This window comes from Ictidomys tridecemlineatus, chromosome 4 (genome assembly GCF_052094955.1).
Source record: "Ictidomys tridecemlineatus isolate mIctTri1 chromosome 4, mIctTri1.hap1, whole genome shotgun sequence".
Taxonomy (NCBI): domain Eukaryota; kingdom Metazoa; phylum Chordata; class Mammalia; order Rodentia; family Sciuridae; genus Ictidomys; species Ictidomys tridecemlineatus.
The window spans coordinates 108,125,182-108,227,838 of NC_135480.1; the positions used below are offsets into that span (position 1 = coordinate 108,125,182).

Consider the following 102,657-nt stretch of genomic DNA (forward strand, 5'->3'; position numbering starts at 1 on the left):
TCCATCCTGAGTGGACACTCATTTCCCCTCCCACTCATTTTCCCTTTGGTAAAGAAAACATCCAGCCCAAACATTTGGGTGGGAAGGAAGCATGTAACAGCCATGCTGTGAGTGGCCAATGACTGTAGATTTATTAGAACACTGTTCCAGGGTCTCCTGTCCCAACAGAGCCACAGTGCATTTCCCCCTCCTCTACTCTGAGCAGTAGTTCATCATTTTCTCCTTCCTCCCTTTGGGATCTTAGCTGAGAAAGACTTTCTAGTTTTCTCAGAGATGGTCCATCCTACCCACACAACATGTCACAATGGCAGCTCTGGTACCCTGACAAGCTGGGAAAGGTGGGTTACCACATAAGTAGCAAACTGTCCCTGGAGATGTGCTTCCACATCTCCCCTTCCCAGCCTTGTTGAACACCATAGCCTTTCTCATCATGGACCAAAAGGGCCAATAATTTTTGACAATTCTGTATACTACTGGGTTTGCGGTATTTTTCTTCTTTCTAGGACCAAGGATGAGGGTAGTTAAATTTTGTCTTCTTTTGACGCTATGGATTAAAAGGGAGAGTCTGGTATGAGGAGTGGAAAGGGGGTAAAAGGTGTTTCTTCAAAGTTTGTACCAATATACAAATACATACAAAACAGGTGTTGTATGTAGATGATTTTGTTTGATGCACAGTTGATAGATAACAGATGGTGAATGGATATACAGATAATACATACTGTAATCTAGACATCTTGAGTAGGGTGATTGTTATGTGTGTTTATACACAGTGCCCTCACCCAAAACATAGGATGTCTGTGTATACTTTACATCTGCATAGCTGTGTGTACAAGGCTTGTGTCGTTGTTTTTGCAGGTTGTTTTGTAGTGTCTGTCTGTTGGAAGAAAAGCATATCTTAGTGAGCCTGGGGGAGTATCATATTTGTACCGGTGGGGCTTGTAAACTTTTGTGTTGATCTGTGTTCATCACCAGGTTGCGCACCAACAACTCTTCACTGCATAGCAGGCTAGCAGGCGTGATGATAGGACTTTTTTTTTTCCCACACGTCTCTGGAGCTTTTCTTTGCGGACTGAGGGGGAGGGCAGTTAGAAGAGCCATATTTGGGGCTCTAGCTAAGTTGTGGAAGTGGAGGGTGGTGGGTAGGGGGTTTGTGGTTTTCTATCTATGGCCAGGAAGGCGTGATGTGCCCAGATGTGGGTCTGTGCTAGGAATGTCGGAGGCCTCCTTCTGCCTACTCCGGCAAACATCTGCCTGGCAGTCCAAGGTTTAGCAAGCAAGGGGATTGAATTTGGGAGGGTGGGGTGTGTAGGTGGAATGGATGGAAGTGAGTAGGCGGAGGGGTAAGGGAAGGAGCCGGAGCAAGGCGGAGAGAACCGAGAGAGCGGAGAGAGGGAGTGGTCCTCCTTCCAGTTCTCCCCGCCCACTCTGCTGAAGGCGTCTCCTGATTGGCTTCACGACAGCAGGGCTCAGGTTACATTCGCGAGCGGAGCTGAGCGCGGGAGACCGGACCTGAGAGGAGAGCTGCTGGTTCTGCGCCGGTCCGCCGGCCTCGGACAGCCCAAGAGCTGCCACCCAACATCACACAGACCCCCCCACCCCCGCCCTGCGCCAGGCTCCACCCCAGCCAAGGACCCCCAACACTAGCATGGACTGCTGCACGGTAAGTCAGAGGGCCTGGGGAACTGGCACTCAGCTTGGTCTGGGGCAAGGAGAGCTCGAGAACCACCTGCAGGGTGAGTGAAGGATGGAAGTGGGTGCGGAAGACCTAGGAGGACGCCTGCTGAGACGTGGGTGATGGGTGATGGAAGGCGCTCGCCTCACTCGAAAGCCCTAGGAAAAAATGCTCCCCAACTAGCGGGGGCGTCTGAGCGCCCATCCGCCAAGCAGTCTAGGTTGGACTTCCAGCTGGGCAGGGCTTTGCAGCAGAGAAACTGCAGGTTAGACGACAGGAGGAACTTCCTCCTGTGAGACGCTGAAAATCGTCGCCTAGCGAAGCTGCGGCGAATTCTCTCCTCTGGCATTTGTTCCCTATACCATATAATAGCCCACTGGCACCGTTGTCGGTGGGTGGACATACTGATCTTTCCGATCCTCGGAAGATCGCCTAAGTCCCTGCACAATGTAGATGGAGGTAATCGGTCCATACTGGTCTTAGTAGTGAGGATGGGCAGCAAAAAGCCTAGTCAGTGTGGTTCTGGAGAGGAGTTGGCCCGGCCCCCAAAGCCTTCTCACTCTGAGGGGGCTGGGTGAAGTGACCGCGAGAGAGCCCTGCTGGCTAGGAAAGGAAGCGTCTGCAATTTGTCAGCGCCCACACGGAGACCAGGATGCAGCAAGTGCCTAATGCAAAAGTAGATTACTGTTAAGGTGACCCTGTATGCAAGCACCCGGCACAGGACCTGACTCCTGGTCACTAGAGGAGTACAGTGATCATGCGCATAGAAATTTATTTTATCCCCTACATACAGAGAAATACTTCTCCTTGTATTCTATTAATTGATTTGTCCTCTCCCTACCCCATAGTGTACAAAAAGGTGAGGGGAATGAGCTTGGGAATTAAAGAATACCCCAGTTCCGTAAGAGGTGAGACTTTGAGATGTCTGGATATCAAGAGGCTGAAAAAACTTAGAAGCAAGTCATAGTTGTGATTTTAACTCTTATTAGTATCCATAATAACTGCTAGTTTGTGATTGCTCACCGTAACCTTACATTTTATATTTAATCATCACAACTCTGTGAGGTAGGTGTTATTTCACAGATGTGCATATTGAGGCTTCAAGAAATTATTTTCCCAAGGAGGCAGCGCTCCTGGATATGGAGACGGGATTCAAGCAGAGCCTTTTTTCATTCAAATAGCTATATGTTGACCTCTCCTCCAACTATATTGTCTTTTCCTCATTATAAAAGCAACATGCATATAATAGTAAATATAAAGAACAGAGAAAGTATAAAAAGAAACATGTCAATCACATACAGTCCTGCCCCCTGGAGAACACTGATAACATCGTTTTCCCTTTGCTTGTTATTCTTCAGAGACTTATTTATTTTTGTATTTACTGTGCTGGGGTTTGAACCTAGGGCCTCCTTCATGCTAAGTATGGCTTTCCCACTGAACTCCATCCCCAGATCAAGAAACAATGTTTTCGGTTGCGAAAGGAGAAATGGAGGTTTCTGGGATCCACTGAGGAAGAACCTCTCAACCCGCAATGTTTTATAAAGTAAAGTAAATAAATGAATCATGGATTCAGAGATCTGAGTGAGTGGGGGAAGGGTATTGCTGAGGACGAAGGAATAAGATGAGAAGATCCAAATGATAGGGAAAGGAAAGCAGGAGGCATGGTCAGTGGAAAGAACAAAGAATCCAAGAAGGCAGGGAAGGAATGTAGCCTGTCACCTCCTGTGTCTGCAGGAGTAATAAGGGAGGGGTGTGGAGTCCACCTGAAGGCCCTGGTCAGCCCTGGGTGGTGCTTGTGAGTGCCCAGGAAGCCATTTGTGCAGGGCAAATAGCTAGCTAGGTAACAGATGACAGGTGTTGATAGATAACATCTAAGGACCTAGTAGACAGGGTTGCATTCAGTGTCTCCTAAAAAAAGGAAAGGACACCCACCCAAAAAATATGAAGGTGGCAGATACACTGATCCCAGTGACCTAGGCTCTGGGGCACCTCTTCCAGTGCACCGTATACACAGGAACTTTCCTTTTTCATGTTTTAGGTTTTCAGGGCCAAAGGAACGAGCAAGAGCAGGCACCATACTTGGACTGTGCAGGACAACAGGAAGAGGGAAAAGGGACGGACGCGGAGGTGAAGGGTTAGAGAAGGATGGGGCTGGGGCCAGACATTTTCCTACCCAATTCTTTGGAGGTCTGGGTTCAATGCTAGGAGGAAGCTGTGATATGTACAGAAAGCAGTCAGTGTGCCTCTTCATTTTTCATTCTGGAACTCCTCCATGACCACTTCACCTGGTCACCTGGTCTTTAGGAAGACCACTAGCCTTCCTCCTTCTTTCTTCTTGGTCACGAGGCTGATACACAAATGGCAGGGGGCAGGGGGACAGGACAGATCTCCTTATTTTTTTAAATCATTCATATATATATATATATATATATGAGATTTTCCTGCATTCATTTACTATGAAAAAGCAGAGGAACATATTTTGGATCCTACTCCTTTCTTTTGCTTGGTCTAGTCAACCTGGTCCAGCTGAATTCATAAAATGATTGCCTGCCTTGAATCAGATCATTACATTGTTTATCAACTGTGCAACCTCAGGGAAGTTACAAAATATCTCTGAGACTCTTCCCAGACTTCCAAAATTGGGATTGAATAGGTAAAATGTGCAGTGTTGAGCACAGGGCCTGACACATAATAAGCACCCAGCAGGAATAATTCTTATAGTTATTAGGATTTGGGAGCTCAAGGAGACTTTATTAATCTCAACCAAGTTTTAGTTGTGGCTGAAAATAAAATAAGGTTCCTAGAGGGAAAATGATGTGCCCAGTGGGACTAGAAACCATGGCTCCACCTTCACATCTCCTGCTAAATGTCACCCAGTTCATACAGAGTTCTCCGGGATACACCATCAGTCTTGACTTTGGAAGGCACCCGCTTACTGTGACCAATGAGCCTTTTTCCCTATTCCTACTACTCTCCCTGCAGATCTGTGAACAGATCTGGAACAGGCCACCTCAAAGCTAGCTCTATCCTGAGAACTCAGCTTGAGGGAGAGGGAGCTGATTCTGGGGGTAGGTTTCCATTTTGGATCCAGCTGGGGTGGGTGGTGACAGCAGGTGGGGTCTTGGGAGACTGGAGAAAGATACCCTTGCTCCACTCAACTTCCTCACACCTCCATGACTGCCAAGGCCCAAGAGCCTAGTGGACTGGAATTTTTTTATTAATAGTTGTTGCCCCCTTTTGAAAAGAAGTCTCACTGTTCCCAGAGAATATTCCAAGAAAGACTTGAACTCTGAGAATCAAAGAACCCAAAGGAGTTGTTTTAGATTTTATGTGAATAAAAAATAAAAGGTCAGGGAGAGATTGAGACTTAGGAAAGACAAAAAGAGGGCCCCTCTACACAATACCAGCTGCCTGGAAACTCCTTGAAATTGTATTTATATCCATGGATTGTGAACATCTCAGCACAAATTGAAGAACCATGAAAGCCCACAAAATGAGGACAGCCTGGGAAATCCTGGCAAGGTCATCCAGAATTTAAACATGTACTCCTGGGTCAACCTGTCTGGGACAGTGATCATTGAAGCCTCACTTCTAAGACTAGATAACTGACCAGAAGGGGGCAGGAGTAGAACTGAGTTACCATTTTTATGTGAGACCTTGATCAGCTACTGTCTGAGCAATGCATGTCCTCGGACACATTCCTAGAAGCCATGGGGCCAAAACAAAGGAGAAATGGTCTTCTAACTTGCCAGTAATCATCATCATCCCAGTCCACACTGATGCCATAAGTCATGTTAAGCCACAAAGGAGCTAAATACTGAGACTTTCTCTATTCCAGCCTAACCACTGAAATTCATTATATCAATTCCTTAATTCTTTCTTCTGTCAGCTAGGGCAGGCCATGAGAGAGACAGAAACCTACTTTGGGTATGGGATGGTCAGATTACAGTTACACATTCCCTAATGATGGTAACAGGTTCTGAAAAATGTGTCATTGGAATTGTGCAAACAATATATAGTATAATTACCCCAATGAAGATAATTATGACAACATTAAATGATATAATCTTATAGTATCATCATTATATGAGATCTGTCATTGACCAAAACATTATGTGGCTTGTATTTGTATATTAGAGTGAACTTTGTAAAATTGTTATTATATGACCACTTTTGGCATACAGAAGCAATGATTTTGCATCAATATATTATATAAAACAATCATAATATATAGCTACCATTTATTGAGCAACTAGTCTGTGCCAGAAACTTTATGCATATCATGCTATTTATTCTTCCCCACAACCCATAGAGGTGGATATTATTATCCTGGTTTTTCAGATGAAGGAACTAAGAAAAGATTAGATAACTTGCCCAAGACAACACAGTTACAGCATGTGGTAGAGCCCTGGTTTGCTTTCTGGGTTGCATCTGCTTATCCTAAGTGGGGGTTAAAAATGCACTCTAGACCCTGATATACAAAGGTTCGAATTTTTGGTCCATTAATAACTTTCTATATGACACCAGATAGGTTTTTTTCTTTGTTTGTTGCTTTTTTGTTTCACCAGATAGGTTTTTTAACCAATCGCCAGTTTTATCATAATAAACTGGGGTAATAATAAAAAGATATGTCATTGCTTTATTTTTGAAAGCTAAATAAAATAATGCTTGTAAAACACTGTATTATTCCACCTGGAACAACATACATGCATAAATGGTAGCTATTGTCCTAATTACTTTCTTCCAATGAGCACACCAAGGAAAGGGCTTCTTGCTCCTGCTGATCTTTTCCTTGTTTGTTTGTTTGTTTGTTTGTTTAAGTGATAGATTTTGTCTGTCACTTATTCTGAGACTCCAGGTTGTGAGGTCAACCTGGGGAACAGTGGGAAAGTGAATAGTCCATGGGAAAACAGTCTCTTGGCCTCTAACCCATATGGGGGGGGGGGTAGAGGGGAGGCAGATTCACTGAGCTTTGGCCCCATCCTCTCCCTAATTCCAGTTGAGCTCTGGTACCAGTCTACTCAGGAAAAGGCTGTCCTGGTGAATCTTTTGTACCCAATCCCCAGAAAATGCTAGGCTGGGAAGGGCCCCTTCTGAACTGGAGGCAGCCGTTAAAAGCAGGGGGATGGGTGGCCACATCCGGGAATGCCTGTTTACTTTGCTCCTCCAAACCCGCAGTCCACTCAATTCTGCAGCGCCCCTAAATTGGCCACAGGTAATGGGCCCTTGGCTCACTCCGGCTGTCTGGATTTCTTGTACCCCTTCCCACCATGTATTTCTTTCCTGAGGTGAGTGCACAACTGTGTCCACATCATAGCCCTGAACCTTCCTCTTTTCGTTGCCCAGGGAGAAACACACCAGTGTGGCTTTCCTCTCTTCCACATCTGCTACCCCAGTAGTCCTGCTCTCAATCTCCCGAGACTCTGGTCCTAACCTACCCTCTCTGGGTCTCCGACCCGACCCGCCAATAAAAACCCCTTCCCCTTCCCTCCCCAGGAGAGCGCCTGCTCCAAGCCGGACGACGACATTCTAGACATCCCACTGGACGATCCTGGTGCCAATGCAGCCGCTGCCAAAATCCAGGCGAGTTTCCGGGGCCATATGGCGCGGAAGAAGATAAAGAGTGGAGAGCACGGCCGGAAGGGCCCGGGTCCTGGGGGACCCGGCGGAGCTGGGGGCGCCCGGGGAGGCGCGGGCGGCGGCCCCAGCGGAGACTAAGCCAGGTGAGGCTGGCTGGAGGGACGCTGCGAGCTGGAGGCCCCTCTTTCCCAATGCTCCTAGGAAGGAGCAAGGGAAGACTAAGGGCGTGCTGAAGGTAGAGAAAGGTGTGGAAGGAGCTGGGGGTGGGAAGTAGAAATCCGCCAGGTGAGGTGGGTTGGAAGAGGCTAAAGGTGCTGAGATTTCCGAGAACTCACCTGTTTCTCCCTCTCCACCCTGCCTTCTGCCACGCCCTGGACTGAAGAAGAAATGAACATTTTAGAAGGTAATGAATACGACCCAAAGCGGAGAGGTTTTGGGGAATGCTAAGTGGGAGGAAAGGACCAATTTCCCAACCCTTCCCCTGTCCGCCTTCACTCACTCTCAACCGGGGAACGTGCACCCTGCACCCGCAGGTTTTCCGACACATTGACAAGCCTGAGGCTGCGACAGGGTCACACCTGGATTAACGCAAACACGCAGTCACCCTCATTTGGCCGCACAAGCCCGGCCGAGGGCTATAAACACACCTGGTCTCACTCACGTATCTTTCTCGGGGCTCATTTCAGCTCATTGACTCGGGGGTGGGGGGGGTCTGAGTGACTAGGGACCCCTGGCACTCCAGGCCCTGGTATCCTAGTTCAGAAAGGTAGAAGGGACGGGGAGAGTAAATTCCAGGAGAGGGCAGGTTCTCAGACCTTCTCTTTCCTCAGTTCCCAAGGAGAGATGGATGCCGTGTCCCCTTCGCAGTGACAAGACTTCCCTACCGTGTTTGTGATCCCCTCCTCCCCACCAGCCTGCCAGCTTCTGGAGCCCCCCTGCGTCCCAGAGACTCTTTCTTCCAGGCAGGCTTCCTCGCGGAGTCGCCAAGTCCGTGCCCTTTTAGTTAGCCCTCCAGTCTAGCGTGGTCCCTGTTCGCCCTTCCTCCCCCTCCGATCCCCAAACCCCGCACTCCCAAATTCTCCTCCTTTTGCTTCTCGCCCACCTCTCCCCGCACCCAGCATGCAGCTCTGCCTCCGCAGCCTCTGTGCGCTTCCCTGCGCGCACTGCGGAGGGCGCCCTAAGCGTCGCCCAAGTACACTCAATTTAAAAAAATAATAACAGTCCTTTGGTTCTGTGCGCAGCGATAGGGGGCGCCCTGCGTCTCTGTGCGATTCCCGCCCCAGCCTAGCCTCAGAACTTTAAATCTGGGACATGAGGAAGGGAGAAAAGTGTTTACATGGTTTCGGATGCCCCTTCCTCTGATCGGAAGGGAAGTCCCTATCCCGCACCTGCCTGTCATGTTCCCTTCCTTTTCCCCAGCGCACCCTGAGAGCCGCCTCTCCAGCTCTCCTGTTTACGCAAACGCCGAGCGCCTGGAGGCTCGGTAGGAGGAGTCTTCCGCGGCCCCGCCCCTGCCCCTTCCGGCTTCGGCCCCGCCGGGCTCCTGGGGTTGTGGCCGGAAGGTTTTTAATCTCGGTGTGTGCATGTGACCGTTCTGGGTTGGAATGTGAACAATAAAGAGGAATGTCCAAGTGTTCAGAGGGTGCCGGGAGGGGAGGGAGTTTGGGTGCACAAGGCCACCGGTTGGAGCCTGAACAAATCTCTTTTGATCAAGCCAAAAAGCAGAGAGGAAGTGAGATGGAGAAACCCTTAGATTGAAATCTGCCCTTTGACGCAACCAAACTTCCTGCTTATAGCATCATCTCTGGGATTTAAAGCCCAATCCTTCCCTTACTAGTAATACTCTTTGGGCCGCCTAGAGAAATTCGCCAGAAAGAGACAATATGGTACCCAAAGGTTTTAATTATTGATCTTCCCCCTCACTGCCCTCAGGGATCAGAAGTCAGACAACCATAGGGAGCTTGGACTTCGTGGTCGTCACAGTACTGGTAGATGGGGACCTTTCAAGGAGCCCTTTGCTAGAATCCACCTTCATAGAAGATTGCTCAAAAATCCCAGGAGCCGTGGCATCCTCCCTGATGGATATAAGCAAATTTTTACTGAAGCTAGAAGCAACCTCCAGACAAATGCTGTCTTGTAACCCAGGAACTTTTACATTTTACTATGCCTGAGAATTGTTTGTGGAACTTTTGGTTAAAATGAAAATTCCAGGGCCTGTCTCCACCAACACACACACACACACACTCACCCAGAAATTTTACTGTAAGAGGGATAGAAAGTGACCTGAAACTGAATGTTTAATAAGTTCCTGGTGATACCTTTTTAGGTAACCTGAGGACCACATTTGAAGAAATTTTGCTCTGATAAGTGGAGGACAGAGGAAGCTTTGGGCTCTTTTCCTGATTGCCCCACACAGAACTAAACTCAGCTAAGTGATCAGGATAAATCCAATACATTTAAAATACACACACACATACACACAAACACACACGCCTTAAAAACAGAAGAGTAAACATTTTTAAATTTGAGAAGGGTTCAGGCTGTCCTGTAAACTGAGTCATCCATGTCCCAACTTGTAAACTAACTCCTTCACCCTGTACACATTGTTCACACACACACACACTCATGCATAGGTTATATTGCATCTGCCACCACTAAATACCAGGAACGAGCAGTAATCCCTACCCCCTAACACTTCTAACAGTGTCAGAGTTTGAGGGCTAAAGGTTCCACCTTCAACCCAAACCCTTTTCTCCCTCTCTGCACCACCCTCTAGCCCTCCTGCTCACCGAAGTTCACTACCCCCATATGTCTCCTTGGGCTTCTTCTTCCTCTCTTTCTGGAATCTGATTAAACAGAATGCAGCAACTGACAGGAGCAACACACCCAGGAGCACCCCAATCAGAGTTCCAGCCACTCGACCTTTGGAGGAATCTAAGAAGACATAAGGCCCTCAGAGCTTCAGAACTTCTTGACTCATCCTCAGACCACTTCATGCAGCCTCCCCAACCCAAGCCTTTCAGTCTGGCCTTTGCTGAGCATTCCCTACCGGTCACAGAGAGGGTCAGCTCACAGGATGAACTGCCCATCTGGTTGGTGGCCACACAGCGGTAGGTGCCCGAGGAGGTCAGGGAGAGATTGGTGAGAATGAGCTGGCCAGATACCTCATCTAGAGGGAAAAAAGGAAGTGTGTCACCTCAGTCAACTGGATGAGCACCTACTATGAAGAAAGCTCATTCATTTTATCCTTACAGCAGTCCTGCTAAAGAGGAACAACCTGATACCATTTGTGAGAAATCAGACTCAGAAAGTAAATAATTTCTAGAGAGTAATTCCAAAGCCACTTCAACTTATGGGCTCTTTCCACCTCACATAATACCTTTTTAGGCTTAGGAAGTTTGGAAGTGATTCATGACCCTTTAGAAAATCTCCCAAAAGTAGACAAGTAGGAATCATAAGAATGCCCCTTGCTCTCTACTCTCTTTCAGGATATCAGGAAAATATTTAATTTGAGAAATAACTCCCAGGAATGCAGCCACAGGCTGCAGTAAACAGACGGAAAGGGAATAATATAGGAAAGAGACAGGGAAAAGGTAGAGTGGTTTGTCTCATCCTCAGTAGTCATAGAACTGATAATGTGGGTATATGGGATTTAGAGACCACATTTGTACAGGTGTGCAGTTCCCTCTTTGAGTCCCTGGGCCCTTACCTTGAACCATGCTACCAGGAGAAGGTGTAGGAGAAGATCCAAGGCGTACCCAGTTGTACACTGGCTTCGGAGCTCCCTCAGAAGAGTAGCATCTCAGTTCAGTAGAGCCCCCCACAAAGGTTGGCCCATTCTGAGTGCATAAGGGGTTACTGGGGGGTACTGCAAAAATCACAGAAGTACTTCAGCAATCTTCTAATCTCACACCAACTAAGTGCTACATATCCTGATTTAATACCCCTGCCAAATAATGGTCCATTTCTCTCCACACACCACTGCATCCCCAGGAAGTGATTTCTACTATTGGAAATTTTGAGTATTTTAAAGGTCTTCCTCATGTTGAGCCAAAGTCCATGTTAATAATATCTACCCTTTGATTCCAGTTCCTTTGGGCCCACAGTGAGAAATTAAAATCTCTCCTCCACATGACAGTCCTTCAGATATTTGAATATAGCAGTCACACAACATCTCCTTGGTCTTATCTTTTCCATCTAAACATCTCTTGCCTCTAATAGTTTCTTTGATTGCTCATCTCTGACCAGGCTGTGATTTGGGGTGAGATGGAATTTCTGAACAAAGTGGTGCACAGTGATAGGGGACTTCTTCCTTTCGTGGCTACCCTCCTTCTCTGCCACTGACTATTGGGAGGGACAGAATTCAAATCTAAACTATCAGTGGGAGGTTCCTGGCTAATGGAGCTGGTAGGGGTATGACTCAGACCCCATATAAGGGAAGGGCTTTTTCTCTCAGACCCTTTGTTACTAGGGCCCTAAGGGAGGAGACATTGTGGAGGGCAGAATAGAGTATGACTGACTATACAGATTAGAAGTCCTCAGAAGGGGGATTTTTTTTTTTTAAGGTCCCCAATGCAGTTGTGTCCTTCAGCTGGAAATCAGGATATGGAGAGAGTTAACAGGGACTGTACACACTTTCAGAGTACACGGTTAACTGGTGGGTCCCCAGTTGGCCTTACCCAGCACAGTAAGGTTGATTAACCCCAACCCATTGGTGTAGAAATCTGGTGGATTGTTAACATGACAGAGATAGGTTCCAGTATCTGAGGGGCGGACATCAGTCAATCTCAGGGTGGCCACCCCTCTTGTGGGGGGGTTCTGAAGTAGACTGGCCCGTTCAGCCTTAGAACCAGTGGGATACAGATGGCCATTGGTGAAGTACAGGATCTGAGAAGAGGCAGAAGACATGCATATGTTCCCCTTTCTCTCTGGCACCCATTCCACAGTGCTTCCACATGGAAGTGGGAATAAGTCCACTCACTTGCACTAGTGGAGGAGGTTGATACTCTGTAGCCTGAACTATTAAGGGGCAACATCAATGTATCGTATCAACCAGCAACACTTCAGCCTCAATGGGTTCAGTAATTCCAACTGGGACTTCACTAACAAGGGGTTTTAATATAGCCATGGGAGAGGTAAGGATAATATAGGGTCACACAGACTGAGAAGATTTAGCAAGAGCCCACTTACCTTTTCATCCAAGCAATACTGATCCCCAAATGTACCCCCACCCCAAGCCCTCATTCTTCCTGGCCAACCCCACTGGGGTCACAGTGGCTCTCAGCTCACGGGATGGGAGGCAGAGATGGGTTTTCCAGGCTGCACAAAGCTCCACTCCAGGGCGAAGTTGTCTCCCACTGATGTGCTGTAACTGCAGCTCAACTCAGCAGTCTTGCCCACGGGCACGCTCAGGGGCTCAGTGGGTACCTTCACCTCCACAGCTATCCCTGGGGCTGAGGATGGAGAGGGAGGCAGAACCACAATCCTGGTGATCTGGAAGGACTGGCCTATATTTCAGCGTCTACATCAAGAGCTGGGGGCTCTCTCCCCACAGTGCACTCTTCTCAAGCCAGTCCCTCCTTCCTTCTTGAAACCTGATGTTTCCGGGAGGGAGGTGCCCACAGCCCAGCCGGATTTTTGTAGGTAAAAGGGCCAAGACTGGGCCAGGTATGAGGATGTATTGGCGGAGAAAAGAAGACAATAGCCCTGCCGTGGTTAAGGAATGCCAGCCGGTGTGCCCCTCTCCTCTGCCCTGGTGGCCCTCAACCCCTGCCTGGACCAGCAGGCTCCGCCTTAGCCCCAGAAGCAGCCCTAGCCCACACCGCAGGGACTGGGCAGTCCTTAAAGAGCCCAGGAAGTCAGGACCCCACCCCCATCTCTCTCACCACTCAGGCACACAAAGCCCAGCAGAGCCCAGCAGAGGAAAGGCCCCGCAGGGAGCCCAGTCACGGCCACCTCCAGCTGTCCTGCCATGCGTTGGTCTGTCTCAGTGTCGGGGTCTGGGGAAGGGAAGGTAGTACCCAGCGGGTAGCCTTGTCGTGCCTGGCAGGAGCGAAACTGACTATCTCAGAGCAAACAAGGGGAGAGGCTGGCACCTTCAGGTAAAGAAATGCTCCTCCCTCCTCCAGGCCAACTCTGAAATCACTGTAGCCCTCCTTCCTTTTCCTTCCTCTTCCCTCAGTTTCTGAAGCTGTCAGGCCCTGGTAAAAGAACCGGCCTTTGGGTGGGTACCCTGAGGGCCAGGGCTCAGAACTGGAGCTCTGCAGGAGGAAGAGAAGGCAATCTAACACTGGGACTTGGCAAATACTTCACCAACATGGGCTCTTGAAGTGAGCATGTAATTCTGGGCTCAGACCCTTTCTGACCCCTTCAGAGATTCTTGTTCCTCCAAAAATTCTTCTGTTCACCACATACTGGAGTAAGAGTCTCCATAAGTCACACCCACCTCCCCATTCCCAGAGCCCCTCCATTGTACAGAGAAACTGAGACCTAGAGGCTCTCACCATTGTTAGGAAAGAACATGGCAGAATTTTGACATGTATCTGCACCACATTCTACACTCAGCTCTCTCTCAGTAACAAGAGGGACTGCTACACCATAGGCAAGAGATGTGTTTGTTAAGGATCCCATTGTGTGAGAGAAGGAAGCACAAAGGAGGTTCCCCTCCCCAGCCCCATTGAGGAAGAAGAGAGGACCCTCAGAACTCCAGCAGAAAGTGTACCCTTCCTTTTCATTCCCTTACTGCTCAGATTGGATTAAGGAATTGGGTGCTTTCTCTTTACATATGACAGCAAATGACCTTTCTAAACACTCTAGAACTAGAGATATCCCAAGCCAGTAAATTCAGGCTGTATAGAGAAGCTTCCTGCTTCCACAGCCTGGTTAGGTTCCACTTTGCATCCTCCTGAAGCTCAACTTCTGAGAATTCCCAATTGGAAAGGATATGTGATTCTTATTTCATATAAACACAGTGTATATTTATTGAAATTTGCAAAATAAAAACAAAAACACACATTTCAAGTTAGTTTTTAAAATGTCTTTCATATTCCCTGCCCCAACAAATCCAACCAAGACAGCACAACAGTTTGTATTAATGCAGGGAGCTGGATGGAGTGGCAGCAAGGGATGTCAGTTAGATAGGGGTGGGTTACAAATCATCAGGCTGCGGCCTCTTTGACTGGCAGTCTCCTCCTCCAGGGCCCTTGGAGGGTAGCCAATCTCAGCAGCATTCAGCTTGCTTCATAGGAAGAAATGGGGGAGGGGTGAAGTTTCCCCTCAATCCCATCCTAGGTTCACTTCCTCTTTTTTTTTTTTTTTCCCTTTGATCTTCTGAACATTTGGGTCTTCCTGAGACCCAGTTTTGCTATAGTAAAGAGGTAGGAGCAGAGGACTGGAGGTCTGGAGTGTGGCTACCTTCCCAAGACTCAGGCCTCTGTCAGTGCTAAGGGTAACCCTTATAGGAAATAGAGACACCAGATTGTTTACCCTTGAGTGCCGTCACACCAGAGACCCAGCCTGATTCTGCATAGGCACTACTATGGGCACAGCACCCATGTGATTCATGGTAGAGGAAGAAACCCCACCAGGGATAATGGATACTGGCTGAGAGTGAGCCCCATTTGTTCTGGGAAGTCTTGGTGAAGATAGGGCCTGGCTGGAGAGACTAGGTGTAGGGGTCATTGCACCAGGCCTGGGAGAGGCATGGGATGATCGGAGGGCTCGTGCTGAGGTAACGGACGAAAGAGTCCCATTCTTAGAGATTGTGTCTGAGCTCTTGGGCCAGGGCAGAGTCCGGGGAGCAGTGGCATCCTCCCTAGTCATCAAAGAAGTAAAAATACATCAGAAGCAGAAAGGAAAAGAAAAGAAAATTTCTATATGTTTTGTTTTTTATCTCCACAAATGCAGACTTCAACTCTTTTCCTTCTCCCATAAAATCTGCCCCTAGGAAAGATGATCTGCCCACTCTTCTATACTATGAGACTCAAACTCTGTGAGGGAAGTTAGAAAAGCCTCCATCCCTGCGAAGATCAGGAACACTTACTTGATATCATTGGCCAGCTCCTCTGGGGCCTTGCCTCTGCGTTGGTACAAGAGGACCAGCCCAGCAAGCAGCATCAGTCCAACCAGGCTGCCCACAACTGCTCCAGCAACCACAGCAGCCCTGGGTCCTGGAAAAGCCTTGGTGTCAGAAAGGAACACTCATCTGTCCCCTACCCTTCAATTCTACTACCCCACTGCCACCAGATACATTCTTTTTTCCTGTTAAGAAGAGAAGGCACTGTCAAGCAGAAAATGGCCTGTCACTACACAAACATTTGTAGGAAACTTTGACCAGGGCAAGCTCCCTGTCCTGCTACAATGAAAGGCCTCAGCTAACAGGCTTTCTTCCACTTGCAAACCCACCCCCACGACTGACCACTCTTCTTAACCACACTTACCCCTCACTGACCTGTGCTCACTTCCAGAGTAACATTGCACGTGGCACTGCCCAAAATATTGTGAGCTTTGCAGACATAGACTCCAGACATGGAAGTGGAAAGGTTGGTGAGGCTTAAAGACCCACGGATGTCATCTGTAGATACAATTTTGCCATCAGTTCAGTGACTTTTTTTTTCCCCCATGTGAAAAAGAAACAAAAAGTCCTGCCCTTTCTCTAGTATGTCCTCTTTGACTCTCTGGGACTCTTATCTGTTCCCTGATGGAAGGGAAAAGTGTGACAGCTCCCAGTTACAGACCAGCTAGTTCAATATCCCTCTCCATTTCTGCTCCCCAGTACCCCCAACTGTTATCCGAAAGGAAGTGATATATAGAAAAACCCCAAACACCATCTTTACTCTTATTTCTGAAAAGCAATGTGATGACAGAAAAAGAAGGCTAGGAACTAGAATACCTAAGATCCAGAATAGGCTATGTGACCTTAAGCAAGTTACTTTAAATCCCCATGTCCCCATTTCTTCATCTGTAAAACTGGGGTAATTGATCTAGCTGGTGATGTTGAAAGGATTACATGGACTAATTATTTGAATAACTAATATTTATTGACTATTTATTCTATAAAAAAAAAACACTCTTAAGTTTTTTACAGGTACTAACTTACCAAAATTTCACAACAAATTTGTGAGGTAAGCACTATTTTTAAAAAAAAAAATTTTTTTTTTGGTTGTAGTTAGACACAATACCTTTGTTATAATTATTTATTTTTATGCGGTGCTGAGGATTGAACCCAGTGCCTCACACTCTACAGTGGTAGAGCTAGGCAAGTGCTCTACCACTGAGCCACAACCATAGGTCCAAGGTAAGTATTACTTTAAAAAAGAAAAGGACCAAGTGCAGTGGCAAATGCCTGTAATCCTAGTGGCTCCAGGGGCTGAGGCAGGAGGATTGCAAGTTCAAAGCCAGCCTCAATAATTTAGTGAGGCCCTCAGCAATTTAGAAAGACCCTGTCTCTAAATAAAATATTGAAAAAGGGGCTGGGGAGGGCTAGGGATGTGCCTTAGTGGTAGGGCACTGGCCTTGCAGGTGTGTTTGATCCTCAGCACTACATAAAAATAAATAAATAAATGTGTCCATCTACAACTTAAAAAATATTTTTTAAAAATGGGGTGGTAGGCTGGGGATGTGGCTCTGGGTTCAATCTCTGGTACAAAAAAAAAGTTTTTTACATGAAAATAGTCAAGTGAGACTGGAGTATAGCTCTGTGATACAGTAAATAAATTGTGTCCATCTATATCTAAAATAATAATAATAATAATAATAAGAGCTGAGGACATCACTTAGTGGTAGAATGATCCTGGGTTTGATCCCTAGTCCAAAAAGAAAAGTGTGTGGGGGGGGAAGGGTATGAAAATCTATATATCTGCCACCCAGATTTAACAGTTGCTAATATTTTACCATACTTATTTCATTTCTCTTTCTCTAAGAAATTTTAAATACTTAAGTATGCACCTTCAAAAAAATAAGAACACCGTCCCACATAATCACAATACTATTGCAATTAATAATAATTTAAGCAATTAATAATAATTCTCTAAAACCATCTAATACTTCATATAAAAAATGTTGCAATTGTCGGTAAAAGATTTTTTTACAGGGCTTGGGTTGTGGCTCAGTGGTAGAGTGCTCGCCTAGCATGTGCGAGGCCCTGGGTTCGATCCTCAGCATCACATAAAAATAAACAAATAAAAGCCTAATGTTAAAAAAAAAAAAAAAGTTTTTTTTTATAGTTGATGTGTTCAAATCAGGGCTACTAATATCCAGTTTTACAAGTGAAGGAATAGAGGCACAGAGTCATAAAGTTAGAAATCAGAGCTAGAACTTGAAGGCAGATAATTTACCTCCAGAGCTTCCTTAGTAACAGTACACAGCACATGAAAGCACTGGCATCTGGTAGAGTTTTTTTTTTTTTTTTTTTGTACTGGGAATTGAAACCAGGGGCACTTAACCACTGACCCTTTTTGGTATTTTATTTAGAGTCAAGGTCTCCTGACTTGTTTAGGGTTTTGCTAAATTGCTGAGGCTGCCTTTGAAATTTTGATCTTCCTGCTGGGATTATGGTGCACTACCTAGCCACTCCCCACCATCTGCAGCTGTCTTTCTCACTTCCTCTTCTCTTCTTCTCCCTCTCCTCTTCCCTCTGCCCAGTCCTTTGCAGTATTGCCTCTCCTTTTCGCCCCAGTCCCCAGGGCACCTCTCATCTTTTCCCTTCCTCAGTCACAGTCTCAGTTGTTAAGAAATTCCCTCACCTAAAGCTGGTGCAAAGAAAATCTGGGGGGATGGGGGCAGCCGCTCCCACTGATATTCAGCTGCAGGCTTACTCCTTGGGGACTGGCAGCTCAGGGTCACGTTGTTCCCCACATGGGGCACACCCAGGAGGCGGCAGGATGGAGGAGCTGGAGGAACTGGGGAAGGAGACACAGGTTAAAGCCCACACCCAAGGGAGCCATGGATCCTCCCCACCCCCATACCCTTTTGTCACTCCATTGGCCCCACCCCCAAACCTTATACTCAGCCACTTGGGAGAAAGACCTCCTCACCTCCCTGTGGTTGGGGAGGGATCTGGAAGTGTGTGCTTCTCACTCACCTAGCACTTTGAGCTCTAAGGTTTTGCTGCTGTGGCCCCTGCTTTTGCCTTGGCTGTCTTGCACATTCACATAACAGCGGTAGGAGCCAGAGTCTTTCTCCTGGAGGCCCTCCAGCCGCAGGGACACATTCCGGGAGGGCATGGAGTAGACCAGGGATGCTCTAGGTTTGCTTGACAAGACCCCATTGATGTAGGCCAATACCTAGGGGCAGTTCACTTCCGGTTATGATTCCATGATGCATGTGCCCATGGGTCATCCAGTCCCCCTCCCTGAAACTGGCCTTCTTCACATGCTGCTCCCCCACACTCATCCTTCTTACCTGTACCAGCCCCTATCCACCATCTCCCCAGCCACCCTCTCACTGCACCAGGTTCCTTCACCAAAACAGACCTTATTCCCCCTTGCATTGTGTCTTTATCTCCCATTTGGAGTGCTTTAGAAAAGTGGCTGAATGAGAGAAGGGAGTGGATAATGTAATAGGGAATTTGCAGAGTAGATTCAGGTTTTGTAGGGCCTGAAACTTACACAGTTGGAGGAAGGCATCTTTAAGAAAAAGATTTTGTTTGTTTGTTTTTTAGTGCCAAGGACTGAACTCAGAGGGGCTTAACTACTGAGCCACATCTCCAGCCATTTTAATTTTTTAATTTGAGACAGGATCTCACTAAGTTAATGAAGGCCTCAATAAATTGCTGAAGCTGATTTGGAACTTGCAATCCTACTGCCTCATCCTCCAGAGCTGCTGGGATTACAAGCATGTGCCACAAACCCCAGGCTAAAATTATCTTTAACAAAACAAAACAAAACAAGATCAAATGATTTCTTTAAACATATTTTTTCCAGGACTTTGAAAGCTCTCCCTGTAAGTAGGGGCCTTGAAAACTGTTTCATTAGCTTTTGGGTAAACCTGCCTCTGAGTGGAAGTCTTGCATTAAGAAGGAGGAAAAAAGGGAGAATGTGGGAGGAGACTGCCTTTTGCCTCTCCAGGTATAAAGGAGAGTGGGATAGATGGTAATTATTGGGGAAAAGAAGTGGCCTGTATTTCCGAAATATACAGAATGGGAACACAGTTTCCGAAATATACAGAATGGGAACACAGAAACATGGCCAACTTTTAAATGTTTGCTACTTCCCATAAGCTTTCCCCTTTTCTCAATCTCCACTCCCCTGCTCCACCACTACCATAACAAAGTAAAATGTCTCTGCTATTACAGTGTTCGGGTACCAGATTTCTAGGGGAAATTGAGGGAAATGGAAGTCTTTGGGGACATCTTTAAGATGGGGGAAAAAACACTGAAACTAAGGACACATGCTTTTCCCTAAAACTCTTTCCTCAGCTTTCATTCCCCTGCCACTTCTCCATCTCCCCAGATCTTCCCTACATCCACAGTTGGGTACAGCTTGCTACTAGCTGGGATGCCCTCCCCCTCACCTGTTTTAAATCCTTCCCGTCTTGTTCCAAGAACCACATCACAACTGGCACTTCCCATGGTTGGACGGCAAACGCCTCGCCTTGTATAGTGTACCAAGCTGGGAGCACCACTTCCGTTCCCTCTGCCACCTGCAACTTGGTGAGGCCGGTGGGCACGTGTAGCTCCAGCTGGGCTCTGGAGAGGGACACTGGAGACAGAATGAGGAGGAGTGAGCGCTCTGGATTAGCTCCCTGCTCAGACCTTGGACTCCCGACCCGCACTGGCACTGCGGGTAGGGAGGCTATACGAATCTGAACAGACTTCACCATGACTCAAGGGGAAGCCTTGAAGAGTACTCAGGGACCTGTAACCCAGTGTCTTGCGTCTCCTCAAAGTCCATGGGTTTGTTGTAGGGATGAGAACATATTCCTATGTATTTATTAGTACCCAGAGGCACAGATTCTGAGCACCAAGAAGAAGGATCAAGAATGTAGCAGGATTGGGGCAGGTCTATTTTTCATTTACACCCCACGTTGAACAGCTGCTCTCTAAATTTCCTTGGGGGAGAGATAGGGAAAGTGACGACGCTAGTCTGGAACACCAGGTCTCCTCACTCTTCAACCCGATGGGCAGAGGGATTTGGGAGGCCACCGGGTTACCATTCCTTCTGAACCTCAGGTGGCCTGAGAGGAGTTCAGCACCCACGCCTGACCCAGTGACTACCCTGCTCCCGGGCCTCCAGCTCAATCCCAAGGAATCCTCCCTAAGAAAATAAGAGAACTGGGTCTTAGAAACCTGTCAAGTTCCTTTTGGGGATCCGGGTGCTCTGGGCAGGTTCTATTAGGTCTCTAGTAATTACAGGTAGGGGAAAGGACAGTATTCTGACAAGCACGGAGATTCCCCCACAGGTGCACAGCGTTCAGGGGGTGGACTGGGTGTCTGTTTCACTTAGAGGGATGTGGCTTGCACCATGGCGCATAGGGACACTTGTTCTTTTGTCCTTCAGAGAGGCAATGAAATAGCCTAATGCTGAGTCCTTTCTGGGGTAAATAATTTTGGACTAATACCTGGCTAAACCTGAGGACGCGGTGGTTCCTGGTCCTGGGCTCTGCTCTTTCCCAGCCACAGCACTTTGCACCGGAGTAGGAGACGCCACCTCCGCGAGGTGAGCTGGCGGCCAATCCGCAGGCAGAGGCGGCAGACAGGCCTAGTTCTGCGCCCTTGTAGTGCTGGTCTGAAAGCCTCCAACCGCCCGAGAGCGGATCCCGGCAGGATGCGCGCCACCCCCACAGCTTCCCTGCTGCACGTCTTTACAGAACCCCCTCTCAATTCCTTGTCCTTCCTAGCACCCCCCTTCCCATTTCCTGGCGGGTCCCTGAAGGCTGGGCAGGAAACTTGTGCCCGGAGATAAGGCAGAAGACAATGAAGGGGGGCGGGTTGGACCGGAGGCTTTGCAGGAGAAAACAACCCCAGCCTCAAGGAGCTCGACGCCCCATGGGGACCTGGCCTGTAGGTGCCCACTCCTCCCGGGCCTTTCTGCAGCACACGCCGAGTGGCCAGAAATGGTTCCTGCCCAGAGACTTGTCTGGGTCCAAGAGGGGTGCAAAGTTCCTTCACCCCAGGCGCTCCAGAGACCTACTCCCTGTCCGCATTTATAAGTGCATTTTGCAAAAGGTAGAGCGGTGGTTAAAATACACAATGGACACAGAAGGATCAAGACAAATGCTTCCTGTCCTACACCCTCGGTCAGAAACCAGGAGCAGGAGAGTGCCACTGGCTTTTCCTCCGTCCTCTGTCCTGCGTGTCTGCTGCCCTTTTGGTCCTGAGTACCTCTGAGGGGGAAGTGGGGAGTGATTGGGTCCGAGTGAAAGGCGTTGGAACAGCCCAAGAAAGGGACCTCTCTGGCCCACTGTGAGACCAGAGTGAGAAAGCAGGCAAACGCCTGTAGAGAGTGAAATGGGCCGGCTCCCCAGGGCTACTATTTTTAGTCTCCTTCATTCTCTGAGAAATTCCCCCCATGGGCTTCTCACGCCCCAAGGGCAGCAACGCTGAGCCGAGGAGCCTGTGGAGCCAGAGGACCATGTTGAGTGGGGGCGAGGAGCAGAGTAGCGCCTGCCTCATGCCCCATGGTTCAGAGCCCATTTAACCCTCAAGAGGACAGCAAGAGCTGGGCAACCCGCAGGGCAAAGGGTAGGAGTGTCAAAGCCTTCAGTATTACAAACTGAAGATCAAAACTAGGATAGATGAGCTGCAGGTGGTCGCTCAGCCAGTAAATATGAATTTTCCTCTCATGCTTGGAGACCTCCTTCCCAGTAGGAATGGGGTTAGGGAAATTGACAGAATGCAGAAAGGAAAGAGGAACTCAAGTTCAAGTTGGGAGGGCAGAGCTGAGAAGCTGTGTCCATTGAGTATTTTAACCCCGGCTCTACCTTTTGCAAAATGCAAGTATAAATGCAGGACCGGGAGTAGGTCTCTGGGGCACCAGGGGTGAAGGAAACTAGCACCTCTCCTGGACCCAGACAAGTTTCAGGGCAGGAACTGTTTTCTGGCCACTCTATATCAAGAGGGCAGAAAGCTTACCAGGCTTTACGGCTAGGGTGCTACTCTTAAGACCCATCTGTCTAGGGATCCTGATACTTTATGCCTCAATACCACTGGCTCACACAGCAGGCTAAAAGGGAAGCAGAGACAGAAAGGAGCTAAGAGGTCCCCATCATTGGGGTGCACTTTCACTCTACATCCTTTTAGGCCTTACTTGCCCTGGCATCCTCCTAAAATTAATTAAAGCTGATGTTAACATCCTTGTGATTCTTGGAGGGGGACAGCAAAAAATTCTGAGAAGCAGTAAAGTGAAACAACTTATGATGAGCTCAGTTCCTCCTGGGTCCTTTTCTCCAGGTGTAGCACTGAGCCACTTAGCTCTTGAAGCTATTGCTGCTGGAAGCTTTTAAATCTCAGCACTTTCTAAGAGGTTACCTTCCTCTCTGGGAAAACATAAGGGTGGTAGACCTGGAGGAGAGTCACAATTCTCCCAGCATTTGAACCCTTCCCCATTTCCTGTGTCCAAATGACCTCATGGACATGCCTTTGGGGCACCTCCCTTGATTTCCAGGGCAGGAAGCCAGAGGGGACAAGAGGGAGGAACTGGGCTGGAGAATTGATGTTAAGTACGTGTGTCAAGCCTGGGGGCCAGGGCATTCCCCTATCGATCTTTCCAGTCAGCTGGGTGTACATGGAGGGTGGGGATCAGAGGGGGGACGGGAGTTAAGTCCTTAAGCTCTTTAGTCAGTGTCTCATCTAGCGCCTCAGCTCATCCAGCTCTGCTGGAGTTAGAGAGGAAAGTGGAAGGGGGAATGGTTCCAATAACTCATCCCAGAGATATCCTGGTCTTGTCTGGAGATGCCCTTATCTGGAGATGCCCTTATCATGCCTGGAGATGCTGCCTCCACCCCCAACACATACACCACACCCCAAACTGGGAGTTGTCCCTGCCTTATGGGGAGAAATCAGCACAAGCCAGTGATGCTCTAGCATGGGGGTGGGGGACAATGGAAGAAGGGCAAGAGTCTGAAGTTGGGAGTCCTGTCAAATCCAGTTCCTCCTCAGTGCCCAAAGTCCTCCCATGGGTCGGATTCATCCTATATGACATCCCAACTCCCCTCTTGGTCCCGAGTTTAACTCACCGAGAGTACTTAGCCCTAGGAACAAAAATCGCAGCAAGGGCGTCGCAGGAGGGCCAGGTAGAAAAACCATGGCCCTCCCTGGCCTGGACCAAGTCAGGGGCGCCAGTTCCAGGATACACCGTCGGACAGGTGCCGAGCTGTGCGACAAGCCGACAAGCCGGAGCGTGCGCAGGAGATAGGCCACTGACACCAAAGGCAGTCAGCCCAAGTCTGCTAGTGAGCCGGTGGTGGGGTGGGGACCAACTGCGACAGGGGGCGGGGCATTTAAGAGGGCGGAGAGGTCCCGGGCGGGGCCCAATAGTAACCCACCGCAGGGGGGCGCTTCTAGTACTCAAGCCGCGGGATCACGGGCTCTACCCAGTCAAGCTTCAGGTTGGAATAGGGTTAAGCCATGGTACCCCGCCAGCCAGTCCTGGGAAGCAAGAAGGAAAGAGGAGAGTCCTGAACTATTATTTTGGGTCAAACTCATCTCCTTTGCCATTGCAGGGTTGGAAGGGTGACTCTAAAGGGAGTTTGGGGGGACTCTCCGAAGTCCAGATGCCACCCACGCCCTGACAATGTAAAAGCCCTGGGGCTCCAGGTCGAATAACCCGTTTTGAGCTTGGGGGTATCTAATAAAGGACGGGCTTTCTGGAGGAGGAAGGGGGAAGCGCGTTTCCCCGCAAAGCTCTGGGACTTAGTGTTTTAAGAGGCAGAAAGGTGTTAGCGCTCCGAACCCATACTGCGGCCGGATTCAAACGCTTTCCCAGAGTCAGGGGCAGGCACAGCCATCCCAGCAGGCAGGAAGGGTCAGTGTCACACCCACTTGGCACACTCCCAGTAGCCTGGGTCTGTCGGGGTGGAGGTCCTGGACCGCATGGCAACAAGCCAGCACCTGCGGCTCTACCAGGCAGGACGGTCTTTGTGTGGGCAGGGAGAGCGGCTTTGAGTTCTCATAGACCCCCTAAAACCCTCCAGCCTTGTGCCTCACACCCCGAGCAGAGAAGACTGGTGCAAGATATCACCAGGAGATGGGCAGGAAACTGAGGCAGCTATGAGTGTTATTCCCAGCTCTTCACTCCTAGAATAAACTGCTTATAGGTCTTAGGCTGACTGGGGGGGAGCAGAGGGCGGCTGAAGGTAGGACAAAATTCTCCGTTTCTTTATCCCCCCTTGTCTCAGCTGCCTCCCACCCCTGCAATGAACGGCTCAGGCCTGCTTTGATCCTTTAATTCCCAGGACTAGATCTTGTTCGTTGTGAATTTAATTTAACCGCCCCCACCCTACCCCCCACCATTCAGCCAAAAGGCATCCCTGCGCCCTCTGCTGGCCGCTTCTTCACGTAAGCGTATGCACCTGTTTTTGTTTCTCTGCCCAACCGCCAAAAAAAAAAAAAAGAGCTCAGTCATTGAGCAAAAGGGGTCACAGAGGACAGAAAGTAACCACGAATTCCAGGCACTGCCCCCTTTTATTTTTTATTCCCAGACAACTCTGGGACTAAAAGGCCTACTGAATTCTCTACTCCACACATTGAGTATAGTCTTGGTGCCCACACCGTGCAAGGTGTTTTTCTACACAATGCCCTATAGACCCTCTGGGGCTTCTTCCTTGTGTAACCTGCCTGGCTCCTCTTCAAATACCTGCTGTGCGGTGGCTTTGAGAAACGCCTATGCAAACCCTAAACCACTCATGCCATCTCTGGAATCTAACAGTTGGCAGCTCAATGGCTGCAAAGGCAACAGAAATAGCTGAGAGCTTCACAGGGATCTACAAACCGCAGGAACGAAAAAAGATGGGGGAGGGGCCCTTGGTTTGGTTTTCTTATCCTATCACACTTGAGATTTTTTCAGCTTTAATATACACTGCAAAGCACCTTTTAATTTTTATTTATTTATTTATTTTTAGTTGTTGATGGACACAACACCTTTACTTTTATTTTTATGTGGTGCTGAGGATTGAACCCAGTGCCTCACATGTGTGAGGTAAGCACTCTACCACTGAGCCACAACTCCAGCCCACAAAGCACCTCCTGTAAACTCTCCTTTGTTTCCAGACCAGGATTACACCACTCCAAATAAGTAACTCCTTCCAAGAAAGACGATACAAAGTCTTAGTTGTAACCCTGAAATGACAAAGCATACGATCACACAGGTGTCCTATCAAGTGCTACTTAAGGTATGGATGGCCTCAATATTCACTCCTTAGCTATTCCTTCAAAATTCAGATTTCAAATAACTTGCTATGTGGGAAGCAAAGCAGGAACCAAGGATTAGTGAATGTATCCTTGTGACACAGGAGCAGTCTCTTCAGGACTTTTACCCCAAAGAATTTTCCTGTTTCAACCACTTCTTTCTTCTGACCCTGAGGGAATCAAGTAGTAGAAGGTAGCAGAGCAATTCTATTACTTACTTCAAGTTTTTGCCAAGATGTACTTCAGGGTGGACATTGCATTCTAACCTGGTGTAAGATGAGAATGTTGGCACACATCTGAGCATGATCAGAGAGCTGCTTGCATACACATATGCAAAAGCTAAATCTAGCTTTATATGTTCCTTCCAAACACACTTTATTTCAGATCGCCAAAGAATTCTAGTCTTCTATTTGAATATAGTGTCTCCACCCTCCTTGAATCTGTTAATATGGCTTAGCTACCTCCACAGCTTATTTTTTTGAGACAGGGTCTTGCTAAATTGTCCAGGACGGCCTTGAAGTTGTGGTCCTCTTGCCTCAGTCTCCTGAATTGCTGGGATTATACAGCCATGTACCATCACTGCCTGCTTTTTTTTTTTTTTTTGCAATGCTCAGTTATCTGACAACCTGCTTTCTTCTATTATAGGCTGTTCTGGCCAAAGACACTGGATACTCAGTATCGGCAAGCTATTTTCTTGGCAAGCCTCCATTTCCCAAAGTTTAGCTTTGTCCTCTTCTCCCTACCTCCACCCTAACCCATCTCAAGCCAACTGGTAATAACTCATACTGGATCTGATCTTTGCCATCTTCTCCATGTTGGACAGTGGTCTAGCAATGCTCTGTTCTCAGTAACGTTAAGTAGGTCTAAAACATCTTCACTATATGTCCCTAAAATACTCTGCCCGGCTGAGTACCTCAGAGCAGTGGCAAGTAGGATGCAGGAAAAAAAAAATGCATGAAGTATTAATGTTAGTTTTGGGTTTGGTCAGGGGCAAAGTTTTGGGGATGCCATGTGGTGGTTCTGATACTAATGCTTTTTTCTACAGAGTTTAACAATGAATATTTGAGATTATTGCTATAAGATGGACTATAAATCCAAGTCCCAAAGAGTAAACTCATGAGAATTTCCTAAGGCTCCTGCCTACACACTCTGCCCAGAGAGAACAGGTGCTACACTCACACATTCTCAGGATATTTATACTCTCCCTGAATTTACACCTATTTTTAGCAGCTTGCATCAGAAAATAGCCAACTCAATAAGCCCAGATGCAAATAACATAAAGCAAAGCCATCCCATTGATTATAAGGCTCACTAGTCATTAGAAAAATAAATAAGCACAAAGAAATCAGAATCACAATGAGAAATTCACTATTCAGATTATGGGAAAAGAACATTTTTAACAAAATGCAATTTTATCTTCACTGGTATAGAAAAACACGAAGAATTACATTTCTTACCTGGAGCTGCAGCCCATTAAAGCAAAGCATCTGAGAGATGTTGAGGAATCAAAAATAAATAACCAATCCAATGAGTTCCTATCATGACACCAAAGTGATCCTTGACTATTCTACTAGTAAACTCCTCTTAGCTAAGAGTACTAACCTCTAAGTGGAGTGGTGACTAACCCACTGGAACTCTTGAAAAAATGGCAGTCACCTTCATAATAGACTGATACCTTACAATTTCTTCTCCTATGGATCACTTTTTAAGGTTTTTGGGGTTTTGTTTTCAATATTTCTACTGGGCCCTCAATTCCCCCTCTTGTAGACCCAGCAAGAGACATCAATTTATTATTTGCACCCCTTGGGAAGCTTTCTCCTGATTACAAATTTATGTTCCTCAGGTCAGATAGAATATCCTAGTCATTTTTTTTTTAAAGAAATATAAAATGCGATGTCCAATGACCTTTGATACTGACAAGAAATAATGACAGTTGGTCAATGGGTGGGCACTGAATGAACACTGCCAGTGGATCCTGCTCTGTTTGTTCTGTTCATTATTAGCAGTTAAGCCAGAGCATAGTCCCCACCGCCAGTTTGGCCACAATCTGCTACAAAAAGCGCAACTAGCACGCCAAGAGGCCAGGTATTACTTTAATTTTTTTTTTTTTATAAAAAAAGTTTAAATGGCAACACAACCATAAAGTTGGTACATCACAGAAACAAAGATCTTTGCAGGCAACACTGATTGGAAATAGCAAAACACTTGGCTGGTGAAAAAAATGAAATTCTAAATTATATACAATAGTAGCTAAAGGTGATATTGCAAAACAGTCTTATTTACTGTGACTCAAGATTTAACTTGCCATTATCTATTGCTTATTTATTCAGGGTTGTAAATAATACTTATATAGAGACATAGAGATGTGTAAAAATGAAACATTGTGAAAAAAATACAATTTTTCAATTTCATATGAAACTCAAAGTATAAGTTTTGTCCAATATGGAATGTACCTACATTTATTTACATTAGGGCTCTAAAATCCATTTAAAAATTTTTTGTTTTAAAAAAAGAAACAACTGACCCACCATGCAAGTTCACTATATATCTTGCTTGCTCAAAATGAGCATTTTTGGTGGGGTCTGTTTTTATCTGCCCAATGTCTACTGTTTCCTCAGAAGTTGTACTGGCCCAATCGTGGAAAGAGTTCTCATGAAGAGTCTGATGGCAGCATCTGGATGAGGGCAGTCTAGATAACATGGAGTGAGTAGAGAAGAGGGAGGTAAGAGCCCAAATCCTTATGAAGGATGACATTCAGTTGTTAAATTTTAAGGGATATCCAATGGCTTTTTCCAGGCACTCTACTAAAGAGCCAGCGGAAAGAAAATCCCTCTCTACTTCTACAAATTTGATATAGATGGATTTGGGGGAAACTCCAGGATCCACAATACAGTTCTGAGACAAAAACCCATTAATACCAACCCAATCTTTGCTGAAGGTTTTGGTATTTGCTTGGAAATGTAAAAATAAGCATTGCTGTAGAGTCCTGACCTCAGCAATTCCGAGGTAGCAATAGGTAATTCGAGTGGGTTCTATTTCCACCTGTAACGAGGCTTGAGCTGAAAGAGTTTCCAGGTCAACCCGGCCCTCTTTTCCTGGGTCCAGGGAGCGACGTTCCATGTGGGGTGAGAGGGGCCTCTCAATACATTCTTCATAGCCAATGGCATAAAGGCCTGGGCTTTTAGGAATGCCTCCTGGCAATAAATATTGAACAACATTCCCACCAGTTGGTTTGGAGTGGGCAATGGGTATCCAGTCAATTTCCATGTGCAGCTCTAGGCACCTAGCTTCACTAATAGTAATCTCTAAAAATTTGTAGTAAACATTTTTCCAGTTCATTTTTTGTACTCGGGTCATAATGATTCGTCCCTCAGGCTTCTCAGAGTTGAAATATTCCCGAAGTCGCTTGCCAAGGGGCACCTGGGAGCTGATCTCAGCATAATGGTAACGGATATCCTCTTTCCAACGGGTATTATAACCAATTCCAAAAATGGCCAGTTTATTAGAAAGATGGAGCCTTGAAAAGTCTGTCCAGCTCTGAAATAGTTCCCATTTCAACTGTACTGATTCCAAAATCTGTACAATATTCTGCATGATGTCTCGCTTCCTAGAAAGAGAAATAAAAGTCAAATTCCTCAAGTGTCCAGAACATCACTACCTAATAAAACTTTCTGTGATGACAGAAGTGTTCTATATCTGTGCTGTCCAATATGGTAGCTGCTAGAACTTTAAGATGTGGCTAATGCAAATTTAATTAAAATCATATTTAAATTAAAATCGCATTTGTATAGACACATGTGATTAGTGACTATGACATTGGATAACTACAGTATTGAAATGTAAGAAAGACTTACCCATCAGAAGTTTCTAGAAATTATGGTAAAATCTTTCCATTTACTTTCTAAAGTCTTGTTGTAGCAAAAATTAAATATTAATAAAGATCCTGGGATTTCATAAATCCAAGGATGTTTTTTTTTTTTTTAAGTGACTGTTATAATGCCTATGATGGCCTTCAGATCTAAGTGCCAAAAGAAGGTGAAAGATGCTTTATCCAGAAAAGCATCCAGTGTCCCTCAAAATATTTAACAATTTAATTTCTAACTTAGAAATTCTCCAAATTCAATAATTTTGGCCCATGTATGTGAACTGTAGGAAAACATACAATTGATTATGACTAATCTGATATAAAAACAAAACATTTTCGTAATAATTAAAAGAACTGCCTAGTTAACACATTAAAATCTGAGAATTCAGATGAAAAAGGTTCACACTAGGCTTATGTTTTAAAAGAAAAAGGTTTAAGATGAACTGATACTATTCTAGAAAACCCTTTATAAAGGGAGGCAAAAATATAGAAAGTATTTCAGTTTTGACATGTATAGTTAACAGAGTAGGATAGAAAATGCCAGTAAATTTTTGTTTCACAGACCACTTAATCATGTAATTTGTTTTTTTTTTTTAAAGAGAGAGTGAGAGAGGGAGAGGGAGAGAGAGGGAGAGAGGGAGAGAGGGAGAGAGGGAGAGAGAGAGAGAGAGAGAGAGAGAGAGAATTTTAATATTTATTTTTCAGTTCTCAGCGGACACAACATCTTTGTTTTGTATGTGGTGCTGAGGATCAAACCCAGGCAGCACGCATGCCAGGCGAGCGCGCTACCACTTGAGCCACATCCCCAGCCCCTTAATCTTGTAATTTGTTAACTGATACTTCTTGTAGTTACACACGTGCACACACATACTCATAAATAAAGTTATGAGTTTGTTTCTAATAACTTTGATATTGGAAGACTGGTCTGTTAAATATAACTTGGCATCAAACTATTATACTCTACATCACTGACAGATTTAACGTACAAAAACATTGAACTGCCACATTCACAATTAAACAAAGGCATGAAAAGTGGATTTGCTATCAACTTCTGGGAAGGAGATCATGAAAGAAGACAAAGCCTTGAGACTTTCCTATTAAATTCTCATGCCTTCTAGGGGAAGAGCTTCAAGAACATTCTCGGGAAGGTTCAGATAGCCATTGCCTGTCTCCTCGCTCCCCTGGACTTTCTTCACAAGATGACAAGAACTAATATTCTGTTATCAGCTGCTTCTTGGGCCTAGGACTGTCCTGAACTTACTCTCCACCCTTTTGTTTGTCTTGAAAGCTTCTCAAGCATCAGGATGGCCATCTAGATGAAATCACTGAATTCCTGGGACATCTATCTCTTCTCAGGGGACACGAAGGCACTTGACCACTTTTTTAATATTTTCGACTGTGGTGCTTGTGAGGCTAAGATACAGGACTATATTTCTGCATGGGTCAACACTTTAAAGGAAAACTTTCTTTCATAGCTACCACATTTCCTTGTCCTCTTGAAATGATTTATTGATCAAGGCAGACTCCATGAAGGAGTTGGGATGGGGTGCCAAGATTTTTTTGTACATTTTGCTCACAGATGTACTTCAGTGCCTAACATTCAGTAGGCAAGATATGTGTTGAACAAATGACATTAGGAGATGTTTCATGGATGAAGGATGATGTATTTTACTATAGGTATTATCAGTTAGTTCAGCTATACCACATATACCTACAGAGAACAAAACTCCACTGCCTAAGTATAGTTATTTTATTCAGCACTCTCTTAGCCCTACATTATTAATGGTACAGTCAGACACTGCAAAGAACAGTTCTGAAGAAACTATTGTACTGGGAAATAATGGCCCACTAGGAAGCTCTTCAGAACCCCCCAAACACACATTAAGCTGAACCCGGAGAAAGAGTAGCACAGGCTAGAGACAGCCACAGCCTGTCAGTTTCTAGTCCTGCTAACCTGAGCCCAAAGCTGATCTGAGTTCAAGGCTCATAGCAGTCTCAAAGTGAGAGAACACCATGAAAATCAGACCCTGTAATTTAAATAGTTCCTGGAAAATATGTTACATTTCCTGCTTTCTGAAGTTACAAGCACCAGAAAAGTTCAAGTGGTTTGAGGTTGGTAACACCAATTCTGTGAAGTTTTGAGTTCACAGACAGTTACATCAACTTCTTTTGGAGAAGACAGGTTTAAAGGAATGAACTCCCAACAGGAGAAGTCTTTAAACTTACTTTTTGCATTATATACTACTTCTTCTTCTTCTTCTTTTGCCTCACATGTGCTAGGCAAGTGCTCTATCACTGAGCTATCCAACCCAAGCCTCATATATTCTTCTTTTTTGAGGACCAGAATAATGGTTACAATTTTGGGAAACACCTCTGATCCCTGCTTAACCTCTTCCCAGACATAAAATCAGATGACACTGGGAATTCTTTTATTTCAAAGACATACTCTGACAAAGAAATGAGTGTCTGCAAAAGGGTGATGGGGGTGATGATGGTGATGGTGGTGATGATGGTTTGTTAAATGCTTGTTATCTAGCAATCCTTTTATCTTGCCTCTTTGTCCTTTTCTCCACTATTCTTAAACATGAAGACCATAATGTGTGAAATCAAACATAGAAGAACAAGTGGGTTCTATAAATGCTTCAATGTTACCGGTGGAAAAATGAATGATGTTTTTTACTTGCTCCCTAAATTTTAACTTTTAACCTATACTCTTCAATAGATTTAATCAGAAACCTATTCAAAGATATTAAGAAAGAACTGTGAGCCAGGTGTGGTGGCATATGCTTCTAATACCAACAGCTCAGGAGGCTGAGGCAGGAGGATCACAAGTTCAAAGCCAGTGTCAGCAACTTTGCAAGGCTCTAAACAACTCAGTGAGACCCTGTATCAAAATAAAATATATAAAGGGCTAAGGATGTGACTCACAGGTTAAGAGCCCCTGGATTCAATCCCCAGTAAAAAGAAAGAAAGAAGGAAAGGAAAGAAGGACAAAGCAAGAAAACAAGCAAAAAAGAAAGATCAAACTGTGAACATAAGAGATGAGGAGCTCAGGACATAGCTCAGTGGTACAGTGCTTGCCTAGCATGTGTGAAGCCCTGTGTTTGATACCCAGATGGAGAAGGAGGAGAAGAAGAACAACCACCACCACCACCCCAACAACATAACAGATGATGCTAAACTCTCAGGAGAAAGAATAATAATTAGAACCAGTGGTGGACATTGTCCTCAGACTTTTTCAGTTCTTCCTCCAATAGCTACTTCTTTTCCAAATGTACAGTAATCTAAGAATTTGCTTTTTTTTTTTAAGAATTTTTTTAATATTTATTTTTTAGTTTTCAGCGGACACAACATCTTTGTTTGTATGTGGTGCTGAGGATCGAACCCAGGCCGCACGCATGCCAGGCGAGTGCGCTACCGCTTGAGCCACATCCCCAGCCCCAAGAGTTTGCTTTTTGATCCCCAAACTGTAATACTATAAGGAAGTTAAGTGTAACTTTGGCCTCCTGTCATTTTACCTAAACCCAAATAAACTCCAGTCCTTGAATATCTAGATATCCACATATAGGCAACTACCATCAACCTATTTATTTTCAAGTAACACATTTATTCCTTCTTGTGGTATATGAAATTCTCAACATTTCAGTTCACCACTGGAAAACTGAAGCTAAGCTGAGAGAGGATGGGACAAACATAGTGTGGTGTAGCTGTACTTCCAGAGCATGTCTAGTTTCTTACTGACCCTCCCTCGCCAAGGTCATTAACCTTAGGCAGACACACTATGAGGAAAGCAGCTACTTACTGTGCTTCTTCAGAAGACTCTTGTTTTATTTTTAATGTTCTCTTTGTGACAGGTATTTCATCTGAAAAGTAAAGATTTAAAACAAATTATAGTTTCCAGTTTTATCTACATACATTTATATAGTTAAGTATTTCCTATTATTTCCATACTTTATAGTACCAGGCCTTAATACTAGTATCCAACACTGTCCAAAGCCAGCTTTATAAATATATCTGTTATATAATGAGATGCATACATTTATATGCAAGATCAGAAACCAGCTCTACAAGTATAAAATTCTTCAAGGTCACCAGTGGATTTCTAGCTAGGAGCTTAAAGCTTAATTTCACTGCAAACATGATTTTAAAAGAACAAGAATGAAAATAATTCTGTTCTATTTAGATTTTCTATGTGGGTTTTACAGAGCAATTATTACCCCAACATCAGGATCAGTGTATTTTGCATGATCCTCCCTGCCACTAAAGGTTTTGGTGACTTCAACTCTGTGGCACAACCAGTATTATGAAATGCTAAAGTAATTTAGACCTTATAATTTTTTTTTTTAAAGAGAGAGGGAGAGAGAGAGAGAATTTTTTTTAATATTTATTTATTTTTTCTTAGTTCTCGGCAGACACAACATCTTTGTTTGTATGTGGTGCTGAGGATCGAACCCGGGCCGCACGCACGCCAGGTGAGCGCGCTACCGCTTGAGCCACATCCCCAGCCCAGACCTTATAATTTTTGTAAAATTAAGAGGCAGTGATCACTTAGCATCTGTCCTTCTTATCTTTAAGTCCCTTATACGCTGTTAGTCTGACAGTTTCATAGTTTCTTTCTTCTTTCTTCCAATATCTGAGATTGTTTAAAAACAGCACTTGTAAGAAATATATTAATGGGGCTAGGGTTATAGCTCAGTAATAGAGCACTTGCCTAGCATGTGTGAGGCACTGGGTTTGATCCTCAGTACCACATAAAAATAAATAAATAAAATAAAGGCATTGTGTTCACCTTAAAAAAAAAAAAGAAAGAAATATATTAAGTTAAGCCTTTTTCTTTTGAATTAGCATTTCTCTATCATCAGGTATTCTGTAAAAAACAAACAAACCAGGGCCTACAGACTTTTACCTTAAGCTAGAAAAACACATTTTTACTGCCAATCCTACATATACTTCCTTGGGATTGCCTTAGTATCTCACTGCAGAAGATTTGCTTAAAAGTGAAAGTCCATTATACAATCTGTTCTTTAATGTGCAATGGCTATAGCAAAAAAACTGATCAGTACTTCCAAATTATGAAAATAAAAATTGGAGCACTGAATGCAAAAAAAAAAAAAAAGACATATGTATGTGTGTGTGTGTGTGGATTTTTTTGGTACTGGGGATTAAACTCAGGGCCACTCAATGACTGAGCCACATCCCTAGGCCCTTTTCTGTATTTCATTTAGAGACAGGGTCTCACTGTGTTGCTTAGAGCCTTGCTATTGCTGAGGCTGGCTTTGAACTCGGGATCCTCCTGCCTTAGCCTCCAGAGCCACTGGGATTACAGGCGCGTACACCATCACACCTGGCTGACACATATACTCTTAATTAGGTCACACAAATTTAGATTTGATGGCCAGGAACTGCATCTTCCATTTTGAATGCTTTCACTGTATATAAAACATTTCAGCTATTGTTGGAACAGGATATCTCAGGAGGTTTGAAGGAGAATGATCACTGACATGGCTCAGATATCAATCTTTTTAGTAAAAGTCAAGGCTTTCACTCATTTTTTGTTCAGTCTATAAAGTCTGGGAAGAGTCTTTCCCATATCAGAGATAGAAAAGAAAAAGTATTTGGAATGAAGGAAGGAAAAGATAGATTTGCTTAAAGCACTTAGGACAAGAGCCAATACTCTTAGCATCTTAGAACTAGAATCTTAGAATTAGAAGGTTCAGAGTATTAAATTTCATAGGATTCTGTCACTGAGCCTCCTTGTGTGGCTCAGAATTAGGAATTCTTCTATCTTTAGGAATCAGGGTGGTACTCAAATAATGAAAGCACTTGTTGGCAGTTGAAACCTACACCAAAGATGCCCACATTGACCCAAATAAACTGGTGACATGTGCTTTGTGCTGACCCTAGAAACAGCAGAAGACATCACAGATGACAATAAGTACCAGTACACATAGCAAGTAGATAAATATACATAAGGATATCATATATTTTAGCTTTCTTACCCAATTCCTGATCTGTTGGATAGCCATGGAGATCCTGACTGTGATTTCCCCAGTCCTCCTGTGAATAGTCCTCCATTGTGCTGCCATCTGACTCCAGCTCCTGGTACAAGCCACTACTGTTAATAAGTACAGGCTGGCAGGGCTGAGCATCCCATCCTCCCTGACCAAACACCTGTTCCAACTGTTCAAATGTGTAACTGCTCTTTCTTTTCCCAACACCATGTTCTTTCACCCGACTGTAACACCTGCGAAGGGTCTAAGACACAAAGTCTTTTGTTATTCCTTTAAAGCTGTACTTCCTCTTCCAGGTACGGACCACAGATATTAATTACTATTAGACAGACACAGACAGACAAACAGAGACACATTGTTACAGGAATGCTAGATTTCAAATTCATTATTATATTAGAAAAAATACTAATTTAGCATTTACTCAAACACGTTATAATTCAAACAAATTATTTTGCAATTAATTATCCATTAACAACAAGAAACATTACAACATTATTGCATGTACCCCATACACATATTTTTATACCCCCTCCCCCGTTTAAAAAGAATAAGGGGGGAAAAAACAAGAAATACCAGCCAGCCAATAGGATGCACACCTGCCACAGAAGAGAGAGAGAGCTGCTATGGTGCCCAGAATTTGGAAAGTGTGAGGAAAGGAGGACAGAAAGAAGAATTTCCCAAAGCAAAGAATACCTTCCTTACTCTTAAGAAGGAAGACAGGGTAAAAACAATTGCCTAAATAAATTAACTAATAAAACATATTATTTACATAATCTATATTCCTTACTAACTCACTGTGTCTTTGTGGTAGCTGCTAAAAGTTCAAACAGAAGTCAAATCAACTGCCACAAGTTTGCAGTCTCAGACATCAATGATCAAGAACACTAATACCTGTAGCTAAAACTAGACAATTTACTAATCTACCAACTCAAACTGCTAGCTAAACAAACCAACAAACAAAACCAATAGTTTTTTTTTTTTTTTCCTTCTGGGTGGAGGGCAAAGTAGGAGGTTTACTTCATTTCTTTTTCTGCTACATGCCACAGAGCAAATAAATATCATTATGCAAGTCCACAGATAAAACCTGGATAACTTCATTATCTTGTACAATCCTTCAATTTTTTTCATGGTCTTTATTATTAATGTATATTTCTGATGATTAGCCCAGTTTCCTGAGTTTAATGGTTCATCTTATGCTATCTTATATGATATTTCAAAGGATAAATCATGGACTTAGTCCCATCTTCCAAATTTACTCACATTCAGGCTCTATTCCATCTTTGCTTTCTTTTGTTCCTTCTAATCTCCCTTATACTATACTGGGTTTCAATCAACTGAACAGAACCAGTTCACCTCTGACTTAATTTATATGCATTAGCAAGATTATAAATTTATTCCAAAGGGTGAGATTACTTTCCACACGCCAATGTGTATCACCTATCCTCACCAAACTAAAACAACTCCTGATAATCTTTATAGAGCCGCCGTGAAAGTTTATTATCTTTAAATCACAGTTGACAATCTACAAATACTCTGTCACTTGGAGCCAGAAATCCAGATAGGCAAAAGGTATAATGAAAACATAACACATATGATGGTCTTCCCAGACATTAACAGAACAATAATTAGTCACCCATATTAAAGCCAGCCAGTCTACCCCCTACACAAACGCCTGTCCCATTCTCTCTTTCTTCAGCTCTCTTCTGTTGTCTCATATGATGCCTTAGAGAAGTGAGGTTTCCAATAATATACTCTTTTTAAAAGCATTTCTTCTTTCTTTTCATAAAGGATAGTCACAACCACATAAGACAAAACTTAGAGAAACATATCAGAAACATGAGTTTGGGAAATGTATGTCACGGGCAAACCTTACAATACAAAAGCTGCAGCAAATTTCTTTTGACTTTCTACATGCTCCCCTTTCCCAGCACTCTCTGCCCTCCTTGCAGGGATTGGAATTTGAATTGCAAACATCCCCTGCCAAATTATTTTTATCTCACAATGTCTAGTTTCTGCCTCCAAGAACACCCCAACCACTCTTTTCAACTCTTCCAAGGACCGTAAATGGAGAGTCCCAACACTGTCCCTTCACCCTTTCAAGGCCATAAATGGAGATGGAAACCATGCCACTGCTCACTACTTATTGGCTGCCTGGAAAAAGCATTAAGGACACAAAAAAGCCCAGTTAGCTCTGACAGTAAGGGCTGGTCTAGAAGTAAAGAAGTAAAACTAAGGTTCTTTTGAAGAAAGGTCCCACACTTAATAGGAAGTGACACAGGCATAAACAAAGCCACCAATGTTTGATAATATACATGGTGGGAAACCACAGAAGACTCTTAATCTTTGAAACCACCAAGTTTAGCTTAAAATTTTGCCTAGTTTCATATGTAACTATGAATAATGAAACCAACAATATCTAATCATCATAGATATGGAAGAAGAGTCAGGGGATATATTTTATAGTTCACCAAAAAAGGCTAACAGATCTTGCCATCTCTTACTTGTAGTGTACATTTGGAATACACTTTTATAATAAGGCAATATGCTGATATGTAAAATATCTATCAGGTGCCTGCAGGTAAGATGTTTGGTAACTTCTAAATCCATGTGATAGTATATTCAAAAGATTTCCAAATTGATTTTAACTCTCTCAAGATACAAATAAACATAAGCAATAACTTCTGAGTTCAAAAAAGACCACAAATCCAAGAGAGGCTGTTTAAACAGGACACATTGACTAAAGTAAGGTTTAAAAAAAAAAAAAAAAAAAAAGGAAAAACTCAAATATAGGCTTGCTGCTACCAGAAACAAACATTGGAATTTAGCTAAACTTGAAAGAGCTTAGAATCAATAAAAAGGACATATAGAGAGACCTTCCAATTCTTATTACCCATAGTAAATCAGAAAAGGTTACATATTCTACACTCTAAATCATTAACCAAAGCACATTATTAAAAGATTGGGTGCCTGTAACAATATTCCTAAATAAACTAACTTCAAAACCTACTCTAAACCTGAGATTAAAATAATACTTCAGAATCTAGAAAAAAGTGAAGTTTCATACCTCCCATTCCAGACAGCTACCAAATTCAACAAAAACCTCAATTTGGCTTTCTTGGAAAATCACAATCTATTCAACACAAAAAACCTGCTTCCCTTTCTTCTTCCTTTACCTTACCCATCTTAGACATTTACAGTAACTAAAGCTCTAATTGCTGTTTCAAAATTAAAATCTTGGGGCAAAGAATTTGCTTAGACATATTTAAGACTATACTATCCTCAAACCAAAATAATAACTTTTCTTAATGTCAGAATCTCCCCAGTATATTGATATTATGTTTTATTTCTTTCCTGGAGGAAGAACTATAAGATAATACTATCCATCTTGAATGAAATCATAGGGATAGAGGTCAAGAGGAGTCAAGAAAGTCTGAATAGAAGAACTCATTAAGGGGTCAAACCAAAGGAGTTCATGGGTATTGGCTTGGGAAGAAACACCAGGTGGATGTTTACTAAGTCCACTACCAAGTGCCAAGTCCTTAGCACTACAAAAGGAAAAGAACCACAGAAAGACTTGGAAGATGTCCCATTACCAAAGCAGGGAGAAATATAAGATGGCTGACAACTGACCATTTAAAGGATAGAGTGAAAGTTTGCCAAAGTTTAAGATTAGAGTCAAAGGAAAAGAGAGAATAAAAAAGATAACATTCATTGTAGATGAATGTATGAGGAGTCTATGGGGGAGGGGTAGGTAAACAAAGGCAGGAGTTTTAGATTGGCAGGATTCGGGGTTTAACGGCAGCAATGCAGAGAAAGACCCAGGGTTACAGTACACGTAACATTAAATACAGTGCACAATGCAGCTATCTTGCCAAAGTAAGTAAATCCAGTATTGGGTTGTATAAGCAGAGGAATCACATGTAAGCTATGAAGGTGGCTCTTCCTCTCTATTCAGCACCGGTGAGGCCACAGCTGGAGCACAGCATTCAGTTCTGGGCATCGAACCAGCTACAAGAGAGGGAAATTGTAGAGTTCAGAAAAGGGCAAATAAAATAATGAAAGGCTTGGAAAATAAGATCTATATATGGGCCAGTGGTTTCATCAAAGCCCGTCATTATTAAGCTACTTTGGGAATGGGATTAAAGTTTCTTTTGCTTCAATGTCCTCCAGTTCCTCCTCCAACTTTCAGAAAATGGGAAGAAGTAAGTTCTTCCCTGGTATGGCAAAGTAGGAAGCAAACAAAATAAATCATGAAGGCATAGGCCAAGCAATTCCACCACAGGCTCAATTATTTTCTCAAAATTTGCCCCCACAAAATCACTGTTCAAACTGAACTGACTGTAAGTGAAACAGAGCATATAATGAGGAGGAATAGAAATAAGGCATAAAAACTACACATATAAACATATTGTATGTTGTTTAGAAAACATTGGCTTGATCAGTCTAAGATTTCAGATGAAAAATAAAGTCAATATGAAGGGAGGACAGCTCAGTTATAACAGCAGGAAACCATGGTATAAGAAAAAAATAAGCAGTGAAACAGATTTTCAAATGTAGTTGTCAAACTGGCCATACTAGAAATGCATGTATTGTCATTTTAACCCTCTGCCACCTAAACATGATAAATTTGTAATTGTGTCATCCACATGATTAAATAAAGACTATACTTATTCACAAGCAAAGACTTTTTTAAAAAATCACACATTATTCTCCACAAGAGATGGTGAAATTACACTGGGGTGGGTAAAGCTTCAGTGATTGGTTTTCTAATAAAAGTGTCAATAACAATAGTTCAAACTAAAGCAAATGGGTATTTTGAAGCAACAAAAGTGTTCATGAAACATCTTTTTACTTCCTTTAAATTGAGATTATTGTTATAGCAAAGATTATGAATTGCTCTTATGAAGCAACAAAACAACACTTTAATATTTTAAAGACTAAAATTTCTTTAACTATATACTTTGTTACTGTGAGCATAAAAGTAGGCAAGAAAAAAAACTTAAATAGCAGACATAAGTCAGTAAACATGTTCCTGCACACAGTAAGAAGGATGTTAAGGATATAGTATAAATTCCTACACATATCTTTTGACAGTGAGTTGTAACTAATGATTATAAAGTTACCTAAGGCAAAACCTGTGAGGCCTACAGAACTTTTTACTACCTATTTTACTACATTTTCTGTACATTAATATGTAACTGACTTGCCAATTATCTAAATCTTTTAAAACCAACCAAAAGAAAAAAAAACTCAACAAAACCAAGAAGAAAAATAACAGCATACCTGTTTTACATTCCCCAGGTCTTAGTACTACAGAGCAAGTTTTGGCAAGTAAAAAATCCTTTTCATTCTTCGATCGTTTGCTTTTCCTCTCCAGTATGGAGGTACTTAACTTTTTCAGGTCATGGATTGCCTTCCCAGAAAAATGCATATACACACAAACCATTCCATACAATTTCAAAGGGAACATGGGCTCAGTGAAGAGCCCAGACAAGAACCTCAGCTTAAAAAAATCTCTGTTCTACACTATGTTGGTTTTGCTTCCAAAGAAGAATATAGCATATATTAGTCAGAAATCCTAAAATAAGGTAGACTTAATTTGTATCAGAGGCATTACAAAGATTCTAAAGATCAGCACAACTAGTTTAAGTCAATCAACCAGTTTGCTCAATTTCCTACTCATTTAGATAAAATACATTGATATTTATTTCCCTTAAGAGGTAAATTAGCCAAATTGCCATTTCTCTGTCTCTATTTTTTTCATTTTCTTTTGTGGTGCTGGAGATCAAACCCATGGCTTTAAACAAATTAGGCAAGTACTCTACCACTGAGATACATCCCCAGCCTCTCATTCTTTTTTAAAACAACAAGATCTTGCTTCATTGGCCAACCTGGCCCAACCTCCAAGGCTCAAGAGATCTTCCTGCCTCAAACTCGAAAGTAAACTAGAGGTATAGGTATAAATCAGCACAACCCCCACCCACCCCTCTCTTCTGGGGATTGAACCCAGGAGCACTTTTCCACTGAGCTACATCCCCAACGCTTTTTATTTATTCATTCTTATTCTGAGATAGCATCTTGTTAAATTGCTTAGGGTCTCAATAATTTGCAGAAGCTGGCCTCAAGCTTGAGTTTCTCCTGCCTTATTATAGGGTTGCTGGGATTACAAGTATGTATACCATACTGACCTCCCGTTTCTTGAAGGAAATAATTTCTACCAGTAAAAAGCATACAGAAATTTCTTTACCCTTCACAAAATATACCACTTTTCCTCTACCTACTGGGCAAAAAACTTTTTTCTGAAGTGGTCCTTAAACAATATTTGAAAATCCATTCATTATGCTGATTATCTGTTCCAATTATATTAACACAGTACTTGATCATTCATTATCTGACTTTTCAATATAGATGCTAGATAAACTAGTTAAGGGAACAACTTAAAACAGGGAAATTCATCCATCCAGAAACAAGCATAGGAAAGTCTTAACTACCTTCCTTAGCAGTCACTGCACTAAGCTCTGACATATTCCAATTTCAACACCACCTGAAGACTGAAGAGTCTCTCAGGAATAGGCAATGTCTACACTAATCCTTCTGTCCTATGGGATCACAGTTTCATCTATTACTCCACTAAAATTGTTCCTATCATGATCATCAATGTCTTCTTAATTACTAAGAAGAATGGGTTTCATATTTTGTCTTTAACTCATTTGCTCTCTCTGTAGCTCCTGACATCCTTTATCCCCCTATCCCTACCTCTTCCCCTACAATTTACTTTTATTTTATAAAACTTCCTGTATTACTTACATTCATCTACAGAGGATGAGTGGAGCTTCAAAAGGCTTAATTACAAACCAGGCTCCAATGAAGTTTTTTTTTCTTCCTCTGGTACTGGGGAGTGAATCCAGGGGTGCTTCACCACTGAGCCATACTGGGCCATATCCCCAGCCCTTTTCTGTATTTCATTTAGAGACAATGTCTCACTGAGTTTCTTAGGCCTCACTAAGTTGCTGAGGCTGGCTTTGAACTCGAGATCCTTCTGCCTCATCTTTCCCAGTCAACTGGGATTACAGGCATGTGCCACCACGCCCAGACCAATGAAGTTTTGAACAGAAAAGAACCTTAAAAATAAACCTAGTCCAAATTCCTCCTCATTCAGCAAATGAGGAACCAAGGCAAGTATTCCTTCAAAGAGGATTTAGCATACGAAAATTAACAAATGCCACTCACAAAATTTTGATGTTGCTAAAGAAAGAAAGCTATAGAATTGTAAACTGCATGAGAATAGGAATTTTGTCCACCTTGCTTGTCTCTATTTTCCTTGGGCCTAGAAAATGCCTATCATGTAAGATTAATATATTTATTAAATAAATTAATTTTTAAAGTAAATCACTAGTAAGATCAAATTTTCTTAGCAAAGAATATCAGGAAATTCATTGTTTAACCACAATAGATTATAAAATCAATAAATCCAAAGTTAGACAGGGCTCCTGAAACCTTTTCAAAAAAGCAAAAGCAAAACAAGGTATAAACATAAACACAATTATAATTAGCAAATCAATTTTTGTAACAATGAAGGACTAACTGCAATGGGCTATTTTTAAAGTATCCCTTCTTCTTGTTAAAGTTTTCTTTGGGGAGAGAGGCCAGTTACCTGCCAAAGGAAGCTCTGCAGTCCAGTCCAAATTTTGTTACTTCTTACACCTTACAAATATTTAAGACTATAAAGTGGTTCTATCAAAGATAGAAAAAAAAAGACTCAGTTGTTTCATGGCTATTAATAGGGTCAAACAGAAGAATGACCACCACAAACAAAGAGATCTTACCTCTCTGGAGCCTCAATCTTTGTAGGTTAGGAACTGTCCAGGATTGAATCCTATCAGCTTGTACTTCATTCTGAATCTGGCTATGAAAGACTCACTCACTCTGTGTTTATAATTGGCCAGGGCTGTCTTCATAAGAAGAGATTCTTGCAGAGAATGCATAATTCAGGAAATTTTTATTTTCAGTGAATATCAAGTCCTAAATTCTCTATGTTTCTTCATGCTAGCAGCTGAGAGTCTCTTGCCCACTCAGATTATTAAGAGAAAAAACCTTGGAGGAGGACAATACTAATTGTCAAAAACAAACATCCAGTGTTCATGGAACTAAATTCATGTGGTTATAAAGCTTTTAACTTACACTTGACATAATTTACAAGTATCTCAGATTAATGGCAACACTATAAAATCCACACCTCTAGTACACATGCTTATATGCACAGAATTCTCTGGAATACAAGAATCCTTCTAGACATAGAATCCCATGTGTTTCTCCATTTAGAATAAAACAGGTCAAAAAATTAAGGTAAAAACACTTATTCTACATATAAGCAGCAATAGAATCACCAAGGGTGGGAAAATAACACTATTTGTCTAGAATTTCCTCCTCATCTGAAAGGGGAAAAAAGGTCAGTTTGGTAAAGAACTGACTTGGATTAAAGATTATTTTTATTATATCACCTATAAAAGTTACTGTCTCCACATCTTTTTTCAATCTTTCTCCTTGCTTCAGATCTTGGGCACCAACTCCACATGTTATTCAGACAATATTAAAACAATATTATCCTATTAAGAATGTGATAGCTAAAAAACACATTCAAGAGAATTCACTCAACTATTTATGGCAGAACAGGGGCAAACTATTTCTCTTTAAAGGTCTCCCACATAATCCCTTTAAATAATTGTTCCACAATCATGTCTAAAATTAAGATCTACCCACAACACAAATAAGACAAAAATAAAACAGAAATCCCAGTTTTATTTTTACCATTTGAATATTGTATTTCTTCCTAATTACAAAATTGGCCTTCTAATCATTAGACCAGTGTTTAGAAGGTAAAAGCGGTTTTTCCCCCTGTAATTATAGGCTACTTTGTTTCATCTGTTGACCCTGTGATCTCTGTGATCTCAATTTGTAGTTGTTTTCTTACTAAAAACTGCCACATTTAAGGCAAAGATAATCTATAACATAAAACTTTCCATTAGGAAATTTTATACATTTATGAAAAAAGAATCCAGATAAACTCATGTAAAAACTAATGTTATTAGAATTCCTCCATCAGACATTAAATCAAGATTCAGTCAATTGGTTAAAGATGTAAAAACAATCTTTTTTTCATTTTCTCAGTATTAACTACATCCCATGGATGCCTGAAAAGAACATATCCTCTTTAATGAAAATTTTGGAAGTAAGCAAGTTTTTTTAAGTTTACTGTAAACATCTATCCTTGAGCAACCTGAACTTTTTTAGGAAATTGGTTGAAAGAAATTTAGGCAATCATAACACTTTTTATAGCACATTTGGTAAAATTTTTATATTTTATTCTTGGCTTCATGAGGACTGGTAAGAGAAATGGCCATTGGGGGGGAAAAACAACTCTATGTTTTCTGCAAAATCAAACATTTTCCTAATTAGAATAAATAAAATTTAATTTAAAAAATAATCAAACTTTTTCCTTATGTGGCTCAATGTGCCACGTAACAAATGTAAACCATTACTACCATTTCCTGAGTGCCTACTGTGTGCAGAGATTTAAGCTAAACACTTTACACTTATCATTCCTCCTTAAAATAATGTAAAAATATCCCAGGAAACAGACTCAAGAGACAGTGCACAGGAGGTTTACTGGGTGATGCTCTAGGAAACCACACTTGATAGAGAAGCAGAGCTGAGCAGAAAAAGAAACTGAAGTATGACACAGATGCAACAGAGGCCTAACCTCAAATTTAGGCATGGAACTCAGGTGCCCCTTCAGAGGGGTCCTAAATTGAGCCAAGAAGCCTGGACCTTTGAATTTCAGTGCTGACCAGTAACTGGATCTTGGCTGCCACCAGAGAGGGGGCCTCACCTTGAACCAGACAGCTCCCTGGGCAAAGGGAAATTCCTTGGAGAAATTCAACCAGAAGCTACCAGCCATTAGGGACCCAAACAGCTGCAGGGGACTAGTATTTCATCCCTGGAGGAAGGATCTGGGCAGCACATCATATATATATGGAGAGACATATGGTGCATCCCTGTTTTAAAATCTAGAAATCTAAGACAGAGAAAGGTAAGAGCTTACCCAAGGTCACTTTTTTTTGGTACTAGGGATTGAACCCAGGGACACTCAACCACTGAGCCACATCCCCAGCCCTATTTTGCATTTTATTTAGAGACATGTTCTTACTGAATTGCTTAGTGCCTGGCCATTGCTGAGGCTGGCTTTGATCCTGGGACTACAGGCATGCATCACCACGCCCAGAGAATTTATTAATATTTATTTTTACACTTAGTACATTATTTCTATTTTTAAAAACCTCCTCTACATGAAAGTAAAAATTAGCTGCCCAGCTATAGTTAACTTTTTTAAATTTTTAATTATTTATACATGATAGTAGAATGCACTTCATTATACATAATGAAGTATAATTTCTCATTCTTCTGGTTGTATATGATACAGAATCACTCCGGTCATATAGTTATATATGTATATAGGGTAATAATGTCTAATTCATTCTACTATCTTTCCTACCCCCATATCCCTTCCCCTCCTTCTACCTAAAGTAACTCTATTTTTCCCTAGTCCCTCCCCCCATATTGTGAATTAGCTTCCCCATATCAGGGAAGAAAACATTCGGCTTTTGATTTTTGGGGATTGGCTTATTTCACTTAGCATGGTATTTTTCCAACTCCACCTATTCACCAGCAAACCATAATTTCATTCTTCTTTAAGGCTGAGTAATATTCTCTCTCTCTCTCTCTCTCTCTCTCTCTCTCTCTCACACACACACACACACACACACACACACACCATATTTTTTAAAAAATTCATTCATATGTTAAGGGCACCTAGGTTGGTTCCATAGTTTAGCTATTGTGAAGTGAGCTGCTATAAACTTTGATGTGGCTACACCACTGTAATATGCTGATAACTTTTAAAGTATTAGGAATATAGTCTAAAATGATAAATAGTATAGTAAATACACAAATCAGTAACATAGTTGTTTATTACCAAGTATCACATATTGTCATGATAGTATGTGTTATATTTTATACAATTAGCCACACAGTGGGTGTGTTTACACCAGCACTGCCATAAACATTGAGTAAGGCTTTGTCCTAGGATAGATAACAGAACATCTACAATGCTATGACTAAGAGACAGAAAATTTTCAGCTTCATTATACTCTTTTGGGACTACCTTGTATTTACCAGTCTTTTGACCAACATGTCCTTATGCAGAGCATGACTTGTATACATAACAAAACAACCTATCTCATCTCCATCATCTATCTCTAAGAAGATAAGTTACCACACCATTTAAACATTGGGCAAACAACAATACATCGCAAGGTAATGGACAAATTCCATAGCCTCCTTTGGCAATAAGCCTCATATCTACCTGCTTTTACAGTCAAAAATGTAAGTCTAGGGCTGAGGTTGTGGCTCAGGGTAGAGCACTCGCCTAGCATATGCAAGGCCCTGGGTTCGATCCTTAGCACCACATAAAAATAAATAAAATAAAGATATTGTGTCTAACTACAACTAAAAAATAAATATCTTTTAAAAATGGAAGTTTACTTTGTGAATAGTTTCTCCTGTTCTAATTCAGATTTGTTCCCGTTAAGGGGAGTTGGTAGCCCAATGGATAATATAATTTATGTACTCTGAGTAATGACTGAATGAATTGCCTTCAATAATGGCTTTACTTATATTTCCACACATTTTAGGTTCTTTTTTTTTTTTTTTTTTTTTTTTGGTACTGGGGATTAAACTCAGGGGCACTTGACCACTGAGCCACATCCCCAGCCTGATTTTTGTATTTTATTTAGAGACAGGGTCTCCTGAGTTCCTTAGTTCCTCACTTTTACTGAGGCTGGTTTTGAACTCGAGATGCTCCTGTCTCAGCCTCCTGAGCCACTGGGATTACAGGTGTGTGCCACAATGCCTGGCTATGTTTTAAGTTCTTAAAAGACTTCCAAATCAATGTTTCTTCTATAGTCTTAGGAAACCATGAATTCTATACAATTATTTTAATTTGCATTTTCATTTCTTATCATTTCAATGATGAGAAATATATTATAAGCATGATGGTGTCCATTTAGGTCAATATTTGGTATTACATTTATGATAACACAGTTGGCAAAAACATTACTTCGATTGTCAACATTTAATAAATGTAGGCTAATGGCTTACAAGGAGGCAATAATACCAACTGGTTACAAGTATGGGTTCTGGAGTAAAATTGCTTAGTCTAGTGTAACCACCTGCTAGCTTTGTGACATCAGACAAATTACTATCTCTAAGCCTTAATTTCTCTACCCACAAGATGGTACGTATATGTCAATACTTCATCATAGATTTGTTGTGAGTATTAAATGATAAAATAGAGTATTTAAAATGAAGTTTGCAAATATATGAAAAAAATTCAACATCTTTAGTAATTAGAGAAATGCAAATCAAAACTACTCTAAGATTTCACCTCACCCTAGTCAGAATGGCAGTTATCAAAAATACAAGCAATAAGTGTTGACAAGGATGTGGGGAAAAAAGGAACAATCATATATTGCTGGTGGGATTGCAAATTGTTTGTTATATGCAACCACTTTAGAAAGCAGTGTGGAGATTCCTCAGAAAACTTGAAGAGGAACCACCATTTGACCCAGATATCCCATTCCTTTGTCTATACCCAAATGACTCAAAATCAGCATACTATAGTAACACAGCCACATCAATGTTTATAGCAGCTGAATTCACAATAGCTAAACTGTGGAACCAACCTAGATGCCCATGAGTAAATGAATGGATAAAGACACTGTGGTATATATACACAATTAAATACTATTTGCATTAAAAGAGAATACAATTATGGCATTTGCAAGTGAATGGATGGAGTTGGAAAATATCATGCTAAGCAAAGTAAACCAATCCCAAAAAACTAAAGGCTGAATGTTTTCTCTGATTAGTGGATGCTGACCCATGATGGGGGCAGGAGGGACATGGGAAGGAACTTTGGATTGGACAAAGGGGAGGGAGGGGAGGGATCATGGGAGTAGGAAAGATGATGAAATGCAAGGGACATCATTACCCTAGGTACACATTTAATTGCAAGAAAGGTCCATCTCTACATCATGTACAACCAGAGAATTGAAATGTTGTGCTCCATTTGTGTACAATGAATTGAAATGCATTCTGCTGTCATATACAACTAAGTAGAACAAATAAAAAAATCTTTAAAAAAATTCTTAAGAAAGAATGGTTATTCTAATTCCAAGGGGACTGCTCTAAACCATTGAAATGGAGGCCAGCTGGGTGGATTGTGCTATTTGAGAGGCCCATTTGCTCAACTGGTTTGATGATTCTAGTTTTCTGTGTCAACCCCCATTTTCCACATTGACTTGGATAACTCTCCAATGCTAGGACAGACCTCTCTAGAGTGGATATGGAGATTATAGATCCTGTTCCAGATCTTGTCACAATGGGTTAGAGCAAATGGCTGTCATCTTTAGGCCCTCAAATGGGGAAATTTGATGCTTACATCAGTGGATTAGACAAAAGGAAATGAAGGGAAGGGAGAATAGGAATATTTACATACATAAGTATACCACAATGAATCTCCACATCATGTATATCCACAAAACTGGGATCCTAATTAGAATAAAATATACGCCATATTTGTACAAATGTCAACATATACTCAACAGTCACATATACCTAAAATGAACAAATAAAAAAGACTATAAATGAAATAAATAAAATAAAATGAAATTTGCTAAATGCTTGTACTCACTGAATGTTAGCAATCATCAGAAGTATTATAAAAATGATAGTCACATTGTATGGAGACCAAGGAAGCCTTATGAATAATGTTAGTTCAAGTATGGAAAAGTAGTAGCACCAAAGTGTTATACCACAAGGCACATGGGGGGAATAGCATGGAGAAATCACACACTCTAAAGAACTTTATGTAGCAATCAGTATCAGAGTCTTGTGAGGAAAAAGAAGGTAAATTTCAGCTAACCCACAACCTCAGGAATGCTAAGTTAATTTTTTCATTTGTCCTTTGATTAATGCTTAAGTTTTAAAAAATTGTTTTTGATAACATTTGAGTTCTGTAGTTAAAGGATTTTATACCTAGGTGTAGGTTTGTAACATGGTTATATAAACATGTTATTGCCCACACTTTATTCAAGTTTCAGAAACATCTAGCTATATGATCACTTCTCTTACTTTTTGCTTTTTTATGGAGTAAAGCCAATCAACTAATCATTTTCAACAGTTATTAGTCTTGGCATGAATGAGGCAACTAATACACTGACATATAAATCAAGGGAAGAAAAAAACCTTAACTACCCATCCAGGGAATGAAGGACTCACTTACTGACCAACTAGTCCACAAGTAGTAGGAGGAAGAGGTGGGGTTGTAGCTCAGTGGTAGAGTGCTTGCCTAGTAAGGATGAGGCACTAGGTTTGGTCCCCAGCATCACGTTAAAAAAAAAAATATATATATATGTATGTATGTATGTATGTATGTATGTTAAATTCGTTATAATAATATTTATTTATTTTAAAATTTAGGGACAGGGTCTTCCTAAGTTGCCCAAGCTAGCCTGGAACTTGTCCTCCTGCCTCAGCATTCCCAGTAACTGGGATTAAATACATGCATTACCACACCTGGTACTACTACCACTTCTTCAAAAATAACAAAATATTTATGAACATGATTATGCTATAGTGAAGAAATTAAAAAAAAAATTCCCTTGATTTTTTTCCTCTTAATTTAGTAGTATGGCTACATTAGTTATATAAAAACATAATCATTGGGGCTAGAAATATAGCTCAGTTGATAAGAGTGCTTGCCTCACATGCATAAGGCCCTAAGTTCAATCCCTCAGCATCACACACACATACACAAAAAAAAAAAAAAAAGAAAGAAAGAAAGAAAGAAATAATTAATATATATTGTTCTAAAATTGCCATAACCTGGGCTGGGATTGTGGCTCAGCAGTAGAGCACTCACCTAGCACATGCAAGGCCCTGGGTTCAATCCTCAGCACCACATAAAAATAAATTTAAAAAATAAAGATATTGTGTCCAACTGCAAATAAAAAATATTTTTTTAAAAATTGGCATAACCTTGATCTCTTAACTCCCAACTATTTACCATGTTTCTTAATTTGTATAAGAGAAGGGGTTATCTGGTTTGGCACAAGACTATACCTTCTGGACCCTTCACAATAATGCCTGGTTCAAGAGGAGATGCTTGGGGCTGGGGATGTGGCTCAAGTGGTAGCGCGCTCGCCTGGCATGCGTGCGGCCTGGGTTCAATTCTCAGCACCACATACAAACAAAAATGTTGTGTCCGCCGAAAAATAAAAAATAAATATTAAAAAAATTCTCTATCTATCCCTCTAAAAAAAAAAAGAGATGCTTGGGTAGTTAATCCTTGAATGAATAATAACCCAGCCCTCTGCTTTTACTGGTTCAAACCTCAATGACAGGCATATAGAGACAATGAAAAAAATAAATAAAGTTAGGTAAATCTTTCTTAAAGCAAAAAAAAGAGTGAATTTCTATTTCTTATACATAATGAAAGGTAGGCAGCTCAAACTTTCTAAGGCCATTAAGGCTTATCAAAGAATATCTTATCTGATTAGTTTTTGTTTTGATTGAGTTAACAGCTCTGAATTACATTGTAAATGTTGGTATTTTTTTTAATCTGAATATAAGTTCTTTGAAGGCAGAAGATTGTCAGTCTTGTTCACTGATGTATTTCCCAGCACCTACATCAATACCTGGCATATGGAAGGAAGGGATTCAATAAATTCTGAGGACTGAATAAATGAATAAATAAAAATTCCATTAAGACTGCATCTAGGCAACTGAGATACCAAATATAAAGTTCTTTTTGACCTATCACATGTTTCTTTCTAAATCATAAGCCAGATGATTCCATTTGAAGTGTTTACAAATTAAAAATTAATAAAAGCAGTTTTTGGTAGATATGAGCCTTTATTCTGGTTTCATTAAAATCCATTACAAAGATAATTGGTTTATTTGGATAAATGAAGTTATCAATAGAAAGTAGAGAAACAGAACTTTGTTTCAAAATCCAATCTGTTATAAACAATCTAAATAAACAACTTCCATACTATTCTATAATTTATATTGAATGATATAATATTTGGTAGCTCAAAATATATAATTAATGAGTGCAACCAAGAACATGCATATAAAAATAAAATGATGGCTGCTATTCCTAAAGTGCCTGAGAGTAAACACAGGTTTGTATTTAACTAAGGAGTAACAATATATCTTACTAAATGAAAAGATAACACTCACTTGATCAGTGCCATGAATAAAAGTATTTCCACTGGTTTTCAAGGATTTGAGTACAAATAGGTGAGATTTAACAGATTCAAATATTAAATATATGCCTTTTCCCAAATACAGACTTTCTTGAATTATTTATTTAGAGGAATAGGGGGAAAGACTTGGTTGGCATAGATTATGAACTACAGAAAATTTGTGACACATGATATAAGGCACAGCATCCTTAGGCATTCATTATTTTAAACACTGAAGTTTCTACAACAGTAAATAACAAGCAGAACAGAACATAGAGCAACAGAAACAAAATCAAACTATCTAATTACCACTGCAATCCTTACAATTGTTTATAATAATCTAAAGCACTTTACAGTACTAGTCTGATATTTCTGGAACTCAGAAGTTTTTCACCCATTTTCTTTCTTTTTTAAACAGTACACACATATAACTTTCCAATAAGAAAAAACTGCTATTCAATCTTAACCTAGTAATAGAAGCGTACTTCAGGGTGCTTGTTTGATTATTAACACTTGAAATCCTAGATGTGAATTTCAGTTCTGACACCTAGCGATGTTAAGGGGGTCGGGGAGAAGTCAGGATAATCAGAAGACTGGAGAACTGACCAGAATCCATGAGACTATGGAAAGCACATCCTAGAAGCAACACAGACAGGACTGTCTAAATATGGTGTTCTAGATGTATCTCTCTGGGTTGAGAAGTAAAGCCAAAAACTTGAGCTAAGAAGAACCATATAGATCTTTGGTAACTATAACAAGGAGTCCTGAATAAGCCAGTAGAGAAATAGACAGCTTACTGCACAGAGGTCAAGATACAGCAAACATTATCAATTAAAATTTCCTCATTCTCCAAATAGGCCCCTGAGTTTGACATGCATGAAATCTGTCCTCTCTAGCTTCATTGCCATTGCTTTCACCTCTCTTCTAGCTCACTGTGAGGTACCTCTTTGTGTCTTGTGCTTCCATTTTCAACATTATAGCCAGGGACTGCTATAAAATTTAAGTCTAACCATGTCACACTACCTGGCTAAAAATCCTTTGATAATTAGGATAAAGTCCAGACTCCTTAACACATAAACTGACCTCTTGCTTCTCTATAGTGTTATTTTCATTACTGCCCAATTACTTCCCTTCAACATTTACCCACAAACCCCAGGCTCCAGCTATCTAGAATCACACAGTATAAAGAATACCACAGGTATATCTGGGGCACCAGCTGCCATATCACTGTGTTTCTAATGAGAACTGTAAACCTAGAATGAAAAAAATGTTGATATCACCTTAGTATCTTCTAGTCTTATTTAATCTAATTATAGGTTACAGTCCATCGGTAGGCTGAGAAATCAATTTTAGTGAATTATAACCATCTTTCTAAAGCCCTCCAAATGAGAGATAAACACACAATGCAAGGGGGAATAAGGTCTGTTCTGGCGAAGGAACCTGGTACAGTGAGAGGGTGGCTGAGGAGATGGTGGATAGGAGCTGGTACAGGTAAGAAGGATGAGTGTGGGAGAGCAGCATGTGAAGAAGGCCAGTTTCAGGGAGGGGGACTGGATGACCCATGGGCACATGCATCATGGAATCATAACCGGAAGTGAACTGCCCCTAGGTATTGGCCTACATCAATGGGGTCTTGTCAAGCAAACCTAGAGCATCCCTGGTCTACTCCATGCCCTCCCGGAATGTGTCCCTGCGGCTGGAGGGCCTCCAGGAGAAAGACTCTGGCTCCTACCGCTGTTATGTGAATGTGCAAGACAGCCAAGGCAAAAGCAGGGGCCACAGCAGCAAAATCTTAGAGCTCAAAGTGCTAGGTGAGTGAGAAGCACACACTTCCAGATCCCTCCCCAACCACAGGGAGGTGAGGAGGTCTTTCTCCCAAGTGACTGAGTATAAGGTTTGGGGGTGGGGCCAATGGAGTGACAGAAGGGTATGGGGGTGGGGAGGATCCATGGCTCCCTTTAACCTGTGTCTCCTTCCCCAGTTCCTCCAGCTCCTCCATCCTGCCGCCTCCTGGGTGTGACCCTGAGCTGCCAGTCCCCATGGAGTAAGCCTGCAGCTGAATATCAGTGAGAGCGGCTGCCCCCATCCCCCCAGATTTACTTTGCACCAGCTTTAGGTGAGAAAATTTCTCAAAAATTTATACTATGACTGGGAAAAGGGAAAAGATGAGAGGTGCCCTGGGGGCTGGGGCGAAAAGGGAAGGCAATGCTGCAAAGGACTGGGCAAAGGGAAGAGGAGGAGGGGAAAGAAGAGGAGGTGAGAAAGATGGCCTACCAGGTGCAGATGCTTTCATGTAGGTGCAGATGCTTTCATGTGCTGTGTACTGTTACTAAAGAAGTTCTGGAAGTAGACTGCTTGCTTTCACACAGAATAGAACCTACCAGAGTGTACTGCAAGTAGGTTAAGTATAGTATCATTATGTGGATAAAATAAATTAATAGTTGTAAAACACTTAGAACAGCACATGGCCCATAGTGAATGCTACACTGGTGTCATCTATAATCATTATTTTATGAAATAAATAAATATATATGTAATAAATATAAATATAAATAAAATAAATATAAGTAAATAAATATATATATATGTAATCAATATAATTATATAATTCAGTTATATACACGTTATATTATGTGAGTATAGGCCCCAGGACAAAAAAAGAAACTGGGCCGAGTGCAGTGCACATCTGTAATCCCAGCGGCTTGGGAGACTGAGGCAGGAGGATCACAAGTTCAAAGCCAGCCTCAACAATTTAGTGAGACCATAAGCAACTCAGCAAGACACTGTCTCTAACTCCCCCCAAAAAAAGGAGAAAAAAAGAGGGAGGGGACTGGAAATGTGGCTTGGTATTTAAATGCCCTGGAGTTCAACCCCTGGTACCAAAAAAAACAAACAAACAAACAAACAAAAACAAAACATATGGGTTGTGGTTTAAAAAAAAAATGCACCACTTTGGTTTTTCTTTGCAGTACATAAATTAAGGAATGAGATATATAATGAATATTTACACAACTGCAGTTCAACATTATAAAAAATGTGTTACTCATCTAAACATTACCAAGAATAGGTATGACCACTGTGTCACTCCAGAACTATCAGCTTCCCCCTTCTACATGGTTCTTTTTTTTTTTTTTAATTTATGTTTTCAGTTTTCAGCAGACCCAACATCTTTGTTTGTGTGTGGTGCTGAGGATGGAACCCGGGCCGCACGCATGCCAGGCCAGCGTGCTACCGCTAGAGCCACATCCCCAGCCCTCTACAAGGTTCTTTATGAACCCATCATTCATCACTTACTAAACCACACCTTCACCATAAGCTATGAGCTATAGCAATTTGTTCTTCAGTTAAAAGGCGTGGTTTTTAAACAGCTGATCGCTTAAAATTTTTTGGAACACTTTCATGATTTGCTCTGTTCTAGATTATGTTGACTCTAAACTCTACACCAGCTCTACTAATCTACTGTACTGCCTTCTGCCCAGCCTTAAGCACCACCAGCTTAACACCAACACCAACAAAATACAAGATCTTGTTCAAAATAAGGCAAATGGTTCTTTAATAAGGTAGATAACTTAAAGGTAAATAGTTCACTGCTGTATTTCTAAAATCCCATAAGAGGCACTGAGATATTTGTAGGTGCACAATGAAAAAGTCAAGCTGTTACTTCAGACATGATTTTTTAAAACCCTGGGATGAATCTATCAGTTGAGTCTGATCAAAGGGAATGGGCAAGATATCGCAATTCACTTCCAAAAGACACACTGACTAATCATTAGGCAAGAGTTATATGCTACACTTTTCCCTTTTACTTTCCTATTTCACTCTGGGCTTTCTAAGGACAGAGGAATTCAAGGGCCTAGTCCAATTGTATCAGCCAAGAAAGATATCAAAAAGATGTTCTGAAGCAGTCATCTTCAACTGGGGTAGCCATCCTCCTCCTCTACTGACTGATCAAGGTACCATAAAATGTATCATACGTGCATATATACTGTAGGTACAAAGCTTGGCCCCTGAATTTAGAATGAACAAAGTAATATAGGCTATTGACATTGTTTCTCATTTAAAATGTTAACTAGAATATTTCCAAATCACCAATGTTTTCAATATACATTTGATAAAACCTACCAATAAGAATTTATGTGAATTTTTCAGAATCAGAATTCATTATGCTACATTTTACAGTCATCTTCATCTCATTTGTCTCAAACTAGGTTTAATATTTTCTATATCCTATTAACTTCTTATAAACTTGAAACACATGATAAAAAGTTTGAATGTCAGCCTGAAAATGTTGGAGAGGGTACATGGATTTCACACTTTTAGGAGATGTATAAACACCATTATTTATTGCTCTGGCCAACATAATAGCCACATTTGGCTATTTAATTTAAAATTAATTACAATTAGATAAAAATTAAAAATTCAATTTCACAGTTACACTGGCCACATTTCAAGTACTCAATTGTTACCTGTGATAATAAACAATGCAGATATAGAACACTTCCGTTTACCATTCCAAGTTCTACTGGATAGCAGTGCCCTAGGGAACTAGGAACATGTACTGCTTGCCTCAGCCAACTGAGGTTATAATACTTATATTCCTTGAATTAAAAGCTCCACCTCCTATAATAGTGGGCCATTTTTTTTAACATCCATCAAGGTTCCTCCTACATAGAGGTAAAGTAACTGGAAGGGCAAGAAGGAAATGTGAGCTTCCCCTATTGATCTAAGTATGTGTTGACAGGCATCCTTTCACAAAATAAAGACTACTTTAATACTTAAGTAATGACTTTTTACTATGCACAATTCAATATGGTGACCACTAGCTATAGGTGGCTATTTAAAATTTTAAATCAAATTGAAATAAAAATTCAGTTCATCAGGCATACTAACCATACATCTCAAGGCCCCCAATAGACACATGTGACTGGTGGCTAACACACTAAACTGAGATAAACAATAAAAAACATTCCATCATCACAAAAAGTTTTACTAAACAGTACTGTCTATACTATATACTTTCTAAATTCTTTTTTTCCTTTCAACTTCTATTTTAATGAAGTATTTAGAATATCTAACTCTATTTTTCACTAGATTTCAAAAAATACCAGGAAATAGAATCCTATTCATTCAGTTTTATTGTGTGCTTTGTTATCTCTTCCAAAATTGGACGCCGTTAAATAGAAGTGTATGGACGGCAGTCAAAGATGGTCTTTTCTTTTAAAATACATATCAAGCCTCAGATTCAGAAGCAGAGAAGCAAACTGAATGCAGAAGCTTTCAAGTGGCTGGCTGAACATGTAAAAAATGACAAGAAAAAAAATCTCAGTCTTTCTTACAAAGGATGTGAGTGGCTTACCACAAGTCTTGTTGGAAACACCAAAGGAGAGACTTCAGAGATAGGCAATCTATTAATATACAGGTATCTTTTGGCTCCAGTGTACTTCGCTCTATTGGTTCTCTCAAACAAAAGCAAGGCCTGATAGCCAAAATGAAAGACCAAATACACTATTCTGTGATTTATGTGCTCAAGTGCAAAATTAGTTCCAATGGTAATGACAATTACTGATGAAAAAAATCTAGGCAATGCCTCTAGAAAATTAATCATTTTGTTTGTTAGAAAACTCCTTACCACTTCTAAGTTTAAAGAGGGATCAGTGGTAGAACACTTACCTAGCAAGCATGAAGCCCTGGGTTCCATCTCAGCAAAAAAAAACACACACACACATACAAAGACACACACACACATATGCAACTAGTACTGATCCAGCAGGCACGTTTTTTAGGTTGCATACAATCACTTTATGTTTAATCTTGAGGTTACAAGTACATATCTATTTCATAAACATAAAGCCAACTCTCAAGAGACAATTTTTTGGAGAACACCCAAAAATATAGGACTTGAGAATGAGTTTTGCAGAGCATCAGATTAACTGACTAAAGTGTGGATATGGTATCTGGCTCAGAAGTGAATGCTTTCATGATTCCAAGTCCAGAAAGAACTTACAACTATTAGAGTATGTATGGATGGAGATGAGATCATTGTCCCCTTTGAAGTCATTACACTTATAGTTGGCTTTAGTCATATGACAATTAATCAAGTATTGCCCTGCACAATTGTTTTATTTAGCTTTTTAACTCTTTGATGTGTGTACACAAGCTTCAGCTAGACTACAGCTCTTTGGCTATAGGAACTATATGTTCTTTTATTCACCTAGTAGACAGTCTTACACATAGTAAGCACTCAAGTATTTGGTGAATGGACATATGAAGAAAAGGTCTACAGAAAAGGGAAAAAATATGCAAGAAATAGACCAAAAAAAAAAAAAAAACTTCTGGATTTATTTATCTGACTCAAATTGTTAGCAAATTTCTTCTGGCAAATAAAAAAAGGAACAAAACTTCATAATAAATAACAATCTGTGTAGCAAGGCAGTTTTAAACATATCATTTTATCCAAAAAAGAACAAATACCAACAAACATAAAAGACATCAAAATGAAACTGTTTACAGCACTAAACATATGTTTACATCTGACTTTTTTTTCTTTTTTGGTACTAGGGATTGAGCCCAGTATGCTTTACCAGTCCTTTTTATTTTTTATTTTGAGACAGGGTCTTGCTAAATTGCTAAGGCTGGCCTCAAACTTGGGATCCTCCTTGCCTCAGTCTCACTATATCTGACTTTCAATAAAAAATGTGTATGCTTAGAAATAATCCCTTGAATAGTATTAAAAAGTAGAACATTAGTTTCAAAATCCAAGTAATTAATTCAATTTTGACATTTATAATTTTAATACTTTCATTGTTTAGATAAGACATTTAGATCAGAGAAATAAGTGATATGCCTTAATATTATTCAGGAAGGTAGTCAGGGCAGGGGTTGGCATAGGACTCAAAGCTTTCTGATGCCTTCATAGGGGGATGAAGACTGCTATTTCAACATGTTCAAACTATTCCAATGGAAAAACTGGTTACTAGTCATTGCTTTCTTTCAAACTTGGAAAAAATTATTTACTGACTTTTCATAATGGAATTTTTTAGTAAGAATCTCAAATATATTATACCAGAAATTTAAATGACACATGGTACTCCTCCTCCCTGTGAACCTCTGATGTTGAGGGGTTGTTTTGTTTTGCAGAGCTAAAGACTGAACCCAGAGCCTTGTGCATGCAAAGTACATTTTCTTCCAACTCCTAGATACATCCCTAGCCCTGAATTCATTCTTAAATGAGCTACATGAGTCTGTACATGAAGTTCCTAATTTTCTTAACTACTTTGATTCTATTTTGTAAAACCAAACCAAAAAGTATTACTGGTTTTCTTTTGCAGTTATCATCAAAATAATAGAGTAAAAAAGACTTCTTTATTACTTGTTCCAAATTGGCATTTCTGAAACAGGGATCTAAGGATTTGTTTTCTCTCTTACAATATAAGGTTTTATTTTTATCTTCATAAGCAAAATCTGTGTTATTTGGACATCTACTTCATAACTGTGAAGGGCTGATTTCAAGTGACTAGATTTGCTTCTAGGCTGACTCCTAAAGAGAAAGAGTTCAGTTTTTTTGTTTTAATTTTTTTCACAGTACCTTTATTCTATTTATTCATTTGTATGTGGTGCTGAGGATAGAAACCAGGGCCTCACACGTCCTAGGCAAGCACTCTACCACTGAGCTATAAGCCCAAGAGCTCAGTTTTTAATGAGTATTTTTCAAACTTTGTTCCAAAGTCTGTTTTTGAGTTAAAGTTTCAGTAACACTGCTGTAGACTTTTTAAGCTATCCAAAATTCACTCTCTAGATTTCATTTCACGAATTTAATGAGCATTCAATGCCTACTATATGCTTGCACAGCAAAAGAGCTTATAAATTATAATTTTTACTTTTATTAACAAAGAAGTCTGGGTTCCTTGATTGAAATCATTTAAAGAGTAAAGCATTTCAAAAAACAAAAGTCATCTGCTTTCCTTGTTAACGGCTACTGTGGATCAGAGAACTCATCATCATCTGCATAGTCTCAAAATATTCTAAGAGTTTGAAGTCAACTTGGTCTTACCTGTCTGGAGACAGGTAAACTGATCCTCTTAAAAATTCTTCAGAGGCTCAATCTCCTTTCTTTGCTTTAGGTTTCCTTCTCATAACTGGACAATGAAGCAATCCAACTAGATATTCCCTGGTTGTTTGAGAAACAATTTTATGGAGAGATTTATATTCAGTGAGGTTTTGATAGAGCACAATTTTCCTCTTTCACTGGGAAATTTCTAGGGACAAAAATCAATCAAACTAACATAGTTACAAATACCCAAAGGTACATTTCTAAACTAAAGAAAATTTCATGGATAGATGCTCTCCAGGGCAGGGCTAAAACTCTCCCCCAAATTTACCCTTCATTACCGTGAATAGGACAGTATTTTACTATTAGCTATAACTTTAAAAACATACTTGCATATAAAAAGAGGATGTAAAAGAAGCCCAAAGGAATGCTATCAAATAAACTACTTTAAACAATAACTGATAGGTTTGAAATAGCTTAGCTTCTGAACCAAATTTTCTAAGCAACAGTCCCCAAATGAACACTTCTAGAGCTAACACCTTGTGAACTTTGGCACAATTCTCCTCCTTTAATTATGATTGTTCTTACTGAGTTTTATGATTGTTATTTAGTGTGACTTTTCTTACTTAGTTATGACTGTTCTTGGTGATTTTTAAACCTCCTCCCAAGGAGTTCCCAGAAAAAGTGCCAGCCCTACCAGAAAAGAAGTACACAGATACTATGACTAAGTAATAAAAGTATTTTCAGTAAAAACTGGGAGGATACTACCCAAACTTTTAGCAGACTCTACGAAAAGGGAAAGAGCTTACTAAAACACAAATCCTTATTTGTCAATAATACAAATACCTAGATAAAAGTCAGAAACAGCAAAATGATAAGCACGCTGGTGGTAAAAATTTTTAGCCTACATTAAGCCTCTGCTTTAAATATTCAAGGATGGCCAGATGTACACTGCAGAGTTTACTTGTCACGACATCCGGCAGACTAAAGCAGGGAAAACTGACTTTCAAGAAAGGGCTTGGTCAGAAACATCAGGATCTCAAGCCAACCTTCCTCAGGAGGCATCACCGTCAATCCAAATTCCAGAACAACTCTCGGCCACACTAACTTTCAAGGAGCGCACTACCTCCACGATAACAACACACAACTTGGCTATAATCAAGCCTTTCCAATTCTCCACAGCATCTCTTGCTTACTCTCCTTCGTACCTCAAATTAGAAGCAAAGCGACTGACACAAAGACTGGTCGTCTCAAGGCTCTTTTTGCATGGCTCCCCACCGCCACTTACTGAAAATTCCTTAACTGGGGACCCAACGGCCCCCGCATCTGCCTTTCCTCAATGCTGCCCCAGCTGGTAAGCCTCTGCCTGGGAGCCCCTCCGCCAGAACAAAGCGAGAGGCCCCGGCGGTAGGGGCGAGAAGTGCCTACAAGCACGGGAACTGCCGCACCGCGCACAATGAGAAACTACCAACTTCAGAACGCAGGAAGATCCTCAATTGGCAAGAAAAAGGGGCGGCGGCAGACACGCCCAACTTCAAACTCAGGAAACCTACGGGCTGGCGGCCATCTGGAAAAAAGCCCCCTTGCCAGGGAGAGAAGAAAAAGGCGGAGGAGATGTGAATCGCCCACCGGGCCCCGGAGGGGAGCCCTGCACTCAGACCGGCCCCCTCCCCCGAGGCCCGCTTCCCCGCCTTCTCTCTGCCTCTGGTTCGCTGCCCCAGGCTGGGCGGCCGGTTACCTTGATGCGCTCCCGGCACTGGGACGGGGTCCGCTCGTAGCCCAGCTCGGCCAGGGCCCGGGACACGCGCTCGTACATGGCTGGCCCGGGGGCCTTGCTGCCGAACACCGTGCCGGCTCCCTCCAGCTGCTGGTACCGCGCCTCCACCAGCCGCTCGTTGCCCCACACTGCGATGAGCGCGTTCGTCTCGGCCGGCGTCCACGACATGCCCCGGCAGGCGGCGGCAGCGGCTGCCGCAGCCCCACCACCACCGCCACCGGGGGAGAAGGAGACCGAGGACGAGGCGGCGCTGCGGCCCCCCAGCCCCAGCCCGAGACCCCCGGACGCCGTTGCCCCCGAGCCCGCCGCACTGCCTGGCCCAAGCGGGGAGGCACCCCGAGGCGTGGAAGGGTCGGACAACGATGGATTTCCGTCGCTCAGACCACCAGGAGACGCCGGGGACAGCACCTCCATCTTCGGGATTTTTAGCGGCGAGTTGGCGGGCAGCTCCGAGCCACAGGGCGCAGCCATCTTCCAAGAGGCCGCCGCTGCACCGCCCGGAAATGACGCGCCCGCGCATCCGGCCACCGCGGTCTCCAGGGCTGCCCTGGGGCCTGGCTCCCCAGCAGGCGGGCCGCTGTGGGCTTCTGCTGTCAAGGATGAGGCTGCCTGGGGGAGGTCGCCCCCAGTCCCCGGTTTTTCTCCGCGAACCCTTCCGCGCCGTCCGCTCCTCTCCCGGAGTGAGGGGCGGGGACGGGGCGCGCCGAAGCCCCGAGCTGAGGAGAAGGGTGGGGGCATGAGGGCGCTGGAGTGAGGAACAGATTGGAGCCTTCCCACTTCCTCTCCAATCTCAGCCTCCGGGAGGAGGGGTGAGGCCCGTGAGGGGGCCCCGAGTTAAGGAGGAATTGACCATTTCGCCCGCTCGCGCTCTCCTGTCTCCCTCCCCTTTACCTCTCTTCCCTCTACACTGGCCTCCAGGTGCAGTCTGACGTCTCGGGTGGACACACTCGGAAACCCCACTAGGGGTAATCGGGGAAGGCTCGAAGGTTGAGGGAACAGCAAGCGGTTCTGGGCGAGGCTTTGAAAAGCAAATGTGGATTGGGGTAGAGTTTATACACTGTAGCTTTTCAAACCCATTATATGAAGAACAGCAACTTTTCTAATTCCAGTTTAATCTCCTCTTCTCCAGTTAATATGAGTAGGTGTGACCGGTTACAGAATAATTCGTTATATTAATGAGTTTTTACACTTTGTGTGTAACAAGAACATGTAAGAACTCATGATCCCAGCAGTATAGTTACTTTCCAATACCATTCTCCGTTCTCCGGGATTTGGAAGTTGCATAGTTTTCCCAGTTTTTCATGCTGTCAAGTGCAAGGAAATTTTAAAAAAGACTACTGTCAGTTATGACAGCTCTTGTGACCTGCGTTCATAAATTAGAGCTGGAACATAGTGAACAGCAGTGCATATAACTTTAAAGTATTACCATAGTCTTCAAATCTGAAAAGCTGAATTATTTTTGATCATTAACTTTAAAATTTCAGTATTTTTTGTTTTGTAACTGAGGAGGCTGACCAAGGAATAAGAATGAACTATCAGTGTACTTTTAAATAACAAATATTATGTTTAATTTTTAAAAAGCTGAGGTCAATCACATTTTTAACCCTGGGAATCACCAGAGAAAATATGGTCATTGAAAAGACAAAGGATTAGACAATAGAAATGAAGTATAAGAGGAGATAACTTGTCATATTTAAATGCCACCATAGTTTGTAAATTAATTCTAGGGGAAAGCCCAAGGAAATTCCAGAATTTATTCTGTGTTAATCAGGTTTGCTTACTTTGACCAAAATACCCCACAAGAACAACTTAGAGAAACATTTATTTTGCCTCACCATTCCAGTAGTTCTTGGTGGGCAGACTCCATTTCTCTAGGCGGAAGGTGAGACAACATCATAGGGGAAGGGTGTGGTGGAGGAACCCAGGCTCCACTCCACTCAAGGTGACCAGAAAGCAAATCGAAGAAGGAGAATGGGCTCCAGGGAGGCTGAGCCCTTCCAGGGCACACCCCCAGTGACCATCTCCTCCAGCCCTGTCCCACCTGCCCAGAATTACCACCCAGTTGGTTCATTAAAATTTGGGTGGCCTGTTTAGGTTACAGTCCTCACATTCCAATATCATTTTTCGATCATTTCACTTCTGAGTATTCCTGCATTAAACACCAGGAGATTTGATGGACTATGTCTATCCAAATCAACACTATCCCCTTCCTTTTCTTCTAAAAGCAAGGTATAGTTGCTAGTCAATACCTTGTTAAGAACATGATTCTAGAATCAGAATGGGAGCCTTCACATTCCATTTTTGTGACCTCAGCCAAGCTCCTAAATTCTCAATACCTTGTTTTCTTCATCTATAAAATGAGGATAATCTCATGACATTATTGAAAGAAATAATACAGGTAAAGTTCTTAGAATAGTGAGTGCTCAAATATGTTATATGAGGGCTCTTATAGAATCTCAATAATTTATCAAAGCAAAATTCACTCTTATTTGGCCCAAAAGTAAAAATTTGAATTTCATAGGTATGAAACGGAGAGTCATGCTTAACTGATATACCAAACCACAGACTCCAAAGAGTTTTAAATTCAAGTGTTCTCTTTCTCCCTGCCCCTTACTGTACCTCAAGTCTAAGATAAATCCTCCTTTACTGTCTGATTGTGGATGATTCTCAAAACACCTCTGACTCATTCAGGAAGGCATCCTAGATAATGTAGATTGGCAGAGTCCTCTCTTGGTAAACTTCTATGTCTAGTCATTATTCTGTATTACTTCCCTCCTTCCCCATTCCCATTCCCATCAGTCTACCTACTAAGAAAGTCGTGTCAAAAATAAAATTCCCTCCTGGCCCCATAGAGCTTGCCTGTAATCCCAGCAGCTTGGGAGGCTGAGGCAGGATTGTGAGTTCAAAACCAGCCTCAACAACAGGAAGGTGCTAAGCAACTCAGTGAGACCCTGTCTTTAAATAAAATACAAAATAGGGCTAGGGATGTGGCTCATTGGTCGAGTGCCCCTGAATTCAATCCCTGGTACCAAAAAAGAAAAAATGTAAAAGCCATTATTACATATTATGCAATACATAGGCACTACTGTACAGTTTAGGAAACCATATTTATTTGTATACTGTTTTTCCGTGGCTGATCCTGGATTATTATTATTATTTTTAGTTGTAGAGTGACACAATACCTTTACTTTGTTTATTTAGTTTGTTTATGTGGCGCTGGGGAATGAACCCAGTGCCTCACACATGCTAGGCAAGTGCTCTACCACTGAGCCACAATCCCAGCCTCCTGATCCTGGATTTTGAGATAATATGTAAGGTGATTGCTCAAGACTTCATAGTTTCAATTCTGAATTTTAACATATATTCAAGTTTTAGGCACTGAGGGGGATAAATAAAATAAAATCTGGATACTAAAAATACCAAAGACTTCCCAATTTAGTCAGAATTCATGAACTGCTTACTGTGTTTGAAATAATGTGCTACGCCTTTAATTCTGGGCCCAAATTATGGTCATAAGTAGATAAAAGTCTATTTGAGAGGTAATATATGATTTGTCTCAAAATAATGTGCAATACATGCTAATCTACTTGTAAACTGTCAACTCCCCTTAATTATGTCATCCTTAATCCCCTCATTTTCTCAATAATCTGCATCAAGTGTTCATTTTCCTGACTTTTTAATAAAGCCTTCCCTGAAGCATTTGGACAGAAATCTTCTTTCTAATACCCATTCATACAACCTGGCACTTCTCATTAGAGTCATTCCTAGATACTCATGGTTGGGGGAGGATTGATTCTAGGCACCTGCAGGACACTCGAGTTCCTTATTTAAAATGTTGTATTTGCATATAACCTATGAACATCCTCCCATATACTTATTTTAAGTTGTCTTTAGATTATTAATACCTAATGTAAATTATGTGAGTAGCTTTGATACTGCATTATGGGATAAGAAATAGTTTTATAAAATATATTTGATGTTGGCACATGGGCTTGGTAAAATCTGCAGATGTGAAAGCCACCAATATGGAGAGCTATCTGTAATAATAATAATTATTATTATTTTTTGCGTATGTGGTGCTGGGGATTAAACCCAGGGCCTTGAACGTGCAAGGCAAGCACTCTACCAAGTGAGCTATATCCCAAACCCTATCTGTAATATTTTGTTATGAAAGTGTTAATTCTGTTACATACTTCATTATTGTTTTTATAAACTAGCGTGTTGTTTGCTTTGTGGTCTTTTATTCGCTTCACATTCCAGATCAAGTCTTCTAACATATTGCCTAAATCTCAACTTGAATCCAAGCCTCCATCATGTCTCTACTGAACAATTAGGCTTCCTGTTTGCATATTTCCCCACCTACACAGTATCAATAGTGAACCTAGTTTTTAAGAAGCATTTTTTTTCTGTGAAATACAATATGCATATATTAAAAAGTATATAAAACATGTATATATGATGGGTATGGTGGTGTAGGCCTGTAATCCCAGCTATTTGGAAGGCTGAGGCAGGAAGATTGCAAGTTCAAGACCATAGTGGGCAACTTAGACTCTGTCTCAGAATAAAATGAATGGCTGGGGGGATTTTATTTTGCACCACTAAATACATCAATTTTCCCTGGTTTTGAATTTTTTATAAGGGAAATTGTATGTTCTTAAATCAGATCTATATATACCTTACAGGGTTTTAGTTTATTTATTTTTGTTGCTGCAAATTAATGAATATGTCACATTTTATTTATTTATTCTGCTGTTAAATCATAAGCCATGTCAAATTTGGAATATTATGAATAATGCTGCTATGAATACTCTTGTACATGTCTTTCAGCTCATATGTGCAAGTATTGAGTATGTGCCTGCTTGCCTTCCTTCCATCCTTAGTTCTATGCCCAATTATCTCTACTCAGTAAATATACTGAAAAGACTATCATTTGCCAACCTCTTTTGTTTCATTTTGTTTTTTGTGGTGCTGAGAATTGAACCTAGGGCCCTGTGCATGCAAGGCAGGCATTCTATCAACAGAACTATATCCTCAGCCCTGCCTCCCTCTTTTGTAAAATCATCTTTAAAAAAAAAAAATGGGGGGTAGAACAAGATGGACTTTGACATAAAAAGTCCATCTTCTTTTATGTGTCTGGATATGAATGGGTATTTCTGGGCTCTTCTATTATAGTGGTCTATTTGTTTATTTTTCCTTCTTGTGGAAATATCACACTGCCTTAATTACTGTGTGTTATGATTTAGGTAATGTGTGTGATTTAGCTCGTGTGAGACAATGCAAGAAAGTTTAGAGGTGAAATAATGGAGTTATGAGAACCTTAACCTAAACACTGCATTAATCCACTTGAATGGATTAACTGGGTAGTAAACCACAAGCAAGTAGCGTGTGACTACAGTTGGTTGGTCACAAAGAGTGTGCCTTTGGGATGTATATTTTGTCCCTGATGATCAGACCTCTCTCTGCTTCCTTGTTGCCAGGTCCTGAGCTGCTTTACTCCTCCACACCCTTCCACCATGATATTCTTCCTCACCTTGAGCCCAGAGCAAAGGAGCTGGCCATCTATGGACTGAGACCTCTGAAACCATGAGGCAAATAAACTTTTCTTCCTCTAAAATTTTTCTTGTCAGGTCTTTTGGTCACAGCAGCCAAAAAGCTGACTAAAACACTGTGGCTTTATAATTTTATGATAAATAAAACAAGTCCCTTTTTCTCTTGTTTTTCCTTCTCCTTCAAAAGTTGCTTGCTATCATTGATCCTTTACGTTGCCATTTATATTTTAGAATTAATTTTTCTAATTCTACAGAAATTTTGATTGACACTGCATTGCACCCTGTGTACTTATTTGAAAACTCATATTTCTATAATAATCAGCTTTCTAATAATTGAAAATAATAAAATGCTTCATTTATTTAGTGTTTAGTTTCTCTCAATAAATTTTTATAGCAGAAGGGGTGGGTGTGTAGCTCAGTTGACAGAGTGCTTTCCTTGAATGCACAATGTCCTTGGTTCAATCCCCAGCACTGCAAAAAAAAAAAAAAAAAAAAAAAGTTTTATAGCTGGGTTTGGTGGTGCACACCTGTAATCCCAGCAGCTCAGGAGGCTGAGGCAGGAGGATGCTGACTTCAAAGTCAACCTCAGCAACTTAGCAAGGCCCCATGCCCTAATGAGACCCTGTCTCTAAATAAAGTATAAAAAAGGGCTGGGAATGTGGCTGAGTGGTTAAGCACCCGTGGGTTCAATCACTGGTACCAAATAAATAAAGTTTTATAATTTCCTACATAAAATCTTACACATTTTTGGCTGGATTTAGTCCTAAGTAGTTGGTATTTTTTTAAAGCTCTTGTAAATTCTATCATTTTTAAATATTTCATTTTCTAATTGTTTTGCTGACATATAAAAATGCGATTAATTCTTGTATGTTGACTGTGTGTGTCTTGTACTCTTGACTAAGTGGTCTTTTAAAATTGTAAATCACTGCACATTCCCTTGTTAAAAATTCACCAATGGTTTTCCTTTAGAATAATATAATCCAAACTCTTTGCCACGATTCTGGTTGTTTAAAAACATGTAGGGGCTGGGTATGTAGTTGAGTTGGTAGAGTGCTTGCCCTGCATGTACAAGGGCCTGGTTTAATCCCCAGCACCGCTTCCACCCCAAAAAAGGACAGTTTTAAAACATGTCCACATATTATTTAATACTCTTCCAAGAAGTTGAGCCTATGTTCCCTCACCTCTTGACCTCAGTGAGTCTTTTAACTACCTTGATGGATCAATTGTGAGAGAAGAGACGCTGAGTGATATTCAAGGCTAGAATTGAAAATGCCAATTTATCTGGAGACATTTTCATCAAGAACCTCCATATACCATGTAAGAAGTTGGGCTACTCTAAGTGCACCTGGAGAGACCACAAAGACAAAGTTAGTTTACCAAAGAGCCAGAAATGCTCCAGCTTCCAATTGCTTGTCTACCTTTTCCAAATTTTTACATGTGAAGGAAGAAACTTTGAGTTGGGGAGGTGGGGAGTGCAAGAAAACTTGAGATGGGGAAGAAACTTTGAGATGTGAAGGAAGAAACTTTGACCAGAGAGACAGATATGCTCAGAGAACCTCAGAGACCTGCAAAGGATCTCCCCACAACTCAGCTTTTCAAATGAGTATTTATCAGCACATTTATGTCACAAAACATCCAAAGACTAGAGAAAATTGTTCTGAAAGGCTTGAAGGGAAGAAAACTCAGGGTCATGTAGGAAAGAAATAATTCCTCTTCCCACTGTATGGAAAACCTCATATATGGTGGGGTATTAGATAGAATACCCCCAAAGTGTTTTGCCCTAGAAATAAGACTCACACATATAGGGTCAACTGATTTTCAACCAAGTTGCAAAGTCAATTTATTGCAGAAAATATCTTTTCAACAAATGGTGTTGAAAGATTCAAAAAATCTTTTCAACAAATGGTATTGAAACAATTGGATATCTATCTGCAAAACAAAAAACAACAAAAACCTTGAATCTGCCCTTTGTAGTATATACAAAAATTGACTCAAAATAGGTACTAGAACTAAATGTAAAATAATTGTAAACTAAATGTTACACCTAAAACTATAAAACATCTCAAAAAAATAGATCAAATCTTTGTGGTCTTAAGATAATTTTAGATCTCAAGCCAGAAGCATAATCTGAAGAAGGAAAAAAAATGATAAATTGAATTTAATTAGAATTAAGAATTTCTACTTTTTAAAAAAGTTAAGAGAATGAAGAGATAAGCCACAAACATAGGGAAAAATATTTGTAAATTATATATCTAGTAAATTACCCAAAATATGCACAACAATTTCAAAATTCAATAACAATAATAATAAGTTTATTTTTTAAACGGGCAAAAGATTTTAATATACATTTTACTCAACAAGATATATTGATGGTAACTAAGCACATGAAATTATAGTATTGATATCATAAAAATGCAAATTAAAACCTAAATGAGATGCTACACACATAATACAATGTCCAAAATGGTTGAATCATTTTATACCATCAGCAGTGTATAAGAGTTCCAATTGCTCCAAATTCTTAGACTAATCATACCAACCATTCAAACATTTTGGAAGACAGTTAGTCAGGTTCTTAAAAAAAATTATACATAAGCCAGGCATCTGGGTGCATGCCTATAATTCCAGCAGCTCAAGAGACTGAGGCAGGAGAATTATGAGTTCAAAACCAGCCTCAGCAACTTGGTGAGAACCTTTCTCAAAATAAAATTAAAAAAGGGGCTGGGGATGTGGCTCAGTAGTTAAATGCCTGAATTCAATCCCTGGTCCCATAAAAAAATTTTTAAAACTTAAACATACACCTGCCACATGCCCCAGCCATGTGATATATAGGTAGTTCTTCAAGATAAATGAAAATATGTTCATGTAAAGATACACATGAATATACATTGCAGCATTACTAGTAATAATCAAAAACAGTCCAAATGTCTGTTAGCAAGTGAATGGACAAATTGTGATTTATCTATACAATAGAATATTACTCAACAATCAAAGAAATGAACTATTGCTATGTGCAACAATAATGAATCACAACATAATTTTGCTAAGTCAAAGAAGTAATACTGTCCTTCGTGAAGATTATACACTGCACAATTCAATTTCTATAAAATTCTAGAAAAAGCATATCAATCTATGATGACCAAAAAGTAGTTGCCTTGAAATGGTGGGAGGACAGAGGTGTCAAAATCAAGGAGAGATTACAAAGATGCACAAGGAATTGTGTGGGGTGATGTATATCTTTTCTTGATTGTGGTAATGTTCTCACAGGGATATTCATATGTTAGAAATTATTAAAGTTTACACTTTAAATATTTTCAGTTCATTGAACATTAATCATACCTCAATAAAGCTGCTATTAAACAAGTAGTTCCAGGCAAATAGTAGGCACTCAATGTTAATTGGCTGTTGACTTTCCTGGACTCTGAATGCTTGGAAGTTAGAAATGTATTCTTTTGTATATGTTTATATAATACCTAACAATTACTATGTTAGAATAGGTTTTCAGTAATGCTATTTTATGAATATCATGTTATATTGTAAATACTTAACACATATCCATTAGATTCATGTCACTTAAGGGGCACAAATATCTATTTTTTCTAACACAAAGTTTTTTATTAGCAACCAAAGAGATACAAATTAAGGTAATGAAATACTATTTTAACCTTTCAATTTACAAATAATTTTAAATGATAGTATGAGTTCTCTTTATTTATTTATTTATGTTTTAATAAATAGCTCAATTTTTTTTTAACACAATGCCTTTATTTTTATGTGGTGCTGAGAATGCAACCCAGGTCCCTTCCATGCTAGGGGAGCGCTCTACTGCTGAGCCACAATCCCAGCCCGGAGTTCTCTTTATATTCTGAAGAAAAAAGCCATTTCCATCTCTAAAGCATTTTACAATACCTATTTGATGAGAGATTGGGGAAATAGTAATACACTGCTAATAAGAATGTAAACTGAATTTTTCTATAGAACAATTTTAAACTCAAAAGCTTCAAAAACATAAGAACTCCTTGATCCAGATATACCTCTTGTTAAGAAATATATACTAAGAAAATAAAACCACATACAAACATTTAGTTATGAACTGTATAATCCTACAAGACTGAAAGAAGGCAGTCTGAAAATTCTGCGTTCTGTCTAATTGTTTTTTATATTATGTTCTAGAAAAGGAGGTAAAACTATAGAGGTTGTAAAAAAAAAATCAGTGGTTGCCATGAGAGAAAAGGGGGATGAATAGGTGGAGTATAGGGAATTTTTAGGGTGTAAACTTCTTCTGTATGATACTGTAATGGTGGACACCATGATATTACACATTTGTCAAAACCCATACAACTACATAGCACAAAGAGTGAATCCTAAATTACGGATTGTAAGAAAAAATAACCAAAACGGTTTTGGCACCATAATGAAAGTACAAACAACCAGGACTGAAACAGATCTCAACAGATTCAGCAATGCCGTTTATTTATTGGCAAATTCAATCACGCACCAGAGGGGCTCACTTTCTGGGTAGAAAATGGCCCTGATTACAGGAGAGGTCTGGGTTTATGTAAGTTACACACTGGAAGATGACTTAACCCTTGAAGACTTTAACAGAACATATCAGTTTGGGCATTCAGGAAACAGGTTGTGAGAATTTGAAATTTGTTGTGACTGGGCACTGGGCAAGGATGGAGGGTTCAGAGTTCAGCATTCAGCACTTATCTTTTTCCCTCCAGGGTCTATTGTACTGTCCCTGGAAAAGGACTTATTCGGGGAATGATTAATGTTTGGGCTTCTTTCCAGAGACTGTCATTTTAGGTTTGATGGATATCTCCTTCCCAGGGATTGTCTTGACACGGGGTGATGTTTGCTTCCTTCCCAAGGATTGTCTTGTCACTGGGAAAGGATGTATTGATAAAGGATCAATGTTATCAAAGTTTCGCCTTCTCCTCCTTCCTTCTTCTCAGGCCACTGTTTTGGGGGTTATCATTTCCATATCCTTCACAGACTTTAGTTAATTTTATCAATATTGATTTATCAGTAGTAAAACCAAAGAACCATAAATTCAAAATTGCTCTAAGAAATAAAGCCTATATTTTTTCTTTTTCTTTTCTGTTCTCCTCCCCACCCCCATCCATCACCCCCCCAACCCCACCCCCATTCTGCGCTTTCCTTTCTTCTTTATATATGGCACAGGGAATTGAACTATTGAACTTGTAGCTCTTATACTTGGGTCTATAAATTAGTTTTGAGTTAATATTTGTTTGCAGTATAAGGATGAGATCCAATTTATTTTTCTCCTCCTTCTTCTTTCTTTTGCATCTGGATTGTTTACCCAGCATGATTCATGGAAAAAATTATTCTTTCTCAATTGAAAGGTCTTTGTCCCCGGGCTGGGCTGTGGCTCAAGCCATAGCGCGCTCGCCTGGCATGCGTGCGGCCCGGGTTCGATCCTCAGCACCACATTCCAACAAAGATGTTGTGTCCCCCGAGAACTAAAAAATAAATATTAAAAAAAAAGGAAATTCTCTCTCTCTCTCTCTCTCTCTCTCTCTCTCTCTCTCTCTCTCTCTCTCTCCTCTCTCACTCTCTCTTTAAAAAAAAAAAAAAGAAAAGTCTTTGTCCCCTTGTCAAATATCAATTATCAATTGACGCAAATGTGAGGGTTTATTTCTAAACTCTCAGTTCTATTCCCCCAATTTATATGTCTATCCCTATGCTAGTACCACATTGTCTTTGTTACCACAGTGTTGTGATAAGTTTTGAAACTGTAAAGAGTTTTGAAGTTGTAAAAAGTTTTGAAATTGTAAAGTCCTCCTACTTTGTTTTTTTTCATGATGGTTTTGGCTATTCTGGGTCTCCTAAATTTCCATATAAATTTTAGCACTGGCTTATTAGTTTGTACAACAAGAAAGCCAGCTAGGATTTTGATAGGGATTGCTTTGAATCCATAGATCAATTTGTCAGTGGGACAAATTTTCATCTGCTATGGTTTGAATGTATGTTTCCAAAAAATTCATATGTTAGAATGCAAGATCTGGCATAATAGTATTAAGAAATGGGACCTGAGTCCCGAGGGCTCCCACCCTTATGAATGAGTTTGATATCAAAAAAGAGCTGGAGAAAAATAACTAAATTCCTTTCCCTTCTGTGTCCTCCAAGTGCAGACTCAGTGCTCTCCCTGTCTTCCATGTGAGAATGCAACAGCAAGACAACACCTTGAAAGCAAAGAGTAGCCCTCACCAGACACCTTATCTACTGACACTTTGATCTTGGATTGCTCAGTTTCCCAAACTGTAAAGAATATGTTTCTCTAAATTGTCCAGTCTGTGGCATTTTGTTACAGAATCATGTATGAACCAAGAAAACATCCTTTTTTAAAACAGTTTTTAATGTAGATGGACACAATATCTTTGTTTTATTTATTTATTTTTCTATGTGGTGCTGAGGATCAAACCCAGTGCCTCATGCATGTGAGCCAAGCTCTCACTGAGGTTCAATGTACCCCGCTCAATTTTTGTGGGTTTTAGAGTAAAGTTCTGCACTTTGTTTGTTAAATATATTCCTAAATAGCCGGGCATGGTGGCGCATGCCTGTGATCCCAGAGGCTTGGGAGGCTGAGGCAGGAGGATCGCAAGCTCAAAGCCAGCCTCAGCAATTTAGTGAAGCCCTAAACAACTCAGCAAGACCCTGTATCTAAATAAAATATACAAAAGGGCTGGGGAAATGGCTCAGGGGTTAGGAGCACTCCTGGGCTAAACAAACAAACAAAAATGCCTGATTAATTTCTTCTTTTCTTAAACAATTTTATGACTTTATTTAGCTATCAGCAAAAATATGAAATGCTTCACAAATTTGCGTGTCATCCTTGCGCAGGGGCCATGCTAATCTTCTCTGTATCGTTCCAATTTTAGTATAGTGTATTTAGTTTTGATGATACTGTAAATGTGATTTGTTTTCTTCATTTCCTTTTCAGATTGTTTATAGTAAAAATGTATAGAACCACATATATATGTATATATAATTGGTATTGTATATAACTGGTCTTGTATCCTGCAACCTTGTGGAACTCATTTATTAATTCTACCTTTTAGTGAATTCCTTTTGATTTTCTATATTAAAGAACATCTCATCTAAGAAACAAAGAGTTTGATCTTGTTCTTTCCAATCTGTATGCCCATTACTTCATTTCCTTGCTTAAATGCCTTATCTAGAACCTTCAATATTATGTAGAATAGAGATGGCAAGAGGAGATATCCCAGGGCTGGGGATGTGGCTCAAGCGGTAGCGCGCTCACCTGGCATGCGTGTGGCCCTGGGTTCGATCCTCAGCACCACGTACAAATAAAGATGTTGTGTATGCCAAAAACTAACTAACTAAATAAATATTTTTAAAAAGAGGAGATATCCTTGTCTTATTTCTGATCTTAGAAAGAAAGCATTCAACAATTTGCCATTAAGATTGTCAAGAATGGGCTGGGGGGCTGGAGATGTGGCTCAAGCGGTAGCGCGCTCGCCTGGCATGCGTGCAGCCTGGGTTCTGATCCTCAGCACCACATACAAACAAAGATGTTGTGTCTGCCGATAACTAAAAAAATAAATAAATATTAAAATTCTCTCTCTCTCTCTCTCTCTAAAAAAAAAAAGAATGGGCTGGAGATGTGGCTCAAGCGGTAGCGCGCTCACCTGGCATGTGTGCGACCCGGGTTCGATCCTCAGCACCACATACCAACAAAGATGTTGTGTCCGCCGAGAACTAAAAAATAAATACTAAAATTCTCTCTCTCTCTCTCTTCTCTCTCCTCTCTCACTCTCTCTTAAAAAAAAAAAAAAGATTATCAAGAATGGGCTGGGGATATAGCTCAGTTGGTAGACTGCTTGCCTCCCATGTACAAGGCCCCTGGGTTCAATCCCCAGCACCACCACAAAAAGAAAAAAATAAATTTAAAAAGAGTATCAAGGGTTAATAGGGACAGTGCTTGCCTCACATGAACAAGGCACTGGGTTCAATCCTCAGCATCTCTCACACACACACACACACACACACACACACACACACACGCAAGAATAAAGAATGTCAAGGATTGGCACTGTAAATTTTGGCTGTGTTGTGCTGTGTGTGTGTGTGTGAGAGAGAGAGAGAGAGAGAGAGAGAGAGAGAGTGAGAGAGAGAGAGAGAGAAAGAGAGACTGAGAATTCACCTCAAGAAAACTTTACCACTGAGCTACATCTTTACCCCTTTTTATTTTTTATTTTGAGGCAGAGCCTCACTAAGTTGTTTAAGGCCTTGCTAAATTGCTGAGGCTGGCCTCAAACTTTCAGTCCTCCTGCTTAGCGTCCCAAATTGCTGAGATTACAGGTGCTTGCCACCACGCCCAGCTGTTTATTTATTTTTTTAAGACAGGGTCTCACTAAGTTGCTTAGAACCTCACTAGATTATTGAAGCTGGGCTCAAACCAGCAATTCTACCAAAGCCTCTTGAGTCGCTGGGCAGGAACTATCAAGCCTGGAAGAAACTCCTTATTCTGCATAGTTTGTTGAATCTTTTTATTCTGAAGGCATATTAGAGTGTTGGATTTCATCCAATGCTTTATCACTGTCCATTGAGAAGATTTATGTCCTTTATGGACATAGTGAGTTTTATTAAAAAAAAAATAACATTCAGAAATTAAACCAACCTTGCATTTTGGCAATAAATCCTATTTGGTTAGAACATATAATCCTTTTCTATATTGCTGAATTTTGCTTATGTTAAGGTGTTGTAGGGACAAACGAGGCAAGGCACCAAAGATAGCAGGAAACAGTTTTATTTGGCTGCAGCCAGATTCAGAGGGTACAGCCTTTGCTGTAATCAATCAATCCCCTGAACCCCGAGTTCAGGGAGTTTCAGAGTTTTATACCCAGCATGTAAGAGGAGGGGCTCAGAAGTTCACAGTCTGCAGAAGTTCACATAAAAGCAGCTTTTTCTTTCACTGTTCTGGGCATGTTAACTCTTCAAGGACAACACCTGAGAAGGGTAGAGCTTCTTCTCTTCTTTCTATCCTCCCCCTGCCAGCTGTTGCCATGGAGCCCATTTGTAACTTATCTTGAAAATGCAGACATCCCTGTGAAGCCCAGCTCAAGGCCAGAGGCCTTGTTTGCACTTTTCTTCAAAGTACTATAGTGGATACATTTGTGAAAAACTAGTAAGGGGGTGTCCAGCACCTGGAGTGCTGGTATCTTCTCCGCTAGTGGCCAAGTAAACAGGGTGACATGAAAATAGGAAGTTTATCTACAATGGACTCTTTTGCTGACAGTCCCAAAATCAGCCATGGTGAAGAGGGCTTCTCTGTGGAGAAAGGGGATGCCATTTTAAAGGTTTGGATGTGAGGTGTCTCTCAAAACCTCACATATGAGATAATGCAAGAAAGTTCAGAGGGGAAATGATTGGGTTGTGAAAGTCTTAACCCAATCTGTGAATTAATCCTTTGATAGGGATTGACTGAGTGGTAACTGAAGGCAAGTAGTGTGTGGCTAGAGGGAGTGGGCATTGGGGATCATGGCTTTGGGGTATATATTTTATATCTGGAGAGTGGAGTCTCCATGTGAACTGCTTTCCTCTGCCACATTCTTCTGCCATGATGTTTAGCCTTACCTTAAGCCTCAAGAAATGGAGTCTGCTATCTATAGATTGAGACTCTGAGACCGTAAGCCCCCAAATAAAATTTTCCCCCTCTACAATTGTGCTGGTCAGGTCTTTTAGTCACAGCAATGAAAAAGGTAACTAAAACTGCTTGCTAGTGTTTTGGGTTCCTTTGCAGGGGTAGTTTTGAAAACAGTCTTTGAAAATTATTCTGACGCTAGGAAGATTGCTCATGGTGATATTTAACTTTGATTCTCCCTGGTAAACTATCTAGCCTGTAACAGTGGTTCACTTTATGCTTGGACTATATCTCTTCTTGCTCTGAAACTGATGTTTTTTTTTTTCCTCCCCCCCCAACTTTTCTCCCTGACCTCCTCCCTAACCCTTTCCTCCCCATCCTCTCCTCCTTGATCTTTTTCTCCCTGATATCTCCTTCCTAATTTCAGGAAAGAGGATTTCTTTGAATCACCTCTTCAAAAAATCCCTGTTCCCTTTGATGGGGAGAATCATATACTCTGGGACAGGAGTCCCCATTGTTTCTTCTTTGCTAACAAAGCAATACAATTTCTTTTTCCTTTTTCTCAAAACCTTGTCTTTGTTAGACTGGCATCAGGACAAGACTGAACTTTCCCTAACAGTCCTATAATTTAGCTTATTGTTATCATAGAGCTATGAATCTCTTTTTAATTGCTTACCATCAACATCTCCATTGTTTTCAAAAGCACCCTTAAGCTTGAACTTGCCCGTATTCTTTTTCAAATAAAGTCAGTTCCCTTGGAAAAAGCTTTGACACTCTGTTCTTACAGAAAAATTTTCCTGGGTAAACACTGTATATCAATGCTTCAGAGTTGGGGGTAGGGACAGTGATCCACTTGTTTTGGAGTAAGCTGCCTCTGCAAGAGAGGGAGCAGATTGTGGGTTTAAGTGTCACACATTCTCCCTGTTAGTACTGAGACTTAGTAGATTTTCTTAAAGAAATGTTTCTTCATTTGCTGCATGGTATTAGGACAATTTTCAGGGACTTTAAAATATTTATTTTTTAAAAATAACTTTCCTAGGGCTGGGGATGTGGTTCAAGCGGTAGCGCAGTCGCCTGGCATGTGTGCAGCCCGGGGTTCGATTCTCAGCACCACATACAAAACAAAGATGTTGTGTCCACCGAAAACTAAAAAATAAATAAATAAATATTTAAAAATTCTCTCTCTCTCTTTAAAAAAAAAAAAAAAACTTTCCTAAGGTATTCTTGTTTTACAGAGCATAGAGGACGAGAGAGCTCCTCACACTGTCATTCTAGAAATGGTCCTCTTTCTCCTTTCCACCCTCAAATTCTTGAAAGGACAACTCCAGTCAGGGTTTGGCCCTCCATGAGCCTAATGAAACTTCTCTGTCAAGGTCACAAGTGCTTGCCACAGTGCTCCATTCAGTAGTCAAAATCTAATTTTATTATACTCGATCTGTCAGAAGTATTTGATGCAGCTGACCTCATCTTTCTCCTTGGGATTCTTTCCGGACACTCCACTCTCCCACTTCCTAGTCTTCCTACTAACACATTTGATTTTTCATTCTAGGCCTCTTTCACATTGTCTCAGATTCAGTCCTTATACCTCTTCTCCTTTTTTTCAGCACTTCCTTTGTGTGAAGACCAGTTTCATGGTCTTCACTAACCACCATATGCTGTTGGTTTTCAAATGCAAACCTCCAGGCCAGGCCTGACCTCCAAACCACATACTTTATTGTTGCCAATAAAGCCTATTGGACTATATGCACAAAGCAGTCATAGATCCTCTGTTCCACACCTGTTCCTTCCAGTCTTCTCCTTTCATCCAGCTGCTCAGGCTAACAACCATAGAGCTGGCATTGATTCTTCCTCACTTTATGTCCAAACTCAGCAAATCCCATTGGCTTTGCCTTCAAAATTTATTCAAAATTTGACTTCTCACAGCCTCCATTGCTGTTCCACATTACCATTACCTCTTGCCTAGGTTATTTTGAGAGCCTCCTAAGTGGCTTTGCTGCTTCTGCCCCTCCCCAGTCTGCTCTCAACAAAAGGGACTAATCTAGTTATCTCTCTGACCTCATCTCCTATTGCTATCTCCCTTGCTGTAGCCACCCTGACCTCCTTGGTTGCTGTCTTGAAAATCTAAAGCACACATTTGCCTCAGGCCTTTGCTCTTCCTGAACCCTCTTATACCCTTTCCCTAAATAGCTGCATGGCTCACTCCCTCATGTGGACTTCTGTCAAATATATCTTCCTCTCTGGCCTGAAATTCTGTAATGAGAGAACCATCCCCATGGATGATTTGAAATTTCTTTTCAAAATCAATTATACCTGGGAGGGATAACACACTAAGACTTCATCAGACATAAGGGTCTGGGGGTATTGCTCAGTGATGGAGCACATTCTTAGCAAGCCCAAGGGCTCAGGTTCAATCTCCAGCACTATAAAAATATATCAATCTTTATGAGACATCAATATTCTAGCATTAAGGGTTTATTTATTATTTTTCAGGCAGATAGCTAGTTGAGAGCAGAGCACAAATAGCAATCTGGTAAATTTTGAGTGGTGCTCTAACCAGTGAGGGTTAACAATGAAAGACACTGTAAGGTCCTTGCTTAACATCTGGATGGCCATCTTAAGTGACAGCCACCATTATTTTTTTTAAAAGAGAGAGCGAGAGAGATAGAAAGATAGAATTTTTAATATTTATTTTTTAGTTTTCGGCAGACACAACATCTTTATTTGTATGTGGTGCTGAGGATCGAACCCAAGCCGCACGCATGCCAGGCGAGCGCACTACCGCTTGAGCCACATCCCCAGCCCAACAGCCACCATTTTTAAGAAAAAGTTTTGATTTCCTGCCCAAGGGCCTTTCTGAGAAAGGCTCACCACTCCCTCATACCAAATCAACCTTTGACCGCCTGCATTCTTTCTTACCCCAGGACGTATCACCACTCCTTCATACCAACCTCACCCTTAACTGCTGGCATTAGGACCTGCAGGCTCTGATCCCTGAGCCTGCCCCATGAAAGATGTGGGAACCCAAGCCTGTATTGCCTCTCTCCATCTATGGAGACATGGTCTTTATTTGTCAGCTCCCACAAATAGACTCTCATGTGTATCTCTGCCTGGTCTCCATCTTTCATTTCTTGCTCACCCATCTCCTAGTTTCTCTTCCTTTCATACATGAGTAGAAGACTCTGGGCAGTCAGTGAACAAAGTGGATGGGGGCGCAAGGGGTCATTGACTTATTTGAAATCCCAAGAAAGTAAGATGGGAAGAAGAAAGACAAAAACATTACAGTCTGCCCTTCTAAGATAATTGTATACCACCACATTAACATGGGCAAAAGGAACCTGGAAGGCACATGCCTCCAGTCCTTTGAGGGCGGGGAAACAATATACCTAAGAAATTAGTTAGAATTTATCCGAAGTGCTGGGTGTAGTGGAGTGTGACATACCTGTAATCCTTAGCTACTTAGGAGGCTAAGGCAAGAGAATCACATGTTCAAAGCCAGCCTGAGCAATTTAGGAAAACCCTGTGTCAAAATTTAAAAAAAAAAAAAATTTAAAAGCTAGGGATGCAGCTCTATGGTAGAGCATCCCTGGGTTCTATTGTTATGCTTGAGTTCGGGACCCCCAAAAGACCACCAGAGATCGATGTAACCAGCAAAGAGGTGTTAATTGCGAGCTAATTAGGTCCTCCGTGCGCACACAGCAACTGGTGATGCTGAGAGGCCCCGAGCCCAGGGTTTGCAGCAGTTTTATACACTCTTTGGGGAAGGCAGGGATTTCACATACATCATAGCATCTCTTAGCAAATCATCACACACTGTGGGAAAAATCATAAAACAACTCTAAAACATGATTAGCACAGTCACTGGCGGGAACAAGTTGGGTAGAGGTGATTGGTCAGTACAAGAGGGGGATTTGTTTGAACTGATTGGTTTAGGCACGAGGGGTGTACGTGCTAAACTACATGGTTTCCCAACATGTTATCAACCACCATAAACTACTGGGAGGGTCATCTGGCATCCCGGGTATTTCCCTGTCTCATGCTGATTGGTGGCTGCTAGGGGATTGCTATGGGTCCTCACCTAGCCTGACTGAGTCAGGGACACCAGGTACAGCAGATTTCTCCTGTTATTTGTAGATAAACAACTCAGCAGGGTGGGTATGTGCCTGGGAGTGCTCTGTGGGTCTTTCCAAGGACAAAGATCACGCCCTCTTCCTTGGACAGGCTTTGCTCTGAGGTGGAGGCTGGTTTTTCACTATTCTTAGTATTGAAAAATAAATCATCAAAGTACGTGGACCCAGGCATGGTGGCACATGACTCTAATCTCAGCAGCTCCTGAGGCTGAAATAGGAGAATTGCGAGTTCAAAGCCAGCCTCAGCAACTGTGAGGTGCTAAGCAACTCAGTGAGACCTTGTCTCTAAATAAATACAATATAGAACTGGGGATATGGCTTGGTGGTCCAGTACCCCTGAGTTCATTCCCCGGTACCGCCCCCCCCCCCCCCGCAAAAAAAAAGTACATGAAATTGGGGCTGGGAATATAGCTCAGTTGGCAGAGTGCTTCCCTCACATGCACAAGGCCCTGGGTTCAATCCCCAGCACCACACACACACACACACAAAAAAAAAAAGCCTGAAGATGATCTATGAGAACCCTGTAATGTATAGCCAGGTCATCTAAAGTGAGTGAACTTTGCATATAAGAAGTAATATTGGGGGCCAGGGTTGTGGCTCAGTGGTAAAGTTCTTACCTGGCATGTGTAAGGCACTGAGTTCGATCCTTAGCGCCATATAAAAATAAATAAATTAAATTGACTGGGATATCGCTTAATGGGTAGAGCACTTGCTTAGAATGCACAAGGTCCTGGGTTCAATCCCCAGCACCAATACAAAAATAAATAAATAAAGGTATTGTGTTCATTTACAACTAAATTTTTTTTAAAAAAATAAGAAGTAATATTGGATATAGTTTATTTATTTCATTTAAGAATCATCATGTTCTCTTCATACTGACAGCCATTCCCCAGGGAGGAGAGAATTTATTGACCTCAGTGAAACCAAAACTGAGTTATCTAAGGAAACTTTTAGTCAGAGACTCAAAACACCCTGTCCGAGAATGGTATTGAAATATATATGCATTATGGGAGTCCTAGGCCAGAGGCCTGACTCTGGGGGTTCCCACAAACCAGGTCCGGCCACTTACCCCAAAAGCCAAACAGAAAGGATGATTATGAAAATTAGGAAAATAACTTTAATCAAAATGATCATATTGGGAAGGAAAAGTGAGACCTAGCATCTCAGCCTTGTCATCAGGGCTTTAGAATTAAATGGAGGAAGAATTTTAATTCTTCACAGTGAAGTGGTCTTGACCCAACGGTAGTCTTAGTTGATCATTCTGTCAGTTCTGGTATGGACAAGTCTTTTCTGCTTGAAGGGGCAATTTTCATTTGTTGCTCAGGATGTTTACCTATCAGACCTGTGATCCTAGAAAGGGTGGATTACTGGAGATTTCCAGGCACCACTCTAAGGGTCTGATGCTATAAAAGCAGACAAATGTCCCTGCAAATCTTATCTCAGTCTTGAAGAGGTTAGGTAAATTTAGGGATAATAAACCTTGTATTAACTAGTTTTTAGATGAATATTCTTAAATGATTAACATGCCTACTTGCAGAGTTGCGCAGGGATATGATTCAAAATTTAAGGTAACAAAAGAGACAGATACAAAATGAAGTCAGAGATGCCAAGTTTTATCTTGGCTTTGGTTATCCCTTGAGCATCTGCAGGTCTGAATGAAGAGTTATTGCTTTTATCAAAAGCAGCCTAAGTTCCTGTTAGTATAAATTTGGGCGAGGGGGTACCGGAGATTGAACTCGGGGTCACTAGACCACTGAGCCACATCCCCAGTCCTATTTAGGTAGGAATTCAGGGACACTAAGATGGAAGAGACAGTGTATAAGAAAGATGCTGCTGGAAGATGAGACAGAGACACAAGTCATGTCCCTATTTACGAAAAGTCCCATTACCATGACAACTCCTGCCACTGAGGACTTAGTTTCATGACAATTCTTGCCACAGGTTTGATATTTGGTGGTGGTGGAGTGTACTGGGGATTGAACTCAGGGGCACTCAACCACTGAGCCACATCCCCAGCCCTATTTTGTACTTTATTTAGAGACAGAGCTTCGGTGAGTTGCTTAGGGCCTCGCTTTTGCTAAGGCTGGCTTTGAACTTGCAATCCTCCTGTCTCAGCCTCCTGGGATTATAGGAACACACCACCGCGACCAGCAGATTTGATATTTTAAAATGACCAATGGGGGTAAAGTGTGCAGTATTCAAATTAGGTTTTCTAAAGTAACCAACTGGGGGTGGGGGCACGTGGAGACTATTCTAACCAGGTATTGTAAAGTAATCAATCCAGTCCATATAGAGAAGAGAATACCTTTGAGCTTAGCATATAGAACACTAATTTCCAGACACTGGGGTATTGAGTCTGTCTCTCTCTCTTGGACACCTGTGTTCTACCATATGGAGTGCTGTTTCCCCCTTCACCTTCAATAAACCTGTACTTTGCCTGTTACTTCTGTGTGTCTTGCTCAAATTTTTGTTCAGGACACCCAGGACCTGGACCACAAGTGGACACTCCAACAACAAAAATGCTGCAATTGGCCCTTGATTAAATAAAATATGGCTAGGCCTGGTAGCATACACCTGTAATCCTAGCAGCTCAGGAGGCTGAGGAAGGAGGATGGCAAGTTCAAAGCCAGCCTCAGCAACTTAGCAAGGACTTAGGTAATTTAGTAAGACCATGTGTCAAAATAAAACATAAAAAGGGTTGAAGATGTGTCTCAGTAGTTAAGTGCCCCAGGGTTCAATTCCTGGCACCAAAAAAAAAAAAAAAAGCAAAACAAAAATACACACAAAGACACACACACACACACACACACATTCAAAACTATAAGAAGATGCCATCTACAGGTTAGCAGAGGAAAATTTTTTGAAAAATACACAGTGTTGTGAGAAGACCCAAGGAAACTTCATCTGGCATACTCATATATTTGATACATTCCCAAAGCCATCCGTGAGCAGTCTGTGAACTGTGCCTGAACTAAAACGACGTGGAAGCCATTAGGCAACAAAGTCTGGTATGGGAAACTCCCAGCAACAACCCTGCTGGTTTGAGAATGCCCAGTTCATATGACTTCCTACCTAGCTCCATCAGAAGTTCAGCACAACATCGGAGATGGGGAGACCCGCTGGAGCCTCACAGCCTCTCAGAGATGGGTGTGGCTTGCCAAAATGCTGATCATCCTGTTTATTGCAAGACCCCTGCCACACCAAGAAGCAAGCACCAAAGCAAGACTCCTCCTGCTGAAACCTTATCCCTGCCTTTGATGTACTCCCCCTTAAATAAAAAATGGGGCCATTTTTTGATTGTTAAATTCCTGCTCCTATCAGAATTGCTCCCCCTTTCATGTGATTTCTATCTCTTGTCTCTATTTCTTGCTAATTATTTCAGACTTTTTTTTTTTTACATTTATTTTTTAAGTGTAGATGGACACAACACGATACCTTTTATTTTTATGTGGTGCTGCGGATCGAACCCGGGGCCCACCCGTGCCAAGGGAGCACTCTACCGCTGAGCCACAATCCCAGCCCATTATTTCCCAGACTTTTATTTCGCCGGCAGCTCACACCTCCTGAGCAGGAACCTACCCTGGGGAGGTGCTGGTCATCCCTGCAATAATGTAACCTCTGTGAAGAGTGAGTGGCAGTATCTCACAAAATCACAAAATTGTAATACTTAGTTGCATTGGAGAAAGTTCACTTTTAGGAATTTATTTAACAGATTTATCCACATGTTGGTGAAGAGATGTCTGGTGTAAATTGGTAAAGCACTGTCACAATATATTACAACTCCTTCCATTAAGAGTATAAGGAAAGAAGTGAATGAAGGTAATAAAGAGAGAGGAAAGATGGCTCAACAGTAACACTGGTTTATTCAACAGTAATAGGTTTATTGGGGACAAACCTACAGAGTGGAGCCCAATGGAGACTGAGACCTGTCTTCTGCTTACAGCCTGGGGTAGATATGGGGCATGAGGAGTGGCGAAAGTTTTGCAAGTAGGCCATCGCAAGGAGGTTGTTAGGGAAGGGCCCTTTTCGTTATTACTTCTATTACTCGAGGTGGTCAATGTTCTGTGTCAAACCTGATGTTTTCAGGATTCCAGTCCAGGATAGTAATTTCCTTTGTATGATGATGACATATTTGTTGGGGTTTCTTTGCATAATGATGGGGTATTGTCTGGGTTTAAGATCTGGCTGAGTCAGAGTGACCATGAGGTGACTCTTATTCTAAGATGGAGGATATATTTCAAAATGGCATTGCCTGTGTCAAGTTCTATCTAACAAAGGGTTAAGTGAATTTCTCCACACCTCGAATCTGGAATGGCCCTTGGACTTGCTTTAACCTTTAAAATGTGGCTGAAGTGATGTTTGAGCCTAAACTCAAGAAGCTGGTGACTTCCTTTCTCACTGTCTTGGAATTCCGCCCTTGGACAAGTAAATCCTTAGAGATGGAGAGACACTGAGTTGGCAATGAAGGCTGGAGGCATGGTGAGCCAACAGCTGCTGGAGCTGGGAAGGCAGTGAGAACACAGTGCTTGAGGTTGGAGCAAGGATGACTCATGTTGTGTAGGCACGAATGAGGAGCAAGATATTGCCTGTGGAAACTCAAAAGTTAGAAAATGTACCTAACAAAGTTTTAAAATTTTGATTAAGGAGGTCTCCAAGCAAAATGTTGTAAGTACCATTTGATTTTGTCTACGTATGTAGGATAACACACAAGAAAAGAGATGAGCAAAAGAAAGAACTGTTCAGCTTATAAGCAGAATTTAGAGAATGTACAAAAGCCCAAGATTTTCTGGCTTGGAAAATATAGTTTTAAAAATAAATATAAAATCAAATCAAGTTCATGGATATAAACACTCTCATTAAAACCTGGATTATTTCAGGTGATGCCTGCTGGGCACAGTGGAGGCTAAGTGAGGCAGGAAGATTGTAAGTTCAAGGACAGACTGGGCAAGACAAAAAGATCTTGTTGCAAAAAAAAAAAAAGAAAAAGAAAAGATATGTGGTAGATAAAATTATAGGATGTCATTGTTTTGGATTAAGCTTCTGCATTCAGTCCCAACAGGCCAAGCTAAAAACCAAAATGGCGTCACTCATGGTAAAGGCCAAGCTAAAAACCAAATGGATATGGTAAAGTAACTTCTTTTTTTTTTTTTTTTTTTTTTTTTTGTGGTGCTGGGGATTGAACCCAGGGACTTGTGCAAGTGAGGTGGGCACTCTACCAATTGAGCTATATCCCCAGCCCCATAAAGTAACTTCTTATGATCTGACTTGCCAAGAAATCAGGAGAGAGATTACAGTCAAATTTCCTAAACAAGACAGTCTCAATTAGCATGATCATGAAGTTCCTGTGTTTTGCTTCCCTCCCTTCCTTCCTTCCTTCCTTCCTTCCTTCCTTTCTACCTTCCATCCTTCCTTTCTTCTTTCCTTCTATACTGGAGATTGAATATAAGTGTACTGGAGACTGAATCTAAGCTCTACCATTGAGCTATGTCACCAGCCCTTTTTATTTTATATTTTGAGATAGGATCTCAATAAATTGCTGAGGCTGGCCCTGGACTTGTAAGCTTGTCTCAGCCTCTTGAATTGCTGGGATTTTAGGCATGCACCAAGTTCCAGTTGAGTTGTTATTTTTCTGGAGTTGGAGATCAAACTTCAAATCGTGTACATACTAAGTACTTACTCTACTACTGAGTTATGCCCTCAATCCACTCTGAATTTGAGGACAAGTTGTATCTTGCTCCAGCTACCACCCAGAGGTATGATACTGCTAGGCCTCTTTGAATTTTGGAGCCATCTTATACTACACTGAGATGTACTACTCCTGTCTATGCATTGGGTGACTTAGAAGCCTGCCAGTTTGAAGAAGCCCCATAACAAACATTGACTCTGCAGCAGAATCTGGCTGCAGTTTAGGTGGCTTTGCTGCTTGAGCCACATGACAGTATACCATGATTCCAGAGGTATTTGTTGTAGATATGAATACCTTGTGATGTCTTTTGCAAGCTCCATTATGGAGATTGCAATATAAACCCCTAGGCTCTGTTACAAGACCATAGTTGCAACAGTTAATGCTCTAAGTTAGAAAGCAGATCTTAAAAAGACAACAGGGCTGGGGATGTGGCTCAGTGGTTAAGTACCCCTCCTTTCAATCTCTCGTACCAAAAAAAAAAAAAAAAAAAAGACATAACAGATGAAGAGTTTAGTGCATAAATATCCCAACTTTGTCCCTTAGGTGAGATAACTCTAAGATACACTCTATACTACTTCAGACTTCCATAATGGGATTAAACTCCAGATGCTCACCCTTTGTGGCCATCTTCCTTTTTCTCACACTTTTATTTCCCTACTTGTGATCCTCTTCCCCAGGTAAATGCATAGAGCAAGGCATGTGGGAGTGGGCATGAAGCTTGCATGCCATCTCTGGGGCCCTAGCCTTCATATGTACAGTTTCCCAGAAGTTCCCAAACTCTGGAAGCTTCATTAAGTAGATATGATAGATTACATCATTGGCTAATGGTGAACCTTTAGCCCCTCTCTTTTTTCCAGAAGTTAGAATGTGGGACTGAAAGTCCCAATCCTCTAATCATACTTAGATCTTTTCAGTGAACAACCTCCATCCACAGGCTACCTAGGGGCCTCCAGACACAGTCATCTCATTAGTATACAAAGGACACTGATCACCCCCAGAAATTCCAAGGATTTTAAGAACTTTATGTCAGGAAAAGGGAGGCCAAATACATATTTCACATTACACATTTATTTTAAAAATTTTATTGGAAATTGACAATTTGTAATTGTATATACTTATCAGGTACAAAGTGATCTTATAATTTGTTTTTAAAAAATTTATTGATGTGCCAGGCGCAGTAGTGCACACCTGTAATCCCAGCAGCTTGGGAGGTTGAGGCAGGAGGATCACGAGTTCAAAGCCAGCCTTGGCAACAGCAATGCACTAAGCAAGTCAGTGAGATCCTGTCTCTAAATAAAATTCAAAGTAGGGCTGGGGATGCAGTTCAGTGGTTGAGTGTCCCTGAGTTCAATCCCTGGTACCCCAAAAAATAAAAAATAAAAATTCATTGATGCATTATAATTAACTTATTGTGATATATTCATACCTGCATATAACATAATTTGGTCAATCTAATTCCCAGTACTTCCCCTTTTCTTCCACTCCTCCTTCCTGTTAGTCCCCTTCATCTACTTGATTAGTATCCTTCCCTATTTTTTTTTTTTTTTTTGCAATGCTGGGGATTGAACCCAGGGCCTTGTGCATGCAGTTGGGCAAGCACTCTACCAGCTGAGCTACATCCCCAGCTCCTCTTTTCTATTTTTATAATATCCTTTTTTTCTCCCCGTTTTTCTTTCTAGCTTCCATATATGAGGAAAAAAACATAATCTTTGACACTCTGAGTCTGGCTTATTTCACTTAACATGATATTCTGTGGTTCTATCCACTTTACTGAAAATGACATAATTTCATTCTTCTTTATGGTTTAGAAAAACTCCATTGTGTATATATACCACATTTCTTTTCCATTCATCTGATGTCAGACACCTAGGTTGATTTCATGACTTGGCTATATATTATGCTGTTATAAATATAGGTATGCATGTATCGATATATTATGCTGACTTTAAATATTTAGGATAAATACCAACTATGTAGTGGTTTCATTCCTATTCTTTTTTTTTTTAATATTTATCATTTATGGGGCTGGGGATGTGGCTCAAGTGGTAGCGCACTCGCCTGGCATGCGTGTGGCCCAGGTTCGATCCTCAGCACCACATACAAACAAAGATGTTGTGTTCGCCGAAAACTAAAAAAAATAAATAAATATTAAAAAAATTATCTAAAAAATATTTATCATTTATTTGTAGTTGGGAAAAATACTTTTATTCCACTTATTTATTTTTATGTGGTGCTGAGGATCGAACCCAGGTCTTGCACATGCCAGGCGAGTGCTCTACTGCTAAACCACAACACCAGCCCACCATTCCTATTCTTTTGAGGAAACTCCATACTAATATCCATAGTGGTTTTACTAATTTAAATTTCCACCCACAATATATAAGTGTTCCTTTTCCCCTGCATCCTTGCTAGCATTTATTATTATTTCATTCTTGATGATTGCCATTCTAACTAGAGTGAGATGAAATCAACTTAGTTTTGGTTTGCATTTCCTTCTTTGCTAAAGATATACTACATATTTTCTTGGTCACAGGTAAAGACTTGAAAGTAGCAGAGATAAAGTAGGCTCCTATTCTCACAGAAGAGTTTTGAAACTGGTGGGTACTAAAAGTTTCCATTCACTGATGCTTTGTGCTAGGCAGAAGCAGGGCATCTTACAAGTCTTGTTTTACTTAAGCTTCACTTTACAAGTGAGGTTAGGCTTATCTCAGAGAGGGTAACTTGTTGCCATAAATCATATCATTAGTAAGTGATGGAACTCAGCTTTGACTCCAGACAACTATCTGGGGTCAAATTTATTCAGTTTTCCTCAGGTCAGTCACTGCAGTACTGTTGTTGACAGAAAATGTACACCTATTTTATTTTTTTGAGATAGAGTCTTGCAATGTTGCTGAGGCTGGCCTTGAATTTGTGATTTTCTTGCCTCAGTCTCCTGAGCAGCTGGAATTATCAGAATGAGGCAACATACCTCCCTGACTCATATTCTTCTTTTAGTGCAGAATAAACCTGTCTGCCCAGCTCTTTCTCTCTCCTCCTTCCCTAAGAGAATAGGGAATACAAATTAAGTGTGGTGGCACAAGCCTGCAATCTTATCTATCTAGATATCTTTTCTTTTCTTTTTTTTTTTTTTGGGAGGGGGGGTAGGGATTGAACTCAGGGCACTTAACCACTGTGCCACCTCTCTATATATAGCTATATCTATATATTTATTTATTTTGAGACAGGGTCTTCCTAAGTTACATAGGAACTTGCTAAATTGCTGAGGCTGGCTTTAAATTTGCAATCCTCTTGCCTCAGCCTCCGGAGCCACTGGTATTATAGGCATACCCCACCACACACATTTAGGGGAGCTGAGGCAGGAGGACAGCAAGTTCCAGACCAACCTCAACAATTTAGCCACAGTCTCACGCAATTTAGTGATATTCTGTCCCAAAATAATAAATAAAAAGGTCTAAGGTTGTAGCTCAGTGGGAAAAACACCCCTGGACTCAATCTCTAGTACCAAAACAAAAGATAGATAGATAGATAGATAGATAGATAGATAGATAGATAGATAGATAGATAGATAAAAGAAAATAGGAAACACAATAGAGGGGCTTGGATTGGACAGGGAAGATTTGGGACTAGAAGCATGGGACAGGGATAGAAATGGTGGAGATTCCATTACAACTGGGAATCCTTAAGAAGTCCCCATAATAGGCAAGGCATTCAAGAAAAGGGGGACAATTTCTATCCCTGTGCCTTCAGTAGGTAATAAAAATTCCTAGTAAATAAATGTTTGAAAGAAGATACAACCAACTGTGTTTATATACATATGCTAATAAAGGTTGTTAAAGTTAGCAGTGGGAAAAAACAATAAACAAACTTATGAAATCTCCTTATGTTTGTAAATCAATTTCAAAGACCAAATGTTGGTTTGAATGAGTCTGTTTTCACATTAATCAAAAAATGTGGACTTTTTTTAGCCTAGTTTCCTGGTATGACAGACAAGAGAGTATAGCATTCTATAACTGTTATAAATGTGAACATGGTTTAATTTAATGATGGTCATTAATGGCCTATAACCAGGGCACAACCTTTTAGGTAAGCGTTTAACTTTGGAGCATTAGTAGAAGATTATTCACCAACTTTTAAAACTCTTCTTCCCTTATTTATACATTAATACCATTAAGTCTCTAACCTTTAAATTCACATAGTCAGACACAGATATGTATAAATTCACATATTATTTGCAGCATATGGTGGTTTACATAAGGGCTTCTGAGTTTAAATGTGACTGTTAGTTTGGCATCTCATATTATTTCCTGCCAAACCAGCAACTAAAGAAAATTCCTTTGCAAAAAAAAGTTTCCAAGCATGACCTGGTAATTATTTTAATGGATTTTCAATGAAGGGTGAAGTGCCAAACTATGTAGCCTGAAGGCATGCCATAAATACATTTAAACTGACTCTGTTAACTCACATAGAAAAATATCCAAATAAGTACTATTTCAATCTTATTGTACTGTTTCTCATACGCTCAGTTAGCATATCTATAAATATTTAAGGTGTTCAAGGGAGCAGCTGCAGTGAAAGTGAATTGTCCAAAGAGAGAAGCACTCAGGGTTGGAAGTTTTACTTGGTCTGATTTTCAGTCTGTATCTGAGATTTGTCCACCCGCAAATGAGGGATGAGACCTAAAGCTGATCAGTTGAGAGAAAAAATAACTTCTCGGGGTTAAAAGGGCAATGTCTCACCTATGCCGAAGGACCTGATGTCGATATAGACAATTATTTTTCTATGTATAGATCTGCTCTCACCTTGTCATTGTGGTACATACTACTGTATTCCCAGTGTTTGTTGTAATACACACTTGAGTTGAGAAAGGTGTGTAAAACAGAAATCTCCACCTGTACTTCTCCCCAAAATTTACTGAATCCTCCTGCAAAAGATATATTTTCTTGCTGTGTGTATATGTGTAGCTCTTGCTATATTTATTATATGATTTAGGTGTTCATTCTATACTTAGGGTCATCTGAGATTCAAGATCATTTAGGGGGTAGAGGAGATCATCTACATGTTCATCAAGCAGCAAATAAGAATTTAGTAAGAAAGCCCTTGAGTGGATTCTAGAGTTAGAATAAAGCTTTCTTTGAGGAAATTTCAATATAGGCAGTAAATAAAGAACTTGTGATAGGAAATAAAGAGGGTGTCTGCCAGACAAGGGCTGGAAGCAAAGGAACCTAAGCCCTGTGCTAATAAACTTATGTAGGGCTGGAAAACATATAAAAGAGAATACAAAGAGAAAAAGAAAATGAAGGCTGAACTCAATGGACCAGTGATGCTTTCTTAAGCAACAGAAGGGCACATTTTTTTTGTGTGTCTGTATTTTTATTTATTTTTGAATATTACTTTTTTTTACCATATGATTTATTTTTATTTTTTTTAGTCATACATGACAGCAGAATGTATTTTGACATGTAATACATACTTGGAATTTACATACATCAATCATATTGTCTATTCTATTCTGCTGCCCTTCCTATCCCCCCTACTCCTCCCTTCCTCTCCCATCCTTTCTCTCTATCCAATCTAATGTGACACACTTTTTTTTCTTTTTCTCATCACAACATCTTATATGTATTCTGTATAACAATGAGGTTCTCCTTCCATCTTCTGTGCAACTCCCCTTCTCCCTCTTTTTCCCTCCCACCTCTCTTCCCTATTTAGTGGTAGTCTTCAGAAGGGCACATTTTTGAGGGGGAAATGGCGGTGGACCAAAAGGAGGGTCTGGGTTTTATAGTGTTTTAGCAGGGCCAGTTGGTCAGTTACTTCTGGAGGGCTCCTTTGGGGCGAGGCACTAGGGCATGTAAGGGAACAGATGTAGATTAAAAAAAACTATACTTGAAAAAGTATAGTTTAGGCCAGGCTTCAAGTCTAGGGATAATTCTCATCAGTGAGGTAAGGTCTGCCACCTGGTGGTAAGAAATAAAATGCCACTTGCTTTCTCATTTGATCTATTTCCTTTTTTAAAAACCCCTCAGTTTTGCAAAACCATTCTCAGCCTTTTGTTTGGCACCAGCCAAAGGCTCCTAACAGATGGTAATGACACTGGTACCTTGAGGAGAATTGTTAAACTTATCTGGAACTCAACCATCTTAAATCTCCTTTGCAGTATTTTAGAACTGCTGGAAGAAGCAAAGGTGAGGAGGAGACTAGTAGGTGGGAGGTTTCTCTAAAGGGTAAATAAAGCATTAATTCATTCATCTGCACACAAACATTTGTTAAGTTATTGCTGTGCACAAAAACCTAGGCTAATTAATTTGTAAACAGAAATGTGTAACGCAATGCCTGTGCTCCTTTTGTGACAAAGAGATGGCTGGATGACCAAATTAGGCTAGAAAAATAAATTAGGGTAATTCTTTCTTCCCTTTGAAAGGCTGAAGAGTTCGCAGAATAACTGAGTCCATTAGGGGGAGTGCTAAATCCCCAGAAAACACAAGTGCAGAGGCACACACAAGTACACACGGCTAATTCTAGAATATGCCTACAGTTCTGGGGATTTAGCCTATCCATCCTTCATAGAGAGCTCCCTATTTCCTAGGGAGCTTCTCCTTTCAGTACCTAAAACTTCTAGAGCGTTGAGTATTTCAACTCCTTCCTCTTTGACCAGCCCTGACTTTACTTTTGCATTTAGGCTGTGCTCTCACAGTGTGGTCTCCAGCATCAGCTTTATCATCACTGGGACACTTTTTAGAAATGCAAATTGTCTGGCCCTACCCCCAACCAAACTTAAGAGAAACTCTGCAGGTTTAAAGCCTTCAGGTGATTGTGATCCATGCTAATGTTTGAGAAGCACTAGACTAAGAAAACCACAAAGGTAAAGACAGGGAATTAAAAAAAAAAAAAAAAGAAAAAAGAAAAGGGAATTTAGGAGGGAAGATAAAAAGGGAGGGGCAATGGAGCCTACATGTCAATCTAGTTATCTCTACAGAATGTTAGCAAAAGCAGAGGAACATCTACAAAGGGAGGACAGAGACATTGAAGAGATTTTTGCCAACTCAACTTGGCACCATTTTTATGATCACTAAGTCCCAAATCACCCATTTCTGGTACTGAGATCTTCGTAGGGGAGGCATGGACTTGTCTTCATTTTGCATTACTCTAGAGAGGGATAATCCCTTCAGGGCACAAAACAAGTTAGATAAATTGGGGTTATGTCCACCCTACTATCCTCAGCTTCAACTCTCTCTACTCCCTTCCAGATCCATGGGAGACTTCATCTCACCTTCCTGTTATTGTGTATAGTGGAAAGCCCCCACTTCACATATTCACTGGGGTGCCATGGCACACATGCACCTTTGTGGTTGGTATACTTGGATTGAGAACTAGAGCCATCAAACTGCTAGAGATACTGCACCACTGCACCAGCTCTCTCCTCTGTTGAATAGAGATAACGCTATTTTCTAAATAGAAATGCTATTTAAATGTACAGTATTACAGTACACATAGCTCAGCAAGTATTATTCCCTAGTTTGTTGTTTGTTTTTGCCACAAATCCCCCATCCAATCCTGTTTTGCCTGTGCCTCCCTACCTTGTATTTTTTAGTGGGCTCTCAATAAACAATATGGACTAACAACAGAAGAGCGCTTCTTCTTTCTTCCATGTTTCTCTTTAGTTGGTGCCAAAAAATGCCAGCTCAGGGCCAGGGTGGCGGGTTTGTCACAGTTTCAACTGAACAAATCACTCTTTTTAGGAGGAAAGACATAAGCGAATTATGGCATCTTCCCGCCCTACATGTGGGCACACAAAAAGTGGAGGGCAGAGTGGGGAGTGGGGGTAGGAGACAGGCTCCATATGTCTGAGTCCCAGGTCACCTCGGTCTGGAATCTGTCTAACTCAACTGCAGACTAGAAGAGAGGCCTGGGCAGGGAGTAGAGCCCTCCCCCACCTCCCGTAGCTGGGTGACTGTCAGGCCGCATCTGCTCCAAATTTATAGCTCCTCCTCGGGCCGCCGCCGGCCTCTCTACGGCCTCTTTACCAAGTGCAGCCCCAGCTGAGACCCCTCCCGCGGGGAAGGAAAGGACACACCCGCGCGGGCTCCGGGCCGGGGGCGGGGAGCAGGTGTGAAGCGGGGGTCTTAGCGCGCGTGCGGTCACCCTCCATCGCACCGCGGAGACCCAGCTTCACCCCGGTGTGCTCACAATGGCGTGGGGGCCAGGCGGAGGGCGGCTCATTACCTCGGCCGGTGGGGGAGCGGCTGATGGAGGAGGTGGGACGGGGGGGGGGGGAGCAGCCGCCTAATCACCGGCGCAGACACCTGGGCCGGAGCGCGCGAAGCTGGGGAGAGGCCAGCATTGCGGTCCAGTCCGCAGCTCAGACCCGCCCTTGCCAAACCCGCGCCAATCTGGGCTTCCCAGGCAGGGCGGGAGGAGGGCACAGGGAACAATATGAAGCCGGGTTCAGCGAAGGGACCGTTGCGCTTTGGCTTCTGGCGCCCCCGGCGGTCGCCGATTGCCTATTGTGTCTCCGCTTCCCCCTCCGCCTTGAGTGCCGCAGCCACACCCTGGGCCTCCACCCTGGCGCTCCGCCTGTATAACTCGCTCTCATAGCTGGCCCCCTCTTTGCTAAGTGAGCAGCCAGCGCCGCAGACGCGTGCCAGGGGGAGGGTTGTGCACTGCGGAGGGAGGAGGGGATGCTACCGAGAGGAGAGTACACGGAATTAGCACCGTGAGGGTCTCCAAACTGTACCTTTCACGTGCCTTTGGATGAGGAAATTTACACTTGCTTATCTCTCCCATCCCAATTGCTCTGTCCCGACCAGACTACCTCTTTTCTAACCCAAACTGCCGCAGGGGAGAATCCCGCCATTTCTTTTCTTCCTTCCTTCCTTCCTTCCTTCCTTCCTTCCTTCCTTCCTTCCTTCCTTCCTTCCTTCCTTCCTTCCTTCCTTCCTTCCTTCCTTCCTTCCTTCCTTCTTCGTTCCTTCCTTCGTTTCTCTCTCTCTCTCTCTCTCTCTCTCTCTCTCTCTCTCTCTCTCTCTCTTTCTTTCTTTCTTCTTGGCGGTAGATCTCTTTGGGCTCTGGAAGGCCAAGGTTAAAGAGGAGCGGTCTGGCCACATGCAATGTATACCTCTAACTTTGAGGTGAGGGGATTGGTTGGTAGAGGGGTGTGAACAGAGGACTCAGAGACAAGCACTAGGTTATGACAACTCCAAACATCTGGCTTCAAGCTCTCTTCTTTCGGTCTCAGGGAATTTGTGCCTGTCTTTAGCGCTTTGTTTAATACTCCTAGCTGCCTTCCTGTCACTTTTCCTGGGAGATGGGCATCTGTGGGAAAGGACCTAAAAAGGGACCAGAAAAAGGATTGGGAAATTAGGGTCTAGTAATGTAGGGTTTGCGTGTGTGGGTAATGTGGAATTGGATCAAAGTCGAGGAGTCATCAGATTCAGAGGCCATAATTTTGCAGCCCATGAACCAAATCTAGGGCACAGACACATTTTGGTTCATGAAATATTTTTTAGAACATTCTCTCATGGATAATATCATATTGTGGATGATAAAAATATATAAAATTAGAATAATATGAACTCCCATGTACACAGCTTCATTACTTATGTATCCCCAAACAATATTTCTTCATCTATTTTCACTCTCTCATGATTTTGGAGCAAATCTCAGAAATCATATAATTTCTTCTATAAATATTTCAGTGTAGTCTTAAAAGGCAAATAACAATAATACATATACATACCTAGTATAACAATTCTGTACCATCAAATATACAGTAATATTTTAGCTTCCCCAGCTGTCTTATTTTCTTCATTATTGTTCAAATTAGGATTCAGCTGAATCTTCACAGTGCATCATTGTCTCTTTGAGTCAGATGTTACCTCAATCTTTTATTTTTTTCCTTCTTGCAATTCATTTGTTGAGGAAGGTAGGCCATTTGTTCTGTAGAATTTTACATAGTCTGGATTTTGTTGATGTATCCCCATGGTGTCATTTAACATGTTCTTCTGCCCTTATTATTTCTTGTAAATTGGTTTTTAGATATAGAGACTTGATCAATTAATGCTTGGTCTTTTTTTCAAGAATACTTCAGAGGCAATATCGCCTAATTTTATCAGGAATAATGTCTGCTTCTCTGTTGTGTTGTCATATTAACATCCAGTAAGTATCATGGTTTAGATCCATATTTCATTGGGGATTACAAAATGGTGACATTCCATTTCTATGATTTCCTCTTCATTTATTAGCTAGAATACTTCTATAAAGGAAATCTGTCATCAACTATCTTGAGGTACATTTGAATAGGAAAGACAAGATAAAAGCCCTATTCTCATTTACATATTATTTTTCAAATATTTGAGTTGATTATTTGGTATCCTCTAAAGGTGACCACTGAACTTTTTAAAAACACACATTTTTGAGGGCTGGGGATGTAGCTCAGTAGCAGAGTACTTGCTTAGCATATGTGAGGTCCTTCCTTTGATCCCCAACACTGAAAAAATGTAAAAATATCATTATGAAATATATTCTATGTTTCAAACCAAGTATATTTTGATTGCCTTGGTGTTTTAAAATCAGTTGATTTCATATTAAAAACACTAATCTCTGGCTTCTTTTATAGATGATCTGGAAACTTTGAGCTCTTTTCTCAGCAAGACTAGAGCAGCAGGCTTTGCAGGAGGAATACTGTCCCTTCAGTGGGCATTTATTCTTGCCTTGGTTTGCCCAGATCTTTACTATCACTTCCTGATCCCTGTAGATGTGAGTTTGTAAGATAGATTCAATCAACTGTTTGATTTTATAATGAGAGAACTAATGAAGTAACTTACCTATCTGTTACTGCAAAATAAGTCTGGGATGCTTACCTAGAAGAGGAGAAAGGAAACAGGAGGGAACCAGCTGATCTCTGCCTCACCTTCAATTGGAGCTGAGTCAGAGACCTGGGTACATACATCTCAAGATAACCTTCCTCCTGATTTCCAAAACAAGCTTTGTAGAGGAAATTTGGGATTATTCCAAACTTTTCTCTCTTTTGCCTCCCACATTCAGTCAGTCACCTAGCCTGCTAATTAGCCTCTTTGCCTTAGTTCTGTGTTCTGTCCCCCTCCAATTCATCCTCCTTTCTTGCAAAGAGATTTTCCAAAACATAAGTCTAATCATGTCACTTTTCAGCTTTAAAATCCACCAGTAACTCTTCATTGCCTTTGGGTTACATCCAAATCAAACTTCTTAGCATGATGCATAGGGCCCCTCAAGATCTGGACCTTACCATGGGTATCTTCTACATTCTGGTGGCCCCTCTGGTGACCCTGTTCTGCCTTTCCAAACAATTATGTCTATATTTTGTCCTTTTTTTTGGGGGGGGGTTTGCTGGGAAATCAAACCCAGGGCCTTATCCACATTAGGTAAGCACTCTCCCAACTGAGCTATATCCCCAGTTCCTTGTCCTTTGTATTTGCTGTTTGGATCTCTAAACACCCACTCCTTCACCAGTTAACTCCCACTTCAAGCTTTGATCTTAGAAGAATCTTTTTTTGGCATGTCTTGGGCTGCATTTGATATCTTACTTTGCACTTCTATAGCATTACTGTGCTTACATTAAGAATGATGGCTTGCACCATGTTAGCAGCTCTGGAGGCTGAGACAGGAGGATTATAAATTTAAAGCCAGTCTCAGCAATTTATAGAGGCCCTGTTTCTAAATAAAATATTTTAAAAAGAGCTGGGGATAAGCCCAGTGATAAAGCACCACTGGGTTTGACCCCTGGTGTCTATTCTCTCCCCCCAAAAAGAATGGTGCCTTGCTATTGGTCAGATTTTTGTTTGTTCCTTTGTTTTGATATTTAGATTTGATTTGTTTTCACCTGGCCCCCTCCTGGCTGGTGTGGGAGCTTTCTGAGGCCTGACAAGGGCTGTTTGTATCTCCAACATCTAAGCACACAGTAGGTGGGTCAGTAAAGATTCCGTAATAAACGAAATTAAACAAAAAGAGATGAAGTTTGGCGAACTTTTTAGGAGAGAAATATCCCCCTTCCCTTGCAGAGGAGACAGTGCTGACCACTATTCATCGAGCAGAAACCCAGGAGACAGTAGGTTTTTCTTGAGGCTGATCGAGTACCCCGGAATCCAGCCCGGCGCCTGCAGCTTTGAGTGGGTCGCGACCCAGAGCCTGTCCGGACCTGGCCATCCGCGGACCAACATTTCTTCCTGCGCGCGCGCGCGCGCGCTGCCAACCCCGCCTCCTCCCGCTGGGAGGATAATTAAAGCGCCAAACGGCGGAGCGGGCGGGCAGTGTTCCCGGGGGCGCATTTCATCGGGTCTGATTAATGAGGCCGGGGAGTTAATGAGGAGAAAGCTAAACGGAGGGAGCTGAGCAGCGGAAGCCCTCTTGGAGATCCCAGAGGGGGCCCTCCGAAGGCATCTCCCGCCCTCTTTTCCGTGGAGGCTTAGTGCAAGCCACATGGTGCCTCTGGTTCCACCGCCGCCTCAGGCCCAGGAAGAGAAGGGGTGGCCTCCTGGTCACACTAGCCTCAGTGAAGTCCGATCTCTTTCCTAACCCAGCTAAACAGGACTTCCCCTACCCCGCAACAAAAACCTTGCCTCTGCTAGCCATGGCACAACAAAGGACCCCACCAGAGCGCCCCCTTCCTTTTCTTCTGGGGAAAAATTGGCCTTGGATCTCAGATCACTTACAAATTTCATTCCAGACCCGAATTAAGAACCAGCTCTGCCGTTGCCAACTCAGCAAACTTAGACAAGTTACTAAGTCCTTTGAGCCTCAGATTCTGCATCTGTAAAATGGGACCTTACTCCTTCCCCTGCCAACAAATAGTTCACATTTATTGAAAACTTAGTAAGCACCAGATGCTATTCCAATCGCTAGGCATGTGTAATCTCATTTATTCTTCCCAATAACTCTAGGAAGTAGGTTCTATTTTTAGCATCTTTATTTCAGAGATAATGACATAAAAGCAAAAAGCCTTGTTGTGGTCACCCAGCTACTTTTATATGGGGTCACCTTTTCCTAAGCAGTAGAGCTGAGAGGTGAATGTACACTGGCTGCTGACTCCAGATCCTATGTCCTTAGCACTAAGCTGCAGTGCTGGTTCTCCAGGTGATTGTGATAATCAGATCATATAACACACGAACAGGACCTTGTAAACTGTAAAATGCTAAGCAGATGTGAGAAAAAGCCACAATGTTAATATTATTCATTACCATTTTTGAACAGAGTAGACAAAGCAGTAAACTCTGTGTGACCTCCTTGACCACCCCTCAAGTTACACACCTCTGTGGTTTGACCACAAATACACTAAGTGGTCTCTGTCTCCCTACAAGTGGCAGAGCAATGATAGACTGAGTTTTAAGGGAAAGAGCATAACACAAAGGGATGAGAGTGAGCTTGGACTCGGGACACTCATATTCTCTTGTGACTCTGCCATTCACCAGCTGTGTGAATCTGGGTGAATTGCTTGATGACTCTAGCTTCATCTGTCAGTTGGGAATGCTAACTAATGCCCCTATGTCATGAGGCTGCTGGAAAAAAAGGGCAAGCGTGAGGCCTTGGGTGTGGAAGGACATTGTAACTATGTGTTTAGAAATGGTAGGAAGGAGAGTCCAGGCGGTTCTCCAGAGGCAGGTCAGGGGTTTCTAGCAATAGAAATAGGGCAAGGCGCTGAGATCCCCAGTGAACAAACATCTTCCTTTCCAGAGCAATCTGACTTTGGGATCTGCAACTTCCTATTGATCTTTAGTCAAGAATGATTTGGGGCCAGAAGCCAATCAGCTCCAACAAAGTGTTGATGGGTTTGAAATGAGCTTATTTCCTCTGGATGAGTTTATTCTGTTGAATCAGAGAAACTGAGGCTGCCCTGGCAACTAAAAAAAAAAAAAAAAAAATCAGTGCACTCCCTCTTGTCTGACATCTCCATGCTCCGAACCGACCCAGCTCTTAAGGCCCTAGCCCCTCACTAAGTGCTCGGTACCACTCCCCCTCACTGTGGAGCCAGCAACATGAGCAAAAGGGGAGCATCAATAATTTTCTCCAAAGGAGCTTGTGTCTAGAGAAACCAATATTTAACATCCCCATTTACATTGAAAGCGTGATTCTGATTATGAGATGGTAATGAGGGGATTAGCCAGAGGAGAGAGCCCCCCTGCCTGCCTCCCCTTCCTGTTCTTCCCTCCATCACCCTGCGTGGGGGGCTTACTTCAGGAGGACTGGATATGGGGGAGGGGTTCAGACGCTCCCATTGGGAGAGCATCAGAGATGCCAGAGCAGGGCAGGGGTTCTCCAAGACCCCATGTGAGAGCCCCTTATTCATGTCTGGAATCAATTAGCCTCAGAAGGGGTGATGGGTGAGATATGAGACACCTGACTCTGGTCCTTCCCACTCAGTCACCTGCACTGAGCCCCTCTACTGTTGGCTTTTGCCCAGTATTCCAGGTCATTGTTTTTTTGTTTATTTATTTATTTATTTTTTTATGTGGTGCTGGGGATCTAACCCAGTGCCTCACACATGCTAGGTAAGCACTCTACCACTGAGCCACAACCCCAGCCCCAACACATATTTTTTCTTTTTGTGTGTGTGTGTGGTACTGGGGATTGAACCCAGTGCCTTGTGCATGTGAGGCAAACACTCTATCAACTGAGCTATATCCCCAGCCCTCAGGTCATTGTTTTTTTAGGTGATGATTTGCTGCTGAGGTGAAGGGCTGAAGTAGAAAGTGTTAAGAGAACTTTTGCTGGGCTCCTGTCTTCTCTCCCTGCCTCTCTGAAATGACATCCTCCTTGTTCTCATCTCAGATACTGGATTTTAACCAGGCCGCCGGCCTTTACCTCTGGCTCTTCCTGTGGAACAAGGGGTGGGGGATGGAGAGAACCTAAGGGGGTCACCCATCCTGAGGCCCCGTTTGTTGGTGGACAATGGCGCTCAGACAGGATAATTCAGTGTGTGATTGTGGTCACGCCCCCCCTTTTGTGCCCCTTTCAGAGCCAATCTTCCAGGCCCAGATGGGTTAATCCATAATGCAGACGAGCAAGTAATTGGCTGTCAGCCCAGTCTCCTGCACCCCCTCCCTATTAGTGCCACTGCCCTAATGAAGCCCAGCTTGGAGAGCCCCCTTCTCAATGAGGTGCCGGCCCCGACCCAGCCAGGCACACATGTGTCTCCGCTGCTCTGCCTGAAGCCTGGCTCCCTTTAGGGACCCCACCCCAGCCTCCCCGGGGTGACCCAGCTGCCAGTGCCTTGGCGGCCTTGGGGGGAAGCTGTGATGGATGGGAGGGAGTTAGTTAATAGAGCCCAAAACACATGGGCCCTGTCTCTTATACAACACACACACACACACACACACACACACACACAAACACACACACACAAACACACACACACAGACACACTTTCCAGCTTCCTCTGACAACATCCCTAGTTTTTTTGAAACAGCCATATGTAATGTTTCCCACTCACATCTCCAACATGAACTGTGCTGAAATAGGATTTATTTTTTAATTATTTTTAAAATTTGCTCTAAGTAGTTATACATGACAGGAGAATTCATTTTGACACATCATATATAGATGGAGTATAACTTCTCATTCTTCTGGTTGTACATGATGTAGAGTTACACTGGTCCTGTAATCACATTTATAGGCACATAGGGTAATAATGAAACAGGATTTAAGTGGGGGCTATGAAACTGCTTCCGTGGACACTGACCCAAGTCATTGCTATTCATCCCATCCCGGCCTCTGCCACCCTAAGTTCCCGTGTGAGTTTTAGGCAGAGATAGTTCAAGGCAGGTAAAAAGGTGAGTTTGGCCATCAGCTTACTGTTTCTCAACAAATACTTGAGATTTTTCTTTTTCTTAATTCTTAGCTTTACATCTTTGTCTTCAGACCATACAACTCTTTCCACTCACTTCTGGAACCAGTTCTTTGGTTAGAGTCAGGACCAGAACGATGCCAAAAAGATGTAGTATCTGCAAACAAGAGCTGCTCTCTGTTGAAGTTGTC

The 102,657-nt window shown here is 41.6% G+C and overlaps 4 protein-coding genes and 2 non-coding genes across 18 annotated transcripts; 2 read left to right on the forward strand and 4 right to left on the reverse strand.

The window, feature by feature from the left end:
• The first annotated feature begins 1,370 nt into the window (after nt 1-1,370).
• Nrgn (neurogranin) lies at nt 1,371-8,888 on the forward strand. 3 transcript variants are annotated; one of them, XM_005339523.4, is made up of 4 exons: nt 1,371-1,660; nt 7,169-7,395; nt 7,635-7,655; nt 8,083-8,888. In XM_005339523.4, the coding sequence occupies exons 1-2, from the start codon at nt 1,646-1,648 to the stop codon at nt 7,388-7,390; spliced, it is 237 nt and encodes a 78-aa protein (XP_005339580.1). In that variant the 5' UTR covers nt 1,371-1,645; the 3' UTR covers nt 7,391-7,395; nt 7,635-7,655; nt 8,083-8,888. The 3 variants fall into 3 exon arrangements, with proteins under 3 accessions (XP_005339580.1, XP_077903367.1, XP_077903368.1); XM_078047241.1 differs by lacking the exon at nt 1,371-1,660 and adding an exon at nt 6,817-6,960; XM_078047242.1 differs by lacking the exon at nt 1,371-1,660 and adding an exon at nt 6,817-6,960 and having other exon boundaries at nt 7,638-7,655.
• Nucleotides 8,889-9,136: 248 nt separating this feature from the next.
• On the reverse strand, nt 9,137-13,649 carry Vsig2 (V-set and immunoglobulin domain containing 2). The gene is made up of 7 exons (XM_040285460.2): nt 13,138-13,649; nt 12,542-12,705; nt 11,932-12,139; nt 10,962-11,120; nt 10,302-10,421; nt 10,042-10,186; nt 9,137-9,327 (listed from the first exon to the last, which is right to left on the reverse strand). The coding sequence occupies exons 1-7, from the start codon at nt 13,223-13,225 to the stop codon at nt 9,195-9,197; spliced, it is 1,017 nt and encodes a 338-aa protein (XP_040141394.1). The 5' UTR covers nt 13,226-13,649; the 3' UTR covers nt 9,137-9,194.
• Nucleotides 13,650-14,273: 624 nt separating this feature from the next.
• Nucleotides 14,274-23,656, reverse strand: Esam (endothelial cell adhesion molecule). Of its 2 annotated transcripts, none has more exons than XM_005339525.5 (7): nt 23,426-23,656; nt 19,763-19,950; nt 18,333-18,534; nt 17,995-18,150; nt 15,702-15,824; nt 15,294-15,420; nt 14,274-15,065 (listed from the first exon to the last, which is right to left on the reverse strand). In XM_005339525.5, exons 1-7 carry the CDS (start codon nt 23,493-23,495, stop codon nt 14,750-14,752), a joined length of 1,182 nt encoding a protein of 393 aa, XP_005339582.2. In that variant the 5' UTR covers nt 23,496-23,656; the 3' UTR covers nt 14,274-14,749. The 2 variants fall into 2 exon arrangements, with proteins under 2 accessions (XP_005339582.2, XP_013220310.2); XM_013364856.4 differs by lacking the exon at nt 23,426-23,656 and adding an exon at nt 20,810-22,692.
• Nucleotides 17,347-17,418, forward strand: Trnaa-agc (transfer RNA alanine (anticodon AGC)). The gene has a single exon. It is a non-coding gene; the product is annotated as a tRNA-Ala (tRNA).
• Nucleotides 23,657-27,674: 4,018 nt separating the features above from the next.
• Msantd2 (Myb/SANT DNA binding domain containing 2) lies at nt 27,675-62,542 on the reverse strand. Of its 10 annotated transcripts, none has more exons than XM_021719567.3 (5): nt 43,126-51,592; nt 39,390-39,479; nt 35,460-35,559; nt 33,263-33,323; nt 27,675-29,202 (listed from the first exon to the last, which is right to left on the reverse strand). In XM_021719567.3, exons 3-5 carry the CDS (start codon nt 35,533-35,535, stop codon nt 28,350-28,352), a joined length of 990 nt encoding a protein of 329 aa, XP_021575242.1. In that variant the 5' UTR covers nt 35,536-35,559; nt 39,390-39,479; nt 43,126-51,592; the 3' UTR covers nt 27,675-28,349. The 10 variants fall into 10 exon arrangements, 7 of the variants coding, with proteins under 7 accessions (XP_021575242.1, XP_040141385.1, XP_021575239.2 ...); XM_040285451.2 differs by having other exon boundaries at nt 35,460-39,479; nt 43,126-43,205; nt 43,298-51,588; XM_021719564.3 differs by lacking the exons at nt 39,390-39,479; nt 43,126-51,592 and adding an exon at nt 61,624-62,452.
• Nucleotides 62,543-74,033: 11,491 nt separating this feature from the next.
• LOC144377489 (U6 spliceosomal RNA) lies at nt 74,034-74,143 on the reverse strand. The gene has a single exon (XR_013438489.1). It is a non-coding gene; the product is annotated as a U6 spliceosomal RNA (small nuclear RNA).
• Nucleotides 74,144-102,657: the final 28,514 nt, after the last annotated feature.

Excerpts from the sequence above, each read along its gene's own strand:
- Vsig2 (XM_040285460.2), bottom strand. The coding sequence starts at position 13,225 with ATGGCAGGACAGCTGGAGGTGGCCGTGACTGGGCTCCCTGCGGGGCCT. Across the intron at positions 12,706-13,137 it reads GGGCTTTGTGTGCCTGAGTG|CCCCAGGGATAGCTGTGGAG; the intron begins GTGAGAGAGATG and ends CTCCATCCTCAG. Across the intron at positions 9,328-10,041 it reads TATGGGGGTAGTGAACTTCG|GGAGGATGCCACGGCTCCTG; the intron begins GTGAGCAGGAGG and ends TATATCCATCAG.
- Msantd2 (XM_005339526.5), bottom strand. The coding sequence starts at position 62,400 with ATGCCCCCACCCTTCTCCTCAGCTCGGGGCTTCGGCGCGCCCCGTCCC. Across the intron at positions 33,324-35,459 it reads TCCAACAGATCAGGAATTGG|ATGAAATACCTGTCACAAAG; the intron begins GTAAGAAAGCTA and ends TTTACTTTTCAG. Across the intron at positions 29,203-33,262 it reads GAGTCTTCTGAAGAAGCACA|GAAGCGAGACATCATGCAGA; the intron begins GTAAGTAGCTGC and ends TTCTCTTTCTAG.
- Esam (XM_005339525.5), bottom strand. The coding sequence starts at position 23,495 with ATGGTTTTTCTACCTGGCCCTCCTGCGACGCCCTTGCTGCGATTTTTG. Across the intron at positions 18,535-19,762 it reads ACGGGAAGGATTTAAAACAG|GTATTGGCCTACATCAATGG; the intron begins GTGAGGGGGAGG and ends AACTGCCCCTAG. Across the intron at positions 15,825-17,994 it reads TTTCTTTGCACCAGCTTTAG|ATGACATCCGTGGGTCTTTA; the intron begins GTGAGGGAATTT and ends TTGTATCTACAG.